This window comes from Callorhinus ursinus, unplaced genomic scaffold, assembly GCF_003265705.2.
Source record: "Callorhinus ursinus isolate GAN/ISIS: 27379988/994484 unplaced genomic scaffold, GSC_fseal_2.0 scaffold75, whole genome shotgun sequence".
NCBI classification, from domain to species: domain Eukaryota; kingdom Metazoa; phylum Chordata; class Mammalia; order Carnivora; family Otariidae; genus Callorhinus; species Callorhinus ursinus.
The window spans coordinates 4,877,318-5,017,650 of NW_027397137.1; the positions used below are offsets into that span (position 1 = coordinate 4,877,318).

Genomic DNA, 140,333 nt, shown 5'->3' on the forward strand with positions numbered 1-140,333 from the left:
CCTAGGGAAAAAGCTGTTCACAAGAAATAAGGTTTGAGTCAGGTCAAATAAAGATAAGCCCTGCTTGTCTTTATTTCTGGGTTTCTAAGGAGCTACCAGACAGGCCAAATAATGACAATTATATCAGGAGATGGGGCTTTTGGCAAGCCCCCAAAACATTCTAGCCCCTCCAGTGGATGCTAGGCTGCTGGTTTTTACGGTTTCTGGGATTGTGACGCTGTTGGTTTTCAAGACCACTGCAGAGATGAAGACGTGGATGGGAATGGAGCAAGCTGAAATGCCCTCAAAGCTCATTGTTCTTTCTCAGATTTAGCTGTTTTTCTTGAATTTCTTGAGATTCTTGTTGCAAGCCTTTGGTTAAATTCTAAAGTTTAGAAAATTAATTTTAATAAATTTGCCAATATTCTCATTGCTTTTATGGAGAAACAAATTTTTGGAGGTCCTTATCCTGTATTCTGAAAGTAGCTGTCCCTAAAGCTTTTTCTTTTTAAACATCAAATACAGGATTAAATTCTGTCTAAAATATTCTCTCTCTCTCTCTCTCTCTCTCTCTCTCTCTCTCTCATTTTGATGTGTGGCTGGCTCTCCCTGTTACTAGTCAAGCCCTGGCAGGGGGCTAAACCGTCAGATCTGTGTGACCAACAGTGGACATTCTGGTGGGTTTGGGGTTAGGGGCCTACGAAAAAATAATCCATGGACAGACTGTGTGTCTAGAGGCCATAGGTTCTTCTAGCACCTCCTGGCCATGTCATCTCAGCCAAGTGGGCCTGGCCATGTGGGAGCCCACAAGAATGTGGTTGGGGCAGGATCTAAAGAGTGTGAGTTAGAAAAGACATGAGAATGGAACAAAAACGTCTGGGCTGAGCTGGGCAGGAAGCTTGTTTTTCCAAATGTGACTATCCAGAGCTGGCCGTGGTGCTGAAGAACGGGGCTCGAGTGGGGAAGGCCATGGAGAGCAGCAGAGTGTTGTAACGTCCCGGGCAGGACCGCGCTGGGGCCAGGCAGCAGAAGGAGGAGGCATTTTGAATGTGTTCAGCCCCAGGGAAGCAGTCAAAGGATGGGAGCCTTGTCTTCTTCCCTCCCACTGACATCCTGGTAGGTGTTACATATTTACATATATCACAAGCTTTGGCACCAAATCTCCCTACAGGAAAACTCACAAACTAAGAAACAATTACATTTAACAGCAGCTGTCTGAAGCAGGTACTGTTCACAGCTGTTTCTTTCAGATAAGGACAAAAATTAGACCTTTGGATTTAAATAGCACCTTCCCAGCTTCCCTTCAAGGAGCGCAGAGCATCACGTGGAATTAACTAAACTAGTTAAACTTTTCTGAGTTACACAGTAATTTGGGGGAACAGCTCAGAAGCACCCCCGTGTTCCTGACACCTGATCTTCCAAGCCTGCCGAATTATAAAGGATAGAATAAAAGGGAAGATACAGCGTAAAGCCTCCACAAAATCTATTTTGTCCTACAGAATCATTTCTGCTGTGCCTTGAGCCTCAGGGGGCGGGCGGTCTGCAGACCCCTTGCCCCACGCCAGGAATTAACCTCTCCTGTGGGGTCTCCCAGAACTGAGAGCAAGGCCTTTTGGTTAGTCCTGTCTTGGGCCCCCTGGGAGGGGGCCAGGCTGGGACTTTGACCTGGGGCCAGGACCATAGTCCAGGGAGAGATGGAATGTCACAGTGTGTCTGAAGAGCATGGTTTTTAACTCTGTAGCTTCAGCCATTAAAGTATGTCCCAACTTTTTAATAGCTTTATTGGGAGCCTGGCTGACTTAGCCGGTTAAGCATCTGCCTTCAGCTCAGGTCATGATCCCGGGGTCCTGCGATCGAGCCCCAGATTGTCGGGCTCCCTGCTCCGCGGGGGGCCTGCTTCTCCCTCTGCCTCTCTGGCCCTCCCCCCGATCGTGCTTGCTGTCTCTCTCTCAAATAGATAAATAAAATCTTTAAAAAATAACAACAACAAAAAAATAAAAATGGCTTTGTTGGCATACAACTCACATGCCATATGATCATCAGTTTAATGTGTACAATTCAAAGGATTTTCATATATTCACAGTTATGTCTAAACATCCCCACACTCAATTTTAGAACATTTTCATCACCCGCAAAACAAACCCCTTCCGTGGACAACCAGGAGACATTTTCAGCATCAGACTAATGTTTGAGAAGGTTCAAACGTGTAAAGATCCTATATTTTTTCATACTACTAAAAAAATACCATCACATTTGGAGGTGGTAAAGGATCAAATTAACCCAGCGAACAAGGGGGAATAAAGGGGGAAACTTTTCAAGGTATAAAAAAAGAAACCTCATACCTTTCGGCTATGGACCTTCTTGTCTTCCTGCCCCTCCCCCAGCCCTACTCCAGGAAACCCCCGATCCTCTCTCTGTTCCTATGAATGTGCGTATTCTGGACATGTGACATCGATGGAATGGCGCAGTGTGTGGCCTCCTGCGGTCAGCTGCCCTACAACTTTTCACATGGGAAGGGAATGACTAATGACAGGGACTGACTTAGGGGAGCCTCATCCTGGGGTACGCGTCTTCAGAGATTTAACCCAGACCGCTCTGCTGCTCGGAACCTTCCAGCAGCTCCTGGCTCACTCCGTGTAAAGGCCAGAGGCTCTTCCTGACCCAGGAGGCCCTGCACGCCTGTGACCTTGCCTGGACCAGCCACGCTAGCCTCCTTGCTGCTCCCCAAGCTCACCAGGGGCGCGCCCACCTCCCCAGTGCACACTCCTCCTTGGAAAGCTTATCACTACCTGACGTTCTATGTATTTTACTTATGTATCTGTTCGTCAGCCGACTCTCCTTCCCTGGGAGAGGCTCGGTTGCACCGGCAGGGGCTCTGGTTCTACGCTCTTCTCACTGCCATAGCCCCGGGGCTGGGCGCTGTGTTGAATGGATCAGTTAGCCCAGAGTCTTTAGACAGCCATGTTTGGCCCTGGAAAAGTTGGTCTTGACCATGGTTGTCACCTTTTCCTCCTACCCGCATCGCTACCACTTGCCCACATCCTTCTCAGTCTTGTAGCCTATAGGTGGTGATAGGAAAAGCTAGCATTTGGGTTCTTGTGAATGTCTTATTGGGGAATGCTGCCTCCGCCATGTGAAGGCCGTCTTAAGTAGCGAGGCCGCTCTGCCTTCCCCACGTGCGCCGCTTCCCTGGCGGGTAAAGCGGCTGCAGTCTTGTATTGACTAGTCAGTCTTTGATGCATACTTCTGCCAAAAAAAAAAAAAAAATGTTTTGCAGAAACAGCTGATATTGGCCGGGCTCTCTGGGCTCAGGATTCGGCTGCCCTATGTTGTGTTCGTTCCAGACCCAGGCTGAGGAGCAGTGACCCCCGGGGCACCTCCTCACCATTGGGGGAGGAGACTCGGCTGCCTCAGCTCAGAACCAGCTCGCTGGTACTTCTCCCCACGTTCCATTGGCAGGTCTCATGGCCAAGCCCAGGCCCACAGGGTAGGGGGGGCGTTCATTCTGGCCAGGCCAGGTGGGGGGTCTGGGGACAGATGGTAGAGCCTGCCAGTACAGATTCTCCTGTAGAGGGGTGTGTGGAAGGTCAGAGGAACCGGCAGCGCTCCGGGCATCTGGAGCGGACGGGGAAGCCGAAGGAAGGTGCATCCGGGTGTCTCATTCCCTCTTACCAACGGACACCTGGACCTCGGACTCTGAGCTCACTGGAGTTGGACGGGACCTTGGCGCCCCTGTGTCCACACCCCTCACCAGACTTGGAGAAGTGAGAAGCCAGGGGCCCCGTGGGTCAGGAGGAGCGATTGGGACATGACCAGGCTCCAGGGCCTGGCAGTGCTGGAGGGCTTTGCCTGGGTCTTGAATCAAGTGCCCATCTGAGAAAGCCCTATGGGGCCGGAGAGTTGGAGTGACGGTGCCAGGCGTGTGCGCCAGCCCCTTGCTGAGCTCTTCATTTGAGCCAACTTGTTTCCTCCTGACAACAATCTGCTGAGGCAGCTGTTTTATCCCATTCTACAGACGAGGGGACCGAGACCTAGAGCGGCCACGGTGCTGTGTGGGGACCCCAGCCCACCTGCGCCTGGAGCGTGGGTCTTTAACCTCTGGGCCGTCCCGGAGGCGTGCACAGTTGGTGTCCAGCCGGGTCTGCTCCCATGGCCTCACGGAGCCGCTTCCTGCTCCCGGGGCAGTGACCCTTGCTTCGGGCTGGATGCGCCCCCCTCCTGCTCCACAGAGGGACAGGAGAGCGGTGGTGTCTGCCCTGTCTTGTGGGTTGAGGTGGCAGATGAGATACACAGTATAGGCTGCTGCTGACTTGCCTCTGGGGGGGGGGGTCACAGCAGAGCCCGCTGCCGTCCGCTGTGGCTGAAGACTGGCCGGGGCCACGGGCTCAGGCCTGGGATGGGGGGTTAGTGGCAGCTCTGACCAATCCTCCACATTGTCTCCGACTGATGGACTAGAGTTAGTCCCTACGGTGTCCAGAAGCCACCCCAGGCGAAAAAGAAGCAGGTAGAGGTTTGAGCCCAAAGTCCTCTGGTTTAGACCACTCCGCACAGCCCCGCATGGCTAGAGCGCTCAGTGCCTGGGATACAGGAGGCCGGCAGTGCCAGGGCCCGTGGGGCTTCTCCCTCCTGCCCTGGGACAGCAGCTTGAGGGTGCTTCCAACGCCAAGGCCTGCTGCCTGGCAGGGCCTGCCTCCTGGTGCCGCCCCAGCCAGAGAATATTCCAGATGGTGCAACTCAGCATGCCAGCCGGGCATGCTGGTGTTGCAGTCACTCCTCAGAAGCCAGATGAACCCCCACCCAGGCTCGGTTCTGATGTGGAGACTGCACCAAGAAGGAATGGGCAGGTTGTTTCTCATACGGCAAGGCTCTTGGAGGCGGGTGGAGGTCTCCTCGGCAGGTCTGTGCAAGGCTGGAGAGCAGGAAGGGGCTGGCTGCGGCCTCCCTGGGGGGCTGGGTTGGGGGTCAGGGGGAGAGGGCTCCAACACGGGGCCAGGGGCTTGCACGGTTTGAAGCTCTGCACGGAAGCCGGCAGCGGGCAGACACACATGACTGTCCGTTGCAGGCAGGAGCACAATGACGTCAGGCCTTGGGGCCCCCGCCGGGCCCCTGCCCAGGGCCTCCACAAGCTGACATGGAGCTGTCGGCTGGTGCTGTGCTTGTCTGCAGGCGGGGTCTCCCGCCAGCTGTCTGGTTGTCGGCAGAATTCAGCATCCTGCTGGCGCGGCCCCTCCGGCTTCCCTCCCACCGTCCCTCCCTCTTCAAAGCCAGCCACAGAGTTGTCCCTACCTCTTTAGGTCTCTGCTTCCTCTGCTCTGGCTCCGAACCCAGATGGGAAGGGCCCTGTGCCTGGGCCAGGCCACTCTCATCATCTCCCCGACATGAGGTCAATGGTTCGGGTCTTAATGACATCCTCAGCACCCTCCAGCTGCACCACCTGAGAGTCTGGGGACCATGGGGAGAAGGGGTGCAGCCCAGGATGGGAATCTTGGGGTCCATCTCAGAATTCTGCCGCCCACACCCTGTATACATTGGGCGCTCAATGGGTACTTGCTAAAGGTGGCGAGATAGCCCTGGGATTGAGAATGGTGGGATTCTCCCGAGGCTGGGTCTACTTCCCGTGGACGCAGAGGGAGCCGACGCCTACTTCCCGTGGACACAGGCCCGCGGCTGGCAGGGGTGGGGGTGGGGGGCGTCTGCAGCGTGGCGGGGTGCAGCGGGGCTCACGCCGGCTTCTGTCCAGCCCTGTGAGCGACCGCTGCTGTCCCCCTGCAGGTGAAGGATAAGCCACTTGCCCAATGGGTGAGCCTCCTGGGGCGGCTGTGACAAGACACCACGGGCTGGGGGCATAAAGCAGCAGAAAAACAGCAGAAATGGGTCCTCACAGCTCTGGAGGCCAGATGCTGAAGCTCGAGGGGTCGGAGGTCACCCGAGGTCCCCTTGTCCAGCTCCCAACTGCTGGCTGTGGTCACACGGCTGTCCTCCCTCTGTGTCTGCGTCTTCTCTTGTGTTGCTCCGCAGGACAGCTGTCATTGGATTTAGGGCCCTGCAGAGACCCTTTCCCAAAGAAGGCCACACTCACAGGTTTGGGTTCAGACGTGCATATATGTCTCTGGGGCCACTGTTCAGCCTGCCACGCCCAGAGTCGCACAGAACTCAGGCCTGGGTCCCCAGCAGCAAGCTGTGTGTGGGGCCCACTGTGTGCCCACCGTAGGACAAGGGGACTCAGCTCACCGGCAGTGCTCTCGTACGGGGTGACAAACTCACGCCAACGTTAGCCCTGAAATTCCCACGTCCCAGAGACTCTGCAGTCCTGGGCCGGCTGGGACAGTTGGTCTCTCGATCCGGGTCCCAGAGTGGAACCCTTAGTTCTGGATGAAGGCTTCGGCTAACTCGGTGCCGCCGGCAGGGATTAGGGGCTCCAGAAACCTCGTGGGGAGCGCCAGTGGAGGGTTCAGCTCCCCCGCCAGCCTCGAGGAGTCAGCCTCCTGCCCTTTCAGAGCCCGAGGCAGAGCAAGGGAGGGTGTCCTTACAGGAACGCATGCGGGCAGGAAATGGGGGAGGCAGGGCCTTCCTGCTGACCTTGATGGGACAGGGCTGAGGACGGACTTGCTGGAGGTCTGTCTTCCTTGCGTGTGGGGACCCAGTGGTGCCGCATCCACCGAGAGACATGGGGATCCTTCCGCTTTCATGCGTGCTCTGTGATCTTTCGTCATCCAGACACTGTGAGTACTGCCATCTTGGTGAACCTGGTGTGTGAGGGGCACTGTTGGAGGTTGTCCCTCTCCAGCTTGGGCCCCTCCTCCCCAGAGGCTCATGAGGACCTTCACCCATTTCTGGGCGGTACCGGCATGGTCTGGTGAGACCTCCTTCCGGGTCACAGACTGTGTCCTCCCGTGGTGGAAGGGGTGAGAGAGCTCTCTGGGCCCCTTTCGTAAGGGCACCTCCTCCAGGAAGCCCACCCTCCCAACCTACTCGGCTTCCAGAGGTCCCACCCTAATACCATCACATGGGGGTGGGTAGGGTTTAACAGGTACTTTTCAAGGACACAGACATTTAGACCACAGCACTAAGTGGGCCCCGCGCCCTGGCATGCCCCTGTGTGGGCTTCTCATGAGGACTGGCCACCTGGGTATTTGCAGATACTGTCTCCACAGCTAGAACGTGGGTCCCGGTCCCTGAGGTGGGGCGGGTTGTCTTGGAACTTCTTACCCTCGGGGCTCCAGTCCTTGGCCCATCTCTCCCCGGGTGAGAGGTCAAATGGGGGGCTACTGTGGGGGCTCATGGGGGCAGAGCCCCCGCATCCTGACTCCCCAGGGCCAATGTTGGATTTTATCTTTGGGCAGTGACTGGCGAGCAGTGGGGGAGGCGGGTGATGGGGGCCCGCAGAGGCGGGGGAGGCAGGTGGGGCCTTGGGGAGCCCACTTCTTGCTCTTGCGTCCCACGCCGGCTGTCATCGGCATAGTCCTTCCGGCCCTTGGGCGGAGGTAGGGACATTTTCTTTCTCTGGAGCCAGGGGGCCTCTTTGTGCTAGGATCTCCTGAGAAGTGAAGGGGACGGCAACAAACGTGGATTGCAAACCAGGTCCTTCAGGAGGGGCTTGGGCTGCCTTGGCCCGGACCTGCACCCCGGGGCGCAGCCCCCCCAAGGAAGGTGCTTCTGCTGAATGGGAAGGTGACAGCCGCACTACTGGGGACCTTTGTGCCCCAGGGCTGGTGGCCCTCCAAGAGCAGGGGTTCAGCCACCTCACCAGACAGCACGGCCTGGAACTGCTCCCCGTACCAGGTTAGGGGTGTGGGAGACTTGAGGCCGTGCAGCTGGGCCTCTGCCTGCCTTTGCATGGGTTCCTGCGTCTGGAGAGCAGTCTCAAAGGAGGTATCAGGCTTCAAATGTCCTTATTCTTTGATTTGAAAGTTCTCTTTCTAGAAACAGCCAAGGGGAGCAATGCGCAAGTGCTCAAAGGTGTGGACAGGTGTGTGTGGACAGGTGTGTGGCTTCACCCACTTGGGGGCACATCCACCCCCTCGGTATCAAGAGGGAGTCTGGACCTCCTTTGTGAGGTTAGGGATCCTCTGTCCCGACACGTCTGAGATCCCGGGGGCTCCATCAGCCCTCGAGGTTGGTCCTGTTCCCAGCACCACGCCCACCTTGGCACGTGCGAAGGGTGCCTCTCAGGTGCTCCTGGGGTCAGAGCCGCTCTCCCCAAACATCCAGAGCTCAGTCCTGACACCGCCTGCGCCGTGCCCTCTGGCCTGGCCAGGACCACGCCCGCATGGGGCCGGCGCAGGGAACGGCTCATCTCAAAGGGGAACGAGTATGGCCCTGGCCCCTTCCGCCCGGGAGCCTCTCTGGCCCACGTCAGATGGTCCTGCCTGCTCAGCCCTCCCCAGGCCTCCTGCCTGCCCCAGGGCCTGGCTCTCCCCTGTCCTAAGCCAGCCTTCCCACGGGCTTCTGCAGACAGAGAAGGAGGAGGGATGCCTGGCATCCCACCTTTTCCAGAGAAAGGCTGACTCCTCTTCGTAAGGTTCAGTTCTCTCAGGCCAGAGTGTCATTGTGTAGAGTGGCTGACAAAACTGTGAACTGGCTGATCCCCATTCCTGGGAGCTGGTCTGCATTGTGCGATTTCATGCACGGGAATATCTCTCACCAGTGAGAGACGTTGCCGTGAGAAGGGTCTACAATGTGTTGTCAAACCAAAGGGACATGTACAGTATAATCCTGTTGATGTTAAAAACACAAATATGTATAAAAGCGTATCTAAAAGGTCTGAAGGCTCAACATCAGCATATTAACAGCGGTTATGTTTTGGGGTTGATTATGGGGAGACGTGTTATTTCATGCACGCCTGAATTCCTGGGATTGGAATTCTGGGCAGCTCCGCTCAATCCCCCACACCGAGGGATGTGGCCAGCCCCCAGCAGCCCAGGGCCGTGTCCCAGGACCACCCAGCCCCCTGTGGGATCCTGCCTGGGAGAGCCCCTCCCTCCCTCCTTGGAGCATTATTGAGCGGTCACATTTGTGAATGCGCCCCTGTCCTGTTGAGTTGTCCATGTACGAGTGCCCTGCAAGCCAGGCCCCTCTTTCTTGAGGACCTGGAAGCCGTTCCCTTGCGTGGAGCCCTGCAGAAGGAGTGGAGTCCCAGCCTGACAAACCCCCTCCTCCCTCCTTCTCCCTTGGGAACACTGCTGCTGTGGCCTCTGGGCAAAGCCAGTGGGCTCAGCTCTTCTGAAACTGCATCATTCCTGGGAATTACAATTAAAATCCGTCTCTGTAACCAGTCACTAGTGTCAGCCTTCGTGTATCTTTGGCAGGATTTTTTTTTTTTTTAATAATCTGGTATTACTCTCATTAACAACAAAATATTTCCATTGTGAAAATTACTGCTTTACTCGTCATGGGTTCAAAAATCAAGCCGTGTGTGGAGTCCAGTGGGAAAATGTGCGTAATGCTGTAGGAATAGCAGGGAGTTCCTGTCCTTGGGAAAGCAGGTGAATGCATCCGAGTGGCTTGAACTGTTAGGAGTTCCTGTCCCGGACCTCTGGCCACACAGTGCAGCTCGAAGAGAGATGAGTGCAGCACCCCCCCGCCCAGCCCCCAGGCAGCAAAGGAAGGTCCTGAGGATCCTGTGTGCAGACACTGGTGGTGGGGGGCAACCTTTGCCCCCGAAGTGCTGGATGCTGCCCCAGGGACGGAGTCGGCCCCAGGGACAGAGCCACTTGTGCCGTGCCAGGATCCAAACACGGGCACCAGCAGGGATGGGGGCAGGCTGGCCCGAGGGAGAGCAACCCCAGGATGAGACCCAACACCCCCAGAGGGAGTTACAGAGGAGAACACTCCTGGGCGGTTCACTCAGGTTCCTAAGACCAGCGATTTGTGTGTTTCCATGGGATTCTGATCCCAGTCATTCTGAAAATACATCTACCATTGTTGGATTAATTTCACTTGCCTTTCCATCAAGGGTGCTGGGATTCACATGCATATGTATGCACATGAATGCACACACCCATGTACACACACAGAGACATGCATGCACACATGGAAACATGCACGCACACACACGGAGAAACACACATGCACACAAGGAACACATGGAAACACACATGCACACACGGAACACATGGAAACACGCATGCACACACAGAAACACACGTGCACACACATAAGCAAGAGCACGTGGGTGGATTTTATTTTGTGAACTCTGTAACATACTTCTAGATGGGTGGAGATGGCTCCCGGTGACAACGTGACCCCGGGGATAGTGGCCTGTAGTGCAGGGGAGAACCAGCCCCTGGCCCGTGGAGTCTGCAGAGGTTTTCTCTCTGGAACACTCTATCACACACCTCCACCAGCACCCTGACCCGACTCGCTGTCAAAGAGGATATTCAGGCCAGCTCGGGGTGCGGGGAGACGATGGGGTATGTCAAGCCCGAGCAAACCTGAAAGCAGGTTTGGTTGGAAGCGTGGTCATCCTCAGGACACACATGCACACACATGGGGAACCAGGGGATGCCAGCCGGCTCAAGGTCAGGGCCTGGGGGTCACAGGCAGGGTGACCTTGTAAGTTATGGTCCCAGGCGGGACAGCTCTGAGAAGGGAAGGGGGCACTGTTATCAATGACGCCAGGACAGGAGCCTAACGCAGGCAGTCCTGGGCAACCCTGGGCATCGGTCACCCCCTGGCACAGTGTCCCTGAGATTCCACTCCACGTCGGTGGACGTGTGGCCTTGACCCACTACAACCACTGAACCGAACTCTGAGAGGGACCTGCTTTGGGGCAGCAGGACCTGAGGCGGGGCCGGAAGGCCCACTTCCAAGTCTGTGCCCAGCTCCTCCCGGGGGTCCACACGGTCCACCCCCATGGGGCAGGGTGGGCCCAGTGGCCTAGCTGGAGTATGGCAGCGAGCCGGCATCCTGGGGGTGGTGCTGGCCACGTGAGAGGGTGAGGCATGTGTTCGCCTTTGAGCAGGGAAACTCCGTTCCTGTGGGGCTGGCAGCTGGTGCGGTGTGGCTGCTGTGGAACTGGGGGGTGGTTCTCAACAAGGCAGACGCGGAGCTGCCAGGTGACCGGCCACTCGCCCCCGCGACCTGCCCCAGGGAAGTGGACGCAGGTGTCCAGACGAGCCTGCACGTGTGCGGGCGCAGCGGCCCCGTTCTCAGCGCCCCAAAGGTGCAAGCCACCCACGTGGGTCCCATAACCTGCTGGGCTCCGTGCACACGGGGAATAGCACTCAGTCCTGGAAAGGACGTGGATGGACCTCCGGGACGTTATGCTCCGCGTGGTTTCGCTCACGTGAATTGTGTGGGACAGGCAGGCCCAGGCATGTCGGGGGGCGGGGGGTGGCCGCCGAGGACTGGGGGCAGGAGGGCGCGGGACGTGACGGCTGGAGGAGAGTTCCGGAGCTGGACGGTGGGGATGTTTGCACAGCCCTGTGAGCGCTTGGGCGCCACTGACCCGCACACTTTGAAATGATCCAAGTGGCAGATGTGACATGCATTTCACACCATAAACACTGGGGTGGAGGTTTGCCGGCACCAGGCTCAGAGTAGCCCACCCCCCTCGCGCCTCCGCGGAGCACAGCGTTTAGTTGCTGCGTCCCTCACTCCTGGCGGTGAGGCCGGGGAGTGGAGGAGACAGGGACACGGCATGGCGGTGCCTCCCCGGGGGGAAGACCCCCCTCTCGGACCCTCTCACTGGGACGTGAGCAGCTGCCCCCGCGGCCGCACGCAGTGTTTGCACGTGAGGCCCTCTCCCTGTCGGTGTGGGTTTGCTCCTTCAGGATTCCTCCTGTGGGTGCTGTTGGGGCATCCTGGGATCCCCCCGGCCTTTGTCCTCCGTCTGGGGTGTGAGAGACTTCCTTCGCCCGCAGGATGCCCTTGGCTGCTGTGGATGTGAATCTCCAGGTGGCCCCGGTGTGGACACGGCGCTGAGGACCAGGACGGGTGTCGCCCAGCCGCGTCTGCGGTGTTTGGGGTGAGCGTACGCTGCGGCCGCGTGCCCTGCAGTGGGGGTCTCCCCGGAGGACTCGCACCCTGTGGACGCAAGGTCCCGAGCGCCCCGGGGCAGGGAGGAGAGACACGGGGTGTGCAGGTGCATTCGTGGGAAAGTGTCCCGAGCCCTGGGTTCAAGTGAACCTGGGTTCTCCACTCCCACCCCTGAGATTTTAGGCAAGTTATGTGAACTTTTTGAGCCTTGGTTTCCTCAAATGTAAAACGGGATATGATAGTAACAGTCTGAGAGCATCTACTCCCAGAGTTCCTGCGAGGTGCGTGCTCCCGCTGTGCGTACGGAGACGCGGTGCTGTCCCACCCCTGCGGCGATGTCCTGAGCCTCCCGCTGTCACAGCCTGCAGGCCCGAGCAAGAAGCAGCCATGGTCACCGTCACCATGGGGAGGGTCTTGCTGCATCCAGGGCGCCCGCAATGAGTGCTTGCTGGTTTAATCCAGAAGAAAAGCGGTTTTCCTTTTTAGATAAATGTATTTCCCTTATGTACTTAGAACTGGACCCGTGCAGCCTTAGCTGCCAGAAAACAGCCAAATTCATGCCTGATCCTTTCAACTCTGATTCCTTATGCTTTTTCTTTAACAGAAACTCTCTTTATATGCTTATCTTGCACCCTTCCTTTTTGGTTTTGTGATTGTTGGTTTATTGTGCTTTTGAAAATGCTGTGGCTTTAAAAACAAAACCGATTTTTTAAATTACCCAAGTGGTACAGAAATGTATTCTTATAAAAAGTTACAAACAAGGGCGCCTGGGTGGCTCAGTTCGTTAAGTGTCTGCCTTCGGCTCAGGTCATGGTCCCAGGGTCCTGGGATCGAGCCCCGCATTGGGCTCCCTGCTCCGCGGGAAGCCTGCTTCTCCCTCTCCCGCTCCCCCTGCTTGTGTTCCCTCTCTCCCTGTGTCTCTCTCTGTCAAATAAATAAATAACATCTTAAAAAAGAAAAGAAAAGAAAAATCACAGATCAGGGAGCTTCTGGGTTGGTGACTGTGTCCCCGTGCACCCAACTCCACTTTCAGGTCCCTTCATTGCCCCATCCCAGGATCCACTCCCTCCGGCCCTTGGGAGCATGCGGTCTGCCTGTCCGGGTCCCTTACAATGTGCCCAGAGTATGTGGAATGCTCTGCAGCTTGAGTTCTTCCAGTAAGTGGGATCATATCACACACCATGTACTAGTCTTTGTGTTCAACCCCATGCCTTGGAGATCTTTCGAAATGTCAAATAGCAAATATCATGATATTTGAAGTGATTTACTGCGGAGTCACTGGCCCCTCCCGCTGCCCCTGCCTCTGTTAACACAGGTGGGGGATCCCGGGGCGGGGAATGTCACCCAGCCAGTGTTGACATTCTGCTTGTCGCCCTGTGTGTGTTCCCACAAGATCATGCGGTCTGGAGACCAGAATTCTGGCTAAATCCATGAGCTCTCCTCGGATCGGGGAGGAGTATTGGGTCACAGCAAGCCGTGGGAGCAAGCCGGCACTTACCACGAAACTCAGGGTTGAAGTCGAAGGGTCTCACGGATGGCCCGCGCCATCCAGCCACTGCTGTGTCCCTCCTGGGCCCCGGGGTGTGTGCCGTCGGGCTGGCACTCGCTGGCCGTCTCCGCTTGCGGAACCTGCATCTGATGATGACTCAGGATGTCCACACTCGGGCGCTGCGGGCAGACTGTGGTGCCCAGACGGTGGGCACTCGGCAAGGCAGAGGCCTCAGGCTGCCGAGGGCCTCAAGAGAGGCACGCACTGCCAGGGGGCTGGACCAGGAGGGGCAGGGGGACCGCACTAAGCAGGAGGGCAGAACCGGCTGTGGAAGCCCCCCTTTCCAGGGAGGCACAGTAAGATGGGGCGTCCTGAGCGTCCTGAGTGCGCCAGCCTGAGCAGGCTGTCACTGGGCGGTTCCGGGGTGAGGCTCGGGGGCTCTGATAGGCCATCTCCCATCCAGCCCCTCCCCTGGGTTGAGAACTGTTCCAGCTGCTTGGCCCCCAGACCTAGAACAAGCCCCTAAGCTTGGGCTTTCCTGTCCCCTGTGCTTGTCATCACCCCCAAGCAGAGACTGCACCCCGATCACCAAGCCCAGGCCTGGGCTGAGTCTGCGATTTGCTGGGTGTTGTGGGTTGAGTTGTGGCCCCCAGAAAGATCTGTTGGAGCCCTAATCCCCAGTTCCTGCAAACGTGACCTTGTTTGGAGACTGGGTCATCGCAGACGTAATGAGTTAAGACGATTTCAGACTGGAGCGGGGTGGACCCTAATCCAGGGGCTGTGTCCTTACGTGGAGGCCGAGCGAAGACACAGGGAGAAGCCACGTGACGATGGAGACACAGCGCGGGCTGATGTGGCACAAGCCAGGGGGCCCTAGAGCCCCCGGAGCTGGACGAGACAAGACGGATCCTCCCCCAGAGCCTTCAGAAAGGGCAGGGCCCTGTGCGGCCTTGATCTGGGACGTCCGGCCTCCAGAATGTGGGAGGACAGACCCCCATTGTTCCAAGCTGCCCTGAATGCATTCATTTGTCCAGCAGCCCCAGGAAACTCATACCTCAGGTGACTTGTCTTATGGAAATGACTTTTCTGGCTACATCCTGATCCCGTCCCCATCCCCCAAACATTCCTGGGAATGGAGAGGCACCGGATGAGCATGTCCCATAAACCTGTCCTCACCCCAAGGCCACCAGGATCTACGCAGAGGGCACTGGAAACAGCTAAGGAAGTCGGAAGCCAGCAGTGTAGACATAAACACATTTCCAGCAGAATGGGCCCCGTGGAGGCCTTCCTCCCAGCTCTGGCTACGGGGCTCCCGAGGGGCCTCCTGCTTGCTGACCTTCTTGAGCCTCACTGAAGTGGGCCTGGACCCCACGGACCCCGCTCTGCGCGTCTTCGAGAAGCTCCTGGAAGCCTGGTGTGCAGCTCCGAGTTCGGTGGAAGGACACCTCAAAGCTCTCTCCCTGTCTGAGGCTTCACCTTCGTCTACACCAGGGGCTGCCTGCCATCTTCCCCCTGGTAGCCCGGGGGCCCCACTGAGGCCAAGCTGCTGACCCTGCCCTGGGTTGTCTTGGACTGGGTCTTGGCCCCACTGGCACAAAGCTGAGGCCTAGCCTAGCTGGGTCACGTTTGCCTGGGCCTTGAGGTGAGAGTGCCGTGTGCCCCTCGGGGTGGCCCTGGGAGGGAGGCCGGGGCACGTGGTCTGCAGGCGTGGGGAAGGGGGGGCAGAGTCAGCCCGAAGCAGAGATGGGGTGCCTTGCCGTAGCTAAGGGAGCACCCCTCCCTGTGAGCCTGCGAACCCGGGCCTCCTCCTTCCTGAAACAGACCCTTAGGTAGAACACGCAGCTCAAGCCCCTCCCCCTCCACGGGCCACGACCCTGACACGGTCCCAGGACAGCCGAGCAGAGAGCTCACGTCCAACGGACAGCAGGACCCACCAGCCGCGAGACAGGCGCTCCCTCCCCGCCACTCAGCCCACAGGTGCCAGGGACGCACACTCCGGTGAGAGTGGAGCCCGCTTCTTTTCTTTATCCAAACGTTTTACCGGAGCCTGGATGGGGCGCAGCCATAGGGAGACGGGCGCGAGTTTCTTCCGTTCGGGATTCCTCCTCTGATATGACAAGTGGCATTCATCACTTTAAAGATAATGATGTTTGCGAGAGCAAATATTATTGTGCTGTAATTTTATTTTGCTAAAGGCAGTTTGTAAGTTGTTTGGGTTGGGAGTTCTGGAAAACCAACCCCATTTTCATATCGGATTCCATAATGAAATGAGACGCGCACTCCCACAGGGACGGCATACTCGCTGCGGGCCGCGTGTGGCTCTGAAGCGGGAGCTTGGTGGCAGGGGGGCCCTGAGGCAGGGGACGGCCCCACGAGGCAGGGCGTGTGCAGTGACCTGCTCCCGGGACAGCCCAGTGCGGGTGGAGGTCAGCTGGCTCCAGGCCCTGTGCCTGGCTGGGGCCCTGGGGGCGGCACGCGGGGCCTGACCCCGGGTACGGGAGCTGGTGCCCTTTCCTGTGGGGCAGTGTGAGCCTCCTGCTCAGCAACGGGGTCCGAGAGTCTGAACAACCAGCCCAGGAACCCCATGAATTGCCGGCAACCCCAGGAGCTAGGAGAGGGGCCTGGGCCGAATCATCGCCAGAGGAAACCACACCCGCCGATGGCACCTCGACCTTGGGCCCCTGGCCTCCAGGCCTGTGGGAGGATCTCATTTGGCATCTCTGTCCCCCGTCTGTCCTTGGCAGTGGCGGCCCCAGGGCAGGCACCCGAGGCTGGGGTGGGGCTCCAGCAGAGCAGGGTTGAGCGCGCCCTCAGGGAGAAGTACATGACTGTGTTCGGTGTGGGCAGAGAGGGCAGGGACGCTTCGGTTTCCTTTCCTTGGGCACCCCTGCAGCCTGGGTTGCTGGATTTATTTTGATTGATTTTTTTAGAGATAAAGGTAAAGGCTTTTTTGCAACGTTCTCAGACTCAGCACACGCGTCGGAGTCCCCGGAGGGCTTGTTAGAACACAGATCCCTGGGCCCTGTCCCCGAGCTGTTGATGCGGCAGGTCTGGGGTGAGCTCGGAAAACTGGCTTCCTGAGGCTCCCGTCTTGCCAGGGGCAGGTCCGGGGTCGCCTTCTAAGAATGACTGCTTTATGGAGCTGAACAGGTAAATGCATAAATAATTCAAATCATAAAATAGAATCCCCGACCTTCCCGAATGAAGAGGGAGGAAGAGCTGACTGAGGTGACCATCACGCCCACCCGGGCCCTGCCGCCAGCTGATTCTATCCCGCGCCCCACGCCAGGCGCCCCGGGAGGCCCCACCGACCTGATACCTGCCGATCCTCACAACACTCCCGAAGGCAGGTCCCTGCCGCGCAGCTGATTCTATCCCGCGCCCCACGCCAGGCGCCCCGGGAGGCCCCACCGACCTGATACCTACCGATCCTCACAACACTCCCGAAGGCAGGTCCTTTCGCTCCCCCACTTGAAGTGGGGAAACAGAGGCGCAGCGCGGTTAAAAAACCTGCCTAAGGTCACACAGCCGTAAGCGGCAGAGGCAGGATTAGAACCCAGGAGACGGGCCCAGCGAGGATGGAGGCGGGTTGCTGGATGTGTCTGGAGCACGATTCAGAGGGGCGCAGGTTCGTTCCATTCGGAGCTGGAGCCGCAGGTGCGTGGGGAGACGGGGGCCCCCTCGGGGTTCTGCTGGCATCTGGGGAACGCGGGTTTCTTGCTTCAGACACCAGCAGAAGCTCAGAGCCGTACAGTAGGGTTGATTGTCATAGTAAATAGATCGTAATGATTTGTAATTAGCAATTCACTTTCTGCGAGAAGATTGTTTCTCCGTTGCTTGAAAATCGTCCTTGAGTATCTCCAATATTCCCTCTGCAGTTGTACTTTACTGATTTGCAGCGAGTTGCAGCACTACAGTGACGAGAGGGCACAGAGTGAAAGCGAGCCAGGCCCGGACCGGCCCGCGGGGCCGCGAAGCCCCGAATCTTCCAGCGCCGACTCTTGGTGTCTGGCTCTAGTGTTGAGCAGCAGAAAGGGGGAATTCTAGGTGGGAGAGCTGTTTGGGGGCCTCCCCATAACCTGCAGGTCAGAGGGAGGGGCCCGAGGGGCTGCCGGCCACAGCCTTGCCCGCGAGGGTCCAGCTCCCAGGAGATGCTCAGCAAGCAGGAGCTCAGAGGAGGCATGGGGGATGGGCAGTGGGGGCCATCGCCATGGACCACTGCGGGGGGAGGCGGGCTGGCTGCACATCCGGGGGCAGAGCTGGGGCGCAGGACCCCGGCGGAGCTGCGAGGGCGGGAGGGCAGAACACCACCACAGACGTCTGCCTGGGCTGTCGACCAAAATCCTGCAGACGGGGGCTCCAACCTGTTGTTCCCTGTTACATTGCTCCCCTCCTGCTCTGGGGGCTAAAGTCCGAGACCCAGGCCAGGACATGTGGACGTCACCGCCTCTGCCCCGTGTCCTCAGGATGGCTGGCTCATGCACTCGCCCTCAGTGGGGGGCCCAATGTCTGAGGCTGAGGGGGCCCCCCGAGGAGCTCCCCGCACAGCAGCGGCTTTGGGGGACAGGGAGGAATCCAGGGGGCAAATTCTTCTTCCTGCCTCATGGATGGCCAGGAGCTGAGACGGAGCGGCCAGCATGGCCTGCGCCCCACATTCTTCCTGCCCTCCTGCCCCCCGTCCCCTTACCCCTTCCTGTTTTCCTTGCCCTCCCAACCCCACACGCCCCAGCCCTCCTGGCCTGTCTCTTCCCTCCCTCAGCTGCCCTGGATGGAAATTCCCGATAAAGCACGGTGCTCAAGCCTTCCTCAGCTTCCCCGTCTGGGACGTCCGGCAAGACCAGCAGAAGCTCCGGTCACCAGGCCGAGGGGCTTTCCTCCGGCAGGCAGTGGGGTCCACTGCTTTGGGTGTGCAGACAGAGCCGGCCCTCGCCTTCTGGCGGCGGCGCACGGGGTGGACGCTGACTGTCGGAGTGCACGGCGCAGGGCGGCCCACATGGCCACCGCAGAACCCGGGTCGGAGCGATGGCTGCCGGGAGGGCACAGAGGGCGGGGGGAGAAGCCGTGCAGGGAGGTAGCCTGTGATCTAGCGTCTGAAACAGAAGGAAGGGCCTGCGCTGACCTCAGATGGGTTTTGAGCTGGGCTGCCCGGGCCATCCCGGGGTCCTGGACCCTTTCTGTCCACTTCCTCTGTGGCAGTCACTGCCCGGGATGGCCCCCATGGCACATCTCGAGGGGCGTTACCAGCTGAGGAGAGCTTATATTTAGATAAAGGCCTAGCAGATCAAATTGCTCAAAACGCCTCCTTCTCAGGGGTAGGGGGATTCGCACCTGAGGTCTGACTGCGTGCAGGGGGCAGGGCTCCAAGCTGCTATCCCCTTGCCCAAAAAGGCAGGGGGGAAGGGGACCTGCGGTGGTCGGGCGTCCCTTGGAGCCACGTCAGCCACGGGGATGTGCTCAGGAGAGAGAGCTGGCCTCCTCCATCCCGTGCCCCTGAAGTGCTCCCCATGGTCTGGACACAGACCCCAACAGTTCGCACACCACTGCCTCCCAGAGAACTCGTCTTGGCCACAGGGGCCGCGGAGCTCGGGGTGCGCTCACGAAGCCCAAGCGGCTCAGCGGGCGGTGGGGGCACAGAGGACTGGTGCCCTGCCTTCCCACGGTCACTGCTCGGCCTGCGCCGCCCCGGCGGCCACTGAGCGCAGGCCCACGAGAACAAGAGAAGGAGGGAAGGCGGGTGGCTCCTCCACGCAGCAGGCCGCGGGGTGCCCCGAGAGCCGTGTGCAGAGACAGGAGGGAGACTCGATGTGGCCTGGGGGTGGCGTTGGGGGCCGGCAGGGCGGCTGGCCAAGGGGCGGGAAAGATCCCGTGGGGGCGGGAGAGATGACCCGCCACTTGTGCGGGTGTGCCCCGGGGACGTGTTACAAACCCTGGAGCCGTGGGCTCGCAGTGGGCCTGCCGTATGCTCTGGGGCCCCACAGTGAAGGCGGCCGGCGGCGTCCCGGACTCTTGGCCCAGAAGATTTTGACTCGCAGGGAAAGCTCTTGGTCGGATTTCCCGCCCTCTGCGTCAGGTGGCGCTCACCTCCCACAAGACTTCCGGCCTGGCTCTTGGCTGTGAGGACGGGAACGTGCTTGCCAGCCTCTGCCCGTCTGGTTTTTTCCCCTGTGCGGTGGGCAAGGGGGAGGTGCGGGCGGGGCCGGGGGCTGGCAGGGGACCGGGGCGTCACCCGCGCCCAGTGCGCGGCAGCTACGGCTGGGGCTGCGATTGTCCGTGAGCGATAGGACCCACCTCTATCAGGACTGGACAGTGCCTGCCACTTTGGCTGCCACATGTTTCTTGCACCTTCTGCAAGAGCAGCGTGTGTGTGTCTGTGCGTGATGTGTGAGATGTGTGTATGTGGGGTCTGTGTATGTATGTGATGCGTGTTTGTGTGACGTGTGTGTGTGTATGATATATGTGTATATGTGTGATGTGTGTGTGGTGTGTGTGAGATGTGTGTGTGTGTGTGCAGGGCCCAGGCGGCAGGAGCAGGGGTGGCGCTAGCAGAGTCGCTGGTCCTGCACCCTCCATCCTCTGGACACTGCCTCCTGGTGCGTCTCAGCCATCTGCCTTTTCAACAAGAGGGGACTGTCCTGTGGGGGGCGTTGGTTTTCATCTTCCCTGCGCGTTTCTGTGGTGGCACTCTGCTCCTTTGTGCCCTGCACACCTGGACCAATGGAGCAGGTGCTCTGGATGGGACTGGGCCGCTGTGGGGGCGGATGCCACCTTTGAGGAAGTGTGGCATAGGTGGTCTTCACTGTATCCTTTTGCACAGAAAGATGTCTGATGACACAGGGCAGCAGGGGCCCTGGTGAGTGGCAGGCGGGTGGCAGGTGGATGGCAGGCCGATGGCAGGTGGATGGCAGGTGAGAGGCAGGTGGATGGCAGGCCGATGGTAGGCAGATGTCAGGTGAGTGGCAGGTGGATGGAAGGTGAGTGGCAGGTGGGTGGCAGGCGGATGGCAGGCGGATGGCAGGCGGATGGGGGCAGGTAAGTGGCAGGTGAGTGGCAGGCGGATGGCAGGCGAGTGGCAGGTGAGTGGCAGGCGGATGGCAGGTGAGTGGCAGGCGGATGGCAGGTGAGTGGCAGGTGGATGGCAGGTGAGAGGCAGGTGGATGATAGGCAGATGGCAGGTGAGTGGCAGGTGGATGGCAGGCCGATGGCAGGTGGATGGCAGGTGAGAGGCAGGTGGATGATAGGCAGATGGCAGGTGAGTGGCAGGTGGATGGCAGGCCGATGGTAGGCAGATGTCAGGTGAGTGGCAGGTGGATGGCAGGTGAGTGGCAGGTGAGTGGCAGGCGGATGACAGGCGGATGGGGGCAGGTGAGTGGCAGGCGAGTGGCAGGCGGATGGCAGGCGAGTGGCAGGCGGATGACAGGCGGATGGGGGCAGGCGAGTGGCAGGCGGATGGCAGGCGAGTGGCAGGCGAGTGGCAGGCGGATGGCAGGCGAGTGGCAGGCGGATGGCAGGCGGATGGGGGCAGGCGAGTGGCAGGCGGATGGCAGGCGAGTGGCAGGCACTTGGCTACAGGCGCTTCAGCCAGTGGCTGGAGGCATGGACCGTGCACCCGTGTCCTGGTGAATAGGCCCAGCAGGCGAAGGTCCTGGTGCCAGGGATGGCCTGGAGCGTGCAAGGGCGCTGCAGCTTGCCTGGGAGCAGACGCTTCATCCGCACTCTCGGCGATGTTGTGTTTCAGGTGTGCAGCACGGTGAGGGGACAATTCTCTACACTAATCATTGCTCACCTTGATACACAGCGTTAGCGCAGGGCTGTTGACGGTGTTCCCCACACTGTACTTCTTACCCCGTGACTCGTTTACTTCTCCCTGGACGTTTGCTCCTCTTCCCCATCCCCCATCCCTCTGGCAGCCGCCAGTCTGTTCTCTGTATTCATGAGTCTGGTTCTGGTTTGGTTTGGTTTCTTGATTCCACATGTGAGTGAGGTCATAGGATCACTGTCCTTCTCTGACTGACTGACTTCACTTGGCATAATACCCTCTAGTTCCATCCATGTTGTGGTAAATGGTGAGATCTCATTATTGTGCCTGAGTAATAGTCCATTCCACACACACACACACACACACACACACACACACACGCTCATCAGTGGACGCACACTTGGGCTTCTTCCGTAACTTAACTGTTGTAGACAATGCTGCTGCAAACATCAGCGTGCATGTATCTTTTCAAATTAGTGTTTTCATTTCCTTTGGGTAAATACCCAGTAGTGGAATTGCTGGATCGTAGGGTAGCTCTATGTTCAACTTTTTGAGGAACCTCCACACTGTTTTCCAGAGTGGCTGCACCAGCTTGCATTCCCACCAGCACTGCACGAGGGTTCCTTTTTCTCTGCATCCTCACCAACACTTTTTGTTTCTTGTGTGTGTGTGTGTGTGTGTGTGTGTGTGTGTCTTTAATTTTAGCCATTCTGACAGGTGTGAGGTGGTATCTCACCATGGTTTGGATTTGTATTTCCCTGATGATGAATGATGCTTACTTAGCATCTTTTCATGTGTCTGTTGGCCATCTGGATGTCTTCTTTGGAGAAATGTCTGTTCAGCCCATGTTTTCTTGAGTGATGACAGTCAAAGCCGATCGCAAAAGCCCAGGCATGTGCTGGATGAGTGGAAGAAGGTGGGCAGAAGGTGGCCGCTGAGCATATCCGCCCCTGGGAGTCCAGGCAGGGGTGAGAGTGGGGGTCGAGAGTGCCCCCCGTGGAGGTAGGAGTCCAACCTTGTGGGCAGAGTCCACACTCCCTGGTGCACAGGGAGATCTTACAAATTCAAACCCCGCCTTCATCAGGGCAGAAACGTCCTTAAGACCACAACGCTTCCATGAGCCAGGCTATAAAATCAACGACTGCGGGTTTGCCATGAGAAGGCTTGGCTCTCAGTGGTCCACCTGCTAGTCAATGAGCGGGAGTTTGATTCTAGATTGTCTGGTGTTGGAGTGGTGTTCGCGTGGCAATGGTTCGCACCTGGGGGCTGGTACGGCCCCAGGAGGGAGCAGACAGCCAGCCCACTTCCATTCAAGGGGGGCACCCCCCCTCCTGGGGCAGAGAGGCTGGGGGGTGGGCGCCGTGTGTGCTCAGGTCTCTGGGTAGTGACAGTGGTGGATGTGTCACACCTAGACTCTCATTTCACCTGCAAGACAATTTTGCACCAGGAATTCTGACCCCCGTGTTGCTCCAGAGGTCACACACGCCAAGGTCACAAGCGGTGAATTTGGGAGTTGGCAGGGATCTGGCCATGGCGGGAGGGACTGCAGAAGGAGCCAGAGCCTATATGTCCCCAGGAGAGAGGGTCAGAGATGGGTTGGCACCGCATCCCACGTAGGCATCCTGCCAAAGCCCTAGGAATGAGTCTGAGCCTCAACCACTAGGCCCAGAGGGGTGTGCAGACCATCCAGGCCACCCTCCCACCTGCTGGGAGCGTCCACTCCTGTCCCCAACTCTGCAGCGGCTCTCGTCCAAATTCTCTGTGAATGGCAAGTGCCTGGCCAACTTCCAGGGAGGGATGTTTTTTTCCGTCAAGGGATGGAGGTTCTGCCCCTCCCACTTTTATTCATTATTCACAAGGAGTTGGGCAAAGAAGCTCTCCAGCCAAAGGGACTAGGCCTTGATACTCCCAGGCTGTGTGACCTCTGGCAAGTTACTTAGCCTCTCTGTGCTTCAGTGTCAGGACCACAGTCCCTACATCACAGAGTCGTTAGAACAGCGTGGCATGTGGAGGACCTGCAGCAGGTGCTGGCTTCTGTCCCCAGCATCGTCATCCCTGTCATCACTGGCCCTGATTCTGATTCGCTGGGTCGGCAGGTGCAGAGACTCTCTCGCTCCAGGACGATTGCTGGACAGTCGTTACTTCTGCTCTTGTTTCTCTTCCCTGCCAGATTCCAGGGGCCCTCTAGATCTTGTTCCCCAAAGGTGGAGGTCCCAGCTGAGCCCCGGCTGAGGGAGGCGGCAGGGACAGGAATGGCAGAGCAGAGCCGCTCGCCGACCGGCTGGCCGAGTCCGCTCCGCTTTCTCCAACGGGGCGCCCGTGATGGCTCTCCTGCCCGCACCCTTGACCTGAGAAGACTTAGCGCTCCCTGAGTAATACACGCTTCTTGCAAAAAAACAAACATAATGAGAGAGAACACGTGTGTATGGGCCGAGTGTTTGGGGGGCTGTCACCCCCAAATTCAGTTAAGTCTTGTATTCGGCATGTGTTAAATGTAGTTTGGAGAGGGGGTCTTTAAAGAGGTCACTAGGTGGCCCTAATGTGGCAGGACTGGTGTCCTTACAGGAAGAGGAGATGTGAGGACAGACACACAGGCAGGGGATGACCACGTGAGGACGGCATCCCCCCATCGAGGAAGGAGGCCTCAGCGGGAGCCGACGCTGCCGACAGCGTGACCTTGGACTTCTAGCCTCCAGACTGAGAGGGTGAACCGCTGTGGGGTTGTGTTGGTGTGGCCCCACAGACTAATACACCATGTACATCCCTGGGGGCCCTCCAGCGATTCCAGGGATGCCCTTGGCGGCGGCAGATCCTCCGAGTGTGAACGTGGACAGTGCCCAGGGGCTAGGGGGGCAGTGGGGTCGGGCGGGGTTCCAGGGTGGAAACAAGCAGGCGAGATCAGGCAGTGACGAGAGCCACGAGGACACTGAAGGGTGCTGCTGGGGAGACTGGGAGTTGGCGGGGTGGGAAGGGCCCCTGGAGGGATGTCAGAGAAACCTCCAGCATGGCTTTCCCCGCGTGCCTTCACCTGGTCCTCCCAGAGCCCTCACGGAGCAGGTGGGGCGGCACATTACGCCCCTGGGACCATACGGGGAACTGAGGCGCAGAACAGCAAGATGATCCGCTCAGCCAGGCGAGAACCCAGTCCCCCCACCGAACCAGCCCTGCGACGGCAAGTCCAAGGGTCCTTCCGTCTGGGATGACCTCTCCCGTCCCCACCAGTTATGGGTCCAGACGCAGAGGCAGCTTGTGCAACAGAAGTCATTCCATCTCACGGGACGGAGGGCACCTGCCAGCCCGGCCTCCACCCCAAGCCCTGACCAGCCTTGAGGAAACGGGAGCATGCACACTCACTTTGAAACTACACCGTTCCCATCCACAGCCCGTCCCCCGGCGAAAAGATGTGCTTCTTTTGCGTGTCTAGACGTGACCCTCATGTCCCTCCTCCTCTGCATGTTCCCAGGAAGTGATGGTGAGCTTGCTTTTAATGCCCCCACTGGTGTGTGGGCCAGGTCCTTCCCGGGGGCCAGCAAAGTGCCGTCCGGGGGCACTTCTCCACGCCTCTTTTTCCAGAAACAACTCCTCTTCCATTATTCCGAGTATTGGGGTTTTTAGAGTATTTTATTCCTCATCACAACATGTTATCATCTGCGCAGGTAATAATCCCCAGAACTCTGGAGGTTCTCCTCCCCTTCATACTAACACACTGGGTTGTTTCTTCTGGAAGTATTTCTGGAGCCCCCCGACAACAGCGCTGACTGGCTCCCTTTCCTACCTCTCACGCGGTAGGCCTGTGAGCTGGGTTCGGGCTCTCCGCGTGCATCAGAAATGCTGCATCGCAACAGGTGAACGTGTAGAAATAGCATATTTTTTGGTTTTTTTGAACGCCAGAGAACAATCTGAAAGCTGATTTGGTGCAAAGAAAAAAATGACAGTTTTTGTGTGTCTGGGTGGGAGGGGGAGGGAGGAGAGCCTGGTGGCGCCATCACGCCGACTGCATGTCCCCTGCCTGCCTGCCCTGTGGACAGAGCCAGCCCAGGGCAGTGGCCACTGCCTTTACAAGGAGCCTGGGTCACGTTACCGATTTAGAGACCTGGGGGCCTTCAGGTCAGGATCTGCATGCGCACAAAATGCCCACCTGGCCTGCAGAGTTGGCGGCAGCCCCCGGGGAGCTCCGTGGTCGGGCAGCATTTCTGCTGCGCAGGGCCGTCTGTGTCAGGTAGGGCCTCCAGGCAGAGTGCATGCAGTGGGGTTTAGGGCACAAGGGGCTTGAGGGCGTGGTATTGCCTGCAAAAGCTAAAAGGGGGCAGGACTGGGCGGACAGAGCCTCAGACCTCCACGCAGCTGCCCAAGCCTCAGAGCCCAGATGGCCTGTTGGGGGCGCCAGGCCCTGAGCTGACGCACTGCAGTACCCCACTGGCTCCCAAGCGCTGGGCTGTGCAGGGAGGGGGGCCTCACAGCTGGCTTCTGCTCGCCCTCCGGCCCAGCTGCCCTCCCTCTCTGCACCCCTGACTCTACCTGGGGACTCACTAAGGGATGCTGAGGACAGTCCACGGCTATCAGCCGTGCGGCTCTCGTCAGAACAGGCCCTGCGCTCAGCTCACAGGTCCTCAATCCCCACAGCTCGGTGGCTGCATCCGGAAATTACCTCTCTCCCCGCCTGGCAGAGTGGGGCACCCACTTTCATAGCTATAATGAGCCCAGATTCAAACCCGGGGCTTTATCCCTGCGCTGAGGGCCTCCCCACGTGCTGCACATTTGCCCGAGGTCTGTCCTCCGCAGGGCACTGGCTTCACCCACTCCTGTGACCTTGACTTTGACCTCCAGGCTGCTCCCCCCAGGCATCCCCCCAGGGCGGGCCTCCACTTAATATTCTCCACTGACACTTGACATCTCGTGTGACTCGGGACCTTCAGGCTGAACTTCGTTTCTCAACAGCCACCTCGGGGCGGGGTCGTAGTGTGTCCTGGGGGTTCCCAGTCTCTCTGCCATGAAAAATCCCTTCTAGGGTTTTTGCCCCTAGAGAAGCCCATTTTTAAAATAATTTGTCTCCTCTGGGGCTCCTGGGTGGCTCCGTTGGTTAAGCCTCTGACTCCTGATTTCAACTCAGGTCTTGATCTCGGGGTCGTGAGTTTAAGCCCTGTGTTGGGCTCCACACCCAGCATGAAGCCTACCTAAAATACTACTACCACTACTAGTAGTAATTTGTCTCCTGAAAAACTTACATTTGTAACCATTGCTTTTCCTGCTATGTATGAATTAAAAACATATAGCATCTATCCATTTGAGGCTAGGGGCTAACGTGCTGGAGTTAACCAATTTCTAGGAAAGTTACTATCTTTAGTTTCGGTATCTTGGGTAAATATGCACTTTAGACTTCTAGAAATGTCTGAGTCAGCCCCACAGCCATAGCTCTCTTGGCAAATTCTTGGGGATCAGGGAAGTCTGGGGTGGGAACCTCCTTGCTTTATAGGAAAGGGAACAAAGACCCAAATGGGTCATGTCCTTGACCAAGGTCACAGGCTAAGCTCCCAGCCTTGTCTCTCAGTTCCCCGGAGTGACGACAAGGTGACATCCGTCCGTGTTCAGCTGCTCCGGGAAGCCCTCCTCAGCCCGGACCCACCTGGAGCCCACACTGCCACCCGTGCCCTTGAGTGGCCTTGGGCAGGGCTCAACTGGGGAAGTTCTCCAATGAGAGAGGCTCTCCAAATGGGAAAGACTGCTTCTAGGCTTGGAGGCAGGCAGCTGTCTGCCCTTTGATCTTAGGACCACCTCCTGGGCTCTGGTTTACTTACCTGTGAAATGGGATCAAGCTAGTTGGGTCAGAGATTTAGAGCAAATAATGAATGGGGAGTCCTCTCCCAGGACCTACCTCCCCCTCATCCCCCTCGTGGAGGGCACTCAAATAACCCTGCCCTGCTTCTTAGTCATGCACAAAGCCCCTCTGTCTGCACATGTGTGCCAACTAACACCCTGGGTAAGACTTGTCCTTTCCTCATTTTAAGTTAGGCAGCTGGGGACCTAAGTCCCTCTCCCAATGCAGAAACCATCATTGCTGGGACCACCTGGAGCCCCGCACAGCGGCTGAGTCAGGGTCTGGAGCCAGGCTACGGCTCTGCTGTGCACAGGCGGCTGAGACCCTGGCCTCCCTGGGCCTCAGTCTCTCCAAAGGTAAAACAGCTGCCAGTAGCGTGCACCTCAGGGCTGGGTTTTGATAAGTAGGTGAAATAATGCACATAGATAATAAACTCAGTAAATCTGAGTGAGGACCACGTTTCCCGTCCATCTGAGCTCGTGCTCTGCCCAGGGCCCAGTAAGTAGTTAAGGGCTGGTTGGCTCACTTCCAAGTTTAAATGTTTACTCTGCGTATACGTTCAGTTGAGCTTTTCTAGATGCAAATTCCTACTAGCTTAGGTCTGAATGATCATAGATTCTATCTGAATATAGATTAGATGACATTGATGATGCTTTACTCTGTTGAGACAAATACAGTATTTTGAGCTGATCTAAAAGTTCGAAGTAACTATTAAGTGGCCATTAAGTGTCTAAACGATGAGGTACATTTAATTCGTTTTTTAGAAGTATTTATAAAATGTGTGCATACAATAAATTTAAACATTACTACCTAGTAACAATAAAGTTGCCTTACCCCTGTCCAGCCAATAACAGTCTCACATTGATCCTTCCAGAAGTTTTCTGGGTGTATAGATGGGTATACTGCTTCTCAATATGGGAAAGAGATCCTTGTATACACATTGCCCTGCATCTTCACTCTCTGTCTTTTTTAATTTAACAGATCTTGGAGATTATAGAATATCAGCATATGTAGAACCACATTAATTTTTTAATGTTCTAAATTAAAAATATTATTCAACGAATATGCTGGAGTTTATGGAACCAGGTGTCTATGGGTTGTTTTCAGATTTTTGTTAATTATATGCTGTAAGTCAGAACATCCTTCTATGCACATCTGCAGGCGCCTGTGGGAATTTACCTCTAGGACAAGACAGAAGAGGGACTGCAGTCTCCAGGGTTTTACGAGTAATACATTTCCACCAACACTGCAAGCCATAACTCCGTTTTCAAGCATAAGGGAGTTGTGAGTAGAACAGGTGCATGTATGTGTATTTTATTTTATTTTAGTCCAAGTGTTTTCTGAAATAATGGGAGGAGGTTTAAAATAAGACACAGCAGACTGCAACAGCGCCTGGTGTTTTAAATAGTTTTCCAGTGAAACCAGTCCAAGTTCAGGAGGTCCAGCTTGACCTGAGGACCTGAACAGGCGGCGAGTCAGGCGAGGTACCCAGTGGAGAAAGCAGAATGGAGAGGACCCTCCTCCTGGCTGCACTCCCTGGGGCTGTCCAGGCTGGCCGCCCCCAGGTGCTCCGTGGGGAACTCAGGCAACCCTGTCCAGCTCGGGCGCTCTTCAGGCAAGAGGGGAGAGCGGTCAGTGACCTGGGAGCAGCGGGGTACACTAGCGAGGCCCGATCCAGGCGACCGACCCCCCCCCCCCCGCCCCAGTTCCGGGAAGCTTCCTCCAGGATCAAATTGATACAACGTTGCCGGCCTGGTGCCAACTATAAATAAGTCAAAGGGCGCTGCACGTGGGTCTGAAATCTATCCTCCCGCGGAGCCAAGGCTCCCAAGACCGTCCCCACGGTGACGCGCGGGATCCACCCCCCCGCCCCCCCGCCGCGGCGGTAACCCCCCTTGGCCGTGACCTGGGCTAGGGGAGGAGCTCACGCCCGGAAACAAGCCGGTGCCCGCGGGGGTGAGGGGACCCCAGGGAAATGGGGGGGTTCGCGGGGTCGCCTGACCCGCGGTGCTGTCTCCCCGCTCCCCCACATACTGCGCCCCCACCCGGTCCCCTCCCTGCGTCAGTCCCGCCTCCTGACCGGCCTGGCTGGTCCCCCAACCCACGTGCCCCGCCGGCTCTGGTCCCCGCCCCGGATTCACGCGCGTCCCTTTCCCGACCTCTGCCAGGGCCCCTTCCCCGCCTGCATTCCGCCCCCCCCGTCCCCCCCCCCCCCCCCCCGCGAGGAACCCCGCTGTCCCGCGTCCCTCCCCACGTGTCCCCCGTCCCCCACGTGTGTCCCCCGGCCCCCCCCCCCCGCGGGCCCCCCCCCCCACCCCCCCCCCGTGTCCCCGCGTGTCCCCCCCTCCTCGCGCGCCGGCGGAACTGTGGGATCGCCGCGCACAGGAAGTGGCGGGGCGGCGCGGCCGAGGGCGGAGGGCGGCGGGCCGGGCGGGGCGGGATGGGGGCCGGGGGCGGCGGGCGCCGCACTCGCTGAGGCCCGACGCAGGGCCGGGCGCGCCCAGGGCCGGAGCGCAGCGGCCGGAGTGGCCGTGGAGGCGACGCCGAGGCCGCGCGCGCGACGAGCAGGTGGCGGCGGCTGCAGGTGAGCGGCGCGGCCCCCACCGAGGTCGGGCCCTCCTCCCGCCGCCCGAGGTCGCTCCCCTCCCCCCGCCCCCCGCCGCCCCAGGTCGCTCCTCCGCCCGAGGTCGGCCCCCGCCCGAAGTCGGCCCCGGGCCCGCTGGCCCCGCGCCACAGTGGGCCGGCTGCGCTCCGCCCGGCGTGGGGCCTGCGGGAGGACGGGGTGGGGGGGGGGCGCTGGGGGTGGTTCATGGGCCCGGGTCGTCCCCGCACCCCTGGCCCCCCCGGTTCCTTGTCCGGCGGAGGCCCAGGACACCTCCCTGTCTGCCCCTCTCAGGCCGCTGCAGCCTCCAGGGGAGGGGGCGGGTGGGGGGAGCCGCCTGGGGAGGGTCGCCCCGGGAGGGGCCTGGTGGCCGGGGCTGAGGGAGGACGTGACCCCCCTTCCTCTCTCCCCGCGGACTCTGCTCGGCCCGCTCTGCTCCCCCTGCGGATGCGAGGGCCCCCTGCCTGGCTCGGGGGCTCTGGGAACCTGAGACCCCGCGCGGCGCCCCTGACCCCTGCAGGCCATGATCCAGGCTTAGTTTCACTTTTTGCTCAATCCGAGGGAGGGCTGCAGGTGGGGCTGCAAAGGGGGTGGCGTGTGCTGAGTTTTCAGATTTGACTTTGGCATTTGGACCAAGGCCGACTGTGAATTTCCACCGTTCCAGTCAAGTGATGGGGTCAGTCAGTGATCCAAGAGCTGTCTGGGGCCGGAGCCACCTTCACCCCCAGGGCCAGCCCCAGGACCCTGGAAAGGATTTTTAGCAGTTACAGCTACCTTGAAAAATTGTGCAGTTGTGGTTTTTTTTTTTTTTTTTTTTTTTTTTTATTTTGAGAGAAGTTTGGTGTGGTGGGGAAAATGTTTTTATAAATGGCTTCCTGGGCCTTTTTTTTTTTTTTTTTTAGCACAATGTTAACAGTCTTGTCTAAGGGAATACTTGAACAGGTAGGTTCCTTTTTGTAGGAAACATGATCTCAATAGAAGGTAAATGAGGACCGCTGGCCTTCGGAGTCTGGGATGGGAAGCAGCGCCCATCAGAGAAGTGACAGCCATCCCAGGGAGCCCAGGTGCACCACTGGTGTGCTGGTGCTGCTGGGGCCCGGTGTGGGGGGCTACACCCAGAGCCCCCCCCCCCACCCCGTGCTCTAGGTTACAGCTCTGCAGGCTGATGATACTCACTTATGGGTTGCTAGTCCACGTTTCTCTGTTGAAAAGCTTCATAGGGAGTCTCAGTCAGATTCTGAACATTCCCTAATTTGATCACTTCCTTGCTGCCCCCTCTTCCTATTCTAGATCATCATGACTATGCACCCCCCCATCCCCCTCAAAGTTTTAGAATTAGCCTGTTATGGCTCACTTCTGTATCCATTTCTTGGTCACCCTTAGGGATCTCCATGATTACATTGTTTAAAAGAGAGACTACATGGGATTGACAGGGTGGGAAGAGCCCCCTTCTTGGCCCTGGAAGGTACAGTCGCCTTAATGTCTCGAGCCAAATGTCATGTGTATGCATAGTGGCCATGCGTGGCCGGAGTTTGCTGTTCGTGCCACCCGTGTGGGGCCCCACCTGGAGAATCTCTACCAAGAGATCTGTGTCTTAACAATAAACTGAGGCGTGTGTGAGAGCAGGGTGAGAGGCAGGGTTGTAGGATGGTCAGGGAAGGTGCAGGAGGGATATTTCAACTGCCTCCAGGGAGGGTGCCCTCGGCCCTGGGCTGGCCCACGTGGCAGGCTCAGCGCCTGCATGAGTGCTTCCTGGCCCGAGCGCAGGTCTGTGGGCCGGCACTGGGGAAGCAAACAAAGCAGATGTTTTATTTTGAAAGGTAGAAAAAGCGTATCCACCAAGGTGATCTGGGCTGTCCATTTTTACTCCTGCTTCCCACTGAGTTCACCCCGATACGTAGCCCGTGGCCTGTGTTCTCTCTGATCACACCTCAACCTTGGAAGAGAGTGGTCTGCGAGAACAGAGGTCTGGCTACCTGCCGAAGGTTAGGTCACAGATCAGCGTGACCAGGTTTAAACTAAGATCCACGGACTCCCATCTTCTGAGACCCCACCATCTGCTAAAAGTCCATAGATTTTCATCTGGGGTCAAATCAGAGGTAGGAGGGAAATATTGAAATCCTTGTAAACAGGGAAAATAAAAAACAGAAGTTGTGTTGAGAAGAGCCAGATTCACTGGGTTTTTTTTGGAGGGGAAGGATCTGGTTAACTTGTCCAATCACATTTTACCCCTGAAATGCACACCTTCTGGTGACTTTCAGCCTGACTTAACATGGGAGACAGGGGAGGGCATGCTTACGGTGTGGACCAGGTGCCCCTCACTGTTAGCAGCGGCCCCTGTCACATCTGACAAAAGCAGTAGCTTCCGTCTCCAGCCCTTTCTTCTCTCCCTGGCCTTGTCAGAACTCGAAGAGTTTACTGGTAGAAGTTGTGGCTGATTGATATTTATAGAGCAAAGGACCTGAGTGGCTACATTTGTCTGTTTCCTTTTAAGTGATTTGTATAGTAAGATCTTTAGTTACTCAGTAAGGTCAGACTGAATTTTATAAAGCAATTACTCAGAAATTTCATGGATTTGACTTTTGGTTAACCAAAGAATATTTGAGGCTTTAAATGAGTTGTTTCAAGTTGTAAGGGAAAGTGTTGTGACTTAATTGCCCTTCCTAAAACTACTTCGTAATAATCTTAACATTCATCGCAAATTACTAATTTCAAAATGCTGCGTTTTAGGCAAACACATGAGTGGTACGTCCTTGGACAGGGTTCCTTTCAGTTATTAGAAGAATTTGCCATGTTTGGATTATCTTTGCGGAGCGAAGTGTGAGAGGTGGTGATCTTGGGAGGGCATCTCTGCGACGATTTGGGAGGCGGCGGGCGGGCTGGGGGGAGGCCGGCCCCCGCCCTCACTGCAGATGCAGACGTGTCCAGATGCGGATGCTGTGGTTTGATCGCTGTCCCTTCCCGAGCATAGCTGGAAGGGTCACAGGTAGGGTGTGCATCCTTCAGTGCTGGTGCTAGCAGATCGATATGTGACAGGCGACATTCTTCCATACGACTCAGAACCGAGGCTGGGCACGTGGTAGGAGCAGCGTGCCAGTGGCCTGGAGGCCTGTCCCCAGGCGACTCGGGGAGGCCATGCATTATTAATGTGGATCTTCTTGATTCCTTTCTGAAAGTGGGTGGGGAGTGAAATCAGTAATAAAGAAAAACGGTAATGAATTCTGCCACGAGCAGTAGTAAAAAGCTGTGTGCTACAAGGAAGTACCTTCAGCCAGATGTGTCACTCAGCGGCGAATTGTATCCCCTATGGTGGGAACCTGGTGGGGGAGCTAGGCTCTCTTCATCACGTCGTTGGCTGACCTGGAGACTTTAGAAGCATGTGCCGATGTTAAAAGTGTCCCCTGCCTCCTCACTGAGGCTTTACATGTTGTCCTGTGACAACAGCTACAACGGTGAGGGCTCTGTGAGGTGTTCCATGTGCAGATTATGTTGTCTGATTCGTGGAAAATCCCTGTGAGGACAGTGGCTTCGCCCCATTACACGGATGGAGAAACCGAGCAGGGAGGGCTTGGTGGGGGTTGCTCAGCTAGCAAGTGATGAATCTAGACTTCAAAGGTCTTCTCGAATCCAGAGCACCTTGATACTCAGAAAACTTAGTCATGAAAAATCTACATTTTTGAAACTAAGTGGTTGGCTTCGCGCAAGTAGTCATTTAAAAACTTTTTACTTCCAGAAGGCTACACCTGGTGGACTGGGGATCAGAAATCCCCATCTGAGATGGTGGAAACAGATACGTGCTAGATATGATGTTGCATTGGGGAAAAAGTCAGGTTATGCAAATTCGTGTGTGCTCGGCTGCCTTGTGCCCTTGGTGGGAGCGAGGTGAAGGGCTGTCCTGGGGACAAGTGTAAGGGGTGCACCGGTGGTTGGTCCAGCATTCCAAGCACTGGTTTCTAGTGGAGACCACTGTCCAAGTCTAACTGGAGCCATTCAATGAATGTGCCTTTTATTAGGAAGATACACATAACCCTCATGTTCAGAGAGAAGTCCGTCCACTGGTACACCTTGCAAAGTAAGGCTTAATAGCAGCGATTTTTGCCAAAATGGGCCAGAAGTCAATCCTTACATGGAGAGTGCATCAGTTTGGGTGACGTAGGAAGCAGGTGCCCAAAAGAGAGGGGCAGGAGGAGGCCAAGCGGCTCAGGGGCGGGGCGCTGGGGGCCCTCACCGTGTTGGTCTGATGAGGGGAGAGGAGGTAGCGGTGGTGGAGAGCTGGGGAGGGAGGACCTCTCATGCAGCTCGGAGAAGGTCTCAGCCAGGGGGCCTCTGGCCCGGCTGTGCATGGAGGGCGCATTGCCACCGTGTGGCAGGTTCTCCTTTGAGGGGGGTCTGAGTGTCCCAGCCCCGTGACTGCCTCACAGATAACATTTAGTGACTTCCACAAAAGTGGAAGGATGTGGTAAAAATAATCTTCCAGTGCTGATAATTGCATGGCACAGGTAGTGTTTTGGTTTTGTTTTAGAAAAACCCCGTGGTTACGGCAGATCTCCTTCGCTGGGCCTGGCGGTGAGCTGGTACCCGACAGCAAAGCATCCGGTGCTAGGGAAGAATTGGGGGCTTCCAGATGGTCGTGGAGGGCAGAACACACACACGTTAGCACATGTTAGTGGTTATTTTCAGCTGTGTGAGTCAAGGGGCGTACTACTATAACTTGGGTTCTAGCAAACATGTTAGAAAATGCAGTGCAGGGGCGCCTGGGTGGCTCAGTCTTTAGGCGTCTGCCTTCAGCTCGGGTCATGGTCCCGGGGTCCTGGGATCGAGCCCTGCATGGGGCTCCCTACTCGGCAGGAGGCCTGCTTCTCCCTCTCCTGCTCCCCCTTGCTTGTGTTCCCTCTCTTGCTGTGTCTCTCTCTGTCAAATAAATAAATTAAAAAATCTTTAAAAAAGAAAGAAAATGCAGTGGCAGCCTGCAGTTCACGTCTGGTTCCAGGCTAATGTGGCATTTTCCCGGAGCTCCAACTGCTTTGTGCCCTTCGCTTCTTTTCTTTATAGTGTAGGGAGTTATTGGGTACAAACATTTCTTTTTTGGTAAATAAAACTACATAAAAGTTGTGAACACAGGTTCTGACAGAGGCCAGGCGGGAAGGGGAGCCAGGGGAAATGTAGGGGTGAGACAGAGGACATAGGCTGTGTGGACAAGGGTGATGGCTGAGGCCTCTTCTCTTGGGCATGCTCGCCGGACCCCCAGCGCCGACCCCCAGCACGGGCACTCACCCCCAGCGCCGACCCCCAGCACTGACTCCTCACCCCCAGCGCTGACCCCCAGCACTGAGCACTGACCCCCAGCGCTGACCCCCAGCACTGACTCCTCACCCCCAGCACTGACCCCCAGCACTGAGCACTTACCCCTGGCCTCTGACCCCCAGCCAGCATGACCCCCAGTTGACATGGCCAGGTGAATGCAGGACGGGAGGAAGTAGATCTTTGGTCTGCTAGGACAAGGCAGAAATCTGGGTTTTTTTTTTTTTTTTTTTTAAGATTTCATTTATTTATTTGACAGTGAGAGAGGGAACACAAGCAGGGGGAGTAGGAGAGGGAGAAGCAGGCTCCCCGCTGAGCAGGGAGCCCGATGCGGGGCTCGATCCCAGGACCCCGGGATCATGACCTGAGCCGAAGGCAGACGCTTAACCGACTGAGCCACCCAGGTGCCCCTGAGAAATCTGGGTTTTTATATGCAATTATTTATTTTTAACAAACTGCAGACCAAATAAAAAAATATTGCTGCCCGAATTCAGCCTATAGGTCACAATTTTTACAACATCTAGTCTAAAACATTTGTTTAGTTTTTGAAATAAAGTAACTGAGCTAATGAAAGGAGGACCAAATGGGCACTTCTTAAATGCATGAGAAGCAAAAACATGGATAACAGAAACCCGAGGCTTCATGTGCAGATGAAAACCAAAATATTGTTCATCCATCTCAAGCAGGGCTGCTGGAAACAGGATGGGGGTTCTCTGATGGTGTGGGGAGGGGACGAGAAGACGGCACCCAGGGTCCGTGTCTGCCGGGAAACGGGAACTCCGTGCGTCTCTACGTGTGTGCAGGAGGCCCTCCTCAAGTCAGCACGAAGACCAAGTCCGGGAAAAATGTTTACAGAATGTGCCCGAATGCTCGCCGGACAGCACTCCTAATCCGGACCCGTGTCTGCGGAACCCCCTTGGCCACTGGCCTGCTGCAGGTTGCAGCCACCGGGTGGCGAGGCTCTGGCCGTGAGTGTGCCCGGCGGCCCCGCTCTTTCTCTGCCGTGTGTCCCACGCTGCACGACGGGGGACGCACGTGCTCTCGAGCACTTGATCCTGTCATGAGTTCTCGCAAGTGGAGTGGATGCAAAATGTCCTGTCTAATTGTGGCCTTGATTTGCATTTCCTGCTTGAGGGTGCTGAGCGTCTCCCTGCACCGATGGGCCGCCGGTGTTCCCGCTCTGAGTTCCTTCACCTGCTGTCCTTACCTGTGGGTCTGCACCATCCATTGTCTCGTGTGTGTGCCTCCGGCCTTCTCCCAGCTGTCTCCTGTCTTCTTTGTTGATGAATAGGACCGCCTGATTTCCTGTGGATTCACCCACCTTTCCTTTTATGGGTGCTGCCTTTTGCCTGTTGCTGAGAAGACCTTCCCCACGCTGGGGCACTCATGCGCGCTCCCACATTCTCTTGTGGAAGTTCTGAGGTTTGGCTCCCACCTGGAGGCCCCTCGTCCCTCTGGAGCTGACTCTGTGGTGTGAGAAGCAGGGAGCCCAGTGCTCTTTTGTCCCCACGGGAGCACCGCTTGTCCACAGTGGTCCCCGCCCCCCTGGTGGCACTGCGGCCACGTGGCCACGTGTGTGGGCGCCCTCTGTCTGGTTCTCTGTCCCTCTGGTCGGTGCGTCTGCTCATCCTTCCTGCGGGGTCTCAGGAGCACCTGGCCAATCCTGCTCTTTGCTTCTCTGTGTTACGTGTTAAAGTCGGCTTCTGAAGTCTCATGACAAACTGTCAGGATTTTGACTGATATGGCACTGACTGTGTAGATGAACTGGGAGGAATTTTTCGCCGTCACGGTCCACTCTTCCTGCTGGGAACGTGGCCTGCGTCTCCATTAATGCAGATTGTCTGTGGCTTCCAGTGAGTCTCCCCCACGTTCCTCAGCCTGCCTTACGTTTGCACTTACGATTACTCCCAGGGGCCCTGATGACTTCTGTTGCTTTTCTAAGTGGCATTTTTCAATTTTATTCTTTATTAAAAATTTTTTCTAACCCCTTGTTGGTGTTGAGCAGAAATACCTTTGATTCTGGGTATTGCTTTGATAGCCAGTCACCTTACCAATCTCCATTTGGGGGGGGCAGGGGCAGAGGGAGAGGGGGAATCTCAAGCAGACTCCCCGCTGAGCGTGGCTGTGGGGCTCCATCTCGCGACCCTGAGACCGTGACCTGAACCGAAACCAAGAATCAGACGCTTAACTGACTGAGCCCCCCACGGGCCCCCCCTTTTCGAGTTTTTCTGTGTGGACGTCCTGTCATCTGGGAGTGGTAATGGCTTTGTCTCTTGCTTATACCTTCTTGTTTTGCAGACAGTTTGGGGCCTTCAGGACAGTGTTGAATGGAAGTGCGACAGGGTGTCCCGGTTTTGTTCCTGATTTTAGGGAAACACTGCCGTTTCCCTTTCCGGTGTTGGCACGACAACTAAGCAGTTCTTTTTTCACTTTTTAGAGAGGGGGTGCAGAGGGAGGGGGAGAGAGAATCCCAAGCAGACTCCCCGCCCAGTGCAGAGCCTGACGTGGGGCTTGATCCCACGACCCTGAGATCATGACCTGAGCTGAAACCACGAGCCAGAGACTTAACCAGCTGAGCCCCCCAGGCACTGCCCCCCTCCCCCCCAGTCTTCGCTCTGAATCCTCCTGTTGCTCTCCCTGGGAGCAGAGGTGGGGAGACAAAGAAAAATATAAAGAATAAAGACTCACCTGCACGTCAGGAAGATGTGGAAATGGAACCCAGAGAGGTGTCGGCCACGCACCAGGGGCTGCGACATGGAAAGGCTGCGGAAACCCGGTGCTCGGGAGGATGTGGAGCAAGTGGGCGCTGCGCGGAAAGGCCATGTGGTGGGGCCTGCCCTGGAGCCGGTTCGCTCCTGGGCGTGCACAAGTACGCGTATATCGGGACCCCCGTGCAGGACGTCCCGGCAGCTGTGGGCCTAATGTACAAACCCTGGAAATGCTCTAAATGCCCGTCTCCAAAGAACACGAGGAGGTAACAGCTTCTGGAATATTCGCACGGCGGGGAAGGGGACGAGGCAGTGACACGAGCAGGCACGTGTGTGGCTGTCACGGGCATGCCAAGCCAAGGATGCGTTCGGCCTGGTTCCCTTCCCGTGGACACAGTGCCTCACGGCTGGGCTCGGGAGGCGGCTTCCCGGCGGGGTGGGGAGTGTGCACAGCTCCTAGGGGCGCTGCAGCAGTTTCTTCCTCGAGCCACGTGTCGGTCACATGGGTATGTGTGCTGTGTGCACTTCCCTGCGTGTGTATTACACTGAAATCAGAAGTTTTAAAAAAAGAGTAAATGAGAAAATTATAGAGACAGAGGCAGGTAAAGAAATCCAACAGATGTATCATCAGTGAACCAAATAGCCTGACCAGGAAACCCACATGGTGTGGCCGCCAGCGATGTTCTGGAAGCTTCTGTCGCTAGAGAGGCTGGTGCTGAGCGCCTGCACCACCCGGACCCTGACCCAGGGGGGAATGGAGAGACCTGGCTTGCAGATACTCCCGAGGCCCAGGGACCGAGCCTGTCAGGGAGAGGAAAGCAAGCAGCCCGCTGGGGGTGGGGGTGGGGTCTCAGGAGAGAAAACAGGGGCCGCAGGCTTGTCCGGACACACGGTGCTTCCAGAGCCCGCCGGGAAAGCGCCAGCCAGCGGCAAGGACAGTCAGTTCATGCGTGTGCCCGCGGTGGTGGCAGGGAGGTGGCACATGGCTGTGCCAGTAACAAGGGCCGTCCAGCCAGTGCGGCCGACCTGAGAGTGAGCGGCCCCGCCTAGTGGGCTGCAGCCCATGGCAGGCAGCGTGCTAGCAGGCAACCAGACTCCGAGGTGCCTTTGGCCCCAGCCAGGAGTGACCCAGGCTGCAGGTCCCACATCCCTGAATGGGACACACCCCGCCCGGGAGGCTCCTCACAGTCACACCCGACCAGGGTGTCAGCCACGCTCCCAGGACACGTGCTCCAGGTACCCTCGGCTGGTGTGAGGTGACCTGGCCAGGGTTGGGCTCAGGCACAGCCCAGGGGCCTGTCTCTGGGGGTGGCTGGCTTCCTGTCCCTCAGGGGAAGCTCCTCGGGTTTGGAGCCACGTACATGGGGTGGAGGTGAGGGGTGAGAACACCTTTTCAAGCTCTCGTTTTGGATGATGACGTGCGGGAGGGGACTCGAGAGTTCAGCGGTTCCTTCCCACGGGGGCAGGAGGACGGTGTGGCAGGGGCACCGATATTAATATACCTCCTTGGACGGTGTCGCCTGTTCCAAACGGTGAAGTTACAGAAACAGATTTTGCTTATTTTTCTGTATATGCTTCCTTTCAGCTTAAGAAAGTTGTCTTGTTTCTAGGAATATTTTGCTGAAAAGGTTTTACAAAGACTTCTGCACGTATTGAGCGGATCATGTACGATTTTTCCATTCATCTGTTAATTTGGTGAAGTACATGGGTCCTTCTTTGCCTTCCTGGAAATACCCCAGCTTGGCCGTGGTGTATTATTTCTGGCTACATTACTGTGTTGGTTGGTGGGTAATACTTCGTGGGGGATTGTCTGCCCCTGTGTCCAAAGTGAGTTTGGCTTATAATTGTCCTTTGTCACATCCTGCCCTTGCGTGGTCCGGTCCGAGTGGGCCAGGCTCCTGATGGGTGGTGCTGCCTCTCTGCTGTGCGGCAGGGCTCCTGCAAGACCGAGGTCGCCTGCTCTATGTGTTTTCTTGCTCGCGACCGGCCTCGGTGTGGATCCACGATTAGGTCCTGGTTCCGTCTCTTTAAGAGCCGCAGACCCGTCAGGGTTTCCAGTCCGGTCTGGATACGGTTTGGTAGCTTCTTTTCCCGGAGAGTAATCTGCACGTGCTCGCTGTTGCCGTGTCACCGTGTCACCCCCTGCTTCCGCGCGGCAGGGGTCCGGGCTGCCAACAAGGTGCTGCCGCAGCTGTGGTCTTCACCCGAAGGCTCGACGGAAGGGCCCTTTCCAAGTTCACTCCTGCTTTGTCGTCAGGATTCAGCCCCTGCCACTACTTGGTCTGAGCGCCTCCCAACATGGCAGCTCGCGTGGCCGAGTGTGCCGGCAGGACGCAAGTCCCGGTGCTGGGAGGCCTCATCCCACGTGGCCCTCCGTGGCTCTCGTGAGCCCCTTCTGGGAGAAGCCCGTGGCGAGTCGGGTCGTGCCGGGCTGTGCACCACGGGGGTCATCTTGGGGCTGTCGACCACCTTCTCTGTCGTATTCACCTTCTCCGTTTCTTGGTGCAAAGGTCATGCTATTTTCTTAGTTTTCAAATCTCTCTCTGACATGAAGTTCCCTTTCATTTCTAAAATTGTTTTTGCTTTTCTGTTTCCGTGGCTCCTCCTAGCACAGGTTTCTCTCTATTACTTTATTGCTGTTGACGAAGAGCCCGCGTTCGGTTGGCGGCTCACCGCCACAGTTCCTCTGCCTTCCTCGCCTTTATTTCTCGCCATTTGCCTTGGGTTTATTCCAGTGTCTCTTTCTAGGCTACTGAGTTGACTCATTATTATTCTTTTAATTCTGTATTACTTTTTCTAAGCAGAGCTTCTTAATTTTGAGAGCTAATTTCTGTCCTCAGACCTTCGGGCTCTCCCTGTGCCCGCTCTGCTCTGCTGTATGCCGCGTGTTGGGGTGCAGCGCTCTCCCTGTTCAGTCTTGGCACTTTTAAATGCCCTTGTTCTCTTGTGACCCAGGAGTGAAACAGAAGGCGCTTTTACTTCCTCAATGCACAGCAATTTTATTACTGCCGTCAGCTCCAGCACCTTGTGGGCAGAGGCCATGGTGTGTGTGGCGCTGAGTGTCCGGCCGTTTTTGAGACTTGGATGGCGTCACGTCACGTGCGCTGGCCCATGCGGTGGCCGTCTCCGGTTCTCTCCGGCCGCTCTGCGCTCCCTCCCTCTGGCGGTCTTCCGTCTCACTGCGGGGGGGCTTTCTTCTCACTCAGCCTGCTCTGGATTCCGTGTGCTTCCCGGAGGTCAAGTGTGGTGTCTTTTCATGATTCTGGAGAAACCCTGGCCGTTAGTTTGCTGAGCGCTGCTAGGCTGTGTCGCACCACCCTCCGGCATCTTCACCCTTGTTCATGCTGCTTCTCTGTCATTTCGTGCTGCATCCCGGGCGGTTTCTTCAGGCCCCCAGCTCTGCCTCCCCCCCTTGTCTGCTGTGTAACCAGCTCATGAAACTTTTCCTTCTCTTTCGGGCGCCTGGGTGGTTCCATCGGTTAGGCATCCGACTCTCGATTTCAGCTCAGGTCATGGTCTCAGGGTCGTGGGATCGAGCCCCACGTTGCACTTGGTGGGGCGTCTGCTTGAGATTCTCTCTCCCTGTCCCTCCCTACCTGCCCCCTCCTCCCACTCATGTGCACATGCGCACACGCGCTCGCTCGCTCTCTCTAGTAAGTAAATCTTTAAAAAACAAAATTCTCTTCAGTTCCTTCCAAATCTGCTGCTCTTCTTGCTGAGTATTCTGTTCCTTGCATGGATTTCGCTTTCCTTTTTATCTCCAAACACTTCATATATACAGCAGCTAATAATATCAAATAATGAGGATGATAATCACAATAACACCAGAGTCTGCATTTCTTTTTTTTTTTTTTTTTAAAGATTTTATTTATTTTTGACAGAGAGACATTTCTTGAGGGTTGAATCCCACCACTTACCCTGCTGCCTCTCATGCCCGGAAGCCAGTCTCTTGTTTAAATTTGCGTTGTGGGCTGACGTCTGGGTGGGCCCTGTCCGTAGCTTCCTTCAAGTCTCCCCGGAGAGGTTCTGCTGCTGCCAGGAGTCCAGAGTGGGACTGATCTGGGAATGTGTTAGTTCGTTTTTCTTTCTATCTTTTTTTTTAAAGATTTATTTATTTTAGAGAGAGTGAGTAGGGGCAGCAGAGGGAGAGAATCTCAAGCAGACTCCCCTCCGAGCACGGCGCCCGACTGGGGCTGGATCTCACGACCCTGAGATCATGACCTGAGCCGAAACCAGGAGTCAGACTCTTACCGACGGAGCCCCCCCAGGCGCCCCAGGTTAATTTTCTGGACTCAAACAGGGACTTCTAAAGATGTCACTGGCTAATAAGAAGGTCTGCTGATGGGGGAAGGGGAGAGAACGTCGCAGACTCTGGTGTCCCTAATGACTGAGGCCGCCCGGGAAGACACATGTACTCTTGGGGAGTCTAAGCCGAGAAGACCCTCCCTCCCCAGCTCGTCCTTGTCAAGCACTGTAACAAGTTTCACACACAGTTTCAAAATGTGACTCAGAATTTGTCCTCGGTGACCTCAGCTTTCTGTTGACTCCTCTGCCATCCATCCACCTGGGGTGATCTCTGCTGTTTGACAACCAGCAAAGTCACCATGTGAACAGTTTCGTTCAGGTGAGGCTTGTTGGCTGGCCGAAGAGCCGCCATTCACATGCAGCACGTGGTACGCACGGTAATACCAGGCGTTTTATAAAAGATGACGCTGACGTCTTAGTGTGCGATAGATTACATGTGTGGATTTTGGAGCTAGCATCTAAACGTAAGGGAAAGGCTATTCGGTGTCCAGAACAGGGTTATTCTCAGGGCTCGTCTGAGGCTGTCTCCATGCTGTGTGGTGGCCCGCCGCTCCCAGCTCTGGTCCCAGCCCTGCACCTCCCACCGCACACCGTGCATCACCTCTCAGGTGGCACTGGGAGCTCAGCGGGTCCTTTCCTGTCCGTCCTGCCGGCACCCACAACCCTTCCTCTGTCCCCCCAGGCCCTGCCGGGGGGCCCCTTTCCTCCGTGTCCCTCCCCCTTCCCCGGCCACTCACTTGTGGAACCCCCGGCTTCCAAGCCCCACCACCCTGCCTCTAGGCAGGCCTCACTGGGTTACTCCAGTGAGTTCACTCTGATAGCCCGAAGGCTGTCCCTGCTCCCCTCTGCTCTGATCCCCTGCGGGGACTCTCCGCTGATGTCCACCTCCCCTCCCTCACGCCCTTCTCCCGCTACACCCGTTCTTTGGCTTCCCTGCTGAGCCAGGTTCTGGCTCGACCCTCACACACCTGCGTCTAGACCGCTCTTTCCCTCTTTGCCTGGTGAAATCTGAGGTATCCTTCAACTTGGCTGTCACTTTGCTAGGGAAGCCGTCCCCTTCCCCGTGAGCTGAGACACCCGCACGCATGCTTTTAACACTCAGTCACGCCTTGCACACTGTCTTTGTGGCCCACTCTCCTGAGCTCACATTGCGCTGCTGACCTTTGCCGTTTGCACTTGTCATTGGGTAAAGACCATGAGGGTTGGTCTGACTGTGTTGGGTTTGCAGCCAGCATACACTATGGAAGCGCTTCGGAAAGAGCTGTGCATACAGCAGGCACCACGTGTGTGTTGGCGAAGATGTCACACGGGCAGTGTGCAGCGGTCTTGGCCGGGCTGCCCCCAGGACCAGAGCACTTAGAAGGTGACTCGGGCTGGTGGGTGCCTCATCGAGAAGGGAGAGCGAGAATAGGAAGCAGGGATGAGCTCCGCACAGGCTCGTTCTGGCCGGCCCGGGTGACCAGCACCCCGGCGCACCCGTCCTCTGACGCTGGCTTCTTCCTGCTTTTCCCCGTGGGGTGGCGCTGAGGGGGGGGGGTTGTCCGTGGCCGCAGAAGCATGGAGGTTACAGAGGAGCGTCTCGCTGGGTCCTGGCGTGTCTCTGGAACACAGTAGATGCTGTTCTGCCAGCCCGCACCAAAACGGGGTGACTGTGTGTCATCCCAGAGCCGGGCGACGTGTCGGTGCCAAACTTTTGCCTTGCTGCTGAATCATTTCATGGCTCAGCACATCCCAGAGTAGCATCTTTGCTCCCTGAAAGCCACCGGTCTGACAGCAGCAGGGACTGCTCGCTGATGAGCTCCCCGGGGACAGCTGCATGGCTGCTTGGAGGGGACAGGCAGGGCGCCTGTCCCTCTGTGCTTGTGTGGTTCTGACGCGGCCTCTCGGGGGCGCGTGTGGGAGCCACGGGGCCGCGTGCACCCTCGTGGGCCCTGAGCGTCTGGGGCCGTGCGCCGCCGCGGGCTCCCAGAGCTGCGACCTGTTCGCTGTGTGCGTGGTTCTCCTGTGTCACAAGTTTGCTTACTGCCGTGGGGGTGTGTATGGGTCACATCTACACCTGTGGCCTTTTGAAAATGAACCTCGAAATTTGCAATCACACAGATGGTAGGACAGGTTTATTTAACAAGAGTGCTCTTACTCCCGCTCATACCTCCACCAGGGAAGGGGGAGAGGGGTGCCGGGCCTCCCCCGTGTGTGGACACCCGCACATTTCGGGTGTGACACGCATGACACTTAGTGTGTTGTCTGTCCGCTGCTGGAAAGATTGTTTCCAGGGCTGGGGGTTTGACAGCAGAGTTCACCCTCCGGACACGGTGGGGTGGTGGGGGGCGGGCAGGGGGAGAGAGAATGCAAACAAGAGGGAGGCTTCTTATCAGTGAGATTGTTCGAAATGGTAAGTTCATCAGTTTGTTAAGGGCTACTGTAGCCTAGCAGCTTAAGTAACAGAAGTGTTTGGTTACAGTTTTGGAGGCTGGAAGTCTGAAACCAAGAAGTCTGCAGGGTTGGTTTCCTCTGGGGGCCGGGAGGGTGGCTGTGTCCAGGCGTCTGTCCTTGCTTTGCAGACGACTGTCTTTCCCGTCTCTCCACGTGGTGCCCTTCCCGCGTGTGTCTCCGTGTCCCTAGATTAGGGCCCACCCTGGTGACCTCATCTTCACAAGCTATGTCCGCTGTGCCGCTATTTCCAGATGTGGCCTCCTTCTGAGGCCCTGGGGGTCAGGGCCTCAGTGTGTGAATCCAGGGAGGACATGATCCCAGCCATAACAGTAAGCTGTCTTTATTTGCCAGGAGCTCTTGTAAAGCCCTGATTACTGCCGGGATTTGGGGGGATTAGAAGGGAGCTGTTCAGCCGTGTACAGTGAAGCGCATTCTAGCCGAGACCTGTTGTGCCAGGCACACGCTGGTGGTGGCAGTCTGTGCGTGGCCCCCAGCCTCCAAGCTCATGCGGGACCATAATCCGGAAAAGTGCGGTTCCTTTTCCCTGAGCAGCGGCGTCCATGCTGGTGGGTGGTGTTGGCGGTGGCCGTGGACCCTCCGGGGTCAGACAGGCTACGCCCGAGCCTGGTGTCCACGCCGGATCCTGCCTCGGTTCACCTCCTCTTGTCCCACCCCTCACTGAAGTCGCCACGAAGAAGCTTCGTGCCTGACGGCAAATGCTGGCATCCCTGGGGCCGCGGTCCCTGGGAAGTGGCGGAATGGTGGCCCAGCAACGGCCCGGCTCGCAGGGTCCAGGCTGTGGCCAGCAGCGGACCGCCCGGCCTTAACAAGAACAGTTTTGGGAAAAGAAGAAACTTGAAAAGGGAACGATGATAATTACTCATCATTTATTCTTTGTCATTTATTATGCCTTTATTTCCAGAAAGAGACTGGTTTCTTCTTCTCCTTTCGAATTTTGTAGAAGAAAAAGAAAATTGGAAGTATTTAATAATTTTATCTAATTTCTACTCTAAATTGTGATTATATTGTATTTCCAAGAATGAGTTGGCTTTTTTTTAAGTCAGGAAGTACTTTAGGAAGAGAAAACACATAAGATATTGAACCCCCTGTACCTACTAACCAGTGGAGGAATTAATTCATCATTATAGACACATTTGAAGCAAAAGAACTAGTAAAACTAAAAGCTTCTAAAAACCATGTAAATGGAAAAGGGAAGTGGGTGGAAGACAGTCCTGAGAGTATGTCATTTCTGAGCTTGTGCTGCCTGAGAGAGCACCTGAGGCCCATCTCGCGGGGGCCGCGTCTCACGGGGCCACACTTGAGATGTGCCCACTGAATTCAGATGTGTTCTCACTGTGAAAGGTGCATCCATTCAAAGATTTAGTAGAAAAAAAAGAAGAATGTAAAATATCTCATTAATGTTCTTTTATATTGATTAGAAGTTGAATGATAATATTTTGGATGTGAATTGGGTTAAATAAAATATAACTACGTGATTTTTGCCTGTTTCTTGTTGTTTTAATATGCCTGCTAGGGAATATAAAACTGAAGGTGTGCGTTGCATCTGTGGCCCACATCATGTTCCCACTAGATGGTGCTCATCATGATTCTCAGGAGCTTCATGGGGTGGAGGGAGACGACATGGGACCCCGGGCAGCCCCTCATCTCCGAAACCTACAGCTCCAGAGCGAGTGAGGTGGGTCTAACGTGTGTCTACCCGCCGGACCCCGTGCCTCCTTTGTGCAAATGCACTTGATACACAGAAAATGCTTACAACAGGGTCTGGCAATTACCGACCACCCGGTGAGTTTGCTATTATTATTACTAAAATATCCTGTAGTAGCTCCTTTACAGTGTAGGCAGGGATTGTGTAGATAGTCCACACCCAGAATTTTAAAAGGCTGTGTGTTCCACCGTGGAGATGCTTGGGCATGTCTACGCTAGGAGACAGAGTGGACCGCCCTTGCCTGTGGCAGGCGCGGCTGAGAGAGGCAGGGGGATGGGAGCCCCCCACCTCCCCGGGGCTGCGTTGTGTTGACAAGGCAGGGTGCATCTTCCTGGGCGTATCTCGTAGGTGGCTGCATTCCTGGAGGGCCAGTGGGTTTCTTCGGCCACAGGTCTGCGGTGGTCCGGGCCGCCTCAGTGCCGTGCCCTGGCTGGGCTATGGGAAGTTGCCACCCAGGTCCTCCTGTCAGCTCTGGCCTTGGGGACGGCAGGCTGGCCGCCAAGCTGCATCCCAGGCCCAGGCCCTGGACACAGGCTCTCCCTTGTTGTATGGACCGTGCATGCCTGTGCCACGGGAGCAAACACCAAGTGGCCATGGGGCCCTCCCGCCCCTCCCCCCACTCCGTGCTTCCCCGTCTTTCTCCGTCACGGGAGCGTCTGAGTGCAGCGATCTAGTAGTGCCTTTCTCAGTAAGTACGCTTTCAGCGGGAGAACACACCGTGGCGAGTGCCCCGGCCCCCCGGCTGCCTCTTCCTTGTCGCTGCTCCTCCTTCGGCAGTTTCTGGGAGGCTCACCTGTGCTTCCTGGTCTACGTGAGCCTGTGTGGCCGCGTGGCCCTTGCGGTCCCCGCCCCCGGCTGCGGGTCCGACCTCGAGTGGGGGCACCCCGCGGCGCGGACCGTGCCTGCCATCTCTCTCGTTCCCGCATCTGCCAGCCCTCTCCCTGTCCCCTTCACAATCCAGGTCACCAGAGCCTGGCACCAGGGCGCCAGTGTCCCCGACGGGTGGCCTCCGGAGCAGCAGCCCCCAGCCGACAGGCGCCTGCGGAATAACGTCCTGCCCCGAGGCTCTCTCCACTCTCGCAGGCCGCTGTCTGATGTCACTGATGTGGAAGGAGCCGTGTCGCCCTGTTCCACAGCCCTGCTGCCCAGGTCGCCCGCCGCGTGCAGAGGTGGCCGTCCCCAGGGGCAGGGGCTCGGGGGCTCGGCGGCACTGGGACTCCTGCTGCGGCTGTTTGGGGTGTCCGTATCTCCTTAAGCGTTTTGTCAATTATTCTTCCCAGGACTTTGTCCTTTCAGCTACATATGAAGTGTATTGCCGTAAAGCTGTTCGTAAACCCCGCTTGGTCTTAAAAAGCCCGCAGGATTGGGTTATTGTTCCTGACGTTATTCATGCGTCTATCTTGTCTCTTATCAAAACTGTCAATTTTATCGATCCTTTCAAAGAGCCAACTTTCTGGCTTTCTGTATAGTTTTTATTTCATTCATTTCTGCTTTTTATGTTATTAACTTCCTTTTTCATGTACTTTTTGTTTCTCTAACTTCTTGAGTCATGTTTTATGTCAATTGTTTTCAGCCTCTTAAAATTTTCTGCCGTACACTTAGGTGTAACCTTTGATCGCTGAAGTGTTTCAGCCTTTATAAGTTGTGATCGGAAATCCTTTTGTTACTATTCCATTCAGTGGATTTTTAAATATGTAAATTTTTTCACCATTGATAACTGTTTTGGATTTCTAAACCTATGGTGATTTTACCAAATATCTTTTTGTTGCCTTTTAAAATTATTATTTTATCTTTTTAGCTTCAGTGTATTGTGGTCAAAGAATATGCTCTGACTGATGCTTGTCTTTGGAAAAGTGTTGAGACTTGCTTTATGGCCTAGCATCTGCTTCAGTTTTGGAAATGTCCTATGTGTCCTTGAAAAGATTATATTCTGCACTTGGTGGGGACAGTGTTTTGTGTAGGTTCGTAAGGTTTATGAATCATGGTATTCCAACTGTCTATATCAGGTTGGCAAACCACAGCCCACGGGCCAAATCTCGCGGAGCAGGGAGCCCGATGCAGGACTCGATCCCAGGACCCTGGGATCATGACCTGAGCCGAAGGCAGATGCTTAACGACTGAGCCACCCAGGCGCCCCCCTGATGACCTGTTTAATAATCTAATATTTGTAATCCACATTTTCCACAGTCTTTTTTTCCCCTTTTTATTATGGAAATTTTCCAACATTTGTGTGATAGGGAGTAAAAGAACTTCCGGGTCCCATCATCCATCATCCTGTCAGGCAGCCCCAGTTAGCTACGTCTGCCAGTTTTATTCTCTCTGCCCACACACTTTTGCCAGAGTGATTTAAAGCAAATCCCAGACATTGTAGTTCATAAAGATTTCAGCATCCATAGTCTTTTTTTTTTTTTTTTACGATTTTATTTATTTATTTGACAGACACCATGAGAGAGGGAACACAAGCAGGGGGAGTGGGAGAGGGAGAAGCAGACTCCCCGTTGAGCAGGGAGCCCGACGTGGGGCTCGATCCCAGGACCCTGGGACCATGACCTGAGCCGAAGGCAGATGCTTAACGACTGAGCCACCCAGGCGCCTGCCACCTGTTTTATAAATAAAATTTTATGGGATCCCAGAGACACTCATTTATTTCCGTGTCGTCCGTGGCTGTTTTGCGAGGACAGAGTTGAGTAATTGTGGTAGAGACCATTTGGCCTAAAAAAAACTACAGTATTTCCTGTCTGGCCCTTTCCCAGAACCTGTGTGTGCCTCCTCGTCCTTATTGGTGTCTTTCTTAGATGTCCCTGCTCTATCAGTTAGGAAAGAGGTCCAGTTATCTCTGCGGATTTGTCTTATCCTTGCACTGACATCCACTTGCTTTATGCATTTGGAGGCTGTGGTGTTAGTGATACAGTTTCTAAACTGTTGTATCCTTCTGTGGCTGCAGTGTCTGCTTCGCTGAAGATGCTTCAGGCTTTACCTCTACTTTGAAATTCACATGTGGAACCAGCAGCTGTGGGTGAGCACGTGGCTGCAGAGCTCCTCTTGCTTTTAACCTTTCTGTCTCTTTATATCATAGATGTGCCCCAGAAGTAGCATGATTGAAGTTTTTTTAAATTGAAGTTTGACAATGGTTTTTTTAAAGTCTGACAATCAATTAAATTTTTTTTTTAAACTGGAGCCTTTATCCAGTTTCCTTTAAATGTAATTACTGATGAATTGAGTTTTGGTCTGCCACCTTGTATTTTGCTGACTGCTTTATCTGTGCCGTGTTTCCCCCTTCCTTCGCCTTCCTTGCTTTTTTTTTTTTTGAGGTAATTACTGATCCTTTCATTTTTATGCCCTCTAGCAGTTTGGAAGTTATAGACTCTTCTTTTGATAGTTTCCCCAGAAATTACAACATTCATAGTTGTCAGTTATCTGACATTAACCAGTTTTTTACTCTTGGGGACGATCCAGGGACTCGGCACATGCCAAATGCCCCTTCCCAACACATGCGTGGTTGTGTGTTTAAGTTTTTTAACCTCACCAGACATTCTGTGGTATTACTTCTTGTTTCAAGTTTGTAGATGTATTTGCCACTCTCTTTGCATTTTATTCTGTTTTGCATCCCTGGTTTTCCATGTGAGAGCACTTTTCCTGCTCGAAGCCTGCGTGTGTTAGAGATTCCTTCAGCTTGATTCTGCTGCTGGAAAACCCTTCCCATTTCTGTTTGTCGGAAAGGCTGTTTGGCTTTTCAGAGCCATATTGCTGGTTGGAGACTTACCGGGTGGCAGGGGGGCCCTTCTAGCACGTTGAAGATCTACGCACGGGCCTTTGCCGTCCTTTGTATGCTAAGAAACCGTTGCCAGGCTCTCTCTCCTGTGAAGGTAATCTATCTCTTCTGTAGCTGCTCTTAAGATCAAAATTAAAAACCTTTGTGCTTCAAAGGAGACCATCAAGAAAGTAAAAAGATAAAACCCATGGAAGAGGAGAAAATATTTTCAAATCACATACCTGACAAGGGACTTGCATCCCTCTCACGAGTCCGGGACTGGGCTCTTGGCTTTGTTGAACGCTGGGAAGGGCTGAGGAGGAGGAGGGCCCTGCTGCCCCTGCAGCGTGGGCTCCGGCAACGCCCCGAGACAGCCTTCCCCTGCGCTGCGGCCCCCACGCCCCCCGCCTCCCCCCATCCCCATGCAGAGCAGCACCCTATCTGCCCCACATGCTGGAGCATCATCCGCTGGTCTGGAGACTTCTCAGGCACCTCCTGGCCTCCAGAGCTGCTTCTGCCTCAGCCCCAGCTCAGTGTCAGGAGAAAGGGGGCTTCGGGTGGTGAGCTGCTCAGGACAGGACGTCAGTGATGCTCCTGACCTCCCTAAATAAATCGGGAAGAGATCGTTAATTGAGAAGAAGAAGGGCCTTGAGTGTTGCAAGGTGTTTTCAGCACGTGGCGTGTCTTCAGGCACTGGCTTGTCTTTTTGCTAATTAGCTGCAGGCTCGCCATTCTCGGTTCACGTGGGCAGCGCACAATCCCAGCGTTCTTCTAAAATAGCAAACGGGCTTCTAATGAGATGCTTCCATTGACAGTGACTGATCCAAGACTGGAAAGAGAAAGGTAAGTGCTTTTGTTCTTTTCAAGAGCTGGCTTTAAGTTAGCTGCGTGGTAGCCAGGCCCATTCTGGTGACGTAGGTCCTGCCTTAGATTTACTTACAGCTCGGAGCTTCTCAGATCAGATACACCGTTTAAGTCCATTGGAGACGTGCACTTGGGATTAGTGGAAAACTGAATTAAAAATACAAGGTTTCAAAAAAAAAATTACAAGGTTTCACCCCCGACTTGTAGCCATGATGGGGAGACATGGACTGGATTTCACATCCTGCCTGAAGTAGCAGGAAAGCAAACGGGTGTGCAAGGCTCTAGGTTTCAGAAGCTGCACAGCAGGGCATGGGACAGTCGTCCCTGTGAGGGGAGCCCCTGGCCTCCCGAACTGTTGCCCACAGTGTCCAGCTGAGCACGGGGAGAAGGAGCTCAGGACCAGCTGGAGACAATCTGGCATCAAGGGGTTCCACCGAGGCTAGAATTTGTGGGGAGACAGTGGAGATGAGGAGATTGTGTAGAGACAGGGCTCTAGAGAGCTCAGGAGGGGGTCCTCCTCATCGTTGGGTGAGCGCTGATCTGTGCATATGCGTGCAGATATCACCAAGATGAGAGGAGAAAGTGCTGGAGAGGAGTAGGTTCTGGTCATTCACCCAGGGCTGGAAATGAAGTTTGTGTTCTCACCTGACCTCACAGTTCAAAGGGCGTGGGGTAGAGTCCTCAGAAGGTCATTGCCTTAGTCCTAGATGCGGCCTGCTCAGGACTCAGCTGACAAAGCTTATGGCAAGCCTTGAAGCATCAGACTGATTCTAAGTAATTTAACTACATCCCCAAGTAAAGCCTCACCAGAAGGGCTGCAGCAAATCAGCCTCCAACAACATCAAGTTCACAGTGTCTGGAGCCAGTCAAAAATCACTTGCCTTACAAATAAGTGGGACAACATAACCCAGAAGAGGAGAGAAATCAACAATGAGAAACAGATCTGGGTGGAACCGCATCTGTCCAGACAGTAGGATGAGCAGGTGAGGGTGTTAAAATGTCAATTATAAATACGCTCTGTGTGTTCAGTGACACAAAGAAAGTGTGAACAAGGAGAAAGCAGAAGGTATGGAAAAGACCCAGTGAGTCTTCTAGAAAATGCACTAGTGGGGTTCGGACTAGGTCAGACTTCGTAGAGACAAGATCAGTATTTGTGAAGAGATAGCCCCAGAAGCTTCCTACAGTGAAACCTGGAAAACAGTGGGGGTAAAAAAAGGAACAGAGTGTGGGTGGACCGTATCAGGTGGAATAGCATATGAAATTGAATTCAGAGAGAGAGGTGTGTGTGGTGGGAAATATTTGAAGAAAATAGTTAGAATTTTCCCGAATCTGATGAAAGCTCATTTCTAAGAAGCTCGACAAATCCAAGCAGAAGAAACAGGAAGAAAACAACACCAGTGCACATCGTAATCAACTTTCTGGAAATTTTAAAAGCAGAAAAATCTTAGAAGCACCCGGAAGCAAAACCCTACTATGCACAGAGGAACAAAGATGAATTCAGGGCGCACTTCCCATCAGAAGCTACGCAATCCCGATGATGGAGGGGCATCTTCCAAATACTGAGAGGAGGAAATCTTCAAGCTGCTTCTAAAGACAACAGAATATCTATCCAAAGTGGAGGCAAAATAAAGACTTTTCCGAGTTCAAAAGCTGAAAGAATGTATCTCTGGTGGACTCTCTTTAGGGACTGTGAAGGGGCTCCTTCAGGGAGGAGCCAGAAATTTGGACCTGAAGGAATGGAGAGCAGCAGAAGTGCAGGCAAGTAGAAAAGACCTTTGTCCCCTTGTGTTTAAAAAAACAAAACAAAACAAAAAAAACCAGATGATTTACTGTTTAAAGATAATAATGACATCTTGTAGTTTGCAATGTAAGTGGAAATAAAAGGTCTGCAACAATGTAGCACAAAGTCTAGGAGAAACAAAATGGAAACTGTTGTAAAGTTCTTAAAATGAACAGCAAGTGTTAAAATACTGGAAAGTAGACAGTGATGTAGTGAAGGTGTGTTGTAAACCCTAGGACAGCCACTAAGAAACAGCAGGGAGGTCTAGTAACAAGCTGTAGTAGAAATAAAATAGAATCATTAAAAAAATCATGAGTCCAGAAGAAGACAGAAAAAAGAAAAAATGAAGCAGAGAAATTCAGATGGGACAAATAGAAAGATGATGGCTTTAAATCCAGCCATAAGCCCAACCATCCCATCAGAAGCGGATGGCCTGAAAATTCCAAATAAGAGACATTTTGTCAGAGGTTGTCAGATCAAAAAGATTAAAGTGCTATCCACATTAAATATAAAGACCAGTTTATTTTTTTCATTTTTTAAAAAGATTTTACTTATGTATTTGAGAGCACATGCACAAGCACAGGGGGGTGGGGGAGGGGCAGAGGCAGAGGGAGATGGAGACCCTGCTGAGCAGGGAGCCCAACGCAGGACTCGATCCCATGACCCTGAGATCATGACCTGAGCCGAAATCAAGAGTTGGACACGTAACTGACTGAGCCCCCTGGGAGCCCCAAAAGACCCAGTTTAAAGGAAAAGGTTGGAAAGAGCTGTGCTGCACAAATGCAAATCCAAAGATGGTTGAGTCAGATAAGTTAGATTTCAGGATCAGAGGTATTTCCAGGAGTAAGAATGATATGTTATCCTGGTAAAGGCAGTCAGCTCATCAAGAAAACGTAACATATTGAATAGGTATGCCCTTAATAACAGAGCCTCAAAATACAAGTAGCACAAAATGATATACTTGAAAGGAGACCTGCAGATCCAGTCATAGCTGGAGACTTCAGCGCTCCTGTCTCAATAACTGATAGGACAAGTAGACATAACATCAGTAAAGATGTAGAAGACTCAGACCGTGCTATCACCCGACTCGGCCTGCTTGTGTTTATAGACTAGCACCCTACCTGGCGGCGGCAGCAGGACTCGCGTGCGTGCAGAACGTTCACCGAGACAGACCACGTTCTAGACAATAAAACAAGTCTCAGAACATGGAAAAGGACGCAACCATGCAAAGTATGGTCTCTGACCAACAGAGAATTAACTAGAAATCAGTGATTGAAAGATATCTGGAAAAATCCCCAAATACTTGGAAACAAAATAAGCACACTTCTCAATAGCCACTGGTTCAAAGAGGAAACCATTTTGAACTTAGTGAAAGTCAACACATAATGTGTCACAATTTGTGGAATGCAGGTAAAACAGTGCTTAGAGAGATTTATAGCATTAAATGGTCATACTAGAACATAAAACTTCTCAAATCGATGATTTTGGCTTCAATCTTAAGAAAAAGCAAACTAAAGAAAGCGATAACAAAGCAGAAATCAATGAAATAGAAAACAAACAATAGGGGAAAAAAACCCAAAAGTTGGTTCTTTGAAAGGATCATTAAAATTGATAAACCCCTAGTTAGACTGATCAGAAAAGAAAGAGAAGAGAACCACCAAAATCAGAAATGAGAGATGAGAAATTACTACATATCCCATAGGTGTTAAATGATGGCAAAAGAATATTCTGAAAAACTTTGGGGAAATTTTAGGACATGGATGAAATGGACAAATTCCTGAAAAGATACAAATCACTAAAACTTAAGTCAAAATAGGTAACCCGAATAACTTTGTATCTATTGAAAAATTGAATTTATATGTAAGTCTTTCAACAGAGAAAATGGTTGGTCCAGATGACTTCATTGATGAATTCTATCAGATATATAAGGAAGAAATAATACTAATTCTGTACAAGGTCCTCCAGTCATTGGAAGCGGATGGATGACTACTTCTCAACCCACTTCACGAGGTCAGCATTGCCCTGATACAAAACCAGGCAAAGACTGTAGACCAGTATCCCTCATGAGCAAAATCCTTCATGAATTAGAACATTTTAACAAGTCAAATCCAACAACATGTAAAATGGACACTGCATCATAACCAAGGGGGATTTACCCCAGGAATGCAAGATTGGTTTAACATTTAAAATCAATCACTGTAATTCACTGTATTAACAGACAAAAAAGAAAAACCATATAACTATCCTAATGCAAAAAAAAAAAAAAAGACTGTGACAAACTTTAATACTCATTTATGCTAAAAAACCCACAAGCGCTTAGCAGTCTAGTAGTGGGCATCTGAGTCTGATAAAGGGCATCCGTGCAAACCTACAGCTAGCACCATACTTAATGGTGGGAAACCAAGGGCTTTCCTTCTCATATTGGGAGCAAGGCAAGGATGTCTCACCACTTCTCAACATTATGCTAGAAAAGTGGCAAGAAAAATAAAGGATGTACGGAATGGAAAAGAAGTAAAACTATCTTTATTCATAGGTGGCATGATGGTTTATATGGAAAATCCTTAAAAATCTATTAAAAAGCTACTAGAAGAGGTGGATTTAGTGAATTTACAGGGTACAGGGTCTATCTAACAAAATTAATTTTATTTCTGTATACTAGCATTGACCAATTAAAAGCTATAATAAAACACCATTTATAAGAGCTTCAAAAATATGAAATTCTTATGGATAACTGTAAGCAAAAAGTATGCTGAGAAATTAAAGACTAAATGGGAAGACCTATAGTCTGTTATTGGCCAGAAGGCCCAATGGTAGTGAAATGTAAATTCTCCCAAAATTGATCTATAGATTCAGTGCAATCACAACCAAAATCCTGGCGAGGGTTTTTGTAGAAATTTACAAGCTTATTCTAAAATTTACACAGAAATCCAATGACCTAGAACCGCCAGGATGATTTTGAAGAGACAAAAGACTACCTGATTTTGGAGAATTCTCCACTGCTATAGCAATGTAGACATTATGGAACTGGCCAAAAGGTACACATGTAGATCAACGGGACAGAATGAATTTCAGAAGCAAACCCACACATTTATGGTCCATTGATTTCCAACGAAAGTGCCAGTGGGATTCAATGGGGAAAGGAGCCAGGACTCTTAGACCCCTGTATATACGTATATACACACATGTATACATGTGCGTTCGTTGTTCAAAAGCAACGAACCTTCGCCCTCCTTCATCCCCTATGGAGAAATTAACTCAAAATGGATCACAGACCGGAATGTGAAAGCTGAAGCTGTAAGGTCAACAGGAGAAGAAACGCGGTGCACACACACAGAGGGGGTGTTATTCGGCCTTAGAGATGACGCTTGGACCCACGTTACGGCCCGGATGAACCTTGACGACGTTGTGCTCAGGGACGGGAACCAGACACAGGAGGACAAAGCCCATGTGAGTCCACTTAGACGCGGGCCCGGGGACAGCCAGAGCCACAGGTCCCAGGAGTGGTGGGAGCGGTGCTGGGGGCAGACAGGTAGTGTTTCCTGGGGACAGAGTTCCTGGACGTGGACACTGGGGTTGGTGGCACAACAGTGTGGACGTACTGAACACCACTGACCTGGACACTTGGAAATGGTTAAGATGGGAAATTTCTGTATGTTTTGCCACAGTTTAAAACAAACTGAAACAAGAGCCACAATTAGCCAGTGAGCCTGGCCTTCTGCTTTGTGGACCCCAGGCTGGCGCGGTGCTGGAGAGGGGGCTGCGCCCACGGGGTCGCAGGGGTGGTGTGGGTAGGGCTCCGGGTGTAGGGGCGATGGGGGGCTTCTGCCTCCAGAGGGGCCGGAGGCCAGAGGCCGCTCTGCTTCACATCTCGGAGGCGGCCACCTTCAGCTGTCCCCGCGCCTGCCGGGGACGGGGAAACGTGTGACCTCCGGGTCTCTCTGGGTTTGTTCATTTCTGAGCCATCTGTTGGGCCCCCTTATCAGGCAGCGGGGAGGGAGGATAAGGGAGCGCCCCCTTATCAGGCAGCACTTGAAAGGGCCCCAAATAGGCCGTACCCCTGGTTTTGCCTGAGTTGGTGGCATCTTCGTGCACAGCTCTCAGCTTCCCTGGGCTGTGCTCCGTCTGATCTGGAGCTAATGGCACGTGCTCTGGCCAGTGTGGGGTTTTCCAGTCCTGCATCAGTAGTTGTGTTTGTGCCTCTCACTTTCAGACTTCATGTTGGAGCCCGTAAGGACGATTGTCCCACCAGCCCTGCTGCCCCGTGCCCCGGTGAGTCAGGAGACGGAGGTGCGGGGACATGCGTGCACATGTGTGTGTGTGCGTGCACGCGCGCGGTGATTCCGTTCCCTGGGATGGCGCTGGGCTGGGTCCGCGCCGGGATCTGGCGCTGGCTCTTGCTGGCAGGCGTGGGCGCCCAGCCACGAGCACACCCCCGCCTGTCCAGCCTCGATGGCACTGAGGGAATCACGGGAGGCCCAGCCAGGCCTTACTGCATCGTTGACTGATTTTCTTGAGGAGGTAGATACTTTAAAGGTTTCCTGTGACCAAAAGGGTATTTATTATAACCAGTCCCTGTTTGTCCAAAATCCAGTGATTTTGGTAATCTGGTCAAGTTGCTTTCCCCTTCTGTTCTTTCCCGGGCGTGATGAACTGAGTTAGAAACAGGGCCACGCTGAAAGCCACGCACGGTCCAGGGCCTTCTGTGGGGGCACAGTAGCTGCTAACACCCTCAGAGCTGCACCTGGACTTTGTTAGCAGACCTGGAAGGCCAGGAATCTGTCTGTCAGGAGACGGAGCGGTAGCCATCCAGCTTCGGCGTCCAGGGGTGGACAGGTGACCTGGAGGCCAGTGTGTGTGTCTGCTGTGAGGAGAGCCCATGTTTGCATGGGGCGGTCTGCTGCTGTGGGCCTCCCCCCCACCCCCGCGAAGCCCAGTGATAACCAGCGGTGTTGGGGGACAGCACCCAATCTAGTGGGTGCTGGTTCTTCTGGGCCTGAGGGTAGAGCCTGTGCCTCAGTGTGGCCTCCAGGGACCCGGACTCTCTCCCATCCTTCCGTGTCCCAACTCCCAGCACTCAGGGTCCTTCCTCTCAGGTTCCCTCCTGTGCCCACCCTCATTCCTGGGGTCTGCCACCGCTGGGTGACGAGTGACAGGTTCCTTTTCTATCAGTCAAGCCGTGAGCACAGGGCCTCTGCCTGCCTGGTCTTATTTGGGCCTGGGAGTCGGCTGTCTTTGCAAGAACTTTTTGCAGAGTCGAGGCCGGACATTGTGGGCAGGAAGTTTAACCTCCTGAGTGGTAATTGCAACAAACAGTGTGCTGATAGCTACCATTTGGTAGAACAAACAACTCTTAGGGTTTGAGTGGGGTTGATGGAGCCTCAGACTTTCTACACTTGGAGTCATTCATGGCTTGTGTAAAACATAGGCACCACTTTAGTTTTCAAACTAAAGTTACTTTGTTTACGGTCTCCTTAGAGTCAAATATTTCATTATGAGCCCTTGTTTGCTAAGCGGGGCTATAAATGTGATCCCCACGCTAACCTACCCGCTACTCTGAGCAGCTCATCTCCAGCGTTCTGAATCAGCAAAAGGTCATTTGCTTTTTCACTGTTGTTGAGTTCATAACACGGCTTGGGGTCTCGACTGTGAAATTGTTGCAAGCTACTGTTGTCTGCAGAAGGAAATCAAGCCATACTGTAGCCTCCAGTTGAACTCTTGGTGTATGCCTTTCCTTTGATTATGGTCTGGCCACCATGGCACAACGCTCAAGCCTGAGAGGTTCTCTCCCTTCTCAGGGCTCCGGCCAGGGGTGCTGGCCCCCCCGCGTGCCGCCAAGAGCCTTTGGATCCGTGAAGCATGTTGCATCGTGCATGGCAGGCATGTGTCCCTAACGATGGCTTTTCTGGGGGAGAGTGGCCACGGGTCACTGGCCATCAGCCAGACCTCCCCCAGCAAGATGGAATTTGGGGAGGGCGGAGATGGAACTCAGTTTGATCTCCCTCATTTCTCTCTCATTTCTGGGGTCGGGGACTGCGAAGTAACACTTGAGGCTGGCAGAAAGAAGGGGGGAAAAATGGCAGGTTGGGAGCATTGTGCTTTCCAGGCCTGGTAATAGCTATGGGACCCTCCCCAGATCTGATTTATAACCAAGCATCCAGTAAGATTAAGTCAACATTCACAAACCAAACGACTTTTAGGTGTGTGTGTGTATGTATACACAGTGTACCATTTTTTTGAAGTTTCAGAGGTAGAGGTCAGTGATTCATCAGTTGCATACAACACCCAGTGCTCATTCCATCACGTGCCTTCCTTCATGCCCATCCCCCACTTACCCCATCCCCCACCTCCCCTCCAGCAGCCCTCAGTTTGTTCCCTAGAGTTAGAGTCTCTTAGGGTTTGCCTCCCTCTCTGATTTCATCTTATTTTATTTTCCCTTCCATGCCCCCGTTCTTCTGTTTGTTTCTTAAGTTCCACATACAGGAAAGGTATAGCAAAACCAAACATAATAGAGATGATGGGCGACAGTGACCACCCCCCACAAAGCTGATAATCCGCAACATGGAAATAAAGCGAATCATTCGTTTATGACCTGACTGGCACCTCTCAGAAGATGTTGAAATACCTAATAAACACATGAAAACAGGTGTGCAACTTGATTAGTTATCAGAGAACTGAGAATTAAAACCCACCAATGTGGTGTCTATACAGAGCCAGGGTTGACGAGGGTGTGCAGCCGTGGGGCGCTGGTCCATCGTGGAATGTGACGTGTGCCCCAAAGAGGGCAAAGGGCCTCACCGATCACTCAAACCCGCTGTGGCCCACGTGTCCCGTGGACCTCAACCCAGGCCGTAACGCAGGGAGGCGCCTTCCTAGCTAAGATCGCAGAGGGCAGGGGGAGGGATTGCTCTCCAAGAAGGCAGGGGAAGTAGAAGGCCAGCGCACCTCCGGCTCCAGGTGCCTGGGGCTCTCGGTGTAGTTCCCACTGCTGTGTGAGGAGGAATTCTCGACCCTGCAGGTGCTATGAGGGGGCCAAGCAAAGGGTTCAGACTTTGACCGGCCAAGTTGTGTCTAGAGAAAGCAGATATCCTACAAGGTGAGCTTTTTTCCTGAAAAAACAAGTCTTATCAGTGCTCAGGGTAATTGGATAGACTGTTGTTACCACCGTAGAGACAAAAGGTTAGAACTTAACAAGGAAGCAAGGTAATTTTTTTTCTTAACATTTAAATTTTAATTATAAAAGTAATGCATGCTTATGAAAATTGAACACAGAACCAGATGTAATACATAATCAAGATTTCATTCTTTATTCCACTGCAAGTCCCAGTCTTTCCTGGCTGTGGTTGATCCTTCCAGAACTTGGAAAAATACGCATAAAAACATACATACATGCACAGAGTTTTCGAAAACACATTTATATGTGTTTATAATATATATCTGCGCCAATGATTGTGACTTGGCCTGGAAGTTTTTTACGACGTGCAGCTCTGCTTCATTTCGAAGACTTCCTTCTGCATGCATGTTCTGGAGCATGCGTGTGTAAACGTGCATGCACACGCACCCACACACTATAGGAAATGTCTGCATTACTGTTTCAGAGCACAGTTACCAGTTATTGGTTGATTAGAACCAGAGTACGCTCTCCAGACTGGCAGTGTGTGTGCATGGCCCTCAAGGGCTTGCGCTACACTCTTTCCTGTACTGAGCGGCGGGCCGGGGTTCAGGTGAGCACAGTGGAGGCAGCGTCCACGGAGGGTGATGATGGGCCTCAGGGCTCTGCAGCATCGAAGCCCCGCCGGGCTCCTTGAGCATGGACTTTACCTCCTGCAGCTTTGGCCCAAGCTCTCCCTTTCTGTCCCCATGCGGCTGGTGCTGTGTGTAAGTGGCTTTGGAGCTGAGAGATTATCACCTTGCAGGAAAGACGGAATGAGTATGTAGGATATTTCAAACGGACTCTTACTTTATTGAGTGTTTTTGTCAGGAAGTGAGGTTGAATTTTGTTAAATTACCAGCCCAGCATTCTTGTTAAAGAGATATAAAGAATTTTATTGATTTCCCGATATCAAACCATCCTTGCATTCATGGACCAGACCCCACTTGGTCATGATGTATTGTCTTTTTAACGTGCTGTTAGATTTAGTTTGCTAATAATTTTTTTTACCAATTTTTGTATTCATATTCATAAGCAAAGAGCAGTGGTTCTTGAACTTTTGTTCTCTTTACTCTCTTAAAATTATTGAGGACTGCAGAGAGCTTTTTGTGTGTCCGTGTGAGTCCTCTGTCTTGTAGGTCTCAGCTGGGGGTGATTGCGCCTGTCACCACCAAGGGGACATTTGGCAACTTCAGGAGATGTTTTTGGTTAACACAGCTGGTGGTGCAGGGTGTCGTTCCTGGCAAGCAGTGCGCGGGCAGGGACGCTGGTGGAGAGCCTGCCATGCACAGGACAGCTCCTGGTCCGAAATCTCAGCAGTTTCCTGGTCGAGAAATCCTACTGTCCATGTAGACTATCTTAGAAATTAATCTTGAGAACATTTAAAAATATTTATTTATTCATCCATTTAAAATAGAAGCAATAAACTGATTACGTGTTAACATAAATAATCTTTTCTTATAAAGAAAAACTACATTTTCCACAGCTGAACCCAGGGAGTGAGGAGAGTGGCACAGTTTTATATTTTTACGAGTCTCTTTCATGTCTGGCAACAGAGGAAGCAGCCAGAATCAGCTGCTTCTGAATTCAGTCTGTGTTGTTTGGTTGAAGTACATAAAGACAGTCCTGCCTCATCAAGACATACTGGGAAAACAGGGGACTTCTGTGTCCCCTGCTGGGGGCTCGGGGACCCCAGGCTCCTTGCATCACACCTGGGAGCCATCGATGTAGACAGGCTTCCTTCTGTGTTCCTTCTCCCGTGTGCATTTAGTGCCATGCCGTCTTCATAAAAGGCATCTGGACTTTTTCTGTCTTCCTCTATGTTCTGGAAAAGGTTAAATTGTATGAAGATAATCTGTTCTTAGAGGATTGGTAGAATTAACTTGCAAAATCATCTGAGTTTGGCATCTTTCATTAGAAGTAACTGACAGATACCTTTTCATTCTATAAAATAAGGTCTGCTTTGGGGCGCTTGGGTGGCTCAGTGGGTTAAGTGTCCAACTCTTGGTTTCGGCTCAGGTCATGATCTCAGAGTCGTGTGATCGAGTGCGCTTCGGGCTCTGTGCTTAGCGGGGAGTCTGCTTGGGATTCTCCATCTCTCTCTACCCCTCCTGCTTGCGTGCTCTCTCTCTCTCAAATAAATACATAGATCTTTAAAAAAAATAGTTCTGATTGGGGTGCCTGGGTGGCTCATTCGGTTAAGCGTCTGCCTTTGGCTCGGTTCATGGTCCCAGGGTCCTGGGATCGAGCCCCGCATCGGGCTCCCTGCTTATCAGGAAGCCTGCTTCTCCCTCTCCTGCTCCCCCTGCTTGTGTTCCTACTCTCGCTGTGTCTCTCTCTGTCAAATAAATAAATGAAATCCTTAAAAAAAAATTAGGTCTACTTAAAGTTTCTTTTTTGTGGTCCCTTTCTTTGTAAATTTTTTCCTTCTAGAAAATATCCATTTCATTTAGGCTTTCAAATTTGTTTGCACAGACATGTGCAGTTATTTCCATGATTTAAAAAAAATGTTTTCTTTTGATGGTTATTCCCTATTTTCTTATTTTGTGTATTTTTGTTCTACTTTTTCTTCATTATTTTTTATTGCTATGGGTGACTTAACTGTTTTATTTTTTTTTCAAGTTTCGCTATTAATTAGAATTTTTTTAAACACACTGTTTGTTTTTACTTTTATTAATTCCTTCCTGACTTCGTAATTCTCTTTTAGCTTTTCAAGTTGGAAGCTTGATTCTATTATTTTCATGCTTTCATTCCTAAAGACTTAAATACCTAATGTGATAACTTTTCTTCTAAGCATGGCTTCAGTTTCATTGTGCTTTTTAGAGACCGTATACTTTTGGTTTCTATATCCCCTGGGGAGAACTAAGAGGAGCTTGGTCACCTCTCAGGGGAAAGGCCCTGTTTTTGGATCTTGTTATTAGTTGCTAGCAAACATTGTCTGCGCTCCAGATACAATTTGGAACTTGTTGATTATTTCTTTGTTGCTTAATACATGAATGTCCCCCTAGGCAGGTGAAAGGAGGTGTGGCTTCCCTCACCAGTGACAGGATTAGCGCCAGAGCCTTAGACCCACCTCCTGAGCCTCCCTGCTCACCGACCTTCTTGACCACCGTTCTTCCTCGGGTTGGAAGAGACGGATCCGCGTCTCCCATTACTAGAGTGCTGTGAGTTGTTCTTTTGTTTGGTTGTGTTTTTGTCTTTGGTGGTGGTGACCTGAGAGCTGGGAAGGTGCACTTCACCTAGTCCCAGCCTATCGCGTGTCCCTGTGCGCGCTCACCCTTCCTGGTGGCTCGGGCACGGCCCCCACCTGTCTCTCCAGGGCCGCCTGCCTCAAGCCCATTTTACCATCTTGCTTCATTACTGTGGCCTTCTTGTGCGGGTGTTTGAGCATCATGTCTGTGGCCCCGAGTTTCTGTCTTTCTGTGACTCAGTGTTTGGGCTTGTCTGTCTCTGGCACATCTCGCAGACGCTGGGCTCACCGGCTGTTTGTCCTTGTGATCGCTGGGACGTGTGGACTCCCAGCATCACCATGGCCATCACCTTCATCCTCACCCCTCGTTTTACTGCCTTCTCTTGAGCTGACGTCCATTAGCTCGTCTACCCGCTGTGCCCTTGTGGTGTCCTCACAGCATCGGCACGCGTGGTTGGCCTCACTCAGGCTCATCGGTGTCCCTACTTTCTTCCTAAATACCGTAAAGACCTTAGAACCAGGACTTTGATTCTGCAGTGTTTGCAAACCCTCATTTCCTGGGCACGCAGCACCGAGGTGTGTGCACCTGTGTGCTCTCCCTGGGTCCTCACACGGTTCTGGACATGGGCTTTGGGAGCCACCTGCAAACTAGGGTCCTGGAGCCCGGAGAAGTGGCCTTGGAGCAAATTGCAGGCTGGCTTGTTGCTTCGTGTGCGTGGCACTTGCTAGCCCCACCTCTCCCAGGATGCAGGCCACATGTGTTTATTCTGTTACACGGCTGTGACCACAGACGGCCTGATGGGTGCGTGTTAAGTCCACGCTGATAGCTTCTTGCCACGTTCCCCCACCAGCAACCCCGAGCACGGGGACCCTTCCCCCAGCGGGCAGGTGCGCCGTGGATGGCTCGGTGCTCATGTGTGTGCATCTTCCCGCATGAGCGTGGGACTCTGGGCTGAGCTGCTGGTCCGGTCCCCGCAGGGATACTAAGAACTTGACGAGGCATTGGACTTTAGCATGGCAATGAACAAATTTAGAATGCTTCAGTTATCCAGTGCCTTTGACAAGTTGTTCTCAGTGGTAACAAAACACTAACAAAACACATCAAAAGGCTGTCCTTTTGATGATCAGTAATTAGCTCCCTGCCGCTGATTCTCGGGGCTAAGATTTCCCAGGATGGTGTTCATTACTGTGTCACGAGAGTGTTGGGGTGGGCCAGGCCTGGACTTGGGACGAGCGTGGTAGAGGACGCGCTGCAGGGACAGGGACATTGTGGCTGACCCGCAGAACGTGCAGTGCCACGATATCTTCTTGCTGATTTCTCTGGACCTTGATGCTGTTTTGTAAAGGTTTACAAGAGGACATAGGCTTCTTTATTTGGGCTAAATTCTGTCGAATGAAGATTTTCCCTTTTGTAGATTAAGCTCCTTAACCCGTGATGTCAGCAGAAGGAGAGGGCCCCTCAGGTGAGGAGGGAGGCTTTGGCTCTTGGTTCCAGTAAGATGTCCAGTAAGCGCTGGGGTGTTTTCTTTGCTGTGTGACTCAATGCTGCACGTGCTAGGGACACAGCACAGCTGGCAACGTGTCCTGGCTTTTTCAGAAGTCAAATTGCATATAAAGAACTGCGCCTGTTAAGGCTTTGAAAACCCAAACAACTTTGAAGTGAAGACAGACTTTGCTGGAAAGTTTCCGTTGATCCCTGGGTTTGGAGCTGTGGTGTCCAGTTCCAGTGGTTTGTCGGCGAAGGGTGGGGACCTGGATCACCACTGCCGTGGACTTGCGAAGGCCCCCAGGAAGTGTCCCTAGGAGGTCAAGTCTCCAGGTGGCCGGGGAGAGGGCAGGCTGCCCTACCCTGCCATCAGGTAGCGTGGATCTCATTTAACAATCTACTGACTTTGGCGGAGGGCCTGCCACTTGCCAGGCGCCCCTCTGTGGAGGGCACGGGCTGTGGGGGACGTGACCCAGACACACGTGAGGGCTGCATTCCAGGGGGTAGTAGGGAGGCAATGGTCGTGAACAAAATTTCCATGATCTTCCCGGGGCAGAGAGAGCCTGGTGGATTGCAGGGGACAGGCATGGAGGTCAGGAGAAGGTGCTGGGGCTCTGTGGCCAGATGGACACTGTGGCCCCGGCTTCAGAGGTGCCCGCAGGACCTCACAGGTGTCCTGAGCTCCAGGGCTGTCCCGGAGGAAGTGAGCTGCCACGCCCACTATTGTGGGTCCTAGATGTATGCATGGCATGTGTGCCACACACACGCACGGCACACGCATACCCACAGCACACGCACCGCACGCACAGTGCACGCACACGCACACCCATAGCACAGCACACGCACATGCACAGCACACGCACACACACCCCCACAGCATATGCACCACACACGCACAGCACAGCACACGCATGGCACACCCACGGCACACGCACGGCACATGCACAGCACACACACACGCACAAAACACACAAAGCACATGCACAGCACACGCACATGCACAGCACACACAAAGCAAACACAGCACATGCACAGCACACACACAGCACACACACATGCACAGCACACGCAAGGCAAACACAGCACACACACAGCACACGCACAGCACACACACAGGATATGCACAGCACACTCACAAGCACAGCACACACACAGCACACGCACATGGACAGCACAGCACACCCACAGCACACGCACAGCACATGAACATGCAATCACAGCAGACGCACAGCACACGTGGCACACACACGCATAGCACACTCACAAAGCACATGTGGCACGCACATGCACAGCACACCCGCACAGCACAGCACATGCACACTCCCATACACATCACACATACACACTACACACAACACGCACACACACACCACACACAAAGCTTTCTTTACAAACAAAGATCTGAAACAATTTGGCGAATGTGTCATCTCCATGGTAGGTGCACGGGTGCGTGAGATGTTGGTTTTTATGTTTGACTTTCCAAATTAAAAATAGACACCCATGCCACGAGGGGCGGTGTAAGACATCACTGAGGGCTCTGTCCCGGGGGCAGAGCCCTCTGTGTGGTGGAAGGGGCTGCTGAAGGCTCTGCTGCCGGCAAACCTTGGGTGAAGTGGCTTCTTGTGCGACCAGCAGAGGGGGTGGGGGGGGGGGGGGGGAGTGCGGCCCTTGGGGGGCTGAGCGTGGAGGAGCCTGTCCCTTGTCAGGTACTCTGAGCTGGGCCCTGCTTGGGGAGGGAGCCCCTGCTCGCCCTCCCCACGTGCAGGAGAGTGTGTTCCCGAGAGAGCCGGCTGCCCCTGCCCAGCAGCATCGGGCTGTGGCATGAGGAGCAAAGGAGCCAGGAGAGCAGGGGTGCTTCGAGGAGGGATGGGGTGCGCCGTCCCTGGGAGCCGTGCTGGGTGCAGCCTCCGAGCTGTCTATGGACAGAAGCTCCCCTCCGGGACCTGTTCCAGTGTGGACCCCGTCCTTCTACCACAAGGACGAGACCTGGGATTGGGTGCGTCTCCGTATTCGTGAACTGGGGTGGGGGCTAGCAGCTCAAGATAGTTTTCACTGACGCAGGACGCCTGTGCTGCGGGGTTCTACGTCCGTGAGGGGCAGGCTTGGTCTGCGTCCCAGTGTGGTGACAAACCAGCACAGGCCAGTTTCTCTCCCATTGCTAGCAAGCCCGGGGCAGCCCCGGCAGCAGCTACCCGGACCACAGAGACCAGCCTCCCTCTGACCTTCTCCTCTGCCTGCAGCTTCTGGCCCCCTGACCACAGCTGGCTGGTCTCAGGAGGGCTGCTTCCCCCAGGCCCTTTCATCTGCATTCCAGGCAGGAAGGAGAAGGGCATGTCTGGGCCATTTCCTAGTGGCTTGTGTCTCCCAGGCCAGACACTGCGGCCCCGGTCATGGGACTGGGACCCTCCCTGCTTGGCCGGCGGTGGCCTGCCTGACAGGACATCTGTCCTGTTGGTACAGAAGTGAAGGACAGTGGACTCTGGGTCGACCGCCCACTCCTTCTGACCATGCAGCAGAGTAGTCCATATTCCAGAACCTTTGGCCTGAATTTGATGGAAGGAGTGTCTTGTCCCATGTCCTTGGGTCTCCTCCTCACTGTGCCCCACACACATCAGTGGTTCTACCCGGGTAGACTTGCCTTTCTGTTTTTCGGCGTGGGGGGCTAGTCAGGTCCTGGCTTTCGGTCTCTGTGGAGATAAAAAGGAGAGAGGCCACAGCCTCTGTCTCCAGCAGGGCTCTTCCCCCGTCTCTCACCAGGCTGCCCGAGGCCACACTGCTGTCTGTTTCTGCCTCCTGGTTACCCAGAGTGTAGGTCACTGGTGAAAAGATCACCCTGGAGAGCCCGCCCCCTGCGGCTCCGACGGGGAGGGGCTGAGGGCTGGTTAAAAGTCAGCGCCTTCCGTGCACTCCGTTGCTTTCGAGTGACCGCCTGGCTCGCCTGGCCCAGGGGACCCCAGGTAAGCACAGGCTGTGTCACTCCCCCTCCCGCAGAACCGTCGGCCTTCCCCACTGAGCAGGGGGCCCCGTGCCCCGTGCAGCTGCTGGGCAAGCCTGGGCGTGAAGGGGCCCCCCTGTCTGCGAGTCCACACCCTCCGTGTGTTCCCGGGACAGCAGGGCTGGGCACCAGGTTACTTACCCAGGGAGCCCCCACCTTTGCTCAGCCTGTAGGAGAGTCCTCGTGGCTCGTCCATCCTAACCCTGAGCTCCAAAGCAAAGGTGAAGCCTCTGGGTAAATAAGATGTTGTTTGGACCTGTCTTCGGGCCGTCTCCAGGGCTCGGGACCCCACACAGGAATCTGTCAGGCCACAGAGTGCTCTCTGGGTCTGTATGTTCTCCCTGCTCAGGGAGCCAGAGGCTGTTGTCTGCCACAAATGTCACTTGAGTAACCTTTGGCAGAGCCAGACAGTCCAATGTCCGGCGTCACAGCCACACACGGCTGTTGAGCCCTTGGAAGGGAGTGGCTGAGTCAGGAGACAGTGGGGGTTAGCGCCCAGGCTTCACGGACCTGCAGGAAACACAGTATGAGTGGCTCCTCCAAGCCTTTATTATTATTATTATTATTTATTTGAGAGGGAGAGGGGGCGGGAAGCACAGAAGCAGAGAGAGAGAGGGAGAAGCAGTCTCCGCGCTGAGCAGGGAGCCCAACGCGGGACTTGATCCCAGGACCCTGGCGTCAGGACCTGAGACGAAGGCAGACGCTTAACCACTGAGCCACCCAGGTGCCCCGCTCCTCGCCTCTTTAATATCGTATGTTGAAAGAATGGTATTTTGGCTACATTGGGTTAAATCAAATACATCATTAAATTAACTTCCCCTTTTGCTTTCGCTATTTAATGCAGCTACAAGAACGTGTACATTACCTGCGCGGCTCGCTCTTTCCCTTGGCCGACCCGCCATGCAGCGCTAGCTTGCGACACGCGTTCCCTCTTGGCTCCCTTCTTCAGTGCCTGTGAAAGCTGGAGGGTTCTTACGTGCTCCTGACAGAGAGGGGGCTGATTAGCTGTCAGTTCTGCTTTCCTTGGGTGGCAAACTGTTTCTTTAACTGGCAGGTTAACACACGCAGGACAGGAGCCCGCAGCTCTGGGATGGGGCAGAGGCACAGTTTTACTGGGGATGCCTGAGGCTGGGCTCCGCTGTTGTCTGTCAGGGAACGGGCACGTGCACGGGGACAGACGTGGACCAGTAAGTTCTTAGGTTGGGGGGTTGCTGCAAGGGAAGCACCTGGATGTTTATGAGAGAAGAGTTGTCTGCAGTCTTCCTGGAGGTGAGCTTCTGTGAGCTGCAATCAACTGGGAACAGGTGGGTGTGTTCGGAGCCAGCTCCGGGCTCACCAGCAGTCCCATGGGAGGCGGCGGCAGGCGGACGGACAGCCCGGCCCCAGGGTGCAGAGGCTTTGGCACAGGCCCCACTCCAGGCACAGGAGACAGGAGATAAAAACATTTGCTCATGAATTTAGTTGCCTGCTCCCTTCCATTGATTTGTCCATTTCACCATCGGACGTTTGGTGACTGTTGCCACCGGTACCCAGAGGGGGAGTGGGAAGGGGGTGCAGAGCAGTACAGGGTGTGGGCTGCCCACTCAGGTCGTTGGGAGGCCAGAGGGGGGGGTAGGAGAGCAGGGACTCGGGGGTGCAGCACGTGCCTACCCTGGGACCCCCTCGATGGAGGAGTTGTTGGCCATTGTCTGTGTCACTCACCCCACACACCGCCCGGCAACACAGTGCCCATGGCCCCCAGCTCCGGCTTCTTTACGCGGAGTGAGAACTCCCAGCTCCCGGGGACTAGGAGCAGAGTCCGCAATACCCGTCTGTTCTTTCCCTCCTGACACTTGTCCTTTCTCTCCCGTGATTTGATGGCTAGCTCCTTGTATTTGCAAATGAGTCCAGAGGATTCAGCCTGATGCCAGCAGGAATGACCACTTGGACCTCCCTGTTTTGCAGGGGTATTTCCTCAGCTCTGTTGTTGAGTGAAGCTGCGCAGCAACACCCGCAGCTACCCAAACTGAGCCTGAGCACAAACAGCCTGTTCTCCCCGAACTCGCTGCTGCTGGAGGGCAGCCCGCCGGCGGCCACGGGAGGGGTTTCTGCTGTGCGCAGAAAGTGTCTGGGGCCAGTCAAACGCCTCCCGAGGAAACCAAAGCAACAGAATGAGCTCAAACTATGGCAGATGTCCCCACGGCCCAGGAATGGACTGAAGCCCCCAGGGAGGGCTGAGGCCGGGGCCGTGGATGTGCTGCCGGGGGGTCCTGCCAGCCCCTGCTGGGAACCAGGGCTGGTGCGGGGTGTCCTGCTGCTGAGGGGAGCCAAGTGGGCAGGAAGGACACCACCTCTGGACCTTTCAGAACAAGCCAGGCGTTGGCTGGCCCTCCCTCCAAGTGTGTATCCCCAACATCGCAACACAGCAAGAGCCCCAAGCGGCTTCCTGTCCCTGGTCTAGACCGAACCTTCCGACGGCCATGGGGCCGCCACATGGGGAGTGGAGAGCAGGCTCTGCAGAGCAGCACAGACCCCCTAGTCAGGGTCAGGGTCCTGAGAGCGGTCTGAAAGCTGGCAGGACACAGTCTGCAACCAGAGCTGGACTTCTCTCCAGATGAAGCTTGTTTCCTGAAGCAGTTTGGAAAGACTCCGTAAAAGTGTGGCTGTTTCGGATGCACGAGCCTGGCGTAGCCTCAGCCGTGACACAACGCTGGCTGGGGGGAGGGCCTGATGGATGGCACCTCGTTACCCTGTCTGGTGGAGTTGCGTGTAGTGCACGGGCGCCCCACAGGCCAGTCCCAGGAGGGCGGGGTGGACACAGGACCACTGAGTGCTCTGTGGACGGTGCAGACCGGCAGCCCTGGGAGGGGACCGGAGGGCCAGATGCCGTCTCCCGGGCACCAGAACACGCACGTCCATCCGCACAGGTGCCACGGCTGGTCTGTCTGACCCGCAAACACCAGGGTGGACTGAGGGCACCCACAATTGGGAGGGAGCTGGAGGGCTCGCATTTTAGCCCCGGAGCTGGGGACGAGTTAGCTGTATGTGGGCTGTTTATGGTGCGCCTGTCAGTGAGGATGTCTTCGAAGCACAGGTCAACAGGAACGTGCCTGGTGCCTGAGAGAAGGTTTCTGGTCATCTCGTGTCCTGGCAAGGTAGATGAGGTGAGCCGGCTGCATCGGGGTGCTCCCCACAGAGCCCAAGCACAGTGCAGAAGGAAGTAGCCGTGAGGGAGCGTGGTGGCGTCGGGCAAGACCACCAGGGTCGTTGTGCTGGGTCTCAAGTACCTGTGTTCACAGCTGGTCTGCTTGAGTCAAACGGGATCTGTGGGCACATTTTATGTCGATCCAGGTGTGTGGCCTGGATAAGGGCGAAGTGGTGGGTGCTGCTGGGCTTGGAAGACCAGGCAGGGCTGTGATAATCTCTTGTAAAGATTATAAAAATAACACTACTCATTTTCAAAAATAAAGGATGTTAGATTTCTTTCCCCAGTTCCCTGCTGCATCGCAGCGTCCCGAGCCCGGGCTGCTGAAGCAGGGAGGGGCCAGAGTGGCGCTTGCCGTTGGGTGTGGGTGGGTGACGCAGTGCCCAGCGGGGTCACTGAGAGCAGAGCACCTGCAGCTGAGCACCTGGGCAACGCTGAGTCCCTGTCCTCTGTCAACTGTCACTCTGTTATCTGTGCTGTGACCCGCCAGACTCTGGCAGACTCTGGGCACGAACCAGACGGTGACATCCACTGTTGGAGGTGCCCCTGGCAGAGTCCCACGGGCCGGCCGCTCATCAACAATGCACATGCAGTTCTCACACTTCTGGAGGCCGGGAGTCCAAGATCAAGGTGCTGGCAGATTTGGTGTCAGGGAGGCCCCTTCCTGCTTCACAGCTGGTGGCTTCTCGCTGGGTCCTCACGTGGGGGAAGGGCGAGGCCGCTCTTGGGGTCTCTTTCCTAAGGGCAATGATCCCCGCATGGAGGCTCCCCTCTCATGACCCGACCACCTCCAAAGGCCCTGCCTCCTAATGCCGTCACTTGGGGATCAGGTTCCAGCTCGAGAACTTGGCGGGCACAAACCTTCAGTCCCTGGCAGATGGCTCTGAGTGAGAAAACCACTTGGTGTCCAGTGTGCGCCAGCATTTGGCAACTACAGACAGAACAGCGGTCAGCCCCGGGCATCGGGGGGACGATGCCTGACCTCCTGTTCCCTGCCCTGCTTCTGCACTGTCTCACGTTTTTAGAGCAAGAATGTCATACTCCCAACTACTTTACAAAATCTCATTAGGGCTCGAGAGCTGGGGTGTTTTTACTTTAAATTTCTTTTTTTTAAGACTTTATTTGTCAGAGAGAGAGGAGAGAGAGAGCAAGCACAAGCAGGGGGGACTGCAGGCAGAGGCAGAGGGAGAAGCAGGCTTCCTGAGGAGCAGGGAGCCCGATATGGGGCTCAATCCCAGGACCCCGGGACTATGACCTGAGCCGAAGGCAGACGCTTAACCCACTGAGCCACCCACGCGTCCCTGGGGTGTTTTTACTTTAAATGTTTATTTGAGCTGAAGAACTGGGCCGATGGGTTACAACAGCCCATGGGTGGGTGTGACATCCCAGTGTCCCAGATTGAAGGGTGTGTCTTCGGAGTTTTTCCCAATCCGCGCAGACCTGATTTTGGAAGCTAGCCAGAGAACGCGCCTTTAAGCAGTGTCCCTGTGGGCATGCCTCCACTGCTCTCTTCATTGGCTGGAGGCCCAGGTGGTCAGCCGTCGGGGAGACCTGCCTTTCGGTGGGAGGAGAGAATGGGATTTCTGCTTGGTTGGGCCTCTTGGTTGCTTAGGGCACAGTCCCTGCTTATGGAAGCGGTGGTTTTGCAGGTAGATGGCCTGGGTCAGAATCCTGATTCTGCTCTTTTCCTGCTGTGTGACTGGGTTGAACAAGCGGACGCGCACGGGGCCGTCAGGACGCCCAGTGACAGTGTGCATGCAGAGGCGGTTTGAACAGTTGTCACCCCGCATAGTTCTGCGAACTCCAGGTGTGTTAGAGCATCTTGACCGCTGTTCTGGAACTCAGGCTCCCCTCTGGGCAGTTGGGGCAGGTGGGCAGCAGGTGCACACGGCAGCCATCCAGCTACTAGGCAGCCTCCTCGAGGGGAGAGTAAGGCCCTCTGCAGGAGAGGGGACGGCTCACGGGGCTCAGACCCCGTGGTCGCCTGACCCCCCCAGGGCCTCCGCAGCATTCCCGTGGGGACTCCGTGCTCCTGAGAGGGACATGGGCAACAGCGAAGCGCACTTGTCTGAGAATACGTGTGTGGAAGTGGGAAGGACACCCAGGAGCTCGCTCAGGAGACTAGTGGTCCTGCCACCGGTCACCGGGCACAGCAGCCTGGCGCACGTCCCTGCACGGCAGCCCCTCCTGTCACCTGCAGCTGGTGGCCCACAGCAAGCAGGGGAGGGAGGCCCCCGGGGTTCCTGGGCCCTCGGCTTGCTCCACACCTGTCCAGCCCCTGGCCATCCTGCAGCAGCGGGAGGCCGGCGTCCAGCCCAGCTTCTCCTCCAGTCCCCCTGCCTCACCAGGCACTGTGCCACGAGGGACAGCAGGAGTCCTCCATGCAACTGTGTTCTTACCACCGGCATCACTGAGTACAGCAGGGCTTTGTATGCTGGCTCCCAGGTGCCGCGTGCTGTCAGCATGTCAGACCAAACCAGAGAGTTAGGGCACGGACAGAGCACCCCCCAGGCTCTCCCCGGCGCGGGCGCTTCACTGGGTTCTGTGCTCTGGGGGCTGCCTTCCGGCTGTGCGCTGCTTTCGTGGGGACATTCGGAAGAACAGGGTGGTGGCTTCCCGGCAGTTACATACCCCCCTGCCCGGGAGCAGGGAACCCCCCAGCTGGGCTTTCTGTGCGCCAGTCACTTGGCCTAAAGGCTCGGTAGAACTTTAAATAGTGATTTTTAGTTGAAATGATGAGGAACCAAGCAAGCTGATACAAATGAATTTTGAGATTCATGATCGTTGTCAAGCATTTCAGGTCTGAAACTGTATTTCATTTACAAATTCCTTTCCGGGTAGGAGTGTATTTGGGGATCAGTGACAAACAGGTGGCGCTGGGTCCTGGCCACAGCGTCAGGCTTCCTGGGAGGGGTGCGTGCGCAGGAGTGTCGGCTCCGGACACGATGCCCGGCTGCCCTACTTGGATAGCACGCTGACATTTGTCCACAGCACTCCTTTGTACCAGCCTGGGTGGAAGCTGCCGCTCTAGCAGCCGCCTCATGTTTCTCCCAGGGGCTTCAGTGCCGGGCGCACATCCTCCTCCCCATCACCCACCCCTGGACGGCAGCTGCAGGGGGGACACGCAGCCTGCCAACCAGTCTCAAGTGCAGAGACTTGGAAAAATAAGTGGGCGTCCTTGTTACCCTAGTGCACAGTTTCCCGAGGCAGCCGAGGGCTGGAGAGCTGGGTGACATCTGTGGGAGGCGTGGGATGTGGACCCTTGTGTCTGAGAGTGGCTGGTCATCTCCAGGCCCACCTCCCCAGGAGTGGTAGCATTCTCCCTGGACACCTGCTGCCGTGACACCCCCCTGTGCGCAGTCGTCCAGACCGGCCTGCGTCAGCACCACATGGTAATTACAAGCCGCACAAACAGCGGCTGGCGCTGAGAGTTTCCGAAGATGCTTCAAAGCACTTGAGATTTGGCCGCCGGTTTTCCTGAGCTCACACCTCGGCTGTTTACCTGTGTTTGGTTTGCATAGTAACCCATGTTCTCCACGTGTGCCGGTGTGGATTGGAAGGGCATCGTGTCAGCCATCTGCGACAGTGCCGGCGTCACCCCTGCAACCTCCACCCCCATGTCGTTTACCCCAGAGTGAGTCCAAGCAGCGAGCCTTCCCAGGAACGCAGTTTGGTTTCTGTTCCTTCCTGACTTGGTCGCGCATTCAAAGCTGCGGAGTGGGTTGAGTACTACCCCGCCCGCCTCCCACAGGTGCGTGGAGTGGAGCGGAGCGTACCCTTGGCCGTGTCCCCCGGAACAGCCTGGACGTGCCCAGGACTGGAGGACACTTCCCTGAGCTTGGGCCTCTCCCTGCTCCTTCCCGGGACCAGCAGAGACGCTCAGGAAGCTCATAACCTTTCCAAAGAAGGGCTGCCGGCAAGCGCCAGGAGCTCCATGTCTGAGCGGTCAGTGGGGGACACCCCGGGCACAGGGATGCGGTGTGGGTCATGCCACTGTCTGTAGGAGGGGCCCAAGGACGCCTTCCAGGGAGGCCTGTGAGTGCTCTGGCCCCTTTCCTCCCTGTTGCTCATCCTGCAGTGTGTTGCTGGCACCCGGAGGTTCTTCCCCAGTTCTAATGCCGCGCTAAATCTGGATAAACAGGCTGGTGAAATGGCGCGTTCCCAGTGGGTTGGCAGCGTCTCATTAACCTAATAAATGCAGTGAGACTTTGTAGGGAGAGCGTCCCACTGCTAGGACACGTGTGTCTATGAGTCCGGCAGCCAGAGGCTTGCAGCGGAGCGCCGAGCACGTCTTCCCTTCTGGAAACTCTGCGCTTCACTCTGCAGCCCTAGGGCAGCAGGGTTTTCCTGAGGCCCCGGCCGTCAGGAGCCAACAGTGTTTGTCGGGAACCGTGGGGGATAGTGATTAGCTGTGACGTGTCTGGGGCGTGGAGACGTCCGGACGAGCTCCAGGACGCCCTGTCCACCCTGGGGAGTGGCTGGCTTTGCTCCCGGGGGCCCTGACGTGGAACTGGCCACGCTGGTGACAGCAATGCACTCAGAGGCCACGTCAGCCACATCTGGTTTCAGATGCTGGGTCTGCCAGCTATTTGGTGATTTGGGGCCCAGAGACTTGGAGTTGGCGGCACTTCCCGGAGAGCAGAGCCACTGTGATCGTTAAATGCGTAATTTGCATGTTGCACCTGTCACTTGGCTTGGCCTTGGCGTGGCCCGCCTGACCCCTCACCCATGTGTGTGGGTGTGATGTCCGTGTCCTCTCATCAGTGTGTCTCAGTGGGGCCTCGTGCATGTGGGCAAGGCCCCCCGGAGCCCCCACCAGTGTGTCTGGACCTGGCCCCCGTGGTCTCTCTTCGCTCCCATGTTGACTCTGCCCTCTCTCACACCGCAGTGTTAACAAGCCCTCCCCATTAACTCGGGTCATCAGCACCCGACTCCGGGACGGTCTGGGGGGAGGGGTGTCCACCCCATGGGGCCAGGACAGCAGGTGAAGCTGGTATCAGGGCATCCGTTCCTGTGTGGGGCCAAGCTAGCTGGGGACAGTCAGAGTTCTGCGGAGCATGGCCCAGGACGGGAGGTGAGCAGGGAGAGCAGGATGGGGCCGGGGGGCTCATAGCAGGGAGACGGACCGAAGGAACAGGGAGCCCAGGGCTGGCTGTGCTGCCCCACCTGCCCCTCCCCCGGAGGCGTCTGTCCTGGAGGCTGGAGAGAGGCGCCACTCGCTGTGCAGCTCGTGGGGGATCGGCGGCCGCCGCAGGCCGAGCGCCTGGCCCATGGGGCCTTTCTCTGCGCCCCCGGCCTCAGGCTCCGCTGCCCCCCTCCCTCCCGGCACTTGCGCTTTATGAACTTTCTGACGTCTGACTCTCTGAGGTGCTACTTTATTTCTGGGTGTTTGTTGGTACCCCGTTTCCCGGATCAGGAGAGCGGCTGCCCCTCGTCATCATCACGGGCCATTCCGCTGTTCGAAGGGGTCAGCAGGGAAAACGGAGAACTAGTCTTTGGCGCTCTGCATAACGGTCCCAACACATCCGTCATGGCACGTTGCCCCGTGTCTGCTGGCTGTAATGAAGCCCACCAGCTGAGAATCAGTCTCCCCCCGCCCCCAGCTTCCCTGTCAGGTGTGCGAGAGAGGGAACGTGAGGTTCCCTAGGAGAGACTAGTCAGTCTGAAGAAAAGGTGCTACCTAGTTTTGAAAGATACCTTTTTTGTTGCTTCTCTGAGGACCCCACACAGAATTTCCGTCAACATAGTCTTCGCTCTGCTCTTGTACTATTTATTTGGGTATAAATCACTAATTTTCAGGCCCAGAGAAATAATCTAGAGGTTAGATTCCTGGGACATTTTCTTGTGCAATGTGCTCAAGTTAGCTTTGTTCCCCTTGCCTTTGACAAGTCGGCGTGGAGAGCGGGGGCCGCCCGCCCGGTGGGAGTGGGGGCAGCCCTCAGCCCAGGACGGCGCGGCCCGGGTCGGGAGCCTGCCCGGTGGGGCCTCCGTCCGGCAGAAACGCAGCCGCGGGGGCATCTTTATTTCAAAATACATGCAGCCAGGATCTAAACGTTCTCCATTTTACACAAAAAATATAAAGAGCGTAATAAGATTTATACCTATTTCAACGCCCCATACAGTTGGCGTAACCAGGAACAGGTTTGAGGCTTTGCTCTGGTTTGGCTCTGAGCCCAGAGAGAAATCTTGGGTATTTCTTTTCATCTCTGTGGCCATTGTCCTCCCCAGGAAGGGGGCTGGGAAGGACCCAGTGCTTTCCCTGTGCTCACCTCTTAAATGTCATCCCCACCCCACCCCCAGAGTAACAGTCGTTCATACCTCACAGTAGGGGAAACTGAGGCTCAGCTGGGGTCAGAATCCAGGCTGTGCTGTGCACCGTCTTGCCAGGGCCACCACAGCGGGCCTCCTGCCATGCCGCTGGGAGGGAAGGGGCTCTTGCCACCACGCACCGGAGCCCCCGAGGGCCACCGTCCCTCAGCCAGAGCACCACACGCCTGTGGCCCACGTCGTGCCCAGCGTGGAAACGGGACCCTAGAGGCATGGGAGTGGCTCTGCTTCAGCCCGGCCGTTCCTGTTCTCTCCCCCACGTGTCGAAGCACTCGGACACAGGGTGAGTGCGTCACTGTCCTCCGGGGGCCCAGAGTCCGGTGGAAAACAGGAGCGAAGTGGACCGTTGTGAACAGGGTGCCACAGCCTCTGGAGGAAGGCTCTGACCACAGGCCTGGACGTGTCCCAGAGGAGCCCCTGGGGTTCCAGTCTTGTGGCCGAGCCGATCAGGGGGGCCTGTAGCTGTGTGGGGGTGTGCAGGCACCCACGACCCACCCTGTGAACACAGAGGAGCCTGGGGACAAAGACAGGACATGGGGCATGTCTCAGGGGCCTGGAATTTGGCAGGTGTGTTGGGGGGCTGGCCGAGGCAGCTGGGGGTGGGCTGTGACCCAGTGTCTACGTTAGACACATCATTCTGGCCATGCCGTGGGCGGGGGTTGGGGGAGAGAGCTGGAGCACAGGAGTCACCGGCCACCGGAAAGCCGTTCCCAAGGAGAGAACCAGCCTGGCCTCGGAAAGCCTGCAGCAGTGTCTGCATACGGGACATGGCCCCCGGGCAAAGGTCAGTTCCAGGTGCCCCCTCACAGGACACATCAGGGGCACCTGCCGCCCTTCGTGGAGACCTTGGCTCAGCCATGGGGCTTCACGAGCTCGCAGGCCGGCGTCCCCACATGTCACAGACACAGGGTCCCCCGAGGGGTGTTTCTGCACCCACTGAGCAGCAAGAGGAGGGTCTTCTTTTCATGGTTTATCAGAAAGGCAGCCATCTGGACGCCTGGCAGGGAGCAGGATTGTTGCTCGGGCTCTCGGCACCTCCGGGGGCACCGCTGTCTCCTAGGACGATGGGCTATTTTAGAGCCGGTCCTCCAAGGCCAGCAGCTCCTCCAGCCTCTTTGGGGATTAAGGACTTGGAAAGCCTTAGCCAGCAACATGATGCTCAGGGCAATCCTCCGGAGCCCCTTCCCGCGGAGGGTAATGACCGCTTCTCAGGCCAGAAGCCAGATGACAGAAGCCTCTAGAAGGAGCTGTCCAGAGGCCCCAGGACCACCACCTCGGGGTCCCCTGGGATGTGCCCACGCTGCAGACTCCCTGCCGCGCCCTGAGGGCGGCTCAGACGTTGCCGGCTGCACAGGGTGTAGGGCACCAGGGGCTGGAGTGGCCACGCTGGGCAGATGGGGGCACTGAGGCCACCTTCCGTGTCAGGTGCCATGGAGGCGGCCCAAAGCAGTGACTTCATTTTGTCCCAGGACAGCGTGATAGCCCCAAAGGAAGGTACACCGGCCAGGAGAATCCTCCGGATGCTCCCACCGTCAAATCTCCCCTCCTCCTTCCTCCTGTGTCTGCCGAGGCCGCCTTCATTGGGAAGACCTCTGTCCCGGGTCACCTGATGTCACCTCAGCAGCCTCAGGCAGGAGACGGGGGGGAAGGGCACACCCTCCCACCTTCACTCATTATCTCCATTTCTGCAGCGCTGTTTTCCAGAGAGTGAGACGTGCGACTCTTGCCCACGGTCCTTTCCCTGAGAACGAGGGCTGGGGTTGGGGCCTGGGTGTTGTACATGTGGTCCCGGAGCCCTTGTGTGTCACAGCTGGGACCCATGAGCCTGGGACCTGGCCCCAAATACAGGGTGCCTGTCCATCCCTTGGAGGCCCCACCCCGCTAGCTGGCCGCACAGCCCTGCCCCCGGCCACGCTGTGTTGGGGTTGTCGTGCTGTTGTCAGCCTCTGAAAGGTCGGGGAGAGATGGTGTGCGCACTCTGGGGTCTGCGGTTCCGGGGTCAGTGCCCGGGCGGGGCCCGCTGAGCTGCATCCTGGCTGAGCCCCGTGACGCCCCGTTTTCAGCTCCCGGCAAAGCTGCTTATTGGATTAGTGGGCCCCCGGCCGGCCCCGCAGCGGGAGAAGGAGAGGCTGGTCCGGTGGGCGCCGTTGCAGGGAGGCCTGGTTTTGTCCGAGTTGGTCTCTGAGACTCGCAGGGTGCTGCTGGGTCGGAAGGTGGCACCCCGGAAGCGTGTGCTCCCCTTTTCGCTGAGCAGACCATCTTGGCAGCCCCGGCGCATCGGACGCAGGCAGCGTAGCTCTGCACGGAATCCCTCATTCTTACCCGCCGGCCAGAGGCTGACAGCCGCTCAGGCCGCTGGTCTCCTTCGCACGCACTTTCACGGGTCCGAAGATGCTGTCCAGCTACTCAGCCTGCCTTTTCTCGGGGGTGTGCGCTGCCCTGGTGGCCGTGGCCCTGGCCTATTACTTCTACTGGTGAGTTGGGCCTGGCGGGCTCTGGGCCGTCCCAGCCCCGCGGCTGCAGCACTGCCCCCTCCCGTTGCCCGTGTCCCGCGTGCTTGGGATGGGGACCTCGTGGTCGGCAGGGAAGTTGTGTCCAGAGCTCGGCCCAGGTGACCCCCACCACGCCAGGTAGGGTATCAGTGAATGCTTCTCTGTTTGGGACATGCCTGGAGAAGATTCAGGGGCCGCACACCTGTCACCAGCAGGTGCCCGGTGGCTTCGGGGAAGGAGCAACGCCTGATGGGGAGCGGAGTTCGCACCTGCCCGCTCCCCACCGTGTTCCCTCACCTCTGACCCCCCTGCCCGCCCGCCGCGGGGGCTGGGGGTCTACAGGGTGGTCCGTGAATGAAGTAGAAGGTGGTAGTACCCATTGGAGGACGCCAGCCTGCTGTACCCGTAAATGCTGAGCTGGTTTATGGCGAATCAGCAGCAGGACCCGCGCGCACACAGTTCTTGCTGGGAAGTGGGGAGTCCAGGAGCTGGTGCGGGCCACACGAGCCTGGGGTTCTCCAGCCCGACCCACATGACGATGTGATGGCGGATGGGTGTGTGTGCTCTGGGTCATCCGTTCCCAGCTGTAAAATGGGTACCGTGTCTGCCCTGTCTGCACGAGACAGTCTTCACCCAGGGCACCAGGTGATGGCAGCGAGCCTCATGGGGCTGGCGTTCCTCCCACAGGGTGGCTCTGGGGAAACCCAGAACCCCAGGTCTGGGGTAGCTTTATGTTTTAGAGCCAAGGGTGGGGTGATTTCTAGTGGAGAGACATCAGCTCTTCTGAAGGTTCTGTCCCGCATTAGTTTTGTTTTCTTCAGTACACACGCAGTCTGGTTGGGAATTCTCCTCTCTGGAAGCTTTCTCTCCTGTTGATCCGATTAACTCCTCTTCTGTTTCTGAGGAGGAGGCGGGAACATGGCCATCAGAGGGGGTAGGGCGTGTCCTTCAGGACCCAGTGGCCCTTTCCTGCCCACCAGGAGCTGGGAGCCCTTTCCTCCCAAACTCTGTATTGTTTTAGATATTTGCAGTTTAGATCTTATGTAAACAGCGTAGAACTTGCAAAGAGAATTACACAGAGATAAACACATGAGTCATTTAGGGGAAGAATTAGCCCAGGTGAGGGAAAGAAGGACTTTCCTCCCTTATTAAAGGAGTTCTGGGCCTTGGTGAGTGTGAGGTGTTTCCCCAGTCCCCATGGAGCCCCCCTGGGAGGAGCCATCACTGACTTTTATCATAAACTTCAGGACACTCTGGAGAGTGGGGGGACCACCAGCCCAGGTGTGGTGGCAGCGAAGACGCCCTCCCCCACGTCCCCGTAATGGATGGCGGCAGGAGGCCAGGAGGGGCGAGGCAGCTTGCGTGACTCGGAGGACTGGCCGCCTGCAGGCCACGGTGGGGAGTGGTGGCGCCGGCATCAGGCTTGACCCGCCCCACAGACCGCCCACCTCGCCAGGTCCCCACGCATGTCCCCGCCACTCAGCACTCCATCCACACGTGGACAGAAATCCAGATTGGAGAATGTTTTTGCGGCTTGTTGTGACCTGTCTGGAGGAGTCAGGCAGCCCTTGTCCCTCACGCTCGGAACTGGGAGAAAACGTTGGGGTTTTCCTTCTCTGGGTCCCGTTGCAGGCTGGCGAGCACTCAGCGGGCATGGCAGGAGGCCTCCCCGCCGTGGCCAGCCCCGACGGTCCACGGGAGGGGCCGTGAGAGGAGCATTTCGTTCTGTTCAGGAAGCCTCCAGCTTCGTGCATTTGTAAGCACTTGAAGGAGAAGGCTCATGGCCTCCGGTGGGGAGTTTTCAGCTGCAGATACTTTAAGTCTTGCTCCAAGATGCCATCAGAGACCTGCGTTTTTTCGATGGCTCTGCTGCACGGCCCGGCCCCCTCAGACGGCTGCAGCCGCCGCCTCCCCTCGACGTCACAGTTTTCAGGAGACAGGCCTTCTCGTCCGCTGCCTTCTTGGAGGCCAGGACTTTGTCCAGAGCGGGCTTCTCCGCGGGCCCAGGGGTGAGCCCGTCACTAGCAAGAGGGCTGGTCGCGGCCAGGGTGTGGCCGGGGGCGGGGGGGGGTGGTGGTGGTGGGGGTGGAGATCTCGCCGCCCCCTGCTGGAGCACCTCTTTGTGAAGGCAGTGTGGCGGAGCTGCGGGGTCACAGAAGACGCTGCGCGGAGCCCCTGGCCGGCTAGTGAGGTGCGTGGGAGCCCAGCAGGTCTGTCTGCAGAGTGGCACGTTGGGGCACAGCGGCCGCGGCGGGGCGGGGGGGGGCAGCCATACTTTTCTCAGAAAGCCTCACTTCACATTTGGGTGCAGGACCCCCAGGAGCCACGTGTGAGGTGTAGGGGACATGGGTTCCCGCTCCCACGCTCACACCTGCCGTCTCTTGCCAGCCACCATTCTGTGCAGCCACATCGCTGGCGTGCACCTGCTTTCAGACTTCACACCTTCCTGAGTCTCATGGTGAAATGCAAATGGACTTGTTTGTGCTGCTTTTTTTTTTAAATCTTTTTTTGTATTTATTTGACAGAGAGAGACACAGCGAGAGAGGAAACACGAGCAGGGGAGTGGCAGAGGGAGAAGCAGGCTTCCCGCTGAGCAGGGAGCCCAATGCGGGGCTCGATCCCAGGACCCTGGGATCATGACCTGAGCCGAAGGCAGACGCTTAACCTAGACTGAGCCACGCAGGCGCCCTTGTTTGTGCTTCTTTAAGTTGTTGAATGAAATCGGGGTAAAGGAGCCTGCCAACCCCCGATCACGGGGCACAACCTGGGAGCCCAGTAAAATCCACTTTGCGCCTTCCCACTGCCGAGGAGTGGCATCGTGTGCGGGAGGCTGAGAACCGGGAGGTGGTCTGGGAGCCAGGCGTGGCTGGCCTCATGGCCTCCAGGGAGAAATCAGGAAGAGCTGTGTTGCCCTCCTCTCGTATCTCGAATGTTTAACGAGGTCACTGGACTAAATCCCATTTGATATGGTGGCTTAGGCATTTTCCTCATTTTTAAAGAGTAAAGGTCCCTGCCGCTAAAAACTACCCTCGTAGGAGAAACATTTTAGCAGCTTGTCTGCAACGTATGAAGACGTCTGGCAGAGGCCTAGGGTGCTCTCACTTCTAGCGCACTGTCGGCGCCCCTGCGGGTCCGCTGCCAATGAGCACCTGCCTGCCCCCCCCATGGCTGGTTTGTTGATAAGGTCCCCCATTATCATATAGCTGAAGTATGGTTATCCCTCTGGGTTCTTTTTGGAAAGACAAACTAGCACCAAAGCCCTTATTTGAAATTATAGCCATAGCTGTTTTTAAGTTAGTGACTTCTAACTAGATGTGTGTGTGTGTGTGTGTGTGTGTGTAAAGAATTAAAATCTCACTGATGTTGACTGCCCGAGGGAAAGTAGGGGTCTGAATTCATGAAGCTTACGAGTTAGAGATACTAAAAGCTCCCGTGAACACACAATTTGAGAAAGTGATGGGTCAGACCGTTTCTTCTCGGTGGAGCTCTTGAGCATGAATCAGGTGTCTTCAGCATGGAAGGGAGCATGCGGGATTTCCCAAACTGATGTGACTGTGCGACCCTCTTGTAGCAAGTCATTTCTTAGGATTAGTGTCTGAATTGTGGGGTTTTACAGATGCTCAAAATGATTCAAGTATCTATTGTGCAGAAAATGGCACCCTTGTTTGCTGCCTTGGGAACCTGAATGCCCATTAAAAGTTGGTTTAGCAAGGACCTTTTAGACGTCAGTGTGTTTATGAGGTAGGGAGGGACCCTATAACTTTTCTTCTTGAGAAGTTGAAGATTTTTTTGAGAACACTGAAACAGAACCACCCTGTGGTACTGGTAGTAAAGGTTATCTTATCCTCAGTTTCAAATAAGAAACTGAAATTCAAAATGATCACGTCGCATGTGGAGGCCAAGGACCTGGGACAAGACTGGTTTCCTGAGCCCTGGGCCCAGTACGCTTCCTTCCAGCACCCACTCCTCCTTTTCAGTGGAGAACAACATGGTGGGTGTGGGGACTGGCGTGTTGGCTGACTTGACTTTCTCCAGATCATTCTCACTTGACTAAGTGACAAAGGGACTGTTTTCATCTTTAAAGATGGTATCTCATAATCAAAATTAACCCAGATGTTAAAATGTTTTTACATTTTTATTTCTCCAAAATATAATATGCCCTGGTTTCAAGGAAAGTGAGCTCCCACCTGTCTTCTACTCACACTGCTCTTCCTGCTTATGGGCCTGAATAGTTGGCATATGCTCTGTTCCTTGATTTACTAATTGTGCTCAGATCTCTGGCAGATGTTTACTGAGTAGCTACCACATGCCAGGCACTGTTCTAGATCTTTGGTTAGAGTCATTAATTTTTGCTGCTTGAAGGAGGAAGATCAAGTCCCATGTGAAACCAGCTGTAGAAACTCCTGCCCCACGTTAACGTGATCTGCATTTGGATCACAATTTCCCAGCATGGCATTTTTTATTACTTGAAAATATTAATTGCTTTGCTTTTTATTTTTGAGAAAGGAAACCTATTTCTCCCTTAATACCAAAAATCTTCTCTCCTTAATCATATTCTTTTTTAAAAAAGATTTTATTTGAGAGAGAGCATGAGAGAGAGAAACAAGCAGAGTGGGGGGAGGGTCAGAGGGAGAAGCAGACTCCCCGCTGAGCAGGGAGCCCCATGCGGGACTCGATTCCAGGACCCTGAGATCATGACCTGAGCCAAAGGCAGACGTTCCACTGACTGAGCCACCCAGGTGCCCCCCTTAGTCATATTTTTTGTTGAAGAAATTCGTCTTGAAAGATTTCCCATTCTGGTTTGGAGCAGTTTCTTCCTGGGCCATTCACAAGGTGGTTATCCTGGCGTTTCCTTTCATTGCATAACTGGGTGAGTTCTTTCTCTTAAATCTTGTGCCTTTCTCTTTGTTAGATTCCTTTTCGTTTTGCTGGACTACATCCTCAAGTGACCTTTTCACAAAGGATGAGCAGAGTCACATTTTCTGAAAACTGGCTTATCTCAAGACTGCTGTAATTTCTGTCTTCATTCTTGTGTCTCTCTGGTTCTTTTTTTTTTTTTAAGATTTTATTTATTTATTTGACAGAGAGAGACACAGCCACAGAGGGAACACAAGCAGGGGGAGTGGGAGAGGGAGAAGCAGGCTTCCCGCGGAGCAGGGAGCCCGATGCGGGGCTCGATCCCAGGACCCTGCGACCATGACCTGAGCCGGCAGAAACTTAACGACTGAGCCACCCAGGTGCCCCTTGTGTCTCTCTGGTTCTGATAGAGAAGAAATGGGGTTCAGAGAGAGGAGGATTTAATACAGGACCTAATTACAAAGGTGCAGGCAGAGATTGGGGAAAGTGGCAGGAAGGTGAAAACTGGACGCAGTGGTGTGCGAGTCTCCCCAGCACAGACCCTTTCCGCTTTGCCTTCTGGGGAATGGTGACAGCAGGAAGGAAGAAGGGGCAGGGTGTGCCCCCCCCCCGCCCTGGTGCTGGCCGTGCCCAGGCCCCGCTGCCCAAGGCCATGAGAGCTCAGGCACATTGCTCTGTGTGCCTCCTGCATCGGTGACCGCCGGCGCCCCGGGGTAGCGGGACACGGGCCTTCGTGGAGGACCGCCTCCATTCACCTTCTACTTACTGTGTTTCATAGGTCTGATGGATGTTTTTGGAGACTGTACTATAAACCGTATATATCTGAGATGTTCTGAGTTTATGCTCAGACAGGAAGCTCAAATAAGAGTCAGCTGCAGAGTGACAGGTGCCCTTCTCTAAACTGCGCCTGTGTCCGGGACGGGAAGGGACACGTGGGGGCTCTCCCACAGCTCTGAGGGGAGTGGAGGACGGCCATTTGAAACCCACTTTGCTTATCTCATTTTGAATCCCTACCACTCTTAAATCTAGTTTTTAATCACGATGCCTCTTTCATAGCTAATGTGACATTTTTTATCTTTGTAAATGGCTTTGTTCATCCTTTAAGGTTTGCATTCTTACATAGTAAACACTGTTAAATACCCATGTATTCTGGAGTTTGTACTGAAAAGCTTTCCCAGAACTCTCCCCAGGCACCCCTGCACCACCTGGTAGGGATGGGATGAGGTCACAAAGCAGGGGAGGAGGGGGACCCCCCGGCAGCTCTGGGATACCACACTCTCCCTGGCCCTCGCCAGGTCTGCTGTTCTAGCTGAGCTCTTTTTCCCAAACCCCACATCTGCCCCAGGGAACCCTCAGGGAACCAAGGGGTCGTTTCTGCATCTTGCCTTAGATTTCCTGTCAGTTGGCTGTCCTGTGACCTCAGATCTCTGGTGGGCCAAGAAAAGCTATGAACGTGCAGTTTGTCAGCTTTCTTCTTGTCGTCAGGGTGGGAGTGATGAGCTCTCTGCATCCCAGGGAAAACCAGAGCTCCCATATAATTTTTTAAATTGTGAAATATATTGTACTTGTAGGAAAGTGCATTAACAACCAATTTACTGAATAATTCTAGAGCAAACCCTTGTCTGTTTCTCTAAAAGTAGAATGCCATTATTATAATGGGTAGTTCATTGTCACAAAATTACAAGTCAACTTAGCTGTGACTGTGTGTGTGTGAGCACGTGTTCATGCATGTGTGTGTGCATACATGTGCATATGTGTACATGTGCGCACATGAGAGCACAGTGCATGTGTGTATGAGCACGTGTGTGCATGCATTATGAGTGTGCATTGTGCGCGTATGCGTATGAGAGCACGTGTGCACATGCATGCGTGTGTGCATGAGTGTGCATGCACGCATGTGTGAGAGCACATGTACATCACATGTGCACGCGTGCCTGCATGCATGAGAGTGGCACACGTGGTTATGTGCATGTATGAGAGCATGTGTGTGCACGTGTGTGCCTTTGTGTACGAGCATTGTGCACGAGAGCATGAGAGCGTGTGCGCATGCATGTATGAGAGCATTGTGCACACCTGTGCACGTGTGTGCCTTTGTGTATGAGAGTGTGTACATGTGTGCACATGCACATATGAGAGCCTGTGTGTGCATGCACGCATGTTTGGGAACTCGGTTGCCACAATCTGCCCCTGCTGGAGAGCATTCTTCTGCTCTGGCACCACCAGCTGCCTTGGTATGAGGAGCGCCTACTGCGTCCTGCAGGCCCAGGGACTTGTCACAGATCTAGTGTGTAGTCACCAGGCTGTGGGAGCTTCTCACGTCCCTCCCACCACGAACATCACTGCTGCAGCCAGCAAAACCATCTGAACCACCTCAGAGGGACAAACGACGCTGGAGCTTGCAGAGCTGGGGTAGATGGGGTGCAGTGGGGGCCCGGAGGTCCTCCGGCAGCTGCCCCCCCCACCCCCGCTGTGCACGCTCAGCTCTGGCCTCCCCCACCTGCCAGCCTTCCACAGACGTGACGGTGGGAACAGACCCGGCAGCCACCACCGGGGGGTGACAGCCCTACCGTCCTTGTCCTTGGTCCGTGGTTCCCATTCTCTTCTCAGATGGCACCTGCTGGGACGAGTGTCACCTCACTGGGGGTTGGCCTGGGGCCGGGGGCCCTTTGATCCATGTGGGCTCTTCTGGAAGCCTCTTGCCTGGAGGGTCTCCAATGAGTCCAGAGACATTGGCGGCTCCCTTTTCTCTGAGCCCCAAGCCACTTCTCCTGCGAGCTTTGTGCACCTGCTCCCCAGAGACCGCGGCCTGCCCGCATCGGGCTGGAGATTGAGGCTCTCGGAGGAGACCGTTGGGTGGACGCACTCCAGAGCCTCTGGTCCCATTGTTCTTCCAGGAACCTTTTCATAGACGTGGCATGATGGGGTGTGAGAGGTTCAAGATGAAGAAGCCGTGCTGCTGGTCACAAATGTACGTACAGGTGGCACGCGTCAACTGTGTAGCAAACCGGGACGGAGCACTGACGTAGTCTATGCAGACCTGCGCAAGTAATAGTAACAGAAATGGCGGTGGGGAGCCAGGAGTTAAATCCTGCCACTCTGTCCTCTCTGCCTCTTGCAGAGGGGAGCTGCCTGCGTGGTCTCAGGCCTCGGAGGACCAGCGGCTTCTCCTGTCCACACCGTGGGTCTTCTGGCTCCCAAGAAGGCTTGGACACCCTTCCTCGCTCGAAGAGGGCCAAGGGCAAAGGGCGTTGCCAGAGGGATCTGTCTCTTAGGGAAGCAGACGACTTCCTGGAAGTCCCTGCGGACTTCTTCCCTGTGTCCCACTGCCTGGAATGGGGTCCCACGCGCATCCCCAGACCAGCCGTTCCAAGCGGGGGTGGGGTTCCTTTAGGGCTTCGATCTGGGGGTGGGGTGTCCTCTCAGGGTTCGATTCCCACCTGGCGTCGTGTGGTGGGGGAGCCCACAGAGGCTGCATGTTACTCGTGGGGCCTGAGGGGAGGTTTTTGTATGTCATTTAATTGGATCTTTTTTCCCATTGGTTGAGAAAATATAGGATGCTAAGATTCTCATGAGCCCGGTAATGGCGTTAAGTCAGTTTTGTGTTCTGTTCATTGTAACAGCATTAAATGCGATAGGAAGACAAATGTGCCCAAGTACAAACACAACAGGAAGTCGGTGCACATGTGAGGCGGGTTGTCCACCAAGCGGGTCCAGGTGGTGGGTGTGGGGTGTGCAGGCGCCAGCCCTGCTCTCCTTCGCGGGTCTGCCTGTCGGCTCGGAGGCCAGGGCCTCACCCTGCGTCACCGAGGCTCTGTAGTAGCTGGGATATCATGTAGGCTACTCCCTGGCTCTTTCTCACGGTTTCTCGGCTTCTCTTTCCTGTTTGCTTTTTCATATGAGCTGTAGGATCTCAGTGTCTGGTTCCAGGTGAGGGTGGGGACCTGTTGGTATTTTAATTAGGATTCAGTTGCATTTATAAAGGATCTTAGAAAGACTGGTTCGTGTGTCATTCGTGTATCATTATCTGACCAACCACCCTAGATGTAGTGCTCATAGCAACCAACGCCTTATTGGCTCACGATTCTGTGGCTCAGCAATCTGGGCTGGGCCCCGCGGGGAGGTCCCCGCTGCTGGTCTCCACCTGGGTCATTCGTGTGGCTGCAGTTGGCTGGTCTGCACCTGGGCCTATAAATCCATAGCCGTGGGGCCCACCTTCCACCTTCCACCCTCACTTAGTGGGGAAGCCTCTGTGGGGGGAGCCCTGAAGCCAGCCTGGGTTGCTCCAGGGTCTCAGATGACCCCGTGGGGCCAGGGTCCTGGAACCACTAAGTCAGAAATAACTACACCTCTCTGTTGTTGTGCCTTCAGTGGCTTCAGTCAGACCTCATGATCGGATGTTCCGAGAATGTGGATCTCTGTCCATTGTGTTTCCTCTCTCCACCACTCTGCACCTGTTCCTGGTCATGGTAGTGCTTCGGTTACAGCGGCTTCTCTTGGGTCTACAGGATACAGACCTGTCATCTGCAAATAGTGATGATTTTACTCCTCCTCGTAGATTTTTAGAGTTCTTGGTGGTTCCAAATACTGATGAGGTTGGACTGGCAACAGATGATTATTAGCAAAGTGATATGTCCTGTTTTTCGGCCGATAGAAGGATGAGGTGGTCCCTGTAAATGAATTTACCCAGGGACTAAAGGTAGCCCCTTAAAGCCTCAAAAAGAGGATTGTGTTTGTCTAATCTGAAATTTTAGCTGGACTCGTGAAAATACCTTTGCTGCTTCCTGGCCTCGTTAAGTAACCTGCTGAAGGGATATAGCCCTTTCTCTCGGCATCGTGGCGAGCTCGGCATGGACAGCAGTGGCAGCATCGTGTCTTCACTCGTGATGTCATCGAGGTGCCACAGGGTGTGCACCCCGCTCCTGGCGCCGGCCACCCTCTGAGGCGGTGCCTCCCAGGCCGTGGGCTGGCTCTGCCCCGCCGTGTCGCTGTCAGCAGGATGTGTGCCGCCAGCGCCCCTGGGGTCCCAGCTCACATCAGATCGGCCGTGGGCTGGGGAACCACCCAGATACGCTCGTCCAGGCCGTGTCTACAGCAAGAGCCAGGAGGAGCCGGTCAAGCAGCTAGAGAGTCCTACCGTGAGTGAGGTGTGTTTGCTTCTGGAGTGCCCGGGCTGGCTGCTCAGGCAGCATGAGGCTTGGTCCTGGTTCTGCATCACGTTGCCACCTGCATTGTGTTAGGTAGTTGAGGACTATTTGAGAGAGGCCATGCTCTCTCTCTCCCCCCCTCTCCTCTTTGTTTTCAGCAGTCCATCCTGTTGATAGAGCGTGTCCTCCGGGGCTGCCTGACTCGGAGAACTCTCCACATGCAGACGGAACACCGGGGCTCACGCCTGGTAAAGCCCCTGTGTAGCCAGCCCGGCCTTCCTGTTGTGCCTGGGAGCAGGCCGGGGCCGCTCTGCGCGCCGCACGGGGCGGCGCTCGCCTGTGGGGTGGGAGAGCGGACGGGCAAGGAGGAAGGGAGGAAGCTGGCGGCCACCTCTTAGTTGTGCTTCACGATGGGCTCCGAGTGCGGGTGACCGAAATCCACCTGGAACGCAGCGGTTCTTAGCCCGTCATTCAGACCACGCATCGAACGTCAGAAGCGATGCATTTCTGGCGTATTTAATGTCTTCTGCCATCACCAGCCCCCATCTGCCCGAGGTTACACCCGCCCTCAGACAGGCCAGCTGAGGCCGCCGGGCTCTGAGCCCGGCTGGATGGGGCGGCAGGCGGAGTGGCCGGCCGCGGCGGCGCCTCCTCCCGGGCTCTCAGGGGCCGGGGCTGCGGGTCCCCTGCAGAGACGAGCGCAGCGCCACGCTGGAGGCATGGCTGCGGGGCCACTTGATGCCATCGCAGGGTCCCGTGCTGCTTCCCCGCCGTGACGGGGACACCCTGTGGGGGAGGGGGGCAGAGGCTCAAAAGGCGCTGAGTCCACGCATCAATGAAATGGCAGCCCGTCCGCACACGGTCACCAGCCACCACTGAGGGTGTAGAGGATGGTGGACCTTGGTTTCTGTTCCCGTGCAAAGGCTTTGTTGGAAATATGGGGGTTTCCGCCAAGACGGGGGGTGGGGGGCGCCTGGGAGGATATCTGAAGGTCAGACCACCGGACCGGCTAGTGCATGATGAAGAGGGACAATGGGACCAGTGCTGGGGAGAGAGGGTCCGCGGGCATCTGGTGACGGGTCTGCCCCTGAGCTCGGGCAGGCTGGGCCGCGGTTCACCGGCAGGCCCTGGGGCCGGCCCTGGGCGGCAGCGCCGAGCTTACAGCAGGACGTGGGAGTGGGCCTGCACGCTTCTCGAATTACAGGACTGGGAATGAGGCCTGCATATTTGTAAGAGGTGGATCCCTGCACTGGGGCAGCCGGGTCAAAGGGCCACAGGCCAGGCGGCTTCAGCAACAGACGTTTATTCCCACAGCCTGGAGGCTGACGTGGGAGATCAAGGGCTTGGCAGGGTTGGTTCCTTCAGAGGGCTGTGGGGGAAGAACCTGTTTGCAGATGAGGTGTCTGCCTGTGTCTTCACATGGCCTCCCTCTGAGGGAGGCTGTGTCCTAGCCTCTCTCCTGGGGACCCGGGCGGATTGCGTTACGGCCCGCCCCGATGACTTCATCTAATGCCATCGCCTCTTTAAGGACCCGGCCCCCACATACAGCCGCATATTCTCAGGTGCTGGTGGTTAGGACCCCAACAGCTTTTGGGGGACTCCGTTCAGCCATAACGAGAGGTGCCCCCGTGGGGTCTGAGTGTGGTCAGGTCCCTCTCATGACGGTGCTGAGCTGCTCCCCGGTGCTTCTTCGCTTCCCCTCGTGGCCCTGAGCCACAGCTCGGCAGCGGGAACCGCGGGCTCGGAATCAGCAGCAGAAGGCCCGGGAGGGACAGGGTGTCAGAACCACGGAAGGTCCCGCTTCTTGGGGGGCTGGAGGCCCGGGGCCGGCGTCCCTGCCGTGGCCGGCAGCACCGAAGCTCGCACGTGAGGCCGCCTTGCTGCTCTGTGAACAATTTCAGCTCAGCCTCGCCAAGCCACCTGTCTCACTGCCCCTGTCGATCGGCCAGTAGTCAGTTCTGGGCCTTCTGGCCCGGGGGGCTGGCTCCACACTGTACCCCCACTTTGAGGAGGCTGAGCATGCAGCTCGTCCCCTGCCCCCTGCAGCTCGCCCAGGGGCACAAACTCAGGAGGCAGCCACCTCACCGTCAGGATCAAGTTGTGCAGATGCAGGCTTCTGGAACAACCTAGACCTGTTATCTAATGAAAGGACTTAGAGACAGGCCGGGCTTCCTCGCTGCCTCGGCGACGGCATCTGAGCATTAGTGAGAAGGTGCCGCGGGAGAGGGACAGGCTGGCTGTCCTGCCTCCAGGCTCCTCGTAAGCATTTGGTGTCTCCGGAGGCCCGGGCGCTGGGGGCCATCCCGATGTCCTTTAGGCAGGGTGAAGGGCTGCGTGCTGGGCCTTCTCTCCGTGTGTCTAGTGCTCCCGTCAGGGAGCAGCTTTGTGGCCGAGCGCTGGGCTCTGGCTTCCCTGTCCTGAGCGGCAGTTCTTGAAGCCACTGGGCCTCAGTTTCTTCATCTGTAACATGGAGGTCTAGACTCCAAGAACCCACCTTATGGGATTTATTATCACTTCATAGTCATCAGGAACCTGCAAATGAAGATCGCCGTGTGATACTGTGACACCCTGGGTTGGGCTCGGGGGCTCTGACCTCCGGAAAGTGAGGTATGCTGTCGGGAAACGGATACGAGTGAAACCCGCATGGGCACAGTGTAGCATCGTCTGTAGGAGCTCAGATGATCGCGCCCCAGCGCTGCGGATCCTAATCCTGGGGCGTCACCCAGAGCTCCCGACGCCCCGAGCACGGTTGGGCGTGAGCAGAGACGACACGCAGACGGAGGTGATCAGGACGGAGCATCACCAAGTACTTCGCTTGCAGGGGGAGCCGCTTAGCTTGCGGCCCTGCAGCAGAAACGCAAGCTTGGGTGTTTGTACGGATTTCTGTTAGAGATTCTTAGACCCTGAAGCATCATCTGCTACATTACAATAAGGTCCTGCAGAGGACCTCAAGGGGAGGTGCAATGAAGTGCGTTTCCTGACTTTACGGAAGAGCTCGGCGCTGTGTGTTTTGAACACAGACGGTGGTGGTGGTGGCGGCGGCCGGCGGGCACCGCGAGCATCAGACCCCGTGGGCTGCCTTTGCAAGAATGGAGTTCTGTTTAAAAAGTAAAACTGGACAGAGTGCCGGACTGTGTACAAACGTGCAGAGCCTGACTTAATCTTGTCTGGTCGGAGTTAAGCCGTTTTTAAGCGCTCTCGGCAGCCTGAGTTGCGCCTCCCCCACCGCACTCCTGCTGTGCCCATCGAGGCCGGGGAGAAGGTGGGGGCGTGCGGGCCGAGTGGGGCAGCATCCAAGCAGACGGTCAGCACTGGGTGCTTTCGTGGGGTGGGCATGTGGGAGGACCCCTGAGCCACCGTGGCTGATGTTCCTTAGAATGGAGTCTGGCCCACAGGGAGCGATGGAGTCGTGCATTTGGACCCCACTTCTGGGGCGCCCGAGCCAGAGACTGACAGCCCAGGAGAGCCCAGGGCCACGCTCACCCTCGGGTCCCGGGAGCCCAGCAGACAGCATGTGGGACTGACCTAGGGTGACCTTGGAAGGACAAGGGCAGGTCGTGAACGTGAGTCACCAAGAAGGCTAGCTGTCGGAATGAAGCTCCAGGCCACATCCATCAGCCCCCGTCAGGGCCCCTGCTGAGCCCCGGGGTCTGGGGCAGGGAGGCCGGCTGGACCCCGGACGCCAGCATTCCAGACAGGAGTGTGCGGTGTTGGTGGTGAGGCCATGAGAGACGCGTGTCTAAGGGTGGGTGCAGCTCCGCAGGGATTCCTGGGGATGGACTTTTACATCAGAGACTCAGGCAGCCCAGAGACTGGCTACTTTATAACCTCGGGGTTGAAATGGATTCCAGAGTGAGAGCCTGCGTTCACACAGACTTGTGCTCGAGCATGCATGGTCACCAAACGCCATGGGCAGGTGGATCGGTAGATCAGGACCTCCGTGCCGTGGAAGGTCGAGCTGCCTTCAGGCTGAACGGTGGTGCACACGTTGTGCTGAGCCACGAGGCAGGTGCCGTGTGTTTCTACTCACGTGAGCCTAGAGAAAAGGAAGCTGGATCCACAGTGCCAGAGGCTGGTGGCGTTGCCAGGGCCTGGGCACTGCCTGGGCAGGGGCGATGGGAAACACCCTGATGTGAGCATGGCCTTGACCGTGGCCGTGGCTTTCCAGGTGCCATCACCCTGCGCACCAGTGAGCACATCTGAGCTGTGCTGAGCTGCACCTTGATGGACCTGTACCTCGTGCCCCGGTGATGGAATCAGCAGGTCGGCCATGGAACCTGGGAATCTGCTTTTAAAAGCATCACGGCTGATACGGCAATCTTTGCGCTGGCTTCTGGGGACCCTGGTTATTCTGGCCTGTGGGGCAGGTGGGGGGAGTGCAGGTAGAGCCTGGTCTCCGGGGGCAGTGGGGTGCAGAGAGCCTGCCGATTCGGTGCTAGAGGATGGGCATCGATGCCGGGTCTGGACAAAGCCATTAGCTCTAGTACACGGAAGGAGTACGTCGTCAGGCCTGGCCTGGCTGGCATGTTTGGGACTCTGCCTTCCAGAAGTGTCCCCTGCCTGTGGGAAGTGTGTGGACGCAATCTCGCTGCCTACATTGGAATCTGGTCCTACTGCTTCTCACGGTGGGGCCCCGAACAAGTCCGCTGTCCGTGCTGCTGTTTGCTTGGAGGGGAGGGTTTGCAGCGTCCCCAACAATGTAGTAAGAAGTGTCTTGCTGTCCCCCTGTTTTCTGTCCTTTACGTTCAGAGGATCAGTTACAGTAACTGCGAGTAACCAGTGAGTAACAAACCGTCCCAGCACTGGTCTGAGAGAGACCCTGCCCTTCGTCGCCCTCCCTGTCTCTTCAGCCACAGTGGGCTGGTGGCTCGGGGCTGCAGAGGGGCTGTGCCATCCAAAGGCCTGACTGGGCCTGGACGGCCAGCTTTCACTGCCAATGTCCTCCTGACACGGCAACTGGCTCCCCCTGAGCCGACCACGTGAGGACCAGGGGCTGGGCAAAAGTTGTACTTTTGTGACTCAGCCTCGGAAATCACAGCGGCCTGTTTCCAGCACAGTCGGTTTGGTCTCGGGGGGCAACTGGCCCCCTGGTGCCCCCAGGTGTGCTCAGCTTGTAAAGTGAAGCAGGACCTGCCCCAGAGAGTTGGGGAGCCTGTCTCAGAGCCAGCTCCATGCCCCATCCCCAGAGAGTGTGTGGGCCCCTCTCCCGCAGACCACGGGCAGCCCTGAGTTTGGATCACTGCTTCCTGCTTGGTTCTCTGCCACGAGGCGGGGTTACAGGGCAGCTCACGGGACAAGTGCAACCAAGAAATGTGAGGTTTGGGCTTCACTGTTGGAAGTAAGAAATGCATGTGAAAAAGGGAGAAAAACTGGTTAGGTCCCTGGGTGAGTCACCGTGCTGTGCTAGAGCCCAAACAGAGGCTGTTAGCTTCCAAGTGCACCACAGTTTGGGAATTAAATAGTTGACATAGTGTAGATCTGTTTTATAGAGATTTCATGTGCAGTTTGATCTTTTTAAATGATGCTAAAAAAAGTCTAAAATAAAAACTATCTGTAATGCTTTTTCCTAGAGGTAATCAATCACTAGTAATATTTGGGGGCATTCGTTTAGGTTTTTTCCTTCCTTCCTTGTATGCATGGGGAGGGGGTGTGTATGGTGTGCGCGTGGTGTGTGCGAGAGTGTGTGTCCCTCCCAGAAGGAAAGGCCGCAGAGAGTGGCGTGAGTGAGCCGCTGGCTGGCGGGCTCTTCCGCGAGCCCCGTGGGTCGTCCTCCGCGTGCCACCGCCGGGGCCCTGGGGGCCCGTCCTCACTGCTGTCCCTGTCCTTTCCAGGACGGCTCTTCTCAGTGAAGGACCTTGCACTCGCTACTGAGTAGCGACCATGGGCCTGCTCGCCTACCTGAAGACCCAGTTCATGGTGCACCTCCTCATCGGGTTCGTCTTCGTGGTGAGTGGGCTGGTCATCAACTTCGTCCAGCTCTGCACGCTAGTCCTCTGGCCGGTGAACAAGCAGCTTTACCGCCGGCTCAACTGCCGCCTCGCCTACTCACTGTGGAGCCGTGAGTGTTGCCCGCGCCGCGCACGTGGGGAGGTGGGGGCCGGGCAGCAGGGGGGCAGGACGTCCTTTGTGCCAGACGAACCCAAACCCCGAACAGACCGGCCTGCACTCCCTGCCGGGCGGGGGCCCCCGGGGTGGGGAATGCTCCCGATGACGTGAGCGGCAGGCGGGGCCCAGCTGGCGGTGCCCACGCAGGAACGGAGGGGCTGCTCAGGGGTGGCCGGCAGATGCGCCGGAAGATGCTCAGCCTCTCCACGGGGTTGAGCCGAATGACATCCCGACAGCCGACAGCTTGGACCCACCGAGGACGTAGTTTTGTATGGTTAGCATGGTCTTGGCTATCTGAGGACAGATGTGAACTCGGTTCGCCAGCCGGGCAGCAGGGCGCCGCGAGGCCCATCCGTTCTCTGGGGCGTGCGAGCACCCGTCTGTCAAGGACAAGGACCCTTTCCCGCTTTTGATCTGACGTACATGTGTAGACGTGTGTGTCTGTGGCCGACACGCACCTGCGTGTGCGTGTAAAATCAGTCCCCACCTGCTGGGTGGACGGAGACGCGGAGCCCCACAGCAAAGCCCACGGTTGCCAGGGCTGGACGCCCGTGATGCGGTGTGTGGGGTGCCGGGCGCATCGCGGGACGCCTGCAACAGCCGTCCTTGCCGGCCGTTACCCCACAAGATACGAACATGCCTGAGAGCTCCCTGCAGGAGCGCCGTCGGTACAGACCTTCTCCTTTTACCACTTTGACATCAGCACAGGCCGGCAGCCACCGTAGTGCCCCCTCAGTGGGGCACGAGTACGGTGAGTGCGCCGCAGACGCCCGCAGCCCTGACCAGCGAGGGCGTCTCCCTACTGACGCAGAGCCATCTGCAAAATACATTTCTAAATGAAAGAGGAAGGTGCACAACAGAGTACAGGGCGCCCTGCTGTCTCTTTGAGGACGGCGTGTGCCGTGTGTGCGCGTGTGCGCGCTGGTCGTGCCTGGAGGGTCCCCCGGGGCCCCAGGAAACCGAATGCCCAGGGACTGGAGGAACGAGGGGCTTCTACTTTTTACTTTATGTTTTACTTTTACTTATTTAGTGCTTGTTTGGTTTTTATTTTTTTCCTTTTCCTTTTTACTATTTGCATTTATTTATGTATATGTCTGACTTTGTGCTGTTTACGTTTTTTAGCTTAAGATCATGTTTCTTTTATAGTAAAGAGAACACAATACCCATTTTATATCCTTTGGGAAACGGTGAGTCTCCATTAGCCTCCCAGCTCGGGAGCAGGGGCGAGATGACAGCCAAGGAGGCCCGGAGGCCCGCGACTTCCGCAGCCTCGGCCGAGACCGGCGAGCTGGCCCGTAGATTTAGCTTGCCTTACACGCTTAACAGCTTCGGTTCCCAGGGTTTGGTTTCTCTTTTAGATAAAAGATTTTTGTGGGGGTGGGGGGAGGGAGAATTAAAAATCCTATCGTGTGAAACATCCAATGAGCTGCTCGTGAGTATAATTGGGTGAGAGGAATACACACCAAAAGGGCAAATGCTAATTAATAAAAACTAAATTGTGACTCCACCCGCAGCAGGATTATAAGGTTAAAACACTCCCGAACGGCTCGGTCCTGGATAAGGCCGGCTTATTAGCACCTGGCTGGGGGCACAGTACGTAAAGGGAACCTCTCACCACTGCCCCATCCCCTCAGCAGAGAGCGGGGTGCTGGCACCGAGCCTCCAGTTTGCCTTCCAGGGGCCCCAGCTGGACCAGCTGCAGGGTGGGGGGACCGGATTTAACTGGACCCGGAGCCGTGGCTGGGTTGGAGCTGGTTAGCAGCGCCCTTCGGGATCAGCAGATCTGGGGGAAATACCTCCTTCGAGCCTTTAGGCTCGAAGAATCTCACAGATCAAGACAAAGCAAATATGAACTCGTAGTCGGAGGACAAGAAACATCTGGCAGATTTAGACAAAACACTACCAAAGAGTGACAAAAAGAATCAGATAGAACGTCCATAAATGAAAATTGTAATTGTCGAGTATTGTTAGAGTGAACTGTTAGCTGGTGGATGTGATGTCACGTTGGACCCAGCTCACGGGAGACCAGACACAGCGGATGCAAGTGTGCGGCAGAGACCCGGGAGGGGAGGGTGACACGGGCTGGAAGGAGGACGGGGCGAGAAGCCGGATCTGTGGAGGGGACGCGGCAGAGGCGGTGCTGGGACAGAATCCTCCTGGTGGACAGAGACGTGGTGCTGTGACTCCACGAGGACAGCGTGTTCCCAGCAGGGAAAATAAACCAACAGGCACGCTCAGACATGCCCCAGGGAGGTCACACACAGCGGAGACAGAGAGCAGGTGCAGAAATACCCAGAAGGGAAAGCCCAAGTGCTGGCAGGAATGGACAGATGGACCGACGGCAGTCTTTCAAACGAGGGTGACCTAGAACAGTCTGATGCCAGCCAAGAGTGGCGGCACTCACGGCCCACGATACGCACCTGACATTCCCGTCGGAGAAGTTCTTTAGGAAGAACAAAAGCTATCATAAAGCGGGGTCTGAGGTGCTGGAAAGAGGGCAGTCAGAGAAATTGGTGAGTAGGTACATCTAAGCAATCCTGCTAAGTAATGACCATGCCCGGTTTGTGAGGCTGAACCAGAACCAGGCAGGGCAGAAGCAGGGGTGGGGGTCGGGAGGGCTGTGTGCGTGGGGGGTGTGGGAGGGGGAGGGAGGGGACGTTGGGGGAGAGTTCCAGTCCCACTGGGCTCACTTCTTCTGGTATTTGCCAGGAGGACAGCGGCCTCTGACGCCAGACTTTGCTAACAAAAGGTGGGGTGGGAAACAGACCTCAGATCTAACTTGAGAACTCTTCCAAGAAGATGGGTTAAAAAAGCAAAGACAAATGCGTTTTTGTAACAAAGACAACAAAGGGGAGGACAGCCTGAGAACAAAACCTGTCCCCCGGCCGGAAGCAGACTGGGAGTGAGCCCCTCGTGCGGGGCACAGCCCAGACGCCTGTGAGGGGCGCCGGCCTTCTGTGGCTGAGTGCGAGGCTGTGGGAGCCCCCGAGGGACCCGCTGAAGCAGGGGTGTTCCACAGGCATCCCCCTCCGATGAGGACTGAGTGGAAGGCTCCCCCAGATTGCAGGGGCACGCGGGGAGGGCTGCAGTCACATCACTGTTTTAATGACCCTGAGCCACTGTCCAATGTCTGGCTGGACGCGGACCCTGCTCTCACCCTGTGATGCCTGGTGCCCTCCCGCTGGCCGCCCTGAGTGCGTTCCCAGCGTGATCCTCCTCGTCTGGCCCCTGGCTCCCGCTGACCTGGCCACGCCCAAACTTCCCAGCTGGAAAAGAGAAAATCACCTCCCTCCCAGCCAGCAGCCACTCTATCCCCATCGAGTCGATGCAGGGAGTTTGAGAACAGCAATGCGCAGCGAGTGGCTGAAAGAGAGAGCTTGCTCATTCTGAATGAAGGAAATCACACCGAAAAATGAGTGCTGGGCCCAGGAGCCCACCAGCCAGACTCCTCCAGAGTGCGCCCCCGCGGGGCGGGGGTCGCAGGCACGGACAGCGGGCTGGCAGCTGCATGGCGGCTCCACGCTCCATGGACAGAGAGGCTGCTGGTCTCCAGATGAGACGGGCAGGCACCCCCGGCCCGCTGTTCCCTCGGCTGCCGACTGGCGGGCAGGGAAGGGCAGCCTGGTGACGCTCCGACAGAGCCGCTCTCCGGGACGGGCCGTGGCTCGTCCTCACAGAACGTCTGTAGGGGGTTTGGGGTGCCTGTCCATCCGGCCCTCCGTCTGTGGTCTCTGGGCGCCTCTGGAACACAGGGATGGCTGGGAGAGCCAGCATTCGTGGACGTTGACCGCAAAGCGGCCCCACTCCGGAGCACCTGCGGGGAGGGGGCTGTGCCGTCTCTCTCTTGCAGGTGAGGCCACACAGCTGGGGAGGGCCCCCCCCCCCCCAGCCAGCATGTGGCTCAGCAGCACGCTGCACTCCCGCCCTTGGCAGCTCTGAGTCGGGAGCTGAGGCCGTATTGGCTCCTCTCGAACAAAGGATAAGAAAGCAGAACTTGCCCGTGTCTGCGGCAGCGTCGGTCCCACAAGCCCGCAGTCTGAACACGTGTCCAGCGATGGATGAACGGATAGAGAAAATGCGGTCCTACATGCAGTGGGAAATTATTCAGCCTTTGCACGGGGACTCCTGCCACAGGGGGCAACACGGATGAAACTGTAGGACATCATGCGAAGTGAGGTGAGCCGGTCCCAGGAGGACGTGTACTGCCCCATTCCGCTTCCAAGAGGGACCTGAAATCGGCCGCACCCTGGAGGGGCATAGGGTTGGTGATGCGGTGCGCCATCCAGCCCTGTGCCCCATGGTAACGGTGCTGGATTGTGCACTGGAGGTGTGTTAGGAGGGCGCGTCTCAAGTGTTCTTACTAGGATAATGGAAAAAACACCCCCCATTCCCCAGCAAATCGCTTTAGAAGCAACACTCTCCACCATAGTCCCTCGTGAACCAGCTGACCCCTGGGACTTTGCACAGGCCCTGCCAGGGCTGCTGCCATCCGATAAACAAGAGCCAGAGAGAGGCAGGGAGCGGGCAGCTCTGGGCTGTGTCTCCCCCGGGGGGGGGGCGGCTGGCCCCCCCCATCAGCAGGGGACACTTCCAGATGTGCAAGCGGCCGGCCTCCTGGCCTCTGCTTTCCTTCCTTTTCTTTTCAACAGCTTTACCGAAACAAAATCCACCCTTTATACGGTCCATACAGCCCAGTGGTCCTGGTGTATTTACCCCAGAAAGAAACCCCATAGGCACTCACAGTCACTGCCCATCCCCCATCCCTGCAGTCAGTCAGCTGCTTCCTGTCTGTGGGTTTGCCCGTTCTGGACATCGCATACAACCCCTACAGGTCGGTCCTTCAAGACGGACTCACTGTTTTCCAGGCTCGCCCAGGTTGCAGCTGGGTCACGTGACACGGTGTGGCGGGACAGTGGTTATGTAGTGGGCCATGGTTCGGTGGGCATTTGGCTGGTTTCTGCTGTTCGGCTGCTGTGAGCATCCATGCACAGATGTTTGCATGGACACCTGTTTTCGTGGCTCTTGGGCAGATCCCTGGGATGGAATCGCGTGGTTGTCCCCTAGCTCCGTGTGGACACCAGTTACCGAGAAATTGCCCAGCATGTGCACGGCACTGGGCAGGGCTCCTGTCTCTCCCGTCAGTGTCCGGTGACAGCCATCCCGAGGAGCGGAAAGGGGTGTCTCACTGCGGTTTGGGCGCATCCTGATGGCTGGTGATACTGAGCATCATCTCGTGTGCTTGTGGGCCGCCTGTAAATACCGGAGAAAAGTCTGTTCAGATCATTTGTCTTCCATGCCTGCGCCTTTCTCCAGGCTTGTGAATGAGGGCTAGAAGTGGCCAGGGCTAGCAGGGTCATTGCTGCCGAGTTTGCCTCTGACAGGTGGCCTTTTCTGCTGACGCTGCCTCGGGTTGTCCCCCGGGTGGCAGGGCCTGTGGCTGGTGAGTGTCCAGGTACCATCTGAGGGGCAGACCTTCTGTCCAGCTCCCACCTTACAGAGAAGGAAGGTGGGACCCCAGGGGCTGCGTGATCAGCAGCACATGGGGGGCAGAGCTTATGCAGCCCCCACCTTGGCCCGGGCTGGTGGGGGTGCCCATCGGGAAGGAGGGACCAGCCCCAGTCGTCTGGTTCTTGGGTGTTAAGGTCATGAGTTGTGGCCTGTGGAGTCCTCCAGGGGCCCTGTGAGGAAGCCACTATTTTCTCCTTTCTGTAAATGGGGAAACTGAGGCCCAGGCAGTCAGGCGTGGAGCCTGCTCTCCAAGCCCTGGCCTCTATCCCCAACGGCCAGTCCCATCAGAAGATGGAGGGGCTGGTGTTGAGCACAAAAACAACGGGGCTGTCCTGTGGTGATCCTGAGCCCGAAAGTCGTACTTCTTGGTCTGTGGGGTCACCTTTCTTAGGACGCCTGGCCATGGTGGGCATAGCCACACTGGCGACCACGGTGGCCCTGGGGCTGGCTGTGTGCATGCACCCACCCCCTGTGCCCCCATTCTGTGGCTAAAATGTGATCGTCCCTCAAATTACAGCACCTGTGGGAATCGTAACAGGACATAAAGACGTCCACCCTAAGATTACGGTTTTCTTCCACTTCTGCTTTCCATTTGTCTTTTCCCTGACTTTTGCTTAGGAAAGGTCATTGCAATTTTGGAAAATTAAACTTATGAAACCTAAACCATCAAAACTCATTTCTAGCTGGAAGTCCCACCTGGATGAACATTCTGTAGAAGTCCCCTGAGCACGGGCTTGGCCGGCACCTCCTGCAGCGGGGGTCCCGTATCCAAGCCCAGCCTCCTGCACCTGCTGATGCCGCTCCCCCGTGTCTGCAGAGTTGGTCATGCTGCTGGAGTGGTGGTCCTGTACGGAGTGCACGCTGTTCACTGACCAGGCTACGGTGGACCGTTTCGGCAAGGAGCACGTGGTCATCATCCTCAACCACAACTTTGAAATTGATTTCCTCTGTGGGTGGACCATGTGTGAGCGGTTTGGTGTGCTGGGGGTAAGCCACATGGGGGTCCCGGGGAGGTGCTGGGGCTGAGCAACACAGGGTCCTGGGGAGGTGCTGGGGGTGAGCAAAGCAGAGTTCCAGGGAGGTGTTGGAGGTGAGCCACACAGGGGTTCTGGGGAGGTGCTGGGGGTGAGCCACACGGGGGTCCCAGGGAGGTACTGGGGGTGAGTAATGTAGGGTTCTGGGGAGGTGTTGGGGTGAGCCACATGGGGGTTCTGGAAAGGTGCTGGAGGTGAGCAATGTAGGATCCCAGGGGGTGCTGGGGATGAGCAGTGTGGGGTCCCAAGAAGGTGCTGGGGGTGAGCCACATGGGGGTCCGGGGGAGATGCTGGGGTGAGTAACAGGGGGGTCCCGGGGAGGTGTTGAGGGTGAGCAATTCAGGGCCCCAGGGAGGTGCTGGGGGTGAGCAGTGTGGGGTCCCGGGGAGGTGTTGAGGGTGAGCAATTCAGGGCCCCGGGGAGGTGCTGGGGGTGAGCAGTGTGGGGTCCCAGGGAGGTGCTGGATGTGAGCAGTGCAGGGTCCTGGGGAGGTGCTGGGGGTGAGCAGTGCAGGGTCCTGGGGAGGTGCTGGGGGTGAGCCACACGGGGCCCCGGGGAGGTGCTGGGGGTGAGTGGCATGGGGTGTGGGTTTTCCTTCTCTTCCAGGGTAGCCCCTGGACCCTCTGAGCCCAGAGTCTGAGGTCAGGTCCGCCCTCAGCTCTCCAGGGCTTGTCTTGAGCTCAGGTTTATTGCATTGCCTCCCATGAACCCGTACTTATCCAGAGTCCCCACAGAGCTCCCTTGGCCAGCTGAGCTGCCTCAGGGAAACGTCAAGGGCCCCCTGAGGCAGGCCGAGCAGAGTCTACAGTGAAAGTAGCCATACTTGGCCATCCCAGGTCACCCTCAGGCAGCCCAGGGCCTGGTGTCTAGAGCGGGCACCCCTCCCTCCACCAGCCTGTGCCTCAGTTTCCTTGTCTGTAGGACAGCACGCCTGCCCCCTTGGGGTCGTGCGGAAACCAGCGGCCATGCTCAGAGCAGGGCCTCCTCATTGATGGCAAAGTCACCAAGCACCAAGAGAGTCCCAGGGGCGCCTGTGGGGGTCTTGACCCTCACCACCTGCCCCCTCCCTCCAGAGTTCCAAAGTCCTCGCAAAGCGGGAGCTGCTTTATGTGCCCCTCATCGGCTGGACGTGGTACTTCCTGGAGATCGTGTTCTGCAAGCGGAAGTGGGAGGAGGACCGGAACACCGTCATCGAGGGGCTGGAGCGCTTGTCCGACTACCCCGAGTACATGTGGGTGAGTGCCCTGTGGCTTCAGTCCGGATGCCTTTAGGTCTCCTGACCGCGCCCACCCCCCACCCCGCCCCGACTACATGATTAGCTGTGGCCGACGAGAACCCGCACCAGGGAGCAACTTCACAGCAGAACCGGGGCCCTCACCCCCTGAGCTTGCAGGCTGGGGGGTCCCTCCCAGGCCACCTGCTTCTACCTGCCCCAGTGCAGACCCAGAGCCCTGCTGAGGGGGCCTGGAGAGGAAATGAGCCCCCTTCCTGCATCCCTGGCTCAGCTGTGCAATGGAGACACCCTGAGAGCACCTGCCCAGCCCCTCGGGGGGCCTCCTCTGCAGGGAGTAGCTTCCAGGGAGCCAGACTGCACAGCAGACCCCAGGAACCCTGTGGTTCTGGGGATCAATTTGTACTTCAGAGAAGATTTAGCCTGTTCTTAAGAACATCTACCCCTCAGGCCCCTGGGGCAGGGCGGGGGGCTTCCTCCTGTTTTTCCAGCCCCTTCCATGAGTCTGATGGGCCAGCCATCGGAAGTAGTGGCCATCGGTCAGTTTGAACATCGTTTCTGTTTCTAATCTGGTCTCTGGAAGTGTTTCTTTGAGAACTGGCTACTTAGTTGCATTTCTAATCCTCATGTTGAGGCAAATGGATAATAGACTTCCGATTTTCCACCCACTGGTCGGAAGGCTGCTGCCTGGGGACACCTTCCTGTTCCAGTTCTTTCTGGGAGGTTGTCTTTGGCATTCTTTGCGAATCAGTGCCGTGCTGTTTGCTGGTCTCTGAGGGGCTCTGTGTGGCTGGACTGTGGATTGCAGCCCTAAATCCAATCACATTGTACAGGCCACCTCACTTGTCACTAGAGTGTTCTGTCATGGCTCCAAATCAGCAGCACACGCTCTGTGCGGGGGAACGTTGGAGCCCGTTGCCTGGGGTAACCCCTGGCCCCCCTTGTGCCCTAGTTCCTCCTGTACTGTGAGGGCACGCGCTTCACAGAGAAGAAGCACCGCGTCAGCATGGAGGTGGCCATCTCCAAGGGGCTGCCCGTCCTCAAGTACCACCTGCTGCCCCGTACCAAGGGCTTCACCACGGCGGTCCAGTGCCTCCGAGGGACGGGTAAGGGGCCGCTCTCTCTCGGGGCTCTGCATGCAGCAAGACACGAAAGTGATTTGTCCAGAACTACATAAGTGAATGACGTGTAAAATGCGGGCCAGCAGGACAGAAAGGGAGAGCCAGTAGGCGGACGCACCGTGTCTGAGCCACTCCTAGCGTTTCAGAGGTGATAAAATTCTAGTTAATGGAATAAATGATGAATAAATAATGAAAAAGTTATGTAACTGAAAACCTTATAAAGGAAAAAATACATATATCTAATGAGTCCCAAAGGAGGCAAGGTCAAAGACAGGGACAAAGAACAGGGAGTACAGACAGAAAACAACCAGACCATAAATCTGAACACAAATGGTCAGTAACGTGCATCACCCACGTGCGAGGAGCCTGCAGGGCCAAGCCAGGTGCGGGGCCGAGCCGGGTGCAGGGCTGAGCAGGATGCCAGTGTGGGGCTGAGCTGGGTGCAGGGCTGAGCCAGGTGCAGGGCTAAGCCGGGTGCAGGGATGAGCCGGGTGCCGGTGTGGGGCCGAGCCAGGTGCAGGACTGAGCGGGATGCCAGTGTGAGGCTGAGCTGGGTGCAGGGCTGAGCCAGGTGCAGGGCTGAGCCGGGTACAGGGCTGAGCCAGGTGCCGGTGTGGGGCCGAGCTGGGTGCGGGGCCGAGCCGGGTGCCGGTGTGGGGCCGAGCCTTATGCGGGGCCGAGCCGGGTGCCGGTGTGGGGCCAAGCCGGGTGCGGGGCTGAGCAGGATGCCGGTGTGGGGCTGAGCCGGGTGTGGGGCTGAGCCGGGGGCAGGGATGAGCCGGATGCCGGTGTGGGGTTGAGTGGGGTGTGGGGCTGAGTTGGATGCAGGTGCAGGGCTGGGTCAGATGTGGGTGCAGGGCCGAGCCGGGTGCGGGTGCGAGCGTGGGTGCCGACGCAGGTGCCTGCCCAGGTCTCACCCCCACTGCTCCCTGCAGTCACAGCCGTCTATGACGTCACGCTGAATTTCCGTGGAAACAAGAACCCGTCTTTGCTGGGAATCCTCTATGGGAAGAAGTACGAGGCAGACATGTGTGTGAGGTAAGCACCCCTCCCCACGACCCCAGCCCCTGGCACTGGGCCCCTGGGTGCCCAGTGGAGGCAGCCTGCTCCCCAGAACTGCAGATGTGGGGCCAGACCTGAGAAGCACTCGCTGTCCTACAAGGTGAAGGAGTGGGTGTGGGGTGAAGGCAGACCCTTCTGGATGCTCTGAAGACAGGAGCAACCTCTCCTGCTGGAGGGACACAGAGGCTTTTTAAAAGGGGCTGAGCTTCAGCTTGGACAGTGACTAGGATTCCCATAGGCAGAAGGGTGAGCTGTCCCAGCCCAGGGCATCTGGTGTTCTTAATAAAAGGGGGTTTTGACTTTGACCCCAGCTCCAAGCCTAACTGTAGGCAGGCCCTCTTGCCTGGATCATCCCAGTTGAACTTGGCAGCCCCGCCCCTCCTGGTTCCTTCAAATGTGCAGGAAGGCAGGACCTTCCCTGGTGTGTGCACAAATCACGGGCCCTGTTAGCGCCGCTGCCTGTCTCACCAGCCAGCACTGAGCGTCCACCCCGGTCAGACTGGCCCCCAGGGCTCTCGGAGGGCCTCTTCATGTCAATCTTGAGCACATCTAAAACAGCAACCACACCCGCCCGGTTCCTCCCCCTCCCCCCATGAATAATTTTGTGAATGTAAAGGATAAGCCAGGGGGCTTTTTCCTCCCGAAGTTTGCAGTGGATTGGCTCAGAGGAGGTGTAGATTCTCTTATTCCCTCCTGGGACGGGGAGAGAGCCCCGGGTCTTTGCCCTTAGATCTCAGGAACCATTGGGGACCGGGTGGCTTATCTGGGGCCCTGGTGGTCCTGGTGGCCTCCAGCCCTGGCTATGGCTCTGACCAGAACACGTGCTGCGATCCAGGGCAGTGACAGCAGCGGTGGGCTCGGGGCCCGTCCTCACCCTTGCTGGCCCCTGGGCGGTCGGGGTGGCCCCGGGCTTGGTCTCAGCCGCTCCAGGTCCCAGCCGGGAGGTGGCAGAGCTGGGCGAGTCCTCCTGGTCCAGCTCCAGGCCAGTGCTCACGGCTACCCCACCGGGTTGCACTGCCCCTCCTCGCGGACAGTCACCCCTTGCAGGAGAAGACCTGTGCCTCACTCTGTTCATTGTCCCCTTTGTTGCAGAAAGCCTGGAATTATACTTTACCTAATCTTATTTTAACAGACAAGTTCTTAGAACGTCTAAAAGCTTCAATGTGCTATTTTGTGATACTTACCTTTTGGGTATTTTGAAGGAAAGCAATATTCCAGTGAGTCCAAAACATGCTTATAATCAAACAAGACAAAGGTCTCGTGGGCCGATGGAGCTTTCCTCTTTTGAGTTCCTTTCCTGTTCCCTCCTGGTGCGGTTGCGCTGGGGGCAAGGCCGGGGGCACCCGGTGGGGGTGGGCTGAGGCTCCCTGCGTTCATCCGGCGCTTGGGGCCAGCATCCTTAAAGGGGCTTCAGTCCACTCCGGGAGATAGATGCTCATATTTTTATTTGTTTTTTATCGTCCTTTTAAATTCTCATTTTATACTTTTCATACTGCATGTAGCAGACCTACACTAGAACCTGGGTGTGGTGATCTACTACAGGATATAGACCCAAAACCAGGGGAGGAGGCCGTCGTCCCTCAGGGCACACCCCTTCTGAACTTTGTCTCCTTACCGGTGGCGCACCGGTTCCCAAGACCTTTTGGGGCCCACAGAGTTAGAGCATTTTTGTTTACGAGGGGTTCCCCGTCTCCTTTGCTCCCTGTGAGTACAGAGCAGTTCCCAGAGGCTGCATGAACCAGCCTCGCTCCCGTGTCCGTTTTCATTTCAAATACGGTGAAGATCGACAGGTTATAACCCACATAAAGCACAGCTCTCCACTTTTGGAGACAGTACGGCTAGGATAACTTCAAACACGGAGATTTTGGCAGGCTCCTTTCACTCTGGCCCGCCCGGCGGGCAGCCAACGCGGAGACCCCCGCCGGGTCGTTCCTGCTCCGGCGTGTCCCCGGCGCCCCCTGCTGGCGGCCTCGGGTACTGCGGCTGCCGTGGGGCGCCCTCTTGCCCTGCGCTCAAGACTCCTGCGCTCCTGGGCGGGTGATCCCGCTGGTGATTAGGGTCATAAGCAAGTGTCACCGAAGTCAGCTATTTGTGAGTTAAGATTAAAGTTCTGAATCTCTGTTGCTTTTCATATTTGGACCAAATAGATTTCCTTTGTGAAATACATAATCCTCTTTGCCTAATGGAAGACACTCTCAGTTTTGATTATTTCTGAAGAATGGACTATTAGGAAAGACCAAGACTCCTGCTGGAGCTCACAAATGCACACCCTTCTCCGTGGAGACGGGGGCATGGTCTGTTCCATTAAACTGCCCATGAGCCCGCCCCCCCCACCTGTGAAAAGTGTTGGCTGTGCCTTGGAGAAGAACACACCTCCCTGCCCTCCCTCCGTGGCCCCCGCCGTCCCACGGGGCCCCAGGTGCTGGCTCCTCTGTGCTCCGGCTGAATGCCTTGGATGTATGTGTGGTTTTAGAACTTGAGAGTGAGGCCCGACCAGAGAAGGTGGGGCCGGCGAGTCCCCCCCGCCACCGCGCAGCGACTACTCCCCTGTTAGATGTCATCCCACGGGTAAGCCACTGTGCTTTCAATCCCCTTACCCAAACAGGAGATTTCCTCTGGAAGACATCCCACTGGATGAGAAGGAAGCGGCTCAGTGGCTTCATAAACTTTACCAGGAGAAGGTAAAGGCACACGGCTCTCCCCTCCCCTGGGGGTCTCGGGAAGAGGATTCTGAGGGGCGGCACACGGGGCAGGCGGGGCATGCGTGTGGATTTCCGGAGACGGGATTCCCATGCGGCTCTCAAACACTTTCTGCCTTCCTTCCAGTGTCTTCAATTTTTCTTAACTTGTGAGAAATCAACACACTAGAGAAAAGTATAAAGGATGGCATGGTGCTTATACAACCGTGGCTGATCACATTTTACCACATTTGGTTCATCTTTTCGTGTAAAAACTGATAGATCCACAGCCTACACGTATCGTGCGTGTGTGTGTGTGTGTGTGTGTGTGTGTGTGTGTGTGTGTGTGATTCATAGAAGAGACAGAGTCCAGGTGACATGAAGAGATCCATAGGCCAAGCACACCATTCCTTCTCCATTCTCCCACAGCACACCGTCCAAATGTGCCACCGGCTTGTTGTAGATATGCAAACATACAGGACACAATATCTTCATCTTCAGCATTGCGGGGGGCTTAGAGAATGACAAGATCCTTTCCACATACGACAAATATCCTTTTAAAGGCACTGGTGAGCTTTTAAGAAAATAAGGATCAGAGAAGAAATTGGAGCTGAAAAGCAGGTCATGAGCCTATGAACCGGGAATGCCACACTTCTCCAAGTGGCATTTGCTGGTCCCCTTACCCTGGAGTCTTGAGTTTTAATGCCTACCTGGAAACAGAAGAGAGGGTTTTGACCTCATTCCAGGCAGGAACTCACCTCGCACGATGAACTGAAAGAAACATACCTGCCAGCACAGGGAAATGACTTTGACGCTCCCCTTTCTCCTCTTGGTCTCAACAAGGTCTCCCTGATAACTCATAATCACAGGTCGGCCCTCAGAGGGACTTGGGGTTTGAATTTATCCTAACAATATTGTTCAGGGAGAACAAAGCCAAAATATCAACACAACAAGTGGTTCCAGGCAAACCATTCCAGAGTTCCTGAGAGAAGCATGTGCAGGGCCGGGGGAACACAGGTAAAATCCTACTGGAGATGAGCGCGTAACCAGACCGCGAGCGCAGGGCTCACAGACAGACACAGAATAGAAGAGGCAAATTCTCCAAACACTTTAGCCAGTGGATCAACAGAGACTAAAATCAGTATGTTTGAAGTGGTTGAGCACAAAGAAGGAACTGAAAACAAAAGAGCAATACTGACAGAAAAAACACAGATTTGAGAAAAACCAAGTAGAATTGATAGGCAGCAAAAATCTAGGTATTGACAGTAAAATTTTAATTAATAGATTAAATAGCAGATTTGAGACAGCTGAAGAGAGAGTAAACTGCAAGATTGAGAAGAAATTACTCAGAGGTGGCACAGAGGAAGTGCACACATAAAAGGGAATCTTTATAAGTTTTTAGAAGACACAGAGGCTAGACCCAGAGGTCCAATATGTAACTACTGGCAGGTCCAGAAGGAGACAAGAGTGGTGAAGAGCAGGTGTCACAGATGACAACTGTAGAGCTTCTGGAATTCATCAGGTTCAAGAAACACACGTCTGGGACAGGGTAAATAAAGAGAAATCCACCCCCCCCCACAACTTATCAGTGAAATTGCAGAACACAAAAGACAACGAGAAGGTCTTAGAATAACCAGAGAGAAAAGACATACTTCCCTCAAGGGAATGATCGTGAAGTTGGCATTAGACACATCTTACTATGTGTCAGGATCTCTTCTAAATGTCTTAACACACATTTTATCCCCCTATCTCGCACACACGCGCACCGACATACGCATACATTGTACGTGCATACACATACTAAAAATAGAGTAAACCCAGAGAGAACAGAACAAATAAAATAATAAAAATAGCATAAATCATTTTAACAGAAAGCAAAGCTACAAAAGAGTGAATCAGCTGTACCAAATGCTTTAAAAAAAATACTAATAAAATAGAAAGCCGGCAAGAGTGACCCGTTAGAAGAGTGATAGCATTGATAGTAATGAAAAGGTAAGCCAACCAAGAGCAGAGGAGAATAATATGAGTAGCATCACTAACTCTATGCTCATACATTTGAAAACTTAGGTAAAATGTATGATTTCCAAGAATATAACTCTCTCTGGAAGGAAAATAAAGCCTATGTGAAGAAGAAATGCAGCGTATGTGGTCAAGTAGATAGAAAGGCAGATGGATCTTGAACACACTAGGTTGCAAAGGAGAATCCATCTCGGAATCCAGGGCAACACGTGAGAGTTTAAAACTCTTACACAATAGACATTTGTGAGCAACAGTATTGTTCAACACAGGAGGAAAAATAATGTAACAGCGCGTTATTGGGAAATAGGACATTGTGTGTGTTCATTTGCGATGATTCAGTCACAATGAACAAACTGCATATCATCAGCAGAACCAGATTGTGGGGACATAATGTGCAAACACGCATCAGGCTCCGTGCAGAAGGCGGCGTGGCATGCAGGCCGTGCACGGACTTGTTCACTTCGCGGAATTGTTCTGAGTTGTGTCTCAAAGAGACCGCCAAGTTTGCATCCCGCAGCTGAGCGTGAGATGCCCCTTGTGAGTAGAGGGTCTGGATGGCCCCTGCCAGGCCAGATGCAGACCCTGCAGTGACCAGCCTCGGCGCTTTGATCCTGATGCAACAGACAGCTTCCGAGAGGCATTGACAGCTCCCGCCTTTGGTTATTTACCAGTTAACTCCAGCGTAACCTGGAACCAGACCACAGAGCTTGTGCCTTGCGGTTTTCCCGTTCCGCAGATGTGGGAGCTGACTGGCAGGTGCTGGGGGGCGGGGGGGTGAGGTCCCGGGCCTCCTGGCCTCTTGCCCTCACTCCTGCTGCACACTCGCTGCATGATCTGAACGGCGGGCCGTGGGGCGGTGCGGGACATGGGACAGGGTCCTGAATCCAGTGCTCTTCCTTCCTGGCCATTCGTGTCTGGGCCACGGTGGCCGAGTGCCTGCCAGGCTTCAGGGAGGGGACGCGGTGGATGCGGTTGGGGGGTCTGCAGCGGTGGTGGTGAGACCCTCTCTGCGGTTCCCAGCAGAGGCTGGCAAGGGGAAGGAGGAGGTGGGTCAGGCGAGGAGTCGGGAGAAGGAGAGAACGTGAGCTCTGAGAGCCAGCCCCATGGGATGGCCTCAGCCGGCCCGGGCCAAGCATCTGCTGTCCGTGAACGAGTCCGAGTGCCCCCGTGTGCCTCGGGTGAGCGCTGCTTCCCCGACACGCGAGGTACACACACGCTACACGTGTGTGTGCATACCAGCTACGCTTCCTGGCCTGGGTCCCAGTTCAGAAAGGCATGGAGCTGCCATCTGGAAGAAGCCACGGCCCCCGAACGCACTGTGGCGGGTCCTCAGGACCATGGGCGAGCTGAGCTCACCTCCCTGACCCTCCCCAACACCTGCGAGCAGGATCCCGCCCCCACTCCCGGGTGTAGATGTGGGGCCGAGCCAGCGGCATGTCGAGGCAGTGGGCTGGGGTGAGGGGCTCCCGGAGAGGCCCCCGGGAAGCAAGCGGGGCCCACAGGAAGGGATGCGGTGACGGGAGGCGGCCCGGCCCCAGGCACGGCTCTCGTGAGGTGTGCGTGCGTGTGCACCTTTTCCACCGGCGGAATGCTCTGGCAGCTCGTCTCACCTGCTCCTGAGCCTCCGGAGACAGAGGAAGGGGAGCCGAGGTCGCTTTCCATGGGCGATGTAGCAGGTGCAGACGGCGGCGGGACTGGCGCCCGGGCTGCTGCCCCACCAGCCCACCCTCAGGAGGTAGCTGGAGGCCGCGGGGGGCCCCGCCAGCACGCCAGGCCTGGGGGCGGCCGTGCCTGCCTGAGCCCGGCTTTCTTTGAGCTTCCACGAGGCTCCTGCCGTCCCCAGCCCATCGCACACAGGGTGGTTGCTTCATTGATGGGAACGTGGACGGGTGGAGTCGTTTCCATCGTCAGCGCTCGGCCCTCGCGGTAGAAGAGCATCTAAAGCCGCTTGTTCTCCCTCTTTCAGGACGCCTTGCAGGAGATGTACAACCAGAAGGGCGTGTTTCCGGGGCAGCAGTTCAAACCCCGCCGACGGCCGTGGACGCTCCTGAACTTCGTCTGCTGGGCCACGGTCCTCCTGTCTCCTCTTTTCAGTTGCGTCTTGGGTGTCTTTGCAAGTGGCTCGCCTCTCCTGATCCTGACGTTCCTGGGGTTCGTCGGGGCAGGTAACGCATGCGAATAACACAGCTCGAGCTGGGGGCCTTCCGTGCTCCAGCCACGGCGCCCGGCCCGGGGGCCGTCGAGGTGGCCGGCCTGTAGGGAGCAGGCTCCCCCTGGAGTCTTTCCGGCCTCTGTCCACTAAGCCGTAGGGTCGTGTGGGCCGCAGCCACGTCCCGGGGCCGTCTCCCTACAAACTGACCGGCCGCCGGCTCTCAGGGCATCAGCATTGTGTGCTGCAGCTGGGCCGGCCCATGTCTACGTGGTGGCGGTCTGAGGGCCTCTGAGGACATGGGCATTACTCGACAGCCCCCGCACACAGTCCTGGGCTCTCGGGACTCCCCCGGAACCTTCCCAGACGGACGGGCGCCCAGCCTGTCCCAGACACCTCGCAGGGCGCGGCAGCCCCACCAGGCCCATGGCCACCTCCTGCTCCCACCCCCGGAGCCCCCCAGACAGGCTGGCCCCTGTGGGGCGGGGGGAGCGGGGAGAGGGCTGGCCTGCCGTCCCCACGGGGGGGGGGGGGGGGGGGAAAGGGGGGGCCCCCCCCCCCCCCCGGGGGGGGGGGGGTCAGAGGCAAAAGGTCGGGACCCCCCCCCAATATCAGTTTTTCCAACTGGATGGCTAAGCGACCAGTCTAACCTTGCCTTTTTCCTATTTTAAAGCTTCCTTTGGAGTCCGCCGACTAATAGGAGTAACTGAAATAGAAAAAGGCTCTAGCTATGGAAACCAAGAATTTAAGAAAAAGGAATAATTACTGGCTGTGATTGCACATACATAACCTGACGGTGGTATCCAATTAACTCATTAAAAACAGAACAACACACAGAGATCGGAACAAAAGACCCTTAGAAACTATTTTTCGTACTAACTGGTGACTAATATTGACCAGTAAACCTTGAGCCAAGAGTGAAGCCGTCGGAGGCCCACAGACGAAGACTCCGGCTGCACCCCTGCACGGGGGGGTGAGAGTCCACCACGGAGCTGGGCGCGGGGGGCACGTGTGTGCGGGGGCGGGGGGTGGCCACTCCTGGGATCACGGGTCCCGCCCCGATGTCATCTTGAGAGAACTCTGCCTGCCCGAGGGAGCCTGTGATGCTTTCTCTTCTTAAACTTAGATCCCATTTTTGTTTTTATCGGTTATTTTGGGAACTCACCCTGGCCCTTCGCCTCCTCCCCTCCCCCCAGCAAACCTTCCCCTGCTCTCCTGGGATGGAGGACTTGCAGGTCCCAGGCCCCCAAAGTGCCCACCTGTCCTGCCCAGCACCGCCCCTTCGCTCCTGCCGGTGGGGTGGGCGCACAGGGTGTCCTTGGGGGGACAAGCACACGCCGAGTGTCGGATGGATGGGTAGCCCCGTTTCACTGTCAGACCACGGCTTGCCCGTTTCCCCCCTAACCCCATGTGTAAGTACCTTACATCTGTTTTTATAGTGAAGGGGCCCCTTCACCCGGTACCTGAAGCCCCCTGTCCCTCTTTCTCCCTGCGGCCTCCACGGGGCTGCACCCCTGCCCCCGGTGCCAGGAGAGGGCTGCCGTGCAGCCCACAGGAGTCTTGGATGCTCGTTTAAAAGTATGTCACCATCAAACCTTGCTTCTGGAGGTGGTTGGAGACTGTTCACTTGGAGGTCGTTGGCTTCTAGAGGTTTCATTTTTACAGTTGGTCTATTGATGGCTTCCGCTCCCTGATGCAAAGTAGAGGTGGTGAGCCTCCCCCGACTCCGCCAGCCTCCCTTTCCCAAGCAGGTGCCGGGGCCCCGGGGGTGGCCTGCCCCTGTGTGACAGGCGTCACCCCAGGGGCATGGGGGCACTGCTCCCCCCTGCTCCCCCCACCATGGGGTGTCTCCCGGTGACCTGACTTGGGCCCACGGCCCAGGGGAGCTGCGTGTTCCGCAGATGGAGGCGTGGGGCTGGGGTTGCTGGGCTGGTGGAGGGAGGGGCATGGGGGGCTCCCCAGCAGCCAGCTCCTGGGCCTCAGCTCAAGCATCCCGCTGCACGCCCTGCCTGCATTGTACTTCCTTCCTAAACCTCAGGCGTGTTGTTTGCAAGTCACACTCCCCTCGCCCTGTTTAGCCAGGGAAGGAAAACTAGCAGGTGTTAGCTCTGGTACCCTGTAATCAGCATTCCGAAGAGAGGCAGCCTGAATTTTCTAGGAGAGGAGGTGGAGCCAAGAGGGATGGGAACAGTAGAAACTAAACTGGACAAATAACTATGCATCAGCCCTTGGTCTGTGTTCTGGGAGGATTTCTCGAGACCGCACACGCTCTTTAGGAGGACACTGCTGGATTCTGTGTGGTCGCCGTGGGGCAGGGCGTGACGGAGCACAGCCCCGCGAGGCTGCAGGGCTGAGGCAGGACCGCCCCCCCTCCCTCGCAGCTCAGACCCCGCGCTGCAGGGAGGCGCTGCCTTAGGTTCTTTCCCTTCACCTGGCGAGCTGCTTCCCTGTCCCCGTCTCTGTGTCACTAACTCACTAGCACCTGGGATGTTGTGGCGCAGCCGCGGGGCACCACCGCGCAGACGCCTCACCTACTAACTAAACAAGACACAGTTTAGATCTTCCACCTGCTAACTCCTAGCTCTCGTTGCCCGGAGCCTGGGGACCCCTGTGCGCCAGGGGAGTCCGCCCGGAGTTGCTGAGCGAGCCGCGCGGACTCCCGTTCGCACGGAGACCCAGGCCAGCGCAGGTTTTTAAATCTCAGTGATTCCCTTCCGATCTAACAGATGAGCTTGTGCACTTGATGCCAAGACCTTGAGAGCAATAAAATCTACACCATGAATGTTTGGGGGTTTTTGTTTGTTTTTGGAGGGGGATGGAGTTGCTTTTCATCCACTTCAGAAGGAAAAGGAAGAGGGGAACTCCTTTAATTTTGGAAAATGAATCAGAATAGTGCTTTTCTCTTTATACCCTACAACTGAGCTTCCTCTGTTGCTGACGTCATGTCCAAGTTAAGGCCGAATGCTTGGACTGTGCGGGCTGGCCGCGGTTGGGGTGCACTCAGGCCCTGGGCCCTGGGCGTCCCCCGCGGGCACCCCACAGGCTGAGCTCGGAGCCTGGGGGCCGCTGGTGGCTCCTCCCTCGGCTCAGACCCACGCCCGGCTCTCGGGCACCTTCCACGCACGCGCCTCGGCCCTGCCCAGCGAGTGCAGTTCGGGTCGTGGTCACTACGCATGTGTCCAGCTGCGGAGAGGACCCCAGCTTGTTTACCCCCGCTCTGGGGAGTTCCAGGGGCTTCTAAGGTGCCCGTGGCAGCTACCGGCACCTGGGGACCCTGATAGCAGTGTAAGTGACCATCCCCGCTGCATGGGGGCCAGGAGGCGCTGGGGAAGGGCCTAGCTAGTCAGAAAGAAAGCGTGTCCTCGTTTGCGATTAATCCAAAGGAAGAAGTGGCCCTGGCCATCCAGGGCTTGGTGGCAGCATGGCCCTCCCTGAGGCGTCCCTGTCCCCAAGAGGCACAGAGTCTAGTCGAAGAGATGAGTTCTGAATATACAAACCACTAAATAGCAACATAAAACAACCATGTAAGCAACACTTGGTCGTCGACAACGCGGGTACGGTCGCTGGTCCATCTTGAATCTCCACCTGTCTGTCCCTCTGCCCCCCCTCTGTGCCCCAAGGCATAAGAACCTTTTCTTCCACTCGTTTAGTTACTGAGCATCACAGCTGAGCTGAGCAGAGTGGAATGTGCAGTTCGAGAGCAGTCTCCAGGCTGTCCTTGCCCACGCGGCCACTGCTGGGGTCAGACTTGGGGTGAAGGATAAGTCCCTCTCTGCATGTTGCTTTGTCTCTGCTGAGACGCTTACAGGACAAGCCGCACAGTCTTTCCAGCCCGCTGATTTTCGGCCGAACTGTTCAGCCTTGTGCATAAGCTGACGCTTCCAAGTTCTCACCGATACCTGCATGCTCTCCCTAGCACGTGGCGCTCCGAGTCCCATGGTGTCATGTGGCTTCTAACCCTTCCGCAGTGTAACCAGGCTTAAGGTGACAACGGTGGGCCTGGCGTGCCCACCCGCTTCCTCTCTGGACACAGTACGTCCGCGGCCCAGGTGCCTGCCCCTTTCTCTAGCGAGTGAGCTCCTGCAGGAGAGCGAGAGCCTCGGTGAGCGCCTGGGCCGTGGGGCAGCCGGGGCGCACCGGACGTTCGGGGTCCGCATCCTCGTCTGTCAGGGCCGGGACACCCCGGCACAGGGACGGGCCGGGGGCAGAAGATGTCACACCGTGTTCTGCTTGGCTGAGGGGTGGACACATGTGAACTCAGTTTTACCACGAGCATTTGCCGTGGTCCAATTCCATGAAATTGGTGGCATTCCCATAAGCTGCTCGGGTACGTAAAGGACAAGACCACTTTTAGGGGACCCAGGAGTTGGCCAGAGGAGCGGGCACCAGTCAGCCCTGTCAGCAGCTGGATATTCTTTTCAAAGACAATTGAATTGCTTAACATTTTTATGCTCTGTAATGACACGTCCACCTGGAGTTTTCTTTTCTCATAAACTTTTCCGTTTCTTAACTTTCTGTTGCAAAAGTGATGGGACAGACGTCGAACTGTGAATGAGGCCCTGAAATGCACTAAGCCGTGTTAAATTAAACCTGAGCTACTTGATGCCATGAAGAAATGCATCTGATCTGCTTGTATTTATTGTCTCAGACCTGTAAGATTTGTACGTTGTGACAATCAAATGTGACTCGCCTAAATGCCGGGAAATTCCACTGGCTTCTTAACCATAAAGACCGCCCACAAGTACTGTAACTGTAAATGAGCATCTCTCTCTCTCTGGAAAACCACGCAAACCCCCGACTCGGTGCGTGCGACAGACGTCGGGGTTCTTTTCTATTACTGATGATTGGTCCTATCTGACTGTTGGCCAGTTTCAAAGTGACGAATTCTATACAGGGTGCAAATGTATTATATGGATGTTTCCTTTTGTACACTTCATTTTTACAAGTTTTGCTACTCACGAGCTTTATGTAGTCGAGGATAGCGGTATTTTTGGCCAATGGGAGCCTGTGGGGGTGGGGTGGGGATGGGCAAGCTACCTGAGATTTTACCAGCCTGCGTCCCAAACAACCGGCCGCGTTTGCCACGCTCTGTGGACCTCACTGTACGTGGGCGCGTGTGAGCCTGCCCGAGTGGTGGTACTTTCTAGATAAAATGCTGCAGGCGCCACGTGTGCCTCTCAACATTGCTGCTGTCCCAGAGAGGGAGGAGACATCCATAAACGTTGTCTCCGGTGTGCGCGGGTCCCCCTGGGGAGGCGGCGGACGCCCGGGCCACCCACCCGCACTGACCGCCCCCGCGGGGGGCCGCTCTAGCTGGGGCCGTCCTGCTGGGTGCGCTTCCCACGCTTCTCCATTTCATGTAAGATGCTTTAGGAAAAGGGGAAATCGGAAAGGAGAGTGACCATCTGGCGAGGGCAAAGGAGAGAATCAGCTGGGGCACCAAGTGCTCAGTGACCCTCTGCCTAAACATGGGTCTTAAAAGCCATCAAGGACAAAAAGGTTTTCCAAAGTAGGCATGTATATATCAAAAACTATTTTTTTGTAACAACAAATTCATTCTGTGGAGAAAATCGAGGAACAATTTTTCTTTATAAAGAAAAGAACTCTTGTTAGAACCAAGAGCTATTCCAGGTTCTCATTTGTCTGTCTTGTGAAAATAAATCGAGCTGAAAGAGTCGTGGTGTGACCTGTGCTCGGGCAGCAGCCCCTGGTGATGTGCTTTCCTGCCCTGCCCCGACGTGGCTGTGGCGGTGGGGACGGGGCCACGTCCACGCTCCGCTCAGGCCACCTGAGACCAGGTTCAGATGGGCTCTCCCGAAAGCCCCACATCTAGACTCATTTTACAAACTATTAGTCTCTGAGGGGCACCTGGGTGGCTCCGTCGGTTAAGCATCCGACTTGGTTTCGGCTGAGGTCACGATCTCAGGGTCGTGGGATCGAGCCCCACGTTGGGCTCCGCGCTGGGTGCAGTGTCTGCTGGAGATTCTCTCTCTCGGCGCCCCTCCCGCCTCCCACGCGCGCGCGCTCTCTCTCTCTCTCTCTCTCTAAAATAATAAATAAACCTCTAAACAATAAGAAACATCAGTCCTCAGAACACACATGTGCCAGCACACAGACGCACACACAGATGTGGGGTCTGGGGAAACAGGGTGCTCTTTTCCCAGGAGACAACACCGAAGGGCCGCATACCACTTGGTGTTTGGAGATGGCAGGGTTGGGCCAGACCCTCGTCCCCTAGGCACGCAGCTCTGCTCTGCTCGTGTGCTGGGTCCTGTTGGAGCATGACTATCCACTGGCAAAGACAGGCGGCTGTGGAAGGCACCCCGGACTCCTCACCTGGAGTTTTGTGCACATCTGGGGTACCCGGGAGGCGGGCCATGCTTCATCATGAGGCCCACCTGCCATGCTGGCCGCGCCCCACCTCTGCTTTGGCTCTGCGGGGCAGACCCCGAATGTCGGCACCAGCCCCTGGCCACCTGATGTAAGAAGTGTGTGGGGGCGTGCACGTGCGCACACGTGTGTCAGCCCATGCACATGTGCGTATGCGTGTGGGCACCGCCACGTGCACGTGAACACAGTGTACACACATGTTACGCACACAAATACACACCCCCCAAACTGTAAGGGGAAAGCAGGGGGTGCTCGTATAAGAGAATCCCATTAGGAAATGGTAGGAAATCACAACTTTATGCTCTGGAAATCATCCTTATTTTCATGTTTCCTCATGTTTCATGTAATGCCCGAGACCGCTGAATTGTCCAGGCGACCCCCACAGCCGTGGAATTTCCGGAAAGAAAAGCTCCTCTTGACAGAAGCGCTCCCCAGGGGCTAAAAACTCAGTGAAGAACTCGAGTTGTCCTGTGGTGTCTCAGAGGAAGCGGGTGATGTCACCAGCTGCAGGCTCCAGCTCCGCCCACTCCATGGAAGGTGTGACATATGGGGGTAAGGGGCATGGCGTTTTCAGCTCTGCCCCAGGGAGAATCTGGCAGGTGGTTGAAGGGATTTACCCCCCACTGCCCGGAGCAGGGCCCGACCCCCTAAGATCACACCAGTGGGGTCCAGTAAGGCCTGCAAACTGCCTTCCCGAGGGATGTGTCTTGTAGAACAGGGTGTGTAAGTCTATGCCCAGGGATGATTGCTCCATCCAGGAGCAGCAAGCCCAGTGCTGTCCCAGCCCTGACCCCCTTTCCCACATGCTGAGTACGGGAGGGGAGGCGCTAGGAGAGCACAGGAGGGGCTCACTGAGGTCCCAGAGCGCTCTGAGCCAACAGGTGTGTGCAGGGGCCTGGGGGGTGTCCTTGGACACAAGCAAATGCTACGTGATCTTAAACCAAGACTGGGGTCGGGGGAGAGGACAGCTGGCTCCAGCCTGTTTGCAAAACCACTGCAAGATCGAAGGTCCCCTCGGGAGGCATCCTGAGGGTGGGATTCTCCTTCCCTCCTGGAGGGACAGGAGCCCATATGTCAGGGCCCAGAGACTTGTTAGGACTCCCGGGAGCTGCAGAGCTCGAGTGCGCCTCGCCCACACCAGGCTCTCAACCACTGTGCAGGACCGGAGAGCCTCCTGGCACATAATGGCCCCACAGACTGTTCTCAAATGCACACAACGTCCTGGTAAAGGACTCCCACCATGAGGGAGAGACAAGCAGACTCCCTGCTGAGGCCCGATGTGGGGCTCCATCCTCGGGGACCCCGAGATCATGACCTGAGCCACCCGGGCACCCTCTGCTTAGACTTGTGGAAACACCTTTTCCAGGGCCTTCCTCTGTTACAACCGCATAAACAGATCGCGGCTTGGTCTCAGCCTGGGAGAATTCCAAAGGGCCTCTCTCACGGAGGGAAGACAGGAGAGCGGAACTGGCCGCCCCCCTGCACCCACCCTGAGTGCAAACAGTCTGAGGGTGGACAGCCGCCCCTTCCTCAGAGCACATCAGAGCTGCCGGGGGGCTGTCTCTCTCCCGGGATGTTCCTGTCTCGGGTTGTGGGAATCGAAGGGTGGGAGATGGACCTCGGGTGTCATCCATCAAGGTCCTGAGGTCCACACAGGTCCCGGTCCTGCGTGCCCAGCATCTGCCAAGGCCACACGGCCTAGCCGGTCATCGTCCCGTGCACCCCAAGCACGCAGATGAGCAGTGGGAGTTGGCCATGTGACAGGCACCCCAGCCAGGCTGCGTTTCCAGCTCCCTCCCAGCAGGAAAGAGTCTCCCCAGGCACTCCCCACGGGACAGGGCAGGCGGGGGCCTCTGCAGATGGGCGGGGGCAAGGAGCAGCCAGCCCTGGCCACTGTCGGGGGGCAACAGAGGTGGCCAGGGGCTGAGGCGGCAAAGACTGAGCTGGTTCTGGAGAGCTGCTGCAGGAGGGAGGGGCCCCAGCGTGACCTGAGCCCCGCTTCCCTGGGACAGACGCGGGAGACTCTCCGGGGCCGGGTGTGCAGAGGAGTGGCTCAGAGGGCGGTGTGTGTGCCGGGGTGGGGGGCCCATGCGACCAGGTCACCTGGGTTGGCCACCTGGCGCCTCCCTGGAGGGGAAAGAAACTCCCGGGCCCCTAGGACAGAGGCCGTGGTGCACTCGGAGCAAGGCGCCCGCGGGGTCCGGCCCTGACCTCCCAGGGGGGCTGGGGGCTGGGAGGGAGAGCGGAGCCCCGAGTGTGTGTGGCACGGCCGCTCCCGGGTCCTCGAGGGGACAGTTCTGGGCGGCGGACGATGGGTGTCTCAAAGTGCAGAGAAGGATTTAGAATCGCAAGGTGTGTTGTGCGGCTGGAGCTGGTATTTTGAATTATGACCAGCTGAAGGAGGGGCACAGACCCGGACCTCAGCAGCCTTCGGGGACAGGAGACCCACGGGCTGCCGGTTTGACCAGCGGTTTCAGTCCGGCCCCAGGACAGAAGTAGAGTCACAGGTTTCTTCCTTACAGATCCCCGTTCGAAGACACTTGATGAGCCAAGGAAGGGCTGTCCTTGGTCCCGGGTCACGAGCGGGCAGGAGGTAGACAGATGGTACGGGTACCTCTTACCAGGTGGTTGGGGTGGAGGTCACTAACTTTCCACGGACTCAACTCTGAGTGGTCATTTTATTTTATTGTTAAAGATTCATTTGTTCATTTTAGAGAGAGAGGGAGAGAAGAGAGAGAGCAGGGGGAGGTGCAGAGGGAGAGAGAGAATCTCAAGCAGGCTCCCCGCTGAGCACGGAGCCCAACGACCCTGAGATCGTGACCTGAGCTGAAACAGACTCAGACGCTCACCCGAGCCACCCAGGCGCCCCTGCGTGGTCACTTTAAAACGCGCCTGGGAAAAGCAAAGCAGGAACTGCGGGGAGGCTCCTAAGCTCCAGTCCTTATCTGAATGTCCAGACTCGGGGTGTGAGCGGCTTAGCATCTGTGAAATGCCCAGGCAGCAAGTCGGAAAGACAATTGTTTTCCTCATCACACAGCTTTCTCGGGAGCTGTTCTGAGAGGGGCTCGTGGGCCCCCCGGCCTGTCCCAGGTTTGGCTGGCACAAACGGTACATACTCCGTGCAGCCCTGAGCATTTTAGGAGGAGCTGGGCTCATCCCGGGCACAAAAGCCTTGAGCTCGTGTCTGGCCGCGTCTCAGCGCAGGGTCTGGCCCTGATGCCCGAGAGCCTTCCGGAAGTTCTCACCGGCCGGCAGCGAGGGGCTGGGGGACGAGGCCCAGGCCTCTCCACCTCCGGTGTCCTGCTGAGTGCCCCATGCTGTGGTCCACAAGCAAGGCACAGAGCTGGGGACGCAGCCTCCAGGGGACCCGAGCCCCGAGGGAAGGTGACCTGCACAGAAGCTGCTGGAACGGACTTAGGAAGGTCACGGCACGGTGGAGGGCGGGCAATGTCACAGTGAAACCCAAGTCCCCGGGTAGAACCCTCAACCTGGGCTGTCCCCCCACGGGGGACAGTTCTGTTGCTCTAAAGACCAGTGGCCTGGGCTGGGGTGGGGGCAACAGGGGGTGGATTTGGAAAGAAGCCCCAAGAGGCACCTTCAGAAGAAAAAAGTGAAAACGAAGCACCACCAACTAAGCAACCACATACTCCGGTATTTGGAACAGTCACAAAGACGTCAAGAATAGTGAGACGAACACCAGGTGCCCGTCCCCAAAGCCACTGCGGGCTCATGCGTCCTGCCTCGCCATGTGTCGTGCCCAACCCTCCCTCCCGCGGGTCTGTTTATCCCTGAACAGCAGTGACAGCGAATGCTCTCATGGTGACGCCGCTGGCCCCGCGCTGTCCTGGGCACTTCCGGGCATTGACTCGGTGTCACTGCAACCCAGGAGGAAATCCCGACGCCACGGTTTCCCTGGTCGGCCTCGTGCCGCGCAGCCTCTGTGCGTCCCCCAGGTGCGGGTCCCGGGACACACAGAGTCACACGGACAGGTTGTCCCACCGCCTGTGGCTGAGCCGGGGTCGGTGTGGGACTCACGCAGGGAGCTGCAGATGATCTTTGCTGCTGTACAAGTCTCTTTGTGTGACTGAGGCAGAGTCCATCCATGTTCCTGCTGGAAGCCTGCTGCCCTGTGCCATGCGGCCGTGAATGTTACGTCCAAACTGCTCTGGGCTCTGTGTGGGGGTGGGCCGACCGCATGGAGGAAGTGAGGCCCTGCCCTCCCAGATCTACCTTCGTTTCCCCAAACGGGCGCGCTGTTCCCATGCCCGAGCTGAGTGCAGGTGCGGCCTCAGCCCGCGCCTCCCTGACCGCTCTGGGGGCCAGGCGGGTGACAGGTGCGTGCGGGCTGTTGGGGCTTCCCTCTATTTCCCACTGTAGTGGTGGCCTTTTTCTTAGTAATTCATAAGCATTCGCTTTTCTTAATTTTTAAATTTTATTTTTTTTGAGGTATATTTGACATATAACATTGTACTAGTCTCAGGTGTACGGCATAATGATTCGATATTTGTATATACTGTGAAATGATCATCGCGGTAAGTCCAATTAACATTTGCCTCTATGTAAGTTGAATGCACTATTTTTGGGGTCAATTTTATGCATTCTCAAAACCTCATTTCTGGCTTGCATTTTTCCTTTATTTCTGTGTCTTTTTGACACACACAATTGTGTTCACTAATGGAAGTGCACTGGAGGCATGGCAAATAAAAGAATGCCATTTCATTTTACCTTTCCCGCGTAGCAGTGCGAGCTGGGGTGGGCAGAGCGCCGGCTCACGTGTGGGGCCGCCCTGCGCGCGGCTCCGACTCTGGGCGCACACCTGCTGGGCGTGGCTTCTCGAGAAGCCCCCATGTTTCGATCTTCAAATCCGACCTGCCGTCTCATGAACCTTTCTTCTTCCACATGGATTTTAGAATCAGCTCATCGGTTCTATTTAAAAAATCAAGAAAACCTGTTGGGATCTTCCCCGGAACTGGGGGGCTGCGCTCATTGCAGTGTTGAGCCGTCCCGCGGTGCAGGCGCTTCTCCTGCCCCTTGGTACCAGCTGTCTTTTCTGTCTTCCAGTAAAGCCGTGCGAGTTTTCCATAGGTTATGCGTGTCCCTCGTCCACGAGGACCAGATGCTCGTCTCGGGCTGTACAGATTTATGTGTGTCCCTAAAGTCAAACTTGCTACTTTGATTTGTGCGGCGCATGGAATCCTTGTTTCGTCTGGTCTGCTTTACTCCATCGCTGGGAGGGGGGTGGTGAGGTCTCCTCTGCACAGATGACAAGGACCATTTCTCCTAGAGGTGCTGTCCATTTCTGCCTTCCAGTGCTAGGTGCATATGAATTCACAGCTGTTCTGTTTTCTTGGTGAATGGAACTTTTCCGTTTGCTTTTTTGCTTTAGATCTAATCTAATGTTAACATAGTGACACATTACTTTTTTTTTTTTTTTTTTTTTTTTTGCCTCGTATACAACTCGTCCTTCCTTTTAACCCAAACCCTATAATTTGGGTTTGTCCTTTGTGTCCGTTGTAAACAATGTATCTTGATCAATTTTGGTTTTAATCCAGTAAGAAAAGAAATATCTTTTAACCAATGAGCTTAGATCATTTACGTTTATTTTTATTACTGGATTTATTTTCAGCATCTTATTCAGCGTTTTCTGTTTGTTTTCTGCCTCCTCGGTCAAGTTTTCTTTCCCCCACTTTTCCTCCTCTACTCGTTATATTTATTCTCTCGTGGCTCCTCTTAACATGGTTTCTTAGTGTGACGAGTCCTGAGGTTAACCACAACTCAGCCTTCTTCCGGTCACTGCCAGTGTTCAGCGGGGCTAGCATCTGCCCCGTTGTGTGACCTGTCACACTTCCCAGCATCCGTAGCTCGTTCCCATTTTTTTTAAAGATTTTATTTATTTATTTGGCAGAGAGAGCGAGAGAGGGAACACAAGCAGGGGGAGTGGGAGAGGGAGAGGCAGGCTTCCCGCGGAGCAGGGAGCCCGATGCGGGGCTCGATCCCAGGACCCCGGATCACGACCTGAGCCGAAGGCAGACGCTTAACGACTGAGCCACCCAGGCACCCCGCTCGTTCCCATTTTTACACCTAAAATTACTGTGACTTTTATTTTCACATACAGTTTGTGGTTGCTTAGATTTACCCACGTTTGCAGTTTTTGTGCTCATCAGCTGTCTTTTATCTTAGGAACTCCCTCTGGGATCCTTCTCTTTCTTGAAACAAACCTTTTAGAAATTCTTTTGGTGGGATTCCTTGGAGGTAGATCCTCCCAGCTTTTGTTTTTCTGGGAACCCTTTCTCTTACTCTGGTTTTGTAATGGGAGCTTGGTGGTGGGAATAATTAGAGGCTGTCACTGCTCTCTCTCCATACTTTTGATGCTTTCTACTCTTCTTGCTGGGAAGCCGGCTGACCATCTTATCGCCCAGGTGGTAATCTCTCCTTTCTCTCAGCCTGTTTTGCAAGTCTCCCTTTGGTGGTTCCAGCTGAGCGACAATGTGTCTACACGTGCATTTCTTTTCATCTGGCTTGAAATTTGATTTGCTTCCTGAATCTTAGGATAGTCTGTCTTCAATTCTAGAAATTCCCCAGCCACCATTTGTTTACATACCGCCTCTGCCCCGTTCCCTCTGATTTTCATCCTGTAACTCTAATACCTGCTCTTCTGTCCCTGGGTTTCTGACCCTCTTTTCTGGGTCCCATCTTGTATTTTATTTTATTTATTTATTTTTTTATTAATCTTATTTTTGACATTATCATCACTAGGATTTAAAAAAAAATACTGATTCTTTTCCTATAGTATCACGGTCCTTGCTCATGGTTTCGGTCCTTTCAGTACTTAAAACATTTTAAACATACTATTACCACTCTGAATGTCTAAGCAAGAGATGCCCCAGAAAATCCCCTGAGTTCTAAAAATACTCCCTGCCCTTGTGTGCCAGTGTGATCAAGACAATGACCCTCTTCCGTGAAGCGACTCCTTTCTGTGATTACGGGACCACTGGCATAAAGAACTCACAGTGGCCAGGAGTGCCCCTTGCTTTATTTCCGGGTAACAGTGCAACTTTAGTGGGGACATCCCCCACATTCCTCCCAAATCAACACCTCTAATACCACAGGATATAAGGTTGCAGGGATGAGAAGCACACTTTTGCCAGTGTTTCTGGGGTCAGTGGTGGAGGAGCCTGTCCTACGCCTATCTCCTGGTTCCCAGGTGGTGTGTTCTGATGATTGCAGACAGCACTGGACACTCAGCTGTTGACCGACTATCCTGGGGTTTAACACCCCAAGCCCACAAGGTCGGTGCCCTTGCCAAGCCTTGACTAGGCACGGCAGTGCCGAGACGCTGGGTGCTCTGTGTGATGTGATCGGACAGACTGGTGATTTCTGTGGTCACAACTCTTTTGTTATAAAACAAGCCCCTTGACCTGAGGCTGTGGTCTGTGAGGTCCCATGCTGGTAAATCTGGCCTCGGAGAGGCCTTGAATGTCATGTGGGCACAGGCACCGGGGGGGGAAAGACCAACCTGTGGCCTGAACTGCCGTCGGCTCTGGTAATGAGGACCCGCTGCCCTCCAGCGCGGATGGCGTCTCCTGTCATCAGCCGGACCCCAAGGGGCTTGTTGAACTCCTTGGGAACAAGACCCTTCTCAAAGGTGGAACAGGTGGGACACTCAGCCACCTCACCCTTCGCAGGAGGGAGCTTGTGCTGCTGGCCCACACACAGGCTCCGTCCCTGCACTGTGGCCACTCCGCTCGTGAGCCCGTTGTACCCTTGCTGGTCTGGCTGGAGAGTGAAGAAGGCTGGCATCTGCCCTAGGAGCCACCTGTCCGCCTGGTTGTCCTTTGCAGCGCCTGTTCTCGCTCTGGTGCACACTGACGGGACACAAAGACCCATAAACTTTGTGCCACCCCCTAGACTAATTCACTTCCCCAAAGGCATCCTGCAGACGCCTTTCCCCCAAACTTTCTTGACTCCGGCCCTCCAATGTTGCTGCTTCCAGGTGCATGACTAGTAAGCCAAACCATTCACACTGCTTCTCCCCCTATATGGAGAGCGACAGTGTCCCGTCCAGCCCTGCACATTGGGGGGCGGAGCCTCCTCTCCCCATGGGCCTCTGAGGACACATGTGGATTGGGCTGGGGTACAGCGTAGCACATCCGTGGTCTACACCATCCTATCAAGCGGAGTCTCTCATGAATCAGACCTGTGCTGCTCTTTCTATTGGCAGTTGTGGGGAGCACGCCAAGAGGCTGAGGTGTGTGCCCGGGGGCAGGTGTCAGGGCAGCACGGGAGATAGAAGGGTGTGTGCCTCTGGCCTGCTCCCGCTTGATCCCAATGTCCTGCGGCCCTCACATGACAGACTGCTGCGGCACCTGCCCAACTTTGCAACCTAGTGGGTCCGATCGTACCTCGCCTGGGAGGGACAGCTCCAATCTCACATGCTGTTCCATGGCAAGGCTCTCAGCAGCTACTAGGGGCCAGGAGCATGCCAGGGGCTGCTTTCAAATAGTGTTAAGATCTCTGAGGCAGAAGGCACGGCGTCACTCCAGAATCCCGGGGCCCTGTGCCCTGACTCTCCTCCCAACACTAGGCGGAGGCCTGGCTCTTCTGTACGTGAGGAGAGCAGTGGGGTGGGGGAATCTTGTGAGACATCTGACCAGGTGAGGGTGTCTGTGGCCCTCCAGGTAAGGGGGGCAGCTTCCCTTGTGGGGGAGGGGGGCTGCTCCTGTTAGCCCACGGGTCGGGGGGATTCGGAGTTCAAGATTCTCAGGCTTGTCTAGTAAACTTCACCACCGCCCTGAGTCTCAGGTCCCATTTAGTTCCTATCAGGGCCTCGTCCTTAGCACAGGACACCTGCGCATTGCAGCTCTCCTTCCCTTCTGATTTTTTTTTTAAGATTTAATTTATTTATTTGTCAGAGAGAGGGAGAGAGAGAGAGCGCACAAGCAGGGGGAGTGGGAGAGGGAGAAGCAGGCTCCCCGCCGAGCCGGGAGCCCGATGCGGGGCTCGATCCCAGGACCCTGCGATCATGACCTGAGCCGAAGGCAGACGCTTCACCCAGGTGTCCCTGCTTCCCTTTTGCTTAAGGTGAACGACCAGCCCAGTTTTCCAGAGACTGTCTTCGTGTTAGCCCTGGAATTCCCACATCCCGAAACCCCTTAGTGGTGCGCAGACTGAGAGAGTCTCATCCTTACAGTCAGATCCTGGGCCTGATTTTCAGCACAGCTGCTGTAAGGCGACCGACTGCCCAGGGACATGCTCGGAGAGAAAGCCGGGGGCACACCTGTCAGTGTCCGGCCTGAAACCCTTCACCATCTGAAGCCATTTTTATTCACATCAGAGAAACATCTTGTAATTAAAATTCTGTTCAAATAAGGGGAACTTGACCCCAAGACAAAGCAATCCGTAGTGTCATTTACTTTAAAAAATGCAGAATTAAGATTCACAAGTGTGTAGGGAGTGAGATCAGTTCATTCAGGGACCAAAGTCAGATCTCTTTTAGGGGCCCGAGAGCGCCTGGCCCAGAGCACGGTTCATGGAGATGCTGATGCTTGTTTTCCCAGCCTGGCCTGAGAAGTCATCTGGGGACATGGTGTATCAGAGTGAGGAGAGCAGTGTCCTGTTCTTGGCAGGGACATGGGGATCCGGCCCAGAGGCCACCCTGGGTGGAGGTATAACCACGTCCCGCAGACACCCCAGGGCCTTCCTGCTACCCAGCCGGAGCCTCCAAGGCCACACAATCCATTTAGAAGGGGGCCCCGACTAATGGCCACTTAAAAATGCATGACCACGGCTCCTGCCAGATCCTCGGCAGCCTTGGGAGGATCGATCTGCAAAATCTCTCTGGAAAGGCTCAGGGAGGCCTGGAGTCAGCTTCTCCTTCAGTCTCCGGGAGCTCTGTCATAGGTGGCTCGGGGTCTGCACCTGTCCGACATCAGGACCAATCCTGTGGCTGGGAAGGCCCAGGTTGCTGTTTGCCCATTTCTGCTCATTAGTAACCCTCGCGGATGCACTTCCCATCTTCCGCCCTCCAGCTGGCTCCTGGCGTGTGCCAGCCTCAGCTCAGACTGCAGGATTTGGCTCTTGCAACCCCGAGAGGCACCAGAGTATGCGTGGATCTGGGGGCAGAGCTCCCGGGCGGAGAGCTCCGTCAGGGAGGAGCTGTGTCTCTGTGCCCCCGGTTTCCACAGCGGCCCCAGAGTCTGGGGCTGGCCCTCTCCCGGCAGGACCTTGCTGTGACTGGCACAGCGAGGAGCTCCCTGCCAGCACCTCGGGGCCCCAGGCCCAGTGCCTGGCACATAGTCATCACACTGCTGAGCTTCTACCCAGCCTGGCTGGGCGGGGGCCCCTCCGCTCCCAGCCACGCCCACTCTCAGGGGGCTGCAGCCGGAGGCCTTGGCTGCAAGCGGCCGGAGACCAGTGAACAGAGGCCTAAATGAGGACAGGGTCGTGTTCTCCTGTGACAGGAGCCCATAGTGACCTGGCTCAGCAGCTTGACAAGGTGACGGCCATTGTCTGGCCCAGGAGACGGCCACCTGCATCTCACCGGCCAGCACGTTGTCCTGCAAACAGCGCAGGCTGACGCGTGGCTGGGAATGTGCGTGCTTGGCTTCCCTGCGTGCACGGTGGAGGCCCTGGGTGGGGCGGCGTGGGGACGTGTGCCCGGTGTCTCTGGAACATGCTACAGCCCAGCACTTCTGTTCTCAGGAATGCCCCTATTCTCCAACCCTCCAAACCACACCGAGCATCTGAGGAGATTCACGTGCCTGGCGCTCACTTCAGCAGCACATATACTAAAAGGGGAACGACACAGAGCCGCAGGGCTGGACCTCCAGTGCTAGAACGGAGGCCCGAGCACACTGGCTTGCAGGGGATTCGAGGGGCTTCCACGGGCCCAGGACCCTTGAGTGCAAGGGACTGTTGCCTGAGGAAAGTCTGCTTGCAGCCATTTCCATGGTTACCAGGCCTCCTCTCTCCTCCCCGAGGGACACAGGAGCCTAGCCTCGTGGGAAAGGGCCTACCTGGTTTTAAAGAAAGTCCTGAGGGGCCCCTGGGTGGCTCAGTTGTTAAGCATCTGCCTTTGGCTCAGGTCATGGTCCCAGGGTCCTGGGGTCAAGCCCCGCATCGCATCGGGCTCCCTGCTCCGCGGGAAGCCTGCTTCTCCCTCTCCCACTCCTTCTGCTTGTGCTCTCTCTCTCGCTGTGTCCCTTTCTGTCACATAAATAAATAAAACTAAAAAAAAAAAGAAAGCCCTGAAGGCACCTCTTTATTATAAAGAACCGCAAACTCGGCTGGCTTTATTTAGTTAGGATGTCTCTGCATAAAGTTCCGATGAGAACAATCACCCCTTTCCCAGGAGTATTCTCAAATGATAGGAGGGGTTAGACAGTCCGCTTCATTTCTCCGAGTAGTTAATACACTCAGCATATAGCCCAGGACACAGGGAGAAGTCCCAGTGTCCCGGGGCCTGTCTGCAGGCGTCCCCCTCCCCCCAGGCCCCCTGGGATGCTCAGGGGCTGGCAGTGTGATCATTGCAACTTAATGACTCTGCTAATCCCCACCCACAGGCTGGCTGCACTTTGTCCTTCCACCAGCAGTGTAGACAGGCCTGTTTCCCATGGTATCACCCCAGGTGGGCTGTCAGATCTACACTTTTGCCAATTTGATGAGTGTGAGATCACAGGGAACGTCTGTACTGGTCTCTGGCCCCGTGGCCCGGCACAGCGCTCCCGGGGCCCTCCTCATTCCCCACGTGACAAGGGCACTCGGAGCATCGTCTGTCCTAATGAGGTGACTCGGGGGAGCTCCTGGGTGGGGCTGGTCCCCAGAAAGAGCAGCGGTGACTGGAAGCTCGGAACTTTCAGGCCACCCTGCCCCTCCCCGCAGTTCTCCAGGGAGGGGGAGGGGCTGGGAATGGAGTCAATGAGCCATCGCAGGCCTCCAGGAGGAACCCCCGTCAATCCGGAGAGCTCCCAGGTGGGTGCACACGTCCACACGGAGAGGGTGACGCATCCCAACTCCACGGACAGAAGCTACTGTGCTCGGGACCCTCCCGGGCCCGCCCCATATGCCTCTCCATCTGGCTGTTCATCTGCACCCTTTATCACGTCCTTTATTATATAACAAACCCGTAACGTGTTTCCTTGAGATCTATGAGTCGCTCTAGCAAATCCGTCGGACCCGAGGAGGGGTCGTGGGAACCCTGATTTGTAGCCGGTGGTCAGAAGTGGAGGGTCTGCTGGGACCTGCTGATTGTGATTGGCATCTGAAGTCAGGGGTGGGGAACTCACGTCTTTACCTATTTTTATTGGGTTGTTTTTTTTCTTCTTGATTTTCAGAAGCTCTTTATATATCGTCTGTTAGGAAGATTCATCCTTTGTGATTTATACTTCCCCTTTTTTTTTCAGCTTGTTTATCTTTTGACTTTGCTTATGTTTTTTTTTCCAGGCATATCTTTTTATTTTTATAGTCAGACTTATCAGTCTTTTATTCTTTGGTCTCTGGATTTTGACACGTCATAGAAAGGCCTTCCCCACTCCAGGGTTAGAGGAGTTCACCGTCTTTTCTTCTAATAATTTCATGGCTTCACTTTCTACAGGCCAATGTTTGACCTCCCTGAACCGTATCCTGGGGTAGAATTATAAGGATGGATTTAATCGGATCTTCTTCCAATTGGGTACGTGGTAGTCCAAACAAAATGTATTAAGTGCCTGTCTTTGTGTTGACTCATTTTCAAATATCTGATAATAACCATCATCAATATTTTGGTGAAATATCTCAGCAAAGCTCTATGAGATTAGGATCAATTCCGTTTGATAATGAGATCTACAGCAATGAAGTGGGGGCATATGCTGGGATTCAATGAGATACACATATGTAAACCCCCAGCACAGGTAGGCACTACTCGATAGCGGTTGGTAAATCGCTGTGCTGAATCAGAATCACTGCTACACGGTGAGCTTGGGCGGTGGTGGTGATAAATGGGCAGAAATGTTTGTCCCGTTGAAGTAATGCGGCCCTACTCCTGAAAACAGTCGTAAAAAGAACAAAAATACAATTTATACTTCTTTATTCAATGTCTCGGTCCTGGGCTCTCCTAATACTTCCCAAAGATTTTCATTTAAGTCCATGTTCACCTTTTATTTGAAGTTCCAACTTGATCACACGCTAAACCCCCACAGGTACTGGGGTCTGTTTCTCGTTGCGTGACATCGTTCTGCTGGTCTGTGGGCAGCACACCGTCCATACCACCTCATGTCAGTTGCTAAGCATTTGGGAAGGCTCTACTACCTCGTAGAGCATGCCCATTACTCCTCCTTCACAGAATCTTCCTGGTTATCCTTTCTTGTTTATTTCTAATACCATTTTTGAAATTAGCCTTTCTAGGTATAGAAAAAATTAACCTGTTGATATTTATGATTATAAGGATTGCATTAAATTTAGAAATCAGCTTAGGGAAAGTTGCCCATCTAGAACTGTACGCCCTCCCAGCTCAGAGTGTGGTTCGTGTTTTTATCTGGCCAAGCCAACTTTGGGGTCTTGGAAGGTTCTCCCCATATGTGTTTTACACATTGATTGTTACATATATGCCCCAACATTTCCTCTTTTTGTTGTTGCTATTATGGGCTCCTCTCCCCCATATCTTTTGTACAGTATGCACGTGCACACATACACAGACACATGCATTATTTATCAATCACTGTAGACATATATGAAGGGTACTAATTAATTAATGCAGATTAATTTTAATAGTATAGGTAACCCACTAAATTCTCTTATTACTTGTGCTTATTTAAAATGGATGCTTTGGGCGCCTGGCTGCCTCGGTTGGTTAGGCGTCTGCCTCCAGCTCAGGTCATGATCTCAGGGTCCTGGGGTTGAGCCCCACATCGGGCTCCCTGCTCAGGGGGAGTCTGCTTCTCCCTCTCCCCACCTGCTCCCCCCCACCCCGCTCATGCTCTCGTGCTCTCTCTCGCAAAAAGAAAGAAATAAAATCTTTAAAAAGATAAATAAATAAGATGGATGCTTTATCAGTCATCTAATTTCCAAACGTAATAGTTTTTTTTTTTTTTAAAGACTTTATTTGTTTGACAGAGAGACACACAGTGAGAGAGGGAACACAAGCAGGGGGAGTGGGAGAGGGAGAAGCAGGCTTCCCGCTGAACAGAGAGCCCAATGCGGGGCTCGATCCCAGGACCCTGGGATCATGACCTGAGCCGAAGGCAGACACCCAACGACTGAGCCACCCAGACGCCCCAAACTGGTAATAGTTTTTATGCCTCTAATTTCTTTCTCTTGTCTAATTGCACCATTTGCCAGTACCTCATGCAATGTTAAACAGCAGTGGTGGTGCAGGGATCCCTGTCTTGTTTCTGACTTTAAGGGAATAACTCCAGAGCCTCTGCATTAAGCATGGAGCTAACTCGCGGGCTGGTATTTATACGACTATAATGTTACACATGTTGTATTACGGAAGAATCCATCATTATTCTTATTTCATTAAGCATTTTTTAAAACTCAAGAATGACTGTTGAATTTGGCAAATGCCTTTTCTGAGTTAATAGAGATAATCCTAAGGGTTTACTCCTTAGATCTATTCCTGTGATGCGTTATATTAGCGGATTTTCTAATATTAACTCACCTCTTGGCTTTTGCAACAGACTCCATCTGGTGATAGATTATAGCATGCTGATGGATTCTACTTGCTAATATTTCAAGACTTCTGTATTGATATTTGTAAATTACATTGGCTGCTAGATTTCTTTTTTTGTGCAGCCTTTATTAGGTTTTGCTTTAATATTATACTTCCTCAATGTAAAAGAGTTGTAAGTTTTCCCTCTTTTTCTTTCTTTTTTTAAAAAGATTTTATTTATTTGAGACAGAGAAAGAATGTGCGCAAGCAGGAAGGACAGAGGGAGAGAGAGAAGCAAGCTTCCCGCTGAGCAGGGAGCCCCATGCGGGACTCAATCCCAGGACCCTGGGATCCTGACCTGAGCCTACGCTTAACTGACTGAGCCACCCAGGTGCCCCTCCCTCTTTTTCTCTGCGGTGGGGTAGTTTAGAGATGGTGGATTTTCCCTGGGAAGCCGTTTGAGTTGGGGGCTGTTTTTGGGGAGGAGCAGCTTTAACAACTTTCTCTATTATTTGGAAATCATCTGTTTAGTCTTTATTTTCCAGAGTTCATTTTTTTCCCCTAGAAAATTAAATTTCATCCCACTTTAAGATTTATTTTAAACAAATAGTTGCTTAAATTAAATCAGTACAGATGAGGCACTTAAAGCCACTTGTCCTCATTTCTGTGGTTACGCTGGGCGATCGGCCCCTTCTCCCGGGGTCCCGCTGGCCAGCTTCGAGCCGCGCCTCCCGCGGTGCCCAGCGGCGCCTTCCCCAGCTTCCCACCACTGATGTCCGCTCTGCGGCCATCGAGTTTGTGCTTCGTTTTCCAGCCTTCCAGGCCGGTGCTGAATTCGTTTATTTTCTCTCTCCCTTTCCAATATGTTCGTATGTCCGCATCTAAGGCCCCGTGTTTTCCACGAGGCGCGGCCCGCGGGCCCCGCAGCGCAGTGCTCTCGTCGGTGCTCACGAGTTGTGCAGCCCGGTTGGTGGTTGCCCTGTGACCCGGGAGCTGTTGAGAAAACTTGTAGATTCCAAGTAGAAAGGCTGTTTGGTGTCCTTATTTTGTTACCAGTTACGAGGGGAAGAGGTGGCTGGAGTTTGGAAAGTTGCGGGGCTCCCGCGGAGGCTCAGTTGACCGGCCATCAGTGCTCCGCGCGCCGGTGCCGGGAAGACGTGGCGCCCCTGCGGCGGGGTTGGAAAGTCTCCCCCATGCGTACCTTACTCATCAGAGTTCGGCCTGGAAAACGGTTCCTTTTCGTCCTGGTTCCGCCTTGGGCTAGGAGAGGTCGAGTAAATTTCCTCCTACCGGCAGGGTCAGCCCTTCTCTCTGTGTCCCCGGCCATGGCACATGGGAACGCGCCTAAATAACGATGGAACTCCTTCCCCGACGCGGAAGCCAGGAAGGCACAGGCGCTCGGGCTGGGAACGCCAGGATGTCGTCCGGCTTCCTTCCCCTCACCCTCTTCGCTGGTTGGGTGGGTCTGCAGAGATCCCGGCAAAGGAAGAAGCAGGAGGGCGCAGGGAGGGCTCCGGGGTGGGGGTGGGGCGCTGCTGATGGGCCTCGGGGCCAAGAGCAAGAGGCACGGGGGGAGCAGCAGGCCCCTCGACTCAGGCCTCCCACCTGGTGCTGCTGTGCCCGCCGCGGCCAGGGCAGGAGGGACGTGCCCTGGCGAGCCATCCACGGGCACAACAAACACCCTGTCAGCCGGTTCAAAAGCCATCTGGAGCTCCGGCCGGGTCTGCCAGAGACAGCTGGTTGGCCCCTTGGAGGGAGGCCTTCAGGGCCCGCCAGAACGGGGCTGGGGCACGCAGCAGCCTGGCCAGGGTAGCCACCGGCCCTTCAGGGCTGTGGTCCTCCTTATTCATTTAAAAGCTGCAGGGAGAAACTGGGTTTTCTGTGACTAACAATCAAGTACTCGACGTCCACAATGAAGCGTTTATTAGGCGCGATCCTCTGAGCTGGGCAAGTTCTGGGGCAGAGTATTAAACCTTTAGCATTTAGGTAAGGGCACAGGATGGAATGCGCTCTGGGTGTTACATGCAACTGATGAATTGGTAAGCTCTACCTCTGAAACTAATAATACACTATATGTTAATTAAATTCAATCTTAAATTAAACAATTTTTTAAAAAGCAAATGAATCATTGATTTTCGGTAACCAGACCGTGGATGCACCTGTTTTAGACCTTGGGGTTGGTGGTGGGGCAGCGGGTGTGCGCAGCAGGACCGCATCGGTTACTGACTGGCTGCATCCTGGGGGGACTCGGGTGCTGGGTGCCGGTGGTTTACTTGCTGGGGGCCCCAGAGACAGGAGGGGGACACGGGGAGGGTGACGAAGGGCAGGGTGAAGAGCCGCAGTGGCTGTGTCCGTGCTGGCCGTGTCCTCGGGCTCAGTTTGTCCACCCACTCAAGGGAGGGCCTGCTGGTGGTGACGTCCTGGTACTTCCCGTTCTGGCCCTCGGAGAAGGTCCCGGGCCTGGAGCAGGAAAGTGGAGCCCCCAACAAGTCCCGGAGGTGGGACCCCATGAGCACCCAGGCCATCCAGCTGCCACGGATGAGACTGAACTGTGGGCATGTGGCCTGGGGCCCCCAGCGTGTCTACTAGAGCCTGGGTGCCCCCGTCAGCCCCTGTGATTGGACAGTGTTACCTTGTGCTGGCTCGGTGGGAAGAGACAACAGAAATCTGGGTTAGCTGACACCACCCAGCCCAATGATCCCAGCGGAGTTCTGGTGCCTCTGGAGGTGAGCCCTGAACCAGCACTTGCCTCCTGCTGCCCTCTTCTGCCCCCAGCCCGACATTAGATGTGCCAGGGGCTGGCACGTGGTGTTGGCCCCACTGGTGTGGCTAAGGCAGGCCACGGCGGGCGTCTGCCCCCAGGACAGGGGGCAGCTCCCTGGGCGTGAGAACAGCCAGGACAGTGAGGGTCTCCAGCAAGGTGGCTGCTCCTGCCCCTGCCTCCTGCCTCCACTGAGCAGGACACAGGTGCCGGGCAGGCCTCTCAGGGGATAACCTCAGCCTGAAAGGAGAAAGCGAGAATCCAGGCTGACAGGAAGCCAAGAAAAAGGCAACTGAGCTAAACATAGGAGCACTGAGCAGAATGTCCGGAAATGTCATCCACAGCGCCAGGCCTGACTTCATTATTCCTGATTATTTGAGTCACATTATGCAGAGTCAAACCTGGGAAGGGGGTGCTGTCTCCGCACAAGGGGACGCCAAGAGTGCGTTCTTGATGCAAACAACGCACAAGGACCGTGGCAGTTACCAGGAGGGGTGGGGGCCCGGCGTGCACCCCAGCTCCGCCCTTCCGCCCGCCGTCTCCCCCCGCCACTGCCCCGCGTTAACTGGATGGTAACAGCAGGTGTTTTATCCACCCAGGTTGGGGAGAGACTGTTTCCTTAAAGAGAGCCAGAAGTGCAATTGCGGGCTCCAACGATGGAACGTGATCACTGCTTCATAAAAGGGTGGCTTCATAAAAGGGAGTCTCCCGATGCCCCCACTCCAGCACACGGGACTGTTTGTTTTACCCTCGCCTTCCTTGGCTCTCCCCCCCTCCTCCAGGGTTTTGTTAATTTAGTAGGAAAAAAATGTTTGTATGGCATTTCCTTGATTACTCATGAGGTGGATTATTTCTCCATGGAATTGTTCCTACGTCTACTTTGGTGGACTATTTGCCCACCAAGGATATAATTCGTAGATGGCTCGGTTGCATGCAGAGAAACCTGTGGCCCAGAGGCCCGGGACCAGGCTGCCTGGCCCGGTGCAGGGCTGTCCCTGGAGATGCTCCTCATCCCGCCACCGGCGCACGAAGCGCCATCACAGAGGAGAGGGCGTGGGGCAAAATGGTCAAAGCATCACACAATTCGCCTTGTGGATTCTTTGGAGACTCACGTGTTCCTACTTAAAGTCAGTTGGTTTTTGTTTTTTTTTTTTGATGTTTATTTTATTTTGAAAGAGAGAGAGAGAGAGAAAGAGAGAGAACACAGAGGAGTGGGAGAGGGAGAAGCAGACTCCCCACTGAGCAGGGAGCCCAACTCAAGACTCGATCCCAGGACCCTGAGATCATGACCTGAGCCGAAGGCTGAAGCTTAACCCACTGAGCTCATCAGGGGCCCCAATCAGTTGGCTTTTTTAATTAAACTTTTATTTTGAGTGCAATTGTAAGTTGTCCTTTCCCTCTTTTCTCCCCAGAGGTGACACGTGGCAGAGTTCTGGTGCCCACCTCGACCAGGACGGTGACACTGATACCTCCCAGATGCAGCACGATCCATCCCCACCAGGATTCTTCAGACCCATTCCCTGCTTACCCCACACCCTCTCCTGAACCCATTGTTTTCCAGTTCTGTGATTTTGTCATTTCAAGAGTGTTCTATAACGGAATCACAGAGCGTGTGACATTTTGGGGTGGGATTTCTTCCTTCAGCACCGTTCTCTCGAGCCCACCCAGGTCCCTGCCCCTGCCAGCAGCATGTTCCTTTTGATTGATGTGTAGTGCTCCATGTGCGGATGGTGTGTCTAACTAGTCACCCAGCAGCGGACATCTGGGGCATTTCCGGTCTGTGGCTACTATGTATCAGCTTGCTATGAACATTTGCTGGCTGGCCATTCCTTCCGCCCAGGTCTCTGTGGACCGGACCTAAGCGGTGGCACAGAGCAAACACTGTGGACCTTCCCTGTAGCCACAGCACATGAAATATCCCAATACATAATGTAACAGGCTCTTTGGAGCCTAGAGACAATGTAATGGGCTACCAGGAAAGACCATTTGGGCACAAGTTCCAGCAACCTTTAAAAAAAACAAATGCTGTCTCAGGAGAAAATGATCTGGAGAAAGAACAGACATTGATTAATAGGAATAGCATCATGTTCACCATTATTAAAAGGAATTGCTAAACCAGTGTTTGTGCTGAATTCAAGCATTTTCTAAATTCCCATGTGAAAAAAAAGTTCTGATAGGTCTGCTTAGAGGGAAAAGAGCCCAGGAGTCCCCTTGCGGCTCACTAGCCGGGGGCTGGCTGCAACGGAGCCGGGCAGTTTTGCTCTTCCCTACCACCCCTCCGGAAAGGAAACTTCCATAGCTTGGCTACTACAAGTATCGCTGCAATAAACGTTGGGGTGCACCTATCCTTTCAAATTCGTGTCTTCATTTTCTCTGGGTAAATCCCCAGTAGTGGAATTATTGGATCATATGGTAATTCTATTTTTCATTTTCGAGGAACCTCCATACTGTCCTCCACAGGGAGGAGGGTGGGGGGATGGGCAAAATGGGGCAAGGGGAGTGGGAGCACGGGCTCCAGTTACGGAGCACAGCATGGGGGATATGTCAATGACAGTGTGAGAGCACTGTGTGGTGACTGATGGAGGCTGCACTGTGGAGAGTCCAGCCTGATGGACAGAATTGTTACATTACTATGTTGCACACTGGAAACTAATGTAACACTGTGTGTCAACTGTACTACAAAAAAGTACTTTCTAGAACTGTAAAAAAAGAAAGAAGAAAAGAACCCTTGCAAACAAGAGCCAGGCATGGGGCCAGGACATGGTGTCTGTGGGGTCATCAGGGAGAATCCTTAGTGTCTGTTTTCCTGGAGTCTCTGAACTATGTCTCCAGGACCACAGGCTGGTGCATGGAGGCCTGCCCTGGGTGTCTACACTTGGTATTGGCAGGTTTTAAAACATTTTTATTTTGGGGGCATCTGGGTGGCTCAGTGGGTTAAGTGTTTGGCTCCTGATTTCGGCTCAGGTCATGATCTGAGGGTCATGAGATTGAGCCCTGAGTTGGGCTCCGTGCTCAGTGGGGAGTCTGCTTGAGATTCTCTCTCCCTCTGCCCCTCCCCCTGACACTCACGTGTGCTCTCTTTCCAAAAAAAAAAAAAGACTGAACATTTTAAAAATGTTTATTTTGGCTATTTGAGTAGATGTGAAGTGATAGGTCATTGTCACCTTAATTGACCTTTCCTTGATATCTATTGGATGTGATCATCTTTTCGTGTGATAACCACTTGGGTTGGTCTTCCCTGTTCTTTACTCTTCTGCTGTTCCTTTCCTGCCTTGTTTTGAATTAATCAAGTATTTTATACTATTCTACTTTATTTTTTCTATTGGCTTCTTAGCAAATCCTTTCCAATTACTTCTTTTTCTTTCTAGGGGTTTTGCTCTGGGGCTGAATATAAGTATTCTTCCGTCGAATTCCATTGAGTCAGTATTGTTTCACTTCGGTCTTCTCTCTTCATCCCCAGGCCTTCTCCTCTCTCTAGCTTCTCACTCACACCTGAAATCCCCTACTTTGCGGGTGTAATAAACTCGCACACACGTGCCATCCCTGACCCACCCATCCTCTGCGTGAGCATTGTCGTGGCGTCACGTGGCGAGCCTGTCACGACCACATCCATTCTAAACCCATCCCACAACATCACTGTGTATGTTTTAAACAGCTGTCTTTTTTTTTAAAAAAGATTTTTATTTATTTACTTGAGAGAGAGAGAGCACGAGAGGGGGGAGGGTCAGAGGGAGAAGCAGACTCCCCGCCGAGCAGGGAGCCTGATGCGGGACTCGATCCCGGGACTCCAGGATCATGACCTGAGCCGAAGGCTGTCGCTTAACCAACTGAGCCACCCAGGCGCCCTAAACAGCTGTCTTTTAAGGGAATTACAGAAAGAAGAAAAAAGCCTAACAATTTACGTTTACGTAGTTGTTGATTGTTTCCGGAGCCCCACTTCCTACCGTCTACCTGGTATCATTTCCTCTCACCCAGAAGAGCATCCTTCACCAGGTCTTGTGGTACCCTGCCTGCTGGCCACGGATTCTAGCATTCTATCTGCAAACATCTTTCTCTGCCCTCATTTTTAGAGAATTTTTTTTGTGGGACATAGAGTTTTGGGTTACGTTTTAAAAAACTCAGCACTTTGAAGGTTTATACCATTGGTTCTCTGGTTGATACTGTCCGACGAGAACTCAGTGGAAATTTTTGTCATTGTTCCCCAGCGGGTAACGTCTTTATTCACTGCCTGCTCTCAAGATATTCTGTTTTGGTTGTTAGCAGTTTGTGATATTCCTGTAAATAAGCTTCTTCGCATGTGTTCTACTGAGGTTCTGCTGAGTTTTGTTTTGTTTTTTTT

At 55.4% G+C, this 140,333-nt stretch overlaps 1 protein-coding gene across 6 annotated transcripts; it reads left to right on the plus strand.

Moving 5' to 3' along the window:
• The first annotated feature begins 29,451 nt into the window (after window positions 1–29,451).
• AGPAT3 (1-acylglycerol-3-phosphate O-acyltransferase 3) lies at window positions 29,452–116,967 on the plus strand. Of its 6 annotated transcripts, XM_025863385.2 has the most exons (10): window positions 29,486–29,602; window positions 45,902–46,063; window positions 95,142–95,368; window positions 101,741–101,910; window positions 103,031–103,192; window positions 104,141–104,294; window positions 105,245–105,347; window positions 107,977–108,052; window positions 112,035–112,233; window positions 112,891–116,967. In XM_025863385.2, the coding sequence occupies exons 3-10, from the start codon at window positions 95,191–95,193 to the stop codon at window positions 112,977–112,979; spliced, it is 1,131 nt and encodes a 376-aa protein (XP_025719170.1). In that variant the 5' UTR covers window positions 29,486–29,602; window positions 45,902–46,063; window positions 95,142–95,190; the 3' UTR covers window positions 112,980–116,967. The 6 variants fall into 6 exon arrangements, with proteins under 6 accessions (XP_025719168.1, XP_073743207.1, XP_025719170.1 ...); XM_025863383.2 differs by lacking the exon at window positions 45,902–46,063 and having other exon boundaries at window positions 29,452–29,602; XM_073887104.1 differs by lacking the exons at window positions 29,486–29,602; window positions 45,902–46,063 and adding an exon at window positions 67,160–67,268.
• The last annotated feature ends 23,366 nt before the right edge of the window (window positions 116,968–140,333 follow it).

Bases quoted from the DNA above. Each gene is read 5' to 3' on its own strand.
- AGPAT3 (XM_025863383.2), top strand. From the start codon at position 95,191: ATGGGCCTGCTCGCCTACCTGAAGACCCAGTTCATGGTGCACCTCCTC. The intron at 103,193-104,140 runs GTGAGTGCCCTG...CTTGTGCCCTAG, and splicing joins ACTACCCCGAGTACATGTGG to TTCCTCCTGTACTGTGAGGG. The intron at 104,295-105,244 runs GTAAGGGGCCGC...TGCTCCCTGCAG, and splicing joins CCAGTGCCTCCGAGGGACGG to TCACAGCCGTCTATGACGTC.